The sequence below is a fragment of the Onychostruthus taczanowskii genome, unplaced genomic scaffold (assembly GCF_017590055.1).
Source record: "Onychostruthus taczanowskii isolate IOZ18803 unplaced genomic scaffold, ASM1759005v1 scaffold42, whole genome shotgun sequence".
Taxonomy (NCBI): Eukaryota; Metazoa; Chordata; class Aves; order Passeriformes; family Passeridae; genus Onychostruthus; species Onychostruthus taczanowskii.
The window spans coordinates 4,021,422-4,165,600 of record NW_024501682.1 but is presented as its reverse complement, the minus strand read 5'-3'; the positions used below and the strand labels follow the sequence as shown (position 1 = coordinate 4,165,600).

The 144,179-nt window shown below is 39.7% G+C and overlaps 4 protein-coding genes across 6 annotated transcripts in view; 1 reads left to right on the top strand and 3 right to left on the bottom strand.

The window, feature by feature from the left end:
- The window catches only part of CAMKMT (calmodulin-lysine N-methyltransferase), a 210,787-nt gene extending 190,705 nt beyond the window's left edge, over positions 1-20,082 (bottom strand). The window contains exons 1-3 of the mRNA XM_041413606.1: positions 19,965-20,082; positions 14,362-14,528; positions 5,561-5,625 (exon numbers count right to left, since the gene is read on the bottom strand). Coding sequence (XP_041269540.1) covers positions 5,561-5,625; positions 14,362-14,528; positions 19,965-20,063 — 331 coding nt within the window. The 5' untranslated portion in view covers positions 20,064-20,082. The remainder of the gene's footprint in view (positions 1-5,560; positions 5,626-14,361; positions 14,529-19,964) is intronic.
- Positions 20,083-20,733: 651 nt separating this feature from the next.
- Positions 20,734-40,042, top strand: PREPL (prolyl endopeptidase like). Of its 2 annotated transcripts, XM_041413602.1 has the most exons (15): positions 20,734-20,863; positions 21,064-21,306; positions 23,837-24,028; positions 24,553-24,619; positions 25,270-25,473; positions 27,514-27,637; positions 29,942-30,158; positions 30,736-30,921; positions 32,484-32,687; positions 33,425-33,600; positions 35,003-35,219; positions 35,409-35,558; positions 36,524-36,650; positions 37,548-37,630; positions 38,457-40,042. In XM_041413602.1, the coding sequence occupies exons 2-15, from the start codon at positions 21,088-21,090 to the stop codon at positions 38,535-38,537; spliced, it is 2,247 nt and encodes a 748-aa protein (XP_041269536.1). In that variant the 5' UTR covers positions 20,734-20,863; positions 21,064-21,087; the 3' UTR covers positions 38,538-40,042. The 2 variants fall into 2 exon arrangements, with proteins under 2 accessions (XP_041269536.1, XP_041269537.1); XM_041413603.1 differs by lacking the exon at positions 20,734-20,863 and having other exon boundaries at positions 21,055-21,306; positions 23,840-24,028; positions 38,457-40,041.
- On the bottom strand, positions 39,974-52,590 carry SLC3A1 (solute carrier family 3 member 1). Its single transcript, XM_041413604.1, has 10 exons — positions 52,173-52,590; positions 51,294-51,473; positions 50,195-50,349; positions 49,016-49,141; positions 46,651-46,770; positions 45,808-45,932; positions 44,418-44,616; positions 43,537-43,683; positions 41,377-41,493; positions 39,974-40,541 (listed from the first exon to the last, which is right to left on the bottom strand). The coding sequence occupies exons 1-10, from the start codon at positions 52,567-52,569 to the stop codon at positions 40,101-40,103; spliced, it is 2,007 nt and encodes a 668-aa protein (XP_041269538.1). The 5' UTR covers positions 52,570-52,590; the 3' UTR covers positions 39,974-40,100.
- Positions 52,591-63,286: 10,696 nt separating this feature from the next.
- On the bottom strand, positions 63,287-124,330 carry PPM1B (protein phosphatase, Mg2+/Mn2+ dependent 1B). Of its 2 annotated transcripts, XM_041413531.1 has the most exons (7): positions 124,270-124,330; positions 99,168-99,312; positions 83,976-84,839; positions 82,003-82,120; positions 76,102-76,213; positions 72,879-72,936; positions 65,903-66,945 (listed from the first exon to the last, which is right to left on the bottom strand). In XM_041413531.1, exons 3-7 carry the CDS (start codon positions 84,819-84,821, stop codon positions 66,694-66,696), a joined length of 1,386 nt encoding a protein of 461 aa, XP_041269465.1. In that variant the 5' UTR covers positions 84,822-84,839; positions 99,168-99,312; positions 124,270-124,330; the 3' UTR covers positions 65,903-66,693. The 2 variants fall into 2 exon arrangements, with proteins under 2 accessions (XP_041269466.1, XP_041269465.1); XM_041413532.1 differs by lacking the exons at positions 65,903-66,945; positions 124,270-124,330 and adding an exon at positions 63,287-65,124.
- Between the last annotated feature and the right edge of the window lie 19,849 nt (positions 124,331-144,179).

The window sequence follows — 144,179 nt, the reverse complement described above, 5'->3', positions numbered from 1 at the left end:
TGGGGAAAAGCTGAATATTTCAGGACAGTACTTAGACAAAATCACTGATGTTCCATCAGAGAACAACCTCATAAAAACAATTCTGGTAGCAAGAGTAATCTAAAAGGCGCCTGCTTCTCTCCATATACTTATTTTCTGCTCCATTCCATATGCCTTATGTCGGTTATGTCAACGTGACTGCTTGGGATGATGCTGTAAAATGAATCATTGAAGTGAATTGGATGAAGGAAGGAGGGAGGAAACAGCTGGTTTTTCTTAACCCTGATCATGAAATGTTTTATTTAAAAGGAAGCTGTATAGTGAATAGTAAATTGTAGGTATCATAAATACAATATTGCATTCAAAATGACATGTATCGTTGCTATTCAAACGCTCTTCCAGACAATTTATTTTTTGTTGAAGACTTCCAAGGGTCTCTGAGGTTCTGACATGATAAATAATTTCAAACTGCCACACCAGAGGAATGAGGGAAGGCTCATAGGACAACGGGTGGCAGTTTCTTCAGGTGAGAATACTGACTGAGGCATGGAGAGGCAGGAAGCATATTCCAGCTGGCAGGCTTTTCACCACTGATCACCAGATGTTTACTCAAAACAATGTGGAAAACTTCCACAGCAGCGCCTGAAAACTGCACTCTGCTCCCTGGTTGATTCCAGGTAACATTCCATGCAATACATGAGTGCCTCTGCTGCCATAAAGTGATTGTCCCCATCTGGTTTGATTGTCATCTGGTGATTGTCCCCAGGTAACTTCATGGTATCTATCTTTCCAAGCATCGTCATTCAGTAGCTGCCATCATCTCTCCTTTGAGGAGTGCACATATCTGAGGCAGACAGTGAGAACTCTGAAGAAACAAGTAGCTCTCTAAATCCATCCTCATATACTACCAGAAAGAAGATATCCTTCTTGCTTTAGTTATTTGAGAGAATGCAGGAAAGAAGAAAAGGTTCTCTGTTTTAAAGAAAATTTTTAGACATTTTTCTTAAGTAAATTTTAAACAAAGTTGTATAATTACCAGTTTTAAGTATCATTTTAGAATTAATATAAACTGAAAAAAATGTGAAAACTAAACAGAGGAAAAATAATTTGTTTCCTTCTTGATTTGTGTTTCCAAAATACCTCAATGAAAACTGAAATTAAGAAAATCATTCTCTTATGTTATTTTCATGAAAAATATTACATGAAAGGCAAAAATATTCTTCAATTTAGCTACCTTATCTATTTTGGAAACATATTAAAAAAAAAAAATCCACAAATAACAAATTTTTTCAAAAAAGCTTGTTGCAGAGACTAGAACTTCTAAATGTAAAATGTAAAACAGTTCTAAAGATGTTGAGTGTTTTGTAACCCTAGCTATATGCAGACACTATGTTTTCATGAAACTATGCAATATTTTCCACCAACTAAACTATCAAAATAAAAAATTAAGAAAGCAGTGAGTATATAATTCTACTTTTCCTGGATTTCACGTAGATTACCTGTTTTCCTCTATAAACAGAGGCAACAGAATTTAAAACTATCCTGTTTTCATCTATCCCAAATGAAAAGTGTAAGTGCTTACAGGGTCTACCTGCCTACAGGAGCAACAATTTTGGAGTGTGTGCCTGGGCAGCTCTGTAACTGTAGCACCCTCTGCTGCTTTTTTAGTTTCAAAACATATAATTGTACACTCACACAAGTACAAAATAAAATGAGTATGTGTTGAACACGTTGTTTCTTGAAAATGAAATTATTAACTATTGCTATGTGCAATTACAAGAAACTGTTTTTCTATTATGTATAGTATATTTTCAATTTTATACTACTTGAGCATTCTGGAATATCTTGTTTCTGTGATAACATCAGACAAAAATATACTAGATGAACATTCAAAAATATGCTGTATTTCACTTATTAAAATTCTCCTTTACACAGCCTGTAGCTTGCTTAGACTGGGGGCAAATAGTAAAGAGGTTTCTATTTTGGCCCTGATCATTTCACTTAATGTTTACAAAATCTGCAATGATTACTTCTGGGATAGAGTCATAAGGACTTCAGTTATAACTGCCTTCTCCCACTTGGAAAGGCAAGGGAAGGAGACACTCTCAAATGCTCATCCTTGGAGAATGTTCCTTCATTTCTGGACAATTTCTTCTGCCAGGATGAGAGTGGCATGTGGTTCCAGGGGCCAGCTGATGGTATCCCATAATGCCACCACCGAACCTTCTGCCTGAGATCCATCAGTTCTTTTAAAGGACTGTCTCAGGACTAGAGATGGTGTCAGGTTGTACCCTCTTTTTAACAGATGGCATATTGTTGTCTAAAACGAACAGACTGATCCTTTCCTTCATTCCAGTCCTCTTTTCCCTGCCTCCTGTTTATGCATAGAATTAAAGCTGAAGGAAGTCCATTTAGCACTGCATCCTGTCTGTGTGGAGAATTAATTTAGAGTTTTCATGTGGAAACCACTCTTCCACAAAGGATGAGCAGAGAGAAAAAATTTTCCACATTTTTCTGAGAAAGTGAAAACCCACTGCAACTTGTAATGTGAATTTTCATTCACAATGGCAATCCTACAGCGCAAATGCATCTTCAGAAATCTTTTTTAAAAAGACAGAATACAAGTGTAGGTATACAAATACAAAATTTGAACGAGCCATTGTGCAGAGGCAATTTTCAAAGTTAACAACTGGGACCCTGCAATACACCACGGACAGCTACTGCAGCTGGCTCCCCTTTTATCCAGAAGTCTTTCTGGTGTAAGGCAGCATTTTTGGAAGCAATCACAAGTACACCTCAAAAGCTGCTTATTGATATTTTATATAATGCTGCCAGCTAGTGGCACATCTTGTACTGAGTTGATACCTACTGGGAGTACAGAGACAGTGGTAGTAACTGGTGTCTGCTCTACCACTTTTCTTTTGATGGTATACAGTGATGCGGCTGGCAAAGACCATAAGCACAGAGGTCAGCATGGGAACCAGAAAGACCATAGAAACCCTCCCTGAAAGAGCTTGTTTTAACAGAAAGTACTTACTGGAAGAAACAAAAAAACTCCCCCCAAACTACAAAATCCATGTTATTTGAAACAAATTATTGTGTTTAAAAACAAAATGAAGTTTTTACAAAAGCTAATCTGTTTCATACAAAATTATTTCATAATCTATTAACTTTTAGAAAAAACATTAATCTTGCTGATAAATATTCAGTATGGCAACCAAAACAAACACCCAGAAAACTAAAAAATGTCCTTGTTTTGTGGTAACTCAGTCCAAGTCATTAAAACTTAAACTTCATTTAAGTCAAGGTTAGTGGCCAGTAAATAAATGCTAGCTATGCAGTGTACCCCAAAAGAACACTGAAGTCTCTAATTATTCAGTGCATCTCCCTCACAGAGCATACTGCTGTGACAGCACATTGATTTCTGGCTAGCTCCACCAGTATTAGATATTAAGAGAAAAAACCTGATACTGTCAAAGACCATTTCAGAAATATCTGAGGGTTTTTTGAGTACACTATGATTTGATAATAAAACGTTCTTGTAGAACACTACAGAAATTACAAAAAACAGTCAACCTAATTTTAGAAAGATAACAGTTGTTACCTCTGGGGGTAAAAGGAGGCAACACAACACCTTCATCATTTCCACAGTGGGTTAACACAAAGAGTAAAGAAATACACAGGAAAAGATCAAAAAAAGACCCAATTTGAATTAAGGGATAATGGGAGTACACAGAAATTCCATCAACTGATGGACCCAAATAGAGCAGCTCACTGAACACATGACTGGGAGAACTTCACTATGATGGTGTGACAGGCACATAGTTATTCTGCCTTGGATACTGAGGACATCTATTCCATACAGGTGGTGGCAAAAAAAGTGTGATTATTACACTCCAAGCCAGTACTGCATGCTGCCAGAAGATAATAATTTTACAGTTATGCTAATAGAGTGTAATCTAGAGTGCATAGTAAAACTGGCATAAATCAGCAATATGTAGATCCATACAGACAGACACTTACAGACAAAGACATTTAAAAATAGTGAAGCAGTGAATCTGGAAACGACTTGGCAAACGCTATAGATAATAGCATGGCATGAACCTCAAAGCAATTCTGCATCCAAAAGGACAAATGTGAATCTTTATATAAACAGAGAAACAGTGAGAACCACAAATGTCATATTACTCCCGTGTTAGCACCGGTGGTGTGCCTATTAGAGTGTAAGTCTCATTCTACCATATGCAATCAATAAAAAAGTAGCTGAAATACTGGAAGAAGAGCTGACAACACATCTATCAATAGGAAAGCATATGAGAACTTTAGCAGAATAAATTCTTTGTGTTAACAAGGAAATCTGTGTTGATTGAGCACAAACTCAGTACCCACACAAAGAACAAGAAATCGTGTTATCATATTATACTGCCTTGATTCTTTACCTGAAGCACTTTTAGACACACACACAGAGAAAGTACTTTCTCTGCTGTTCAAAATAAATGTTTAAGCTGTTATATAATGAACTAATGTTTATTGAAACACAGCTTTGGAATACTAAGACTGGAATTTTGAGATAAAACATATATATCAAAACAGTTTCTATATCACTGGCTTGATAAGGAGGGGGAAATATGTGTATATTTCTTGAATATCTGGCAACTTTGCCAACTTTATTCTATCAGTTTCCTTCTTTGAAAACAAACAAACTAACCTGAAAGATAAGGCAGAATAACCAAACAACAATAATATGTTATCTCTAAATGTTAATTATATAATAGCAATTACTCATCACATCAGAAATGTTTCACTGTTGGCTCAGCTTTGTTTCCACCACCTACCACAATTTGATAATTCAAGTCCATTAATAGCATAGATAATTTTATTAATAAGTATACTGAAGCAGAGCCATACTGGGTCAGACATTGATGGCCCACTTAGAGCTCATCTTGCCTCAGGTTAATGCAGCCAGTAACTGATGCTTAGACAAGAGTGAAAGATCAGGACAAACATATCATCCTACTGCCCCATTAAATCTCATAACACTCAGCACTTCCTAAGCCATAAGTGATGTCTGTATATTTAATAGTCACAGTAAATTTTTCTTGCACAATTTTTTCCCCTTTTTTGAATTTATTTCATGTTTTAGTATCCAAAATAATCTATAGGGAGGAATTTCACAACTTGACTGTTTTCTTTTGTGTTTCTCTGGTTCAAGTTTGTTCTCTCCAAGCTAGAAGTACTCCTGATTGCTTCCCATGTTCCTGCAGTGCAGTTCCTCACACAGCCACTGCTGGCCCCTGACCAACAGAAATCAACGGGCTAAACTAATGTTTTATCCACTCCAGTCCAGTTGCTCTAATGTTCCCACCATAGCCACAACCAAAAATAACCTGCAGTGGGAGAACCTAAGGGTGTATCCAACACAAACAATGGTGCTACATAAAACTGTAATGCTATGGTAACCCTGACCACAGTAATGGAGTTTCCCAGCTAAATGAAATAGTTATTGAGGGCTCATACAGAAATGTTTCATATTGGTTAGACTTATAAACATAGTACTGTACTTAAATAAACAGTGACTTACAGACATTCCCCGTGTTGTCAAAACTTGTAAGAACGTCTTTAACATTTAAGAGGCCATTGTGAAACCTGGAAGAAAATTAAAAAAGTGACTTTACTGATACATAAACCATCAAAAAAACTCCATCTTCAAAAAAGAGATTTACTGTATGCATTCATTTCTCACCACCCCCTTTCACAGTGAAGCAGCAAATAGATACTACTGTAGCCACCAGGGGGAAAACAAGGGTACAATCGCCAGTCTTCAAAGTCCCAGCACTGAAATCCAAATCCATGAATCAGGAGCAATGTGTTTCTCAGAAACTACTATCAGGAGGAAAACATTACCAAGGAGCATCAATTTTTATTTAGTTGTGGAAGTTACATAGAGGAAAGGAGGAACTTTGGTAAATCAATTTCTTTGGAATCAATTTCTTTGAAAGGGAAAATACATAAAGTATTTTTGAACAGCAGCTGTACACACATTCCTATTTTCTCCCACAAAATCAAGAACACTTAATTAAGTTAATGCAAATTGATGTGTTCACTGAACTACATTTTTTTTGGTTTTACATTTGCATAACCCATGTGAAATAAACATTCAAAAGTGGGGATAATTAATTACCTAAATTTCATACACCATGTGCAAATTTTAGAATGCAGTGAGCAAGACACTGACAGCAGCAGAAAGAATTAGCACCAAAACTGAAAAAAAATTTACCTAAGATTTGCCTCCAAATGTGCAGTGGTACACACATAAAAAAGCATCTAATCTTCTTTTAAATATTCCAAACTAATCTAAGCCCAAAATGAACAAAATATTAGTCTCACACTTGACAACATTCAGATCACACAGCTGTTTCACAAATGCATTAAAGAAAATCTAGAAGGCATTCAGAAAGGCAGCAAAATATGAAAATATAGGGTTTTAATAATGTTTCAAATATAGCTTCTAAGGCTGTTTGGGAACACACTAATTTGAAATACTAAAAAAAAAAATGCAATAAATCCAAGAATTTTTGCACCTACAAAATTAGTTCTCACTCTCTCAGCTGTTCTTTCCTGAAAAAAGACTGCTGTGAGAATGGAAAAAAAATCAATCATTTTGCATACATAAAATTGCATATTTATTGTGAAAAACCCACTATTTATAGCTTCTGATAAGCATAAGCATTAAATAAAGAAACACTAACAAGTTATATTCTGAGAAGCACCTAGAAACAGCAACTAGACTAATTCTTAAAAATGAAAATCAAATGGAAATCAAATTAACAAACTGAACTGAGCTCATCAGAAGCCACAAAGAAATATATGAGAGATGTTACAAAAGATTCAACTGGACATGAGCGCTCTTCTCCCCGGAACATACAACCAAACCAAAATTACATGCCTTCTCTGCAGAGGAAATCTACAAGAATGCTGATGGGTCACATGGATTTTTAATGTACTTCTTCTCCATCAAATTGGACAAACAATGCAACAGAGCTGGTGCAAGGGAAGTAACAAGAAAGGAGATAGGTTTGGTAGTTCTGCCAGCCACAGAGCTGCCCTTTAAACTCTCCCCCGCTGACTCCTCAGAACCCTATAAACTCTGCAACTCTGCATATGTCTGGGGATGTTGGGGGCTCTCACACAGCTGAATGTCTCATCTCTAAATGAATGCAAATGGAGGGTGGGAGATGCTGAGGAAGTAAAGAAATATTTTAATCTCTGTTGGCATGCAGGGCAGTCTTGGGATAACATGTTTTGGTTTCTTTTTTCCCCCCGCTCAGTTTCTTTATGTACATGATAGTTCATATCTAAAGGAGATTTATCATGTAACTCCCCAAGTGAAACAAAGGTAAGGATAAAAATTTAGTAGTCTAATACCACTAATTCAACAGAATGAAGAAAGAAAAACAGAAGTGAAGTGTCCTGGTCTAGAAAAGAATACAATTTTTATATACTTCAGGGTCAAAAGGTAGGCAAACATGAAAAGGAGAAATAATAAAACCACAGCAAGAGCCAAAACTGCTTAAAATTTGTGAAATCAAAAAACTGAGGAATTGAGCATAATCTCCTCCTGCAGACAAGTTTTAGGACTGAGGAAATCAACATGCCAATAGCTGATCTACTTGTGAAAGGGAAAACTCAGGAAAACACACTTCCAAACAGCAATAGCCATGTTTCTCCATTTGGAGATCTGTACATGTGGAGCCTGCAGACAAACTGCACCAGGTATTCCCCAACTCTTCCATCACAGGCCTTACTCACAGACTTAAAGTTATATGCACCTGTAAACACAGGTGTTCTCTAACCCCAAATTCTGCCATAAATAGTGTACTACTCAGTCCTGCACTAAAAAGCAGAACCTGCAGTTTGGGATCCACTGCCCTGCACACACCTCCTCAGCAGTTCTGTAACAGCTGCTGCTTCACTGTCCCATCCCATCAGCAAACCCCGAGAAAACTGCCAAGATACAGCACACCTTGTTTCCACGAGCACCTGTCACCATCACAGCTTTCCACAGTGCAACTGACAAACAGTCTTAAATGTCATGTGCACTGAATTGTCAAAGTCAAGGAAAGGTATCACAGAAGCTTGGGATTAAACCCCAACCCTTAAATTCCCATAAATTTCCACAAGTATCTCAAAATACAAAAGAACATTAGTATTCAGTGCTTTAGAACATGTCAAAGAAGTTCAAAGTTCTGACTGCTGAGATCAACAAAGTACTTCAAAGAAGCACTGGTGAGCATCATGGAAAAAGTGAATTTCAGGCTGGCGTGGTTAATCTGATTCAGAGTGTTCTTATAATAAGTCTCCAAGGAACAATAGGCAAAAATTTCTATGGCTGAGGCAATGAGTAATAGAAGACAAATCTATGAACAATAAACTAATTCAACTCATGTTTCTCCTGATACAATGCAAAGCAAAATTCCTTACTCTGGATTACAAATAAATCAACTTTGGATGAAGTCAGAGAGAGTGAGATGAACCTTTAAATATATTAATGTTCTTTCCTCTCCAATTCAGGCAACACAAGTGCCATGCTTTTCCATGTATATAAAAATAGCTATGGATAGTACAAAAAAAATCCTTCAGTAGGTCCCTATTAAGGTATGCTTTTCATCAACCATAATGAAACAAAAGTAGGCTCCTTCTTTGCTTTTATATTATTCTTAAACTGAGTGATGAAAAATAACACAAGTAAGTATGTGCCTATATTCACTTGAAAATCCTACAAAATCTAAGACAGACTACATTTCCACATAATATTGAAAAGGGAAAAAATCAAACATATCACCATAAACTATTAACCTATGTACAAATTAAAAGTATATTTGTGGAAAATGAAAGATGGGATAATGGTAAAAAGTTACTGTTAAGGTTACTTCACAAAAAATCTTGTTGTATGGCACCATCAACTATCACTGTGGCCCACTAAGAACCTCAGAGTTATCTGCAAACTTTGCTATCTGATCAGATGCTCTTTCTGGGCCAGAGTATAGCAAAAGAAGTCAACACTTCTTTCACTCCAGTTCTAGATCCCAGCTTAATGTGGCAAGAAACTGAAACAAAGCTTTTTTGACTACAATTTTTTTTTACAAATACACACATCTTGGGCAATATGATAGAGCAACCATTCCTTGATCACTGAATAAAAGAAGTACATTGCCAAATCACTTTTCATTTCTTTCCTCCATTTCCAGCTCCTGGGGCCAACCCTTTATGCTGCTAAATTCATACATTGTCTCTTAGCATGCAATAAATGGAAGAAAGCAAGTTTTTCGCATCCACACAAATTGTCCATAAGAAGTAGGCAATATTCCTTGAAATTTGCTTCCCTTCACTTTTTTAATCTCTACCCCTAAAATAAAAAAACTATTAAAAATTGAAAATGTTATTAGGAGAAATATCCAAGAGAAACAGCCAATGGAATTCAGTCCTATACCATCTTCTAACACACTGCTTGCCACAGACAAGCGGTGTCTCTGCATGCCCCTCATTTCTAAACCACAGGACTAGAATCGTCTAATAGTTTCTGTCATATTTTTATCTACAGGTTCATTCATATTCAGAATACATGCATGACATCTTGCAAAATACACTTAACACCTCTTACAAAGATTTAACCCTTCCTGTAACCTGCTGACTTTGTTCCTGTCAGTTCTGCACTTTAGTATTTGAAACAGCAAATGACTGATCAATGGAAAATATTTTACCACAGAAATAACTTATTTCTGCACTGTTTTCTTAAAATGAGCCTACAATTTCAAAGCAAATCCATATCCTGAAATAGAAAATTTGAAGATATTGATTGCTCCTTTTTTAACTCAAATAAAAGAACAATTTTCCTATCTAAAAGGCAGGTATCATCTCCACGGTGAGACACTGCATCTTTATGATCTATAATCACTTCATTGCTAAAACTATTCACACAAAATTCAAATTTAAAAGCACATTCCTGATGAAAAATACAAGGATTTAGAAAGGCAGTATTAAATAAATATTTTAATATTTCTATTTACTTACTATAGGTCTTCCTATCCCTAAGAAAACACATATTCAGCACATGCACAACTTTTTACCAGCAAAGTGAAGTACTGCCACAGTTAAGTAGAACTTGAAAAAAGCTAAAAAAATACACCTGAAAGTTCTATAAATAAAAACACAGGGGAGATATGGAGGCAGTGGTGCTGTCTACGTCAAGCTGGAGTGCTTGTAGCTCCCCCGGGGATGGACAAGGAAGCAAAGGAGAGATGATGGGTCAGGATTGAAGGGAGGACAGGGACTGTTGACATTAGAGGGGGGATTTGCTACAGGGACACCAACAGATGAAACCCTCTATAGACAGGGAGAGGAGCAGTCTTGCATGCACAAGCCCTGGTCTCCATGGGGACCTTCAACCACCCCCATGTCTGTTGGGGGGACAACACACCAGGGTATAAAAAATCCAGGAGGTTCCCGAAATGCTTCTCTTTTCAAGAGGAGCTGAAAAAGAGAAGTGCTATGCTGGACCTTGTTTTTTTCCAAGAAGGAGGGGCTGATGGGAAATGTAAACCTCCAAGGAAGCCTTGGCAGCCAGGACCATGAAATGGAGGAGTTTGAGATCCTTAGGGCAGTGAGAAGGGTGCCCAACAAGCTTGCTACCTTGGACTTCTGGAGAGCAGACTTTGGCCTCTTCAGGGATCTGTTTGGTAGAATACTACAGGATAAAGACCTGGAGAGAAGAGGGGCTCAAGAAAGCTGGCTAATATCCAAGGATCACCTCTGGAATGATGCATCCAGAACAAGAGGAAGTCAGACAAGAAAACCAGGAGGCCTATGTAGATGAATAAGATGCTCCTGGACAAATTCAAACACCAAAAAGAAACCTACAGAGTGTGGAAGCAAAGTCAATTAGCACGTGAGAAATACATAAAAATTGTCTGAGCATCCAGGGTTCAGGTCAGGAAAGATAAAGCTCAATTAACATAATCAAGACAAGGATGAAGTATGTAGGAACATCAAATACAATACAAATCCAGATGAGACTACACTAAGCAAATGAGGTTTTGGATTAAAACACAAGAAATTTCTTTTTGACACACCTTTCAATGCTAACAAAACCCCACACTCACCAGACACTCCTTTTGATACCCCAGAGCTACTGTGAAGCACCTTAGTACCCAAACAAATGTCAAGACCACTTTCCACCACGTATTATAAATCTACATTTCATTAAGCACACTGGAGATCACTGTTTAACCAGAAGAGTTATGGGGATTTTTAAAATGAGTCGATGATATTTCACTTCAAGGATCTAGTCAAAACAGCACCTAAATTCAGCTTAAATTTTTTAAGCTGAAAATTGCCCTATACTGGGACTTCTGACTTTCTGCTTTGGAAGATTTGTTATTAAGAACGATGCAAAAAAAATATAAACTAGTGACAGAGAAACATGGCATAAGCTCTTCTTTCTGAGATATGAATCCAGCCTGAATTTAGTTAGAGAAACAGCAAAACCAACAAAATTCAGAAAAGCATACACATGACTGGTAGTTCCTACAAAAGCTTCTATTTTCCTGACAAACTGGTCCCAATCCCCTCTAGAGCAGTAATTCCAGCTAGGTCATAGCATATCTGAATATACAATTTTATCAGTCTTGACAGCCCTTGAACTGATACAGCTTGACCTTTATACTCTTTGCCAAAAGCCACGAACAACCTTATGAACTTTTTTAAGTATTTAGTCTCGTCAAGATATTAGCTGACAACCCTTTTAACATCGAACATATGCAATGAGCTTTTCCAAGAAGATGTTAATGCATAAGGAAAACAAATGTAGATGAAAATTCCAAAGCACTTTTGTCAAGATTTTAGAGGGGCCATAGCAACATTTTTTTTTTCCTGACAAAAATATATAAAAAGGCTCTCCTATTCAAGCATGCCGTTCTGGATTTACCTGACTGAAGTTATTGTTAATATTATGCTCTTCTTAACCTGCTAAAATTGTTTCTGCTGTTAAATATTATTATAAATAAAATTTTGCCAGTGGACAGAGAATAACCAAGGGAAGACTGTCAGACATACAGAGAATGCTTAAGTTTCCAACACATGACCAGTTTCCAAGATCCAGGAATACTTACTCCAAGATTTTTTATCTTTTAGATATGTAAGCTTCAGCAATAAAAACTGTTGCTTTGTTATGTATGTTAAACTGTTACGCTGATCCCCTAAATTACTGCTTTTGCAAAAACAGGGAAGAAACGTTATTTAACACTGACTCATGGTAAAGTCAATTTTGTTGCAGTCTATTTATACCTTGTTCCTAGCAAAAACCACAGTATTTTCTCCTTCCCTTCTTCACCTCCTGCAATATTCTGAAATAGTAAGTATACTCTATGTATTGTCACTGCTTCAGTGTGGAGAAGACATTTTAATATAGAAGTGTGTAAGACTAAGTAAGTTGAGATCATTATTCCTAAAATGATCAGTGATTACTATTTTTAGAGGTCACTGAATATCTTTTGGAAAGGAACAAATGCAGGGAAAACATAAAATAAAAATCCCCATCAGAAGAGAATGTCCATATTCTCCTCAATATTCAGTTTTGGAAATGTGGTGTGAGCCTGCTCCAGCACAGAATCTATATGTTTCCACTGAACAAGATAAAAGAAACACAATAAAATAACACATAAATAAGCATTCTTCTTCAAAGTCCATAGCTGAGCTGTGTCCAATTATCAATGAAACTACTATTAGGCAAATAATAACAAATAAAATGATGGCATAGAAAGTGGTGGAAACAGAAGCACACAAATGCCAGAGCAGGATCATCTGACACTCCCTTGGCTTCTGTACTTCCAGCACAGGTGAACCTTAGCTCATCTCCTACCTGAAAACTCCAGAACAAGTAAATCAAATGACAGTGAGTGTTGCAGGCCATGACAGTGAAGTAAAGGATTTCAGAGCTGCATTGTAAGAGACTGCAGCCTTGTTCAGCCCAAATTCTACCTAAACACCTTGTGTTTCCTATCCCCAGTGTGCCTCTGAAGACCTAGAAACAGGGAATAGGGACACTGCACAAAGGCATTAGGTAGACTGTCAGTGTTTGAATTAATCCACAGCATTGACTGGTGGTTTACAGGAAAAGTCTTTACATGGAAAAACACTGCACCTGTTTCTATTACAAACAGCAGTTTTCCAGTGGAAAAGTTTCCTTTTGAATCCTTTTAACATCACTGAGTATAAGCTTGGAAAATTGAATATTAGGACTTTATAAAGCTCTAAAGAATTTTGTTCTTGACTTTACATCCAGATGCAAGTTTAAAATGATCTGTATGTAGTGTTGTGGGGTTCCTTTAGTTTGGTTTGGTTTTTTCTCATCAGTTCATTTTAAAACCTTGCAAAAATGCTGCAGTTTAATGATGGTCACTTTTTTGTGTTAGATCTTAATTCCTAAGCTTCACTTTAATTTAGAGTCTCAGGTAAACAAAAATGCACTTCTTGATTTGGGCTCTCCAGAACATCTTCCACTGTGCAGACAATGCAAAATCCTCCACCTTCAGAGCTCTAATTAAATGCTGCAGATCAGTATCAATTCAGGGATTCTTAAGTTACTGTTGAAAACTGCCTGAGGCAAACCAAGTATGGTATATACAAAACTGAACGTGGAAAAGAAGACCAAAGCAACAGAAAAGAGAAACAAAACCCCACAAACATAGCAATGAATGAGAATTATAAACAAAGCTACTGAGAATTCACTGAAATTCCTTCAGAGGGGTTTTTGGAGGGGAAGTAAGCTTTCTGTTGCTTTGTTTGTGTGTGTGCGGACTTTTTAATTGAATTTCTTTAATAAAAATGACCTGCCCTAATATAAGATTACTTCATTATATATATGTTACTTTGTAGGAATTTGGCTGACAAATTATCACTGAGTTTTTAAAAAAGCACTAAGAAGAAAACTGAATAAAATATAGATAATTACCAAAAATTGTTTAGAACATTATTAATAACATCATGTCATAAAAAAATTTAAGACCATAAATAACTGTGTTCAGGTCCTATCTATAGCTGAAGAATGTCAAAACAGCAAGCTGTTAAAATATAAAATACATGCTCATATTTGCATTCTGTTTTAGCTACAAGCATCAGTATTTTCAGTCAAGCTCTGCTACTTCTGTGAAATGTACCAGAAAAAAGAGTCAGACAAGCTGCTTACTGTAACAAACAACTAAAAATAACATTTACCAGTTTATTTGTAAGCTATGCCCTAGTTACACAAAACACTGGAAGAATGACTAATGAGTTTTATATTTGAGGCCCATTCAAGATCTTACTTAAAACCTAAATTGTGGTTACCTTAAGGAGACACTGTACTTGGGATAAAAGATGCTTCTATACTGAACCCAGGTCCCAGTTTCCTCTTCTGCACTCTGGTCTTCTATTGAAAAGAGATTGAAAGATGCAAACCTTCTGACAGATACTTGTTGGAAATGCACATCTTTCAAGTGCTTCTTCCTCAGAACCTTTGAAATTAAGAACATATTAAACATTAACAATAAAACAATAAAACAAGAAAAGAACCAACCCATGCCTTTTTGAGTGAAGAGGCAAACAATAATGGATATGCTATCAGCTAGCACTTATGAAAATAACAAAGTATGTCAAGCCTGAACAAAATACAGTGGTATTGATAGTAGGGGTCAAGAGAATGAGTTATGAATTATGTCTCAGTAACTAAAGCAAAGGTACTGTATTCAGAAGTACACAAAGCTGCTTTTTTAACTCACACTCCAGCAAACCCATGCAAAAATTAGAGGGCCAAACTGGGTTCTTCCCATCCTCTCATTTTACCACGTTTCCCAGTCCAAGCAGTGCCCACCACAAGCAATTCTGTGCCACTCACTGTCCCTATAGAGGGCGAAAAAGGTCAACAACAACAAAGGTATCTTTTGCAGAATTAAAATGACAAACCCAAAACATGATCTTCAGGTGCCAGAGTGCTGTGTGTTCCCCTGACAGATTCCTTCCTAGCCTAGAAGCCTTCTGCTGCACACTTGCAGAGATGCTGCCAAAGTTGCCTAAGTTGAGAAAATTGCCTCCTATCCCAGACCCCAGACTTTCAGACACCACAACTCTATATTCCTCAACCAGGTCCCCATAAGAGGACTGACACGAGCCAGACTTCAGGTGAGCCCCAAAACACTCTGAGAGCACCAAGTTCAGTGCTAAGAGACTGAAGAATTCAAGGCAGTGACAGAGACAGAATGTCATCTGCATTTTTTTTGATTATTAAAACACTTGTTCAGGAAAGTGAAAACGTGGCTCTCTGCCCTGCCTAGTCTGCTGCACTCAACCATCTTCAGGGAGTGAGGTACCAACCCCTCTGTGCAGGAGAACCAAGCACTCAGCTGGTTTAAGCTGTGCCATTGCTCAGAAGACAGCCACCATTTCCCTGCCAGACAAAAAGATTTATTCCTTAGGGCAGTGATGTGGAAGGAGAGGTGTCCTAGATTTAACTTCTTTCTCCTAACAATGGAGAGAATACATAAATAATTGCCATTGCTTGTTTAAAATTAAGGTGCATATGCAGTCCCCAGTGATAGATTAAAAACATTAAAAAATAAACAATAAAACAAAAACAAAAACCACAGAGCAGAAAAAAATAAAATGTCTATAAATTGATAGGGGTACAAGGAAGAGCTCCATTGAGTAGGACAGCACTGCAATTTACAAGTTTTTGCCAGCTAGAGATAAGTCAAATGAGAAACAGCTCACCAGAATTATGAAACTTGAAACAGAAGTTTTGCATACAGGATGTGTACAAAAAAAAAAAAAAAAAAAAAAAAAGTCAGTGATTTTTTTGCTGTACCCAACCTGCGTTGAGATGCTTTAACTGAAAATGTATTTGCATTCAAAAGCCTTACAGTTTGGGGCCATGACCTATTATTTTGCAGGATATTTGGAAGGATATATGTGAGCAGAACAATTGTATTTGCTACACTTTTGGTTTCTAACAGCAGGTCTGAGGCATCAGGCTTACTGCTTTTGGAGCTATTTCCACTGGCAGGTCTCATCATATGAGAGGCACAGGCATTTTCCATGAAGTGTGAAAAATGTCTGAGTGCTGTCCACACTACCTCTGTAACACGTGAGAAAAATACACACGTGAAGGAAAATGCAAAAATACCAAAGCAGGAGAACAAAATTAAAAGACCAGCAAAATTAAGACCTTCATGTAATAGCTGTGTGCCTAAAAACAAAATGGACTATCTTAACAACTAAAGAAAACCAGCAAGACCTAATTTTCAGAAGAGTGTGTTGTTTAGGGACTTCTTTAAAGCAATAGCAAGCCATTACTAGCAGGAAAAAAAAAATACAGCAGGAACAACACTTTTCTATTTTCAGTTTTTCTTGTACAGAGACATCTTATAGCCACTCCGTAAAATTAATTCTCTGGGTTAGCAAAAAATCTAATTTGAATACTCAAAAGAACATTTCTCCCACAGCCTCAAACAAAAATCAAGTGGTCTAATATCTGAAAATTACAACAGCAGGTCAAATATTTTCAAACCCTACATATAACTGAGAAAATAGCACAAATGGAGAATATGTTACATCATTTATATCTAACTCTGTATTTTTTACACATGGATCAAAGGGAGGGTTTTTCTCAAGTCTGTTCCTAAAAGGACCACAGTTGTGTTAAATAGGCTACAAATATAAATTACTGCTATAGAATAACCCACTGATAAAAACAAAAGGGTGTCAAACTGATCTTAACTCTTCACCAAACAGTCTCTGTTCTACAAGATTCTGGTAAAATATTACCACAGATCTCAATTGCAATGCCCTTGGTATTCAGTCACAGCATTAGGACCATGTTTAGGACTTCCTACAAAACCCAAAACTGGTTGGTATCTCTTAAAAAAAAAACCCTCACCAAAAAAAGAATTTCCCCAAACAACATGGAGAAAGGCAGTCACCTGAAATTCCCTGTACTTGTATATCCTTGTGTTAGGCCTAGTTCCACTAAGAGCCAAATTCAGTAACAGCTTATGGTCTACAAACCTCTGCCAGTTCTCTGGCAGTGACTGAAACAAGGTAATTTAAACACGCAAGAAAGTTTCTACACAATCAACTACAACATAACCTGTAACTGCACTCTAAATATCATCCATAGGACTACAGTATTTATTTTTACAAATAATTTATTAACCAAACTGTTTTATCCAACTGTAAACGATTTACAAACTCAAGATTAACAAAAACATGGAAAAAATATCTGAAGCACAGGCATCCTTCACAAAGAGAAGAGCAGGAAGCAAAGAAAATTTGTTTTAGAAGTGCTTCTGTTCAGGAAAAAAAAGTGTCATTGACCTGTCCTCACTTTAGCTTTTATTTTTCAATTCTGGAAGTTAAAATACATTAGCAGGTGACAACATACTCAGGGATGTGGTGTGGCTCTTGGGGATGACCCTGTGCAGGGCCAGGAACTGAACTTGATGATCCCTGCGCATCCTTTCCTGCTCAGCATAATCTGTGATTCTGAGACTTGTGTGAGAACAGTAAGAGAAAGGTAACAGGCAGGACAAACCAAAAAAAAGCTTACAGATTTCATGAAACTTTCTATAGGGAGCAAATGTACATATAGGGAGGAACCTAAAGCATGCCTATTGCTCTAACTTCCCTGCTGAAAACTACTGACTCGATAATGCCTCCAGCCACAGAGAGTGGCAGAGCTCAAAACACAGCCTTAGAGAACTTATCCAGTCATTTACAAATGCACAGTAAATGGGCAACTTCCCTCAGCATTTTTTTTTAAACGCAAAAAATATTTTTCTTGATTCTGACAAACTAAGTTTAAAAATATTGCCAAACTTCAAACTCAGTACATACATAAAACATTTCATTGATAAAGAGCACACAGGTAATTATGCAAACCCCTGGTTCTTTATGCTAGCTTCATAGGATACCTCATAAAAGGGCTTTTTTTTTCTTAATTAAATCAGCGAGCATGCACTCAAGCATCCTTACCATAGTAAATCAATTTGTGTGTGCATTGAATGAAAGCAAATTCAAGATATAAACACACCACAGAACTGATTTCACGTAAGGCATTATTATAAGCAGTATGAAAAGTGCTTTTAAAAGCACTGTAAGAAACACTTTGACAGTGCTCCTTTAAAAATGGATTTAAAGGGAGGTTGACACCTTCTTCCAATCCATAGATAGATCTGAGCACCACTGTAGCAAAGAGCACAGAACTGATTTTTACTTCAGATGTACCAGTAAGATTAAATTGATCCTTGCTCATTGTACCATATAAAAATCAACAGAAAAGCCAAAGAACATGGAAAAACCAAGGGAATCTGCAGAGGAAAAGGTCACGGATACATGTAGTTTGATAAAAAAAGAGAAGCCTTCTCCCCAAATACCTACATGCACTCTTCCACAACCCCACTCTATCATTATGAAAAGCTCCTTATGATTTTAAGAGACAGGAATATGCCAAAGGCAGTAGATGTTGAGAAGAAATAACAGCTAGTACAGCCACAGAGTGCAGCTTACATGGGCTGCTAAAACAGAAAGCTACAAAGACAAACCTGATATTCCTACCAGTAACTTTGATATTTCCTGCTCTGGAGTATAATAAAAAAGAAGCTGGTCCTATTGAAGAGGACTGGCAAACCAAAAGCACACACAAAGTGCAATATTGATGTCCCCAGGCCTCCCACTGTGACCCAGCTTCAGGGAGGTGCCCCTTCCAACCCGGCTGCCACCACTGACTCAGTGCCACCTCTCCGCCCTCTCAGGGACAGCTGTCCATAGGCAGCTCCAGATGTCCATCTGCACAGAATCAGACACTCAAGTTAGGGCTGTAAATTTCATATCCCAGAACAATAACAGCCAATGAAATAGACTAGAATTTTTAAGCCTTTATGCCTACACTCATCTGCAGAGAATCCTTTCCAACCTTGCACTGCTCCGAAAGGGTCTAAAACAGTGTGGAAGGCTGCAGCTGAGGAGCTGCTGTTTACCACAGCACAGGTGTCACCACTTGCTCCTTCTTCCTCCTCACCTTCCTCCAGCCTCTCAGCAAAATGCAGTTTTCATTGCCAGGTGAGCGGGGTCTCCCCCCACCTCCCCACCAAAGGCAGTCTGGGGGGGCAGGCAGCAAAGAGCAGGAATGAGGTGGCAGCCATGACAACCAGCCCCAGTGGCATCCATGGAAGGTGTCAAACTATGGCCTGAAAATCCCAAAGGGCCCTTGGGCGGTGGAGGTGCCAGTGGGATGCTGGTCCTCCTCCCTTAACACAGGCCATGGACAGTTTAGGGGTTCTACTGAAGGCACACTGAATCATAAAATCACAGAACAAGCTGAGTTGGAAGGAATCCATCAGGACCATCAAGTCCAACTCCTGGACTTGATGGTCCTGATGGACACTGTAAGAGTCACACCGTGTGCCTGAGAGCATTGTTCAAACACTTTGACTCTATCAGGCTGCATCTCTGTCAGGCTTGCCTGACACCACTTCCCTGGGGAGCCTGTTCCAGTGCCCAGCCACGCTCTGGGTGAAAAACCTTTTTCTAGTATCCAACCTAAACTTCCCCTGCACAACTTCAGGCCATTGCCTAAGTTCTGTCACCGGTCACGAGAGTGAAGGGATCAGCGCCTGTCTCTCCGCTTCTCCTCTCTTTAGAGAAGGCTGGGTGCATACATACATGTATATATTTTTACTATCGTATTTTCCAGGGAGAGTGCTGCAAGCGCCTTTACATGTCCCACCATAATATAGCTGGCAGTCCTCCTGTAAGGAGCGCGGGCAGAGCGGAACGCCCAGCACCGCCGCCCGGGGCACAGCCCGGCCCGAGGGAACAGGGAGAGACCCCGCGCTGCCCTCGGGCTGCCCCGCCGCCCGCCCCGCCATGCCGGCCCCCCGCCCGCGGGCTCCCCCTACCTGTCCGAGCAGCCGCCAGCGGGCTCGGGCCGCCGCCGCACCGCTCGCCCCGCACCTGCCCGCGGTGGGGCGGCGCGGGGAGCCGGCAGCCTCGGCCATGCGGTGGCGGGAGCGCCGGGAGCTGGCGCGGTGGGAGGGAGGAAGGGAGCGCTGTCTTGGGCGGCGGGGACGGGCCGCTGAGCATCCAGCGGCCGCGGGACCGGCCGAGCTAGGGATGGACTGGGAGGAGGGGCGCGGCCATCTTTGCTAAGGGCAGCGCCGAGCGACTCTCAGCGGCCGAGGAAGCGCGGTGCTCTTCAGGCCCGGCGCGGCGTGGGCGCGCCTCAAGACAAGTCGGCCGTGGCCACCGCGCCCGGGGACGGGACTGGGTGTAGCACGGCGGCCACCAGGGAAAGCGTGCCCCCCCCACCGTGGGTCTGCGTCCCGGCGCTGGCATCAGCGGCGCTCGGCCGCCGCGGCTGCTGAAGTGCCCTGCCGCCATCTTAGTTACGGGCAGCAGATGCCCCGGGAGCGCTGCCGCCCGCCCGGCATCTGATCCCGGGCAGCCCCGGCCCAGCGGGAGCGGGAGGAGCGGCGGCAGCGCCACGGCGAGTCCTTGCGCGGGCCGCGGGCGGACGGGCAGCGCCGGCGGGAAGCGGGGCCGCGCCGGGTCCGGCCGGACACGTGGGGCCCGTCCCTTGCAGTGCTCCTGCGAACGGGGTTCAGCTGCTGCTGCCCAGGGAGCCTCGGGAGGAGCGTGGCTTTGGTGTTACATGACGGGGAGCTGAGGGGGGCGACTTCTCCAGACTTTCCCAGTGTTCCGTCCTTCAGCGTTTGGACGTGCGCGGTTGCAGCTCGCTTTCTCCTCATAGTTTCACTGGAGTTAAACTTTGGGCCGCCAGGAATGTTCAGGTTAAAATGTGGGTGCCAGCTGTTAACAGACCAAGTTTAACTTGTTTTCTTCTCATTTGATTTACCTAGTGAATCAATCGCATTTCTTTCAAAGAGGAAGTTTACACTATGTCTGTTTCCTCTGTATGCATGTACATTTACGCCTGCTGTTTACGTTATGTATATTTCACACGCACAGCGTAAATGATCGGCAGTTTGGGATTTTCAGAAATTCCAGGTTGGCTGTCGCGAAATGAAGGTTAGGATGTGCTGCGCTGGACTGCGGAATCTTCTCCAGGGGCTGACCTTCAGTGCCAAGTACTACTCTAAGCATAACCCTCCTCAAACAGTGTGTCCTTACAGTAAAATTGGACCAAAAAAGCGCCACATCCTGGGCTGTTCAAAAAGTACATGCACCCACAGGACTGCACCACCTGGAAGCATCCTGCCATGCAGATTCTTTTCCTGCAAGGTATGCTGTTAGATAATAGACCTAATACCAACAACCACCTTGGCACATCTGTTAAGGAATCCAGTCATACTTTTCACATGTTGATGAAACATATATTTCCCAGAGGATTTTAAGCAGACGAATAAAGTCCAGAATATCAGTTACGTTCAAGGACATGTACCATTGTTCAGCTTTCCTATGCTGTTTTGACATAAAGCTGCATTTTGGTTGATTTTCCTGCTATTGTAATTTTGAAAAATTGGTATCTTCTAGACTTAGGTAAAGTGTCAGGAGAAAACTGGGAGAGATCAGCTAGGGTAGAGGCAAAGTGTCCAAACTGATGATGCCAGCCTGTGACCTGTCTGTCTCAAAAAACACTTGACTTTTCTGTGTTGACCAGTAGGTCATGGTTTCCATCATATTAAAATATAACATGATGCTCACATGTTCTAAACTATATTTTAAAAGGTATTTGCATTGATTTCTGTATATAAATATTGTGTAATTGGATGGGAGTAACTCTCATGCACCGAGTCAGAAAGCAGTCTGAAATAATTTTAGCTCGTGTGTCTCAGTGTCTCTAATACAGATTTTTTTGGAGGCATTATAAAAGTTCACTGCAGTATGACAGCCTAGAAACTTACTTATATGTATAAGTATTGTTTAAAAATATGTTTGTTTTGGTTTCTTTGATCCTTAAATGTTTCTTAATTCTTCCTTAAATGATCCTTATGTTTTCAGATAGGTGCCTGGTTGTCCAAAAATTGTTTCAGATGGTGTTTCTTCAGAGGTGACACCAAGGTCATCTTGTTGTAACTTTTATTTGTCACCATGAAATAAAGAGTTCCTAAGTGTCTCAAATGTAAGCAGATGTTTCAAGGAGAGCACAGGAGGTCTGGAGGGATGAGAATGTGTGTTCAGTTTACTCAGTGGAACTTCACTAACACAACTGTTACAAGTGCTGCTCTGTGACACTGGTCCCAGCATGCAAACATTGTTTTCACCTGAAAGGAGGCTGTGCCTGTTTGCTTTGGAGCAAATGTTTGCACACCAGTTGTCACTGAGATCCTCTGCTATCCTGAAAATCTTTCAAGATTGCTGGATTTTCCCCAGGTAGGGAGGTGTACTGTACACTCTTAATACATCCCTACACTGTGACCACCAGCTGTATATAATATTTCCAAACAAATACAATGGGAATTGCTGAAAACAAAAGGAGGGCAATCATCAAAAGATTCATAAAGTGTGGAACTTGTCAAAATAAGTTGTGGATGCTAAAATTTTACATAGGTATAAGGGGAGACATATATGAGATATAGCTATGTCATACATGAGAGAAGCTTTTTCAATATCCAGAAACCGTGTTCAGGTCAGGAAATTACTGAGGAAAAATTGTTTAAGGCTGGGGAAAATCATCTGTCTTGTCCCATTCTTACACTTTCCTAAGTATCCATTTATGGCCACTGTGAAGTTTTATTTGGTTGCATCATGTTTGGGGCATGGTGTTGTCTTACTACAACAGTTTTTCGAGTGACTGGGGTGAGGTGGTACACCTTTGGTATCCAGCATTTTGCTTCTCCTGACCGGTCACTCGCTTGCTTTAGAGCTGCTCTGAGAGCCTTCACACTTTCTTTGCCTTGTGCCAGGTGACAGGGAGGATTGGTCTCAAACAGTGACAGACTCTCTCAGCTCTCAGCAATGATGTGCTTTGTGTTCATGGGAAGTTTGGTAACTGGAGCAGATGGTTTCCCTTCAGAGTCTACTTGGAACATTCACATTTTGGTTCTTATGAGTTTCTGAAGACCAACTAGGAACAAACCAACATTCCTTAATGGACAGTAACGACAGGATATGAAGCACAGGCTGCTTTTTAAGCTCAGACACATTCAAATCTTACATTGAATGTTATAAAATGCTGCTTTATGTGATCTGTGCAGTACTATGTAGTGTAATATAAGTTGTGAAGCTTACTAATTGATCAAGTGAGATTTCACAGCATGCAAGAGGAAGTAGCATTGTTCTAGCAGTTTTAACACACTTTTAACATTTTTTACAATACAAGACAACTTTGTTGGCAGTGAGGTAGCAGTAATTTCATATTTCATGGAAAACCAGATCCTTAAACTTATTCCTGATAAAATTGTTGCAGAACCCATATCAGTTCACTTCATTCTGCACCTTATGAACATTTATATTAACACTTCTGAGGAGGTGGAGCAAGAACCTGAATGAGCTGCTAGGACTCTGAGGTACAGGGACAGAGGTGTGGGCACCGTTGTCTAGGAGAGGAAATGAGAAATTACACTCTAAAGACAGGACATTATGAAAGAAAGCTGTGAAGAAGGAAAAATAATAGATCAGGAAGATCCAAAAGATCAGGAAGAGTTAAAATAAAACACATACCAACTGCAGTTTTTGTTTTTATTGGCATGTACTTTTGTAATAATGCAAAGGTGGTTTTGGGCCTGTGGCTCAGGGGATATCACCTCAATGTATTCAGATTGGTGTGCAGTGTGCTAGCTTGTAGCCATTGTTGTCTTTCCTTACTTAGCAGGAAGGAACCAAAGTCCCTTCCAAAAGGAAGCAAAATACATCCATAGACCTTTTGCACAAGAACCTTCTGAAATCAGAGAAAAAAAACTGGAATAACATTTCACCAACATACAAAGCTATGACAAAGAGGATCAAAGAAAAACTGGAAGAATTGCACAACATGTATACACTCAATTCAAGAAGCCCAAAGGTAAGTGGCAAACAAAACAAACGTTTCCCATCACTGACTACAAATAAAAGGCAGTGGAGCTGTTCGTGCTATAAAATGCTGGTTTACTCTTTTTTTTTTTTTTTTTTTTTTTTTTTTTACAGTAGAAATGTTGAATATTTTAATAATTGTGCATAGTAACAGTTTGTGTTTAGAACAGCTTATAGTTGTTATGACAGTGAATTTACCTTAATTTTTCCACAGGCAAAAGCAAATAAAGATAAAACAATCATCTGACTTGGATAATGAATACAAAACATTGTAAGTTGCAAGAGCAGTTGCAAGTGATCTGATCTTTCTGTGAAATTTAGAGCAGGTAGAGGTAGCTTAAGTACCCTAACTGAAAAAACCTTTCTGATGTGTGCTGTTCCTTCTTCAGTATGGAATATATGTTCTGTCATTTGTTACAATTTGTTACACTTCTGCTGTACAGAAAAATGACTGTATATGGGGATTCAAAGGAAATAGTATGCTGGACTTGAAATATTTTTGTTTGTATTGAACAGATGAGGTTTGGAGAGAATGTGTACTTTGAAGAGAATGGCTGCATATTTCTTGCAAAAGCAGATGATGGTAAGGGATTTCTCTTTCTAATATGGTAGGATTCTTAAAAAAGGTATACATGTATCACTTAGTGCTCTTTTCTTGCATTAATTCGTAACTTGTCTGTTTCTTAACTAAAAATACTTTTATACAATTCTGTAATAGAGTAATAATTCTAGATTCCTGAATCTGAAAAGGTGAGGTTGAGAGTTAGAGAATAGTATATATTGATACTAAGGCAAGTTGCTGGAAAGAGAGAAGACACTTCTTTGCAGAGCCCTAACCTAACACTTCGAAGAAAGGAAAAGAACATCCATGCTTTTTTTATTTCTGAGGTGGGGTGAAAGAATTTCTAATTTTATTTATTAAAAACAACTGCACCTTAGCTATCTGAGCTTTAAAATTCAATATGTTTAGTAGAAGCCAAGATCTACACTTTTGAAATATTTTTAGTAATAACTACAGGATTTTTTACGTGGAACTGTAATTTTTTTTGTTTATTTTTACAAAGTGCATTTGCAAATATCATGCAAGACAGGTATTTGTTGTTGATAAATTCCAGTGGGGTGTTTGTGAATATTGGAGACAGATTTGTTAGATACAGACATTAAGAATCACCATTCATTTTGACAGTGTCTTAATTACAGGATTTTTTGCTACCTCTTTTTCCTGTGTAATAGGTGAAGGAAATGCTAAGATTTTATTCAATGTTGAAGATCTTGGCTTTTCTGATGCCTTTATTCAACGGATCAGAATTTCACCAGATCAGAGATACATGGCCATCAGCTTAAAAAGTGAAAATTCTGAAGAGGCAACCTGCATTGTTATGAAACTTGGTAATCTTCCTGTAGTGGAAAAAGTAATTCCAAGTGTATTTAGCTTTGGTAAGTAGTTTATAAATCCTGTGGATCACACAAGCTTTCAACACAACACTTTTTTTAGTTTAAAGATAATTTTTTTTTTTTTAATGAAGGCAATATTTAATCCTTATAGGTGTTGAATTTTTTCTTATGGTTTCTTTAATGCTGCATGATTACAGGCTGTCTGATATGGATGAAAGGGACTGCTTCCTGGATGCAAGTTTTCCTTAACTGTAAAAGCATTTATACACATTACAACAGTCATAATTTTTTCCATTGAATCCAGTATGCTGTATTCAAAATATAGTGACGTGACTGTCATATAAAGGTCTTTTTGAGGGATGTTCTGGTTGGTAAACCCTTGCAGCTACAACTGAAGTCACTGGTAGCTTGAAAAGTTGGAAGCACTACCTACTAGTGAGTATTGGCTGGAATTTCAACTGGAATCTATGATGTGGGTCACACTTCAGAGCCCAGTGAAGTCAGCCAGGTCTTGAATCAATTCTTTCAGAATAGATTACAGAGCTTTACATTGCTGTTAAAAGAAGCAGAGGTAAATGGAAGTGAATGGGAAAACATTTTATAGGCTGTTAAAGAATATAACAAAAAGAGTATAATAGTATGTACACAGTGTTCCACATCTTGTACTTTGGTAGATGTCATCAAGTATATCTAGTGCAGTAAGCAATTTGCCTGGGCAGAGCAAAAAAATGAAACTCTATGTAAAACTTCCTTGTTAAAAAAATGAGGAGCTGCAAGAATTTAGTGTTGTGTTTCCACACTGAAGATTACACTACCTATTGAAAAACAAACATGCAAATTTGCCTATGACATTTTACAGCATACTTGATTTGAACATTTATCTAGGTTGATCCAGAAGAATCAGTACAGTTAAGAGACCAACATGCTGTTGCCTAAATAGGTGTGACAGATAATAAAAGTACAAAAGATGGCTATCAGAATGGTAAATTCTGTAAAAGGTAAAGGTAAGGTAAGGTAAGGTTGTAAAAGTAACCTGTAAAGGTAAGTCAGGTGTTAGTGAGGTACAGCAGTAGTGCAATGAAGCACAGAGGTGCCTCAATCATGAGCAAAAGAATTAGGTCTTAAAACCACTTGCAAAGTGTATGGGCTTGTATTGAGTGATATCAAATAGCAGGGAGACAGACAAAAGTTCCTGAAAATTTACACCTTGATTTTTGTATAGGCTAGGCTATAGAAAAACTTGGATTTGACCTCTAAAGGCTTGTCTTCATAGTGAATCCTCAGCCACCTGTGCACTTTGGAGCCACACTGCTGTTCAGAAAGGGAAGTGGTTGTGTTATTTTGGTGTTACGAAGTCCTCGGGCTTTGTACTGAAAATCAGTATTTATGCATAAGACACATACAGCAGCTTTTAAAAACACACATGTTAAACATCATTCTGTTGGCAGTAGGAGCAGCAGAGATGGCAGGAATGTGGCTGGATCAGTCAGAAAAACTTCAGAATAACAAGGTTCCTGTATTTATACCTTTCTATGTTGGTGAACACATATACAAGCATAGAAAACTGGAGAATTTTTATCTCAGCAGTACCCATGGGGCACATGCATCATCTCTTTTCTCTAAATGGCTTGTGTGCAGTCACATGCAGCAGTGCAGAGCTTATGATGTCTTTATTATCTTGCTGACTCCATGTAAACCTCTTTTTCTCTGCTGTTTTAAACAACCACGTCTCCTATTTTCCTGTTACCTCCAGAATCCACACAGGGTCAACAGCTTCCTGTTACTGGGCCCTGCAGCACTGACCTCTGCTTTCTTTTTTTTTTTTCTTTCTTTTTTTTTTTCTTTTTTTTCAATGCATTATGAGATTTTTGTTCTGTGGTATTCAGAGAAAACATGGGAAAACCTTTTGGCTCTTACCTCAGTCCCCACAGGATACAGAAGTGCTGTCCTTAGTTCCATGCCACCTACAACCCACCTTTTTCAGCACTGGGTCCAGTGTCCATGGGAGTCCCATCTTCTCTCAGTAATATCAGTAATATCATCTCCTCTCTGAATTTAATGTGTATTTGTCTTTTTTTCCAGAATGGGCTGCAAATGATATTCTGTATTACACAACTCAGGAGAACCTTAAATGCCAGAATGTATTCATGACCACTTTCACTTACCAGAAACATACTAAGTTAGTTTATACAGAACAAGATGCAAGGTAATACATACCTGAAATATAACAAGTCCTTTACATGTTTTAGAGTATTTTATATGTAAATTATAACTGGTTTGGAAAACAAACTGTTCCATATCGTATTTCAAATAGTAAAATGCATTTTTTGTGTTCTGCTGTCAGTAGTGCCTTATACAGCCTGAGAATGTGCTCTGTTCTCCTTTTGATGTGTGATTAACAGTGATTTAACTTTCCTCTCTTACCTCATAAGTTCAGCTGAGTTTATAAATGTCAAGGTCACTCTCAGGTCAGGGTGTCCTTTAATGAATGTGTGACAGTTTCATAGAGGGTAAATCAGACCGCAGATTTCATTTTGTTTTCTCTGCTGTTGATGTCTGATACATCTTTTTAAAAAAATACTTAAGTTCAGGCTAATCCTTGCTCTGGGTAATGGATTGGCAAAATCATTACAACATTCCAAGAGACAGAACTATTGTTGACTGAATACCCTCTCAATAACCTTTCTTTAAGCAGTGGTTTAGGAAGACAAGAAAGCTCTTTGCTAAATTGAGCGCAGAACTAGCTTTTCAGCATTGTAGCACGTGGTATATTTATACAGCATTGCATAAATATTTGTGATTATTCTTAATTCAAGTTACATATTCAGTAAAGAAATGCCAATTATACTTTCATCGGGAAAAAAAAAAAAGAAAGCAAACAAAAAAATCTGCAATGGAGATGGAATAAATAAGATCTTTTTTTTTCCAGCTGCATTTGATGCATCGTTTTGGAAAATCAAGTTGCAGTGACCTGGCACTTCCCCACAGGGAAACTGTTGGCATAATTCTGAAGGTCACAGTCATTACAATAGATCTACTAGAAACTTACTCTAAAGGTTCATGTGCTATTGCAGCTCATAGCTGAGCTCCTTCATTGGAGATGGCAAGACATTCTTTTCTGTTGCCATTGAGCAGTTCTGTTCTGCCTCTCACCAGCTCTTCTAGTTGCAATCAAATATTTCTTTAGAAGTTGAAAATTTCTTGATTTTTTTAAAAGCTACAAAGATAAAAAAATTGTAATGTCAAGGTCATAATCCTTGGAGAGAAGTGTAATATGCATTTCAGCTCAACCCTCTTAGAAGCAGGATCAGCAGAGCTGAACTCTTGGAATCTCTACTGAATGCAGTGCCACATTCTTGCCAAATTCATGGGTATTAGACAGGCAGGAGGCTGATTTTTCTTGCAGACTTTAGCTCCCCCTCTGTGCCTGTACTAAAGATGTCAAGAGGGTGCAATTAGAAAACCAATAGTACCAAAAATATTTGAGATCCTCCACCTGAAAATAATTAAAGGCACTGAAAATACTATCTAAAGCATTCTTTTCTTCACCAGTCAAATACTCTGAATCCTAGAGAGATCATCATTGCAGTCATGTATCTGATCTGTGTGATGCAGATTATGGTACTCAACCCTACATTTTCTTGATGGAATCTGGATCTTTGTGTTGGACCATTTTGCTTTTAGAGACATCCAGTCTTAAGGGTTCAAAATGGCAAAGAGACTGTTCTGGTCCAAGATGTGAAATTCCAGTTAACTCGGATGACTGACAGAAATTTGAATCTGAATTTCAGCCTGAACTTCTCTACTATTAGTATCCAGGCACTGGTTATCATTCTGCTTTCTGTTTCTAGATTTTAGAGGGATTTAAATCCAGTAGATAGTTCCTAGTTTCTTAGTTCCAAAACCAGTGCCTAGTTTCCAGCTTTTATTACTCCAACACTGTCCATCTTGCCTCATATAGGCCTCTGTACTTTTTTTCTTTTTAAATAGTACTTTTTGTCTTATTTGCTTCAAACAGTTAGGTCAGTAGCACATAGACATTTTAACAATTTAATTTTTTAATAGCTCTTACTTTTGTTCTTGCTGTTCCCACATGATGTCATTTATAATTTTAACTATCCACTACTTTTTACTACTTTTTTTTTTAAATAGGGTTACAGGCTCAATAAAAAGTTCTACATTTTGCCTGAATTTTAAAGCCTGTATGCATCAACGAGCTTCCAGTCTAGCTCAATGATGCAAAAATCTGGATTTAGTTGGACAACAACTAAATAGCTTTCTGTGCAGATTTCAGGTTTCACACACAAGATAAAAGGGTTTTAAATCCCAGGGTAAACGCAGCAGAAATGGGTCTGGGAGCCAAGTAGCCTGAAATTTCTCCAGTCTGCTTACAGAAATGTTGTTTTTTACCTTGCAGATGGAAGCCCATGATTCTGAAACAACTGATGTATTTTAAAATACTGATAAAATTTAAGCTTTTTCTTTTTTTTTTTTTTATGATTCCCTACAGATTCTTTGTAGACCTTTATTGCACAAAAGACAGGCATTTTCTCACTATCAACAGCAACAGCAAGACAACCTCAGAAGTTTGGCTGGTTGACTGCAGACGTCCCTTTGAGTCACCTGCTCTTGTACAAGCACGAACCACGGGGGTCATGTACCACATCGAGCACAGAAAGGAGCAGTTGTACATTCTTACTACATATGGAGAACCTGCAGAATATAAGGCAATTTTAACTGATAATTACATTAATAGGATTAACATAGATGCCTATTGCAGGCCATATAGAAGTAGTAAGGTTGGCTTTTAATTCTGTTCATCACAGCTTACTGAAGTAAAGTAAGAGTGAGAGCTGCATGGATTAAAAAGACTGATAGTGCTGCATGGAGTCTCACCTGTAGGAGGCCAGTTTGATCCTAACTCCTTTGACAGCATCAAGAAATGACTATGCTTCAACAGTCACTTCCCCTATATCAAAACTTAAATTGGTGATCTCAGTTTGTGTAATCAACCCCACCTGCAATTGTGCTGGCCATACTGAGAGCACTTACTGTATTACAATCTTCTGTAGAGTAATCTTTGAGGCTTTGTCTTCTCCAAATGTTACTGCATTGCTCTTCCATTTTACCTAAGTAAAGGGAGTTTAAAAATCTCCAGTTTTAGACAGGCAAACACCCCAAATACAAATAAGTATTTTTTGCAAGAAAAATGTAAGAGATAACCTATAAGTCTGTACCTGTCATCTGTAACTCTTAGTACATTTTAGTAATACAAGGTTCTTGCTTTGTTTTTTTTGTTTATAGTTGATGAAGGCACCAGTAGCTTCTAGTGGCAAGGAGAACTGGCAGTTAGTTTATGCACTGGAAAAGAAAACCAAGCTAGTAGACTTTGAGATGTTCAGTGATGACTGTATTATGTTCCTGAAGAATGCTGGTCATCTTTACTTAAATGTGATTTCTTTTGTTTCACACTCTGTTCAGTTGATAAAGGTATGTTTTAGCTTGGTTTAAGCAGCATAATATTTTTCCAGCTTTTTTGGGGAGGGGCGGGGGAGGTTGGGTTTTGTCGGTTTTTTGTTTGGTTGGGTGGTTGGTTGGTTGGTTGGTTGGTTTTTTTGTTTGTTTGTGGGTTTTTTTTTTTGTTTTTTGGTTGTTTTGTTTTGTTTTGTTTTTATAACATAATGAAAGCAAAGATAAATTACACAAGTAAAAAGCAGTTTGGAAGCTATGTATACTGGCAATTTCATTGTTTTGACTAATTGTGTTACCTGTGGCTGTTCTTCAGGATTTGATGTGGTGGCTTATTGCAGCATTTAGAAAGTTAAAGAGCAGCTATCCTGTGAGCCAGTTCTTTCTTCAACGGATTACAGTCAAGCTCTTACAATATAACTGACTTCTAATGTAAAACAGAACTTAGTTCCCTAAATGCTCTACTTAGTTTTACTGAGCCTTTTTTTGCTTACACTCATTGGTGTAAGCAAGGCCTCTCCCACAGGAAAAAGATTAATGTTCAGAAAACAAGTATGGACACTGTCCCATGATAAATGAGAAGAGTTGATATTGCAGTACCAATGGTGCAAAGGATTTGCTTCCATTCTCTAGTTGTTAAATACCTGTAGGTTAAAAACAAAGTAACTTAAGCCAAATCCATTTTCGGAAGATCACTCAGGTGAAATATTTAATTGATTTATTTTCCTGAAAAATACAGTCTGAACAACTCCCAAGTTTATTGCAACAAGCTGCCAATACTGCACTCCATAAAACTGCTACAGAAAAAGGATTTCCACAAAGTACACTGTATGGTCTCCAAAATCTTCAATTTTTTTTTAAATGGCCATAGTTTATTTATTCAGAAAGGGCCTGCAGTTACTCAGGAGAACTTGGACTTCTGCTGCCTTTTCAGAAGCCTCTAGCAGCCTAACCCAAGTAAGTAATGGTCTGGCAGAGGGTTTGGCTATGTCCCTGCTGCTCTCAAAGAATGAATCTTGATTTCTTTCATTCTTAGCAGAGTTAAAAACCTTAAATATAATAACAGTAAGTATCTGAGGGTGAATGTGCCAGGAAAAGGGTTTTGTTCTTCACAATGGCTGGCACTAGGAACAAAGTTAAGAGGCAGGGGTTTTCAGTGGCTTAGCATTACTGAGCTAACTCACAGTAAAAGCATAATAGCTGACATGGACTTGGCTGTATAACGTGTTGAAGTAGAACTGGAAATGCAAGGAAAAATAGGATCTAAAAAATAAAACTGATGCAGAATAATTTCAAATGTTTTCTTTTAAAAAGTCTGCACTAATACCCATTTTTAACTGAATTTGAATTTATTTTTTGTTTTTAATTCATTGTGCAACTTTATCCAATGATTTTGGGGGGAAAGTTCATCAGTCTTTCACTTCTTGACTGTTTTGTTACTGGATTTAAATGAAATTCAGATTGTGCTACATACAAACTAAGATAATTAATTAATATCCAAAGTCTTTTACTCTGAAGGACATATTAGGCTAAATTTACAGAAGCAGTGTAAAGGTCTCACTTGAAATGCCATGTTTTTGCAGCTACCTACGTGGGCCTGTGAATTTGAATTGGAATCTCATCCTGAACATACCACCAGCACCTGCTATTTTCAGCTCTCCTCCCCAGTACACCCCCCTAAGCGTTTTGCATATTCATTTAAAGAAAATAATCTCATTGAACAAGCTGTGCAAGAGGTACCAATTATTACGAATTGTCACACTACACGTTTACTAGCTAAAAGCAAGGTAAGATTTTTCAGTCTTTTTCCCATTCCTTTTATTCTTTCCTTCCTCCCCACCCATTTAAAGAAAGTGCATTTGGCAGGGAACAGAGATTAAAAAATGTAAAGAGCAGTTGGTGCTATAGTTATTAAACAGTGGGTGTTTTCCTCAGTGCTATACAGGAGAACAAGAAAGAGTCGTGATTTTTTTTTCCATTAACCTGGGTATTCCACAGGAGATAACAGCACACGATGAGTCAAGAAGCTTAGTATAAGTGAGAATTGCTAGTTGATGTAATGGTATTGTACTCCACATGATAAATGAAAAAGGTGCCAGCTGTTGAAAAGAGCACCCCACAACCAGCTGCACAGTGCAGATCAAGAAAGGAAAGTTTTAACAGCCTGAGTTTAAAAATTTGGAAATGTTAATAAAGAGTTTGTGCTATGGTAAGTGGTAAACTCTATTGTTAATAACATATATTCTTGGTGTTAAAGGGGGAAGGAAGACTTGGGTGCTTTGGCAGTTTAAAAACTCCTCAGGTGTTGCACTTAAATGAATTTATACTCTGCATCTGTAAGCCCACACAGCAGAGGTTCAGTCTCAGGCTTTATTTTTCAAGAGTGCTTTGTAGACTCTAAGTGAAAAAAAATTACTGTAATCAAAAAAACACATTTTAAAATAAATAATTGAAGTTTTCATTGCCATGTGTCATTGAGATTTCTGCAATGTCCCTTATTGTAAAACTACTCCTTCTTTTCCAGGATGAAACTTTGGTGCCAATTACAGTTTTCCATAATAAGAATTCTAAAGAACTACACAGGAGACCACTTCTAGTTCATGTATATGGAGCTTATGGCATAGATTTGAACATGAGCTTTAAAGAAGAGAAGCTGATGTTAATTGAAGAGGGTTGGATATTAGCATATTGCCATGTTAGGTAAGTCAAATATAAAATGGAAATAAGATTTTATTTTGCAGGATACACAGATTCTTGTTTATGTACAGCTGAAGATGCACCTTTTTTTTTTTTTTGTGTGTGTGTACCTATACCTAATGATTCATATCTTCTTAGATTTTTTTATTTAAGTAGTTTTTAAATTTGCCTCAGGGAAAAAACCACAAGAGCACACTACATTTTTGATTTCTTAAATCTACACGATGGCTGTATGTAACTTTTAATCTTTTCAAGTCTCATTACTTCTTATCTCATCTTTGCTCAAGAAAAAATTCAGTTCGATGCTCAAATTGCCATGACATGTCACCTCCCTCTCCTTCTGAGAGCATTGTGTGTTAATGCTTAGCCTGAGTCTTCTGAAAGCCATTTACATTCCACAGCAGCAACTAAGCATTTAATCTGCAACCCTTGTTCTTTTATTGGCTAAATCCTCTATCTCCAGCTACAAATCTACCAGTTTTATAAAACTGCAAGGTACAACAGGCTTCAAAATTTTCTCAGTAGCTAAGGAAGATAACAAAAGAATCACTTAAGGGAGGGGAGGGGAGGGAAGGGGAGGAATGAGTAATTGTTGGAAATACCAGTCCCAAAACAAATTCAGCAAATATATTCAGTCTGCTGTACTCAGTGGCAAGCATTGTGCTGTTTTTCCTCACACCCCACTAAGAATCTTAACATGCAGGTCAGTCCTACATAAAGATGGATTTGTCATCCAAAGATGGCAGGCTAATCAAATAATCTATTTGAAACCTGAAACCAGAAGAGGAAGAAGCTTCAGGTGGCTTAGAACCAAAATTGTGGTTGCATAGAAAGTATAAATTATTTTTATAATTCTGCACTCCAAAATGTAACATTTCAAGTAGCATTTGAAATTCACAAATTAGGGAGGAAAAAGCCCAAACCCAACTTTCTAACAGTCTCAGAATTTAAGCTAAGTGGAAGACAAATCCAGAGAGTCTGGTGTGGAGCTCAGAAATACTGTTCTACTGTTTTTAATAAGTAATAGTGTTAGTAATGGAAGTATTGAAAATGTTTTCAATATTTTCATAGTTTCCTGTATAAAAAGATAATACTATCTGATTTTTATTGCCTACAATGAAAATGTCATTCCCTAAAGTGTTGCTTTTCCTGTGGATTTCAGGACACAAGCACATGTGCCCTTCTACAGTTAGTATTTTCACCAATCATCATGAATGGATTTATTTTGCCCTAATGTTTTCTCTTTTAGCCATAAAGAAGGGTAAAGGGAAAAGCAGAGAAGAGTTAGTTGGGAAAGTAAACTATGATGTGCCACTCTGTGGCTGCTGCTTTTCTTTTGTTATCTGAAACTATGCCATGTAGTGTTTTCTGAAGAGACTCCAACTTGAATTGCATTAAATTTCAGGGGTGGAGGAGAGCAGGGCCTTAGCTGGCACAGAGATGGATGTCAGCATAATAAACTCAAAGGTCTCCATGACCTCAGGGCTTGCATCACGCTGCTGCACCAACTGGCATTTTCTCAGCCCAAACACACAGCTCTGGCAGCTGCCAGTGCTGGGGGAGTTCTCGCAGGAGCCCTGTGCAACACAGATCCAGAACTGATCAGAGCCGTGGTTTTACAGGTGAGCTGCTGCAGACCTTGTACAGATTACAGCATTAAACTGTGTTATCTGTGTTATTGTACCACTTTCAGAATTGGAAACATTCCAGTTCAAAGCTCACTCTCCTCATTTGTTTGAGAACACCTTGACTCAGATACTCAAGGTCCTCTGTCCTATTTGCCAACTTTTTTTTTTTTAATGACTTCTAAGGCTCCTTTCGTAGATGTTCTAAATACAATGATGAAAACTCATCTCCCACTGACAACTGAGGAACAAGAAGAATGGGGAAATCCATTAGAAGATGAAAAATGTATGAAGTATATAAAAAACTATTGCCCATACCAGAATATTAAGCCACAGGTAAAACTATGCTTTCTGTGCAGAATACTTCAGGCATAAAGTATAGTGGTTTATAAGAAAACCAGAAGTAGATCACTGAAATTTTTAAAAAACCTCCAATATAAATTATTTCAGTAATAATCTTAGCAATAGCTGGAGTCACAAGTGACTACTGAAATGAACCCAATGCCTTCTCCTAAATTATGTGAATTTCTGGACTTGCTTTTGCTTTAGGACTTTCAGGAAGTAATAGATTATTGTATAGCAAATCTCAACATGCAAAATGCCTTCTTTTGGGGGGGAGTTTTGACATCCTACTGTGTTTTGCTGGCTTTTTTGAAGACACAGGAGGAAGGAGGTTTACACTGGAGGTATTTTCCAGTGGAAGTTGGAGGGATTTTCCACTGATGGAAAATACCTCCACCTGAGGCATCTTCCAGTGGAGGTGGAGGTATTTTCCACTGATTTAATACCTTTCTGGAGGTATTAAAACAAACACTGAAAGGGAAGAGGACCTATAGCTTTGACATTGTCAAATAGAGATTTCCTTTGAGATGACAGTGTGTTAGCTGTGTTGTGCAGCTTCATTAAGTAAAATTGTTACTATTTAAAAACCAACTTCTGTGCAGAAAGATTGCAAAAATAAACTTCAACTATTGTTCTAAGGTAAACTATTCCATGATTATTACTGCCTTTTTCTTTTGTTGCAATCATCAGCAAGCAGACAGGTATCAGACCTTTTCCAGTGGGAAGAGGATGTTTTTATGACCTTCTGCAAGTAGATTATGCCCAACTGTGAAGTCATTTTTCAGACCAAAATACTTTTTGCAGTTAGAGTGATAAAACTCTTAGAAAATACTAAGTAATTATGTAATAGATGAGTTCTTAAATAAACCCTAACAAGTTGTATGGTAAGAGAAAAGTGTGTTAATCTGTGAGAAACACCAGTTGTCAAGTATTTAACTGGTTTTGGTTTTTCATCTCAGTGCTACCCATCAGTTTTTATCACGGCGTATGAAAATGACGAACGGGTACCACTAACAGGAATTTTACAGTATGTGCAGAAACTCAGGAAGGCTGCACTAGATCATGCCAGCAGAGCGAGTAAGAAAGGTAAGGATAAAAATATCACAGATAAATGGAGTTAACTGAACCAAAATCTTAATAGTCATGTAAATTAAAAACCACAAGAGATTGACTCCTTCTTAAATGAATTCAAATGCAATCCCATATCACCAGCTCCACGCAGACTCAGAACACTCTCTGAGATGCAGAAACAAAGACTGGAAGCCTGTGAGGGGGCTCACTCTTTCCTAGGCCTCCACAAAGGGCAGTTGTTGGATAGTGCAGGGTGAACCCACACTGTCACTCCAGCTGCTGACAGGGCTAGGCTGCAGTTCTCAGCAACCCTTGGAGAAAAATCTTATTTTTGCTGCTATATAAAAACCTATTTTTCTCACTTTTCTAAAGCTGCAGGTCTTTAGTTCAAGCTAGAGTGACAAGGCCAAGGCACAGGTGCTTTTATACCTGAAACTTAACCCTGGCTTTGGGAGTTTCCAGCAAAAAGCACATTCAAGCTTGACAATTTTCTTGTACCATCCAGTCTGGGGAGAGGCTTTTACCATCATTACCAAAAGAGATCTTGAATAACATTTTCTACATTTCATGATGCCCTGTCTCTGAGCAGCACAACTGAAGTGGTTGAGAAATTGCAGCCACTGCTGCGGTTGCTGTTGTGCTCTTTGTGCAGGAAGAAAAGAGCACGGCTTTCCAAAAAGACTCAGAGAGAACAAACACACTAAACAGATTAATACTTTCCAAGTATGTAGTTATTAGAAATACAAATAATTCATTCAGAAAGCCCCTCTACAATTCTCTTTTTCTTAAGGAACAATAGAAATTTTGTCAGGACAAGAAAGCAAAATTAGCTATCCTTAAACAATTCACATACCCACTTAATATTTTCCTTGTTCATTCAATGTAAAGTGATCACCAACTTAATTGTTCCAGGAAATTGGATTCCTAATATCATCCTAGATGTCCAGGCAAATGGCAGTCATTGTGATTCATCCTGGGAGCACTCACTGCATGAGGTATGGTCCCTTTACCACACAGCTCCTTAACATGTTGCAGGGATGTGTCCCCTCAAGGAATTCTTCAGCCTCAGTAGCTGGGCAGTCACTGAATGTATGTTTAAACTATAAAGAAAAACTGCTAGAGCAACTGCTGATTTAACATATATATGTGTGTATATATATATAATTTTAAAACCCAGCACTCTTTATATATATCTATTTTATACATATATATACTGGTACAGATATAAAAGAGTGACAGAGCCAGATTATTGAAATAGCCTTAAAATAGTGTTCAATTCCCACTGTAATGTGCTAGGAGCTTTGAATGAAAGGTTCCAAGTTGTGCAAAACATCGTTCCAGCAGGAAGAGTCTTGTTCTGTAGAGTATTAAATGCTTAAAACTGTCATACTATTTACTTCTATCTTCCTCATTGTGTAAAGCATACATGATGGGTTGGATCTTTACATTTTGAAATGCATGATCTGTGCTATCAAAGCTATTACAGTTAGCTTTCAAGAATTTGCACTTTATACAAGCATGCTTGTTAAAAGCAAAATACTGCCAAGACTTAACATATTTTTACTGATGTCTGAGACTGTCACAGTCGGATACAAATTTTATTACTCTTAATTTTAACAAATCCTAGAAAATGTTAATTTGGTGGTTATGGCATTTATTCCCAAGATGAATTCTTTCAGGAAAAGCTCCATGCTGTCTTAGGACAAGGTATTTCTAAGCATTAGTATAGGAAAGGAAGATGACTAGAATAGCTGCACAAGAGCCTGAATGTTTAGAGTGCAGAGAACTTTACTTTGTAATAAAATATTTTCATTATTTTAGGTTGCAAGACACCTTGCTTTTCTGAACAGAGAACTTGAGGAAGTGTGCCATCCCCAGCATCACAGAAAATCCTGCAAATGACTCCTAAAAACACTGGCCACCTGAAAAACTTTGGGTCAGATTTGGATTTGTATGGAAAGCAAACACCTTCTCCAAAGGATCTCTCCTCTTGGATCTCTGCATTAAGGGCACAAGCACCACAAAGCTGGGTGTGGCATTGCCTTAAAAAAATACAGACCAGGAACTGGATTTCTGCCCTGCCAGGCTGTGCAGAGGCAGGTGCCAGCAGAAGTGAGTTTGTCCAGCAGCTCTCTTTGCGCGAGCCAGCAGAGCAGCGCTGCACACGCAGAGCTGGAGCACGTAGAGCGTCACAGGAGAGCCACAGGCACTTGGCACAGGCAGCCTTCCTGTCCAAGGCATCTCTTGCAAGGTACATCTTACAACAGAACTCCTCTGAAGCATCTGACATTCAAATCTCACTACTTCCAGAACCAATTCCCATATGTAGGTGATGGTGATTGCTGCCCTCTCTATCTGCGCAGCAGCCGTGGTGTACTGATCATGTGGTGGCACTGACCAAACCGCAGAGGAAAGCACGCTCAAGAATGGGAGTTTGAGCAGAACTGTGATCCGAATCAATTAAAAATCTTGCCTACGTACCTTAGCTCTTGTTACCTTACCTAGCACGGTAATCATAAGAAGGAGGTGCCAAATCCCTCAGGAGGACAAGATCAATGTGTCAGAAGATGCCAGAGTATCTCCAGGGGGTAAAAACAAAAAGAATGCCCCCACTAAAGCAGCCTTATTCATAGCTTAGCTGCCCTCTGAGCAAGGCACAAATCTGCTGTGCATTGCTTGTTAAAAGAGATGTGTGGTGCACACCTAGGGCCACATCAACCACTGCAGGTGCAGCAAATGCAAATCAGAGCACGTGTACAAGTGTGACATTCAGTAGGGTTGGTTCAGCTCCTTCCTCTGAACTAAAGTACACAGCCCTCACCTCAGCTTAGGGCAGGAAAAGAAGTAAGAGAAGGCAAACATATTCTAACTCAGCAGGGAGGGGGAGAATCAACTGGAAATGCAATAATGAGTGTGGAACTAGATATTAGCTACAGTTTGTTCTTTTTCTTACTAACTCTGAGGATAATCAGAGTTATTAGATTTGAGATAAGAGGTGAGACATCACAACAATATACACTAGTCCTGCTTGTGTTCACCTGTTTTAGAAAATATAGGGCCACCCCTTTGGAACAATTTTTATAAAACTGCAGACTTCTAAAAAGCTACAGTGAACTGCCACAGGCTTGGGATTCCACAGGAGCACTTACAGACCAGCAGCCTCCAGGGTCAGCACCCAGAAAGCAACTGTTTCCTTCTCCTCCCAGAAATACATACTTAAACAGGACAGTTTTCAGAACAGGTTTACTTTTCTTCTCCACAGATCCCAAGGGGGAGTTTATACTATTCTTTTTCCTTTTCATCACAAATACAGATACAAGACAATTATGTATGTGATCTTTCAGGACATTTATTTTGTACACAAATAACATTTTAAAAGCTGAACAAAATTGAGTATTTTTAGCATTTCCCTGAAGCTACTATCTTCTAAATTAACATGAAAGCATGGGTATTCTACTCCACTACTTAACAGTTCACGTAGAGTAAATTGAGGGCCTTGGAATAACAAGCTTTTTCTGCCACAAAACACTTCCCTTGAAAAGCTTCCATAGTATGAACAGGCTTTGCTGTTTTATATTCAAGGACCAGACCTTCTCCCATTTCAGTTTTAATTAGTTTGGTATTGACCACTTTACCAGCATTGCTAAAATGAGTACTGAGCCTTATTACAGCTTCAGAGGGAAGGTTAGGAACTACGGCCTGCAGGTCTGTTGTCGACTCCTGGCCGAAGTTGAGCACCATCATGAAGACTCTGTCTAACCCATCCAGCTCCCTCACGTACACAAACACGTTGCTGTCATTCCAGATGAGGCACATCCAGCCTCGATTCATGGGGAGCTCACTGTTCCGCAGCAAAGTCAGCGCTCTGTACACACCCAGGGTTGAGTTGGACCAGGTGCTCTGGGCCTGCAACAGTCAGCACCAACAGGGTCAGTTCTTGGCACCGCAGGCAGGAAATACAGCTCCCTTCTCACACCCGCTCAGGCTGCTGAGAACGCGCCTATCGCAATTCCGTGCGCACAATTATCCCTCTTCAAATCCGTCTGCAAATTTCACCAAAAATCTGCTTTTCCTCGTGCGCTTCCTTGGCACGTGTGGAGTGGCAGACACAGAGTTTATTAAGCATAACATTTCCCCAGCACTAATGCAATTGCTTCTTCCCACAGCTTCCTTTCAGTACTGTTGATTCAGGAGAAAGCCACAGCCATTCAAAGCTTGACACTGAATCTTTTTCATTGAGTCCAGTCTACTGCACTCACAGGGTTTATTTCACGCTTTATATTTCTGCTATCTTAGGGTTTTTTTCTGCCTTCAATTTTGGTCAGCACTGTAGGTCAGCAAAATCTGTTTGATTCACTGCTCTACTTATGTTAGAGTTGGTCTATGTCAAGTTCTTGTTACAAAACCAGTTCTTTCTATAGCAATAGAAATGGGGGAAAAAGAGACCAGTTTTCAATTTAATACCAAAAGGATTAAAAGGATGTTAAAGAGCCAAATAGCAATGTCAACATCATAATTGTAGTTACTCTGCTTAAATGAATATAGATGAAGTAGGCTCCTTGTTGTGCAAGGATTTCCTTTTCTAATAAAACTTGTGAGGATTCAGTGCTTTTTTTTTTTCCCCTTGAGTTTGTTCCTGCTACCAATGCTCACTACTAAAAGGAAGCCAGAGCAAAATAGATACATTAAAATATGTTTAGACCTTTGAGACCATTAGTTTGTCACGCATGTAGATACCTACTTCCACATTTACACTTTGGTAGTCAGAGTTAACAGGTAACCAGCTGCTGTTGCCTTCAGTAAAACCAGCATTAACTTTTCCATCCCACTGCATGGGAGATTTCTCTGGGAGGGTTGCCTAGAAAATAAAAGTGGTGATTAGCATATTAAAAATTATTCTTTGAATAGCATGTTCTCACATCTCCCAAATTATCTCCCTTTCAGTATTGCTTTCTTTGGTTTAAGTTAAAAATAATGAGGATGTAATTGTGGTCCAAATCTAAGGAGAAAATGAGAATCAAGACAGTTCCTGAAATGGAGGGAAGGGATCAACTCAGATACAGCATTGCTGGGTAAAACGTGGAATTCCCAAATGACTCTTACTAGAGTTGTCATCCTCTGCAACAGATGGTTGGATAAAAGTTTACTGATGACAGCCAGGATATTCTGATAAATATCTAGGCATGCAGAGAGCGAATATGTGAGGTAATGAGTCCTTAGAAGAGATGTCATTAAAGTAACAGTAAACAAGAAGTAATTGTTGTTCAGTATAGCACTTTTCACCCCAGAACTCTTCAAGCTTACATTTGCAAGGGGTACAATTTTGACAGGACTGTTTGTGTTAGAAAGGTAAAATTATTATTTCCAAGTGCAAAACTATTGAAAACTGGCTTTTAGCTGATTAAAAATGTCGATGTAAAAAATGTCTGAAGTTCTCATTTTAAAGAATTCAGAAAAATTCTGAAAAAGCTTCCTCATTGTTACTGAAGAGCTGCCAAAAGATCTGACACTTAAATTTAATGATATAAGAGGGCATAAAATATTTTGCACATACTTTGAGTGTTTGTTTTCCATGAAAACTGTTTTTCATATAAAGGACACTTTTCAATACAATCTGTCAGAACAGCAGCCTAACAAAAGAAATTGTCACTTTGCTTTGTGACATTATAAATAATGGGTTTCTCCTTTTTAGCATATTCTGAAAAGCAGGGAAAAAAATCCTAAGTTTTCAACACTGGTAACGCTGCGTCTCATCTTTACCTCTTTCAGTGTCTCCTGAAGTGTTTGAAATGCTGGGACTAAAGCCTATATCATCCTGAGCAAATACTCTCCCATTTTCCTAAGATGCCCATTAATCAGGGAGCCTTCCTCTCCAGCCTGAGTGAAGGGTGGGTTTGCATTTGTTCCAAAGCCCTGAGCCACAGGGTAGCCACTAAAAGAGAGTGAACCCTGAGGAGCTCAGGGTGAGCCACTTTCCTTAAGAGAATCACTCTGTCAGCAGTAATCAGCAGCAGCAAGAAAATGCAGGAGATACTTTGACCTAGGGTTTTCTCAGAGGAAATGAGATTTCCTTTTAAATCAGGGAATCATTCCCCCATATCTGAATCAGACAAGTCTGATTCATCTGGAGATGATCCTGTGCTTTAAGTACCTCTTTCCCTTTGACAGAAAGCGAGCCAATGCCATTTCTAACATCACCAGCAGCTGCCTCATTCCCTAACACAGGCTTTCCACAGGAAAAGCAGCATCTGCCATAGGACCATGATCTTACAGTGCTGAAATACGGTCAGGAGAGGCAGAGATGAGCTGTTCCCTTTTGGGACAGACTATGCATGATGACCAAAAGCCACTTCTGCTTGCCACTAGGCAGCCTCCCCTTCTTGCAGGTCCCTTTTTCTGAGCTTGGGCACATTTATGACAGCCATGGCTTGGACAGATTCAGAACCGTGATTTCCTTTAAATAACAGCCAGGAAATAAAGGGCTCTGGCATCATGATGAGGGCACTTCCATGCGAGAAAGGAGACGGCTCAGTCATCTTCCCTCATATGTCTGCAGCACACCTCTCCTAAGCCCTGGCCAGGCCCAGTGCTGGCACTTGCTGTCCTTTGTGCTGAAGCAACCCTGCTGGAAACCATGCAAGACTGATCCGGAGAAAGACAGAAATCAGCATCCATAACTGAAGTCTACCGGTTCAGACACACATCAGGGGCTTGGCTCTGGTCTCTAGCCTGGCCATTTCCACAAGCTGTACAGAGGTTTGCCATGAGGAACACGGAAAACCATTTAAGGAGTGAGAAAGACTGGGTTTGGTTAGCAAAACAAAAGTTCTTGCGTTTTTGAATGTTCTGTTACTTGGAACTAAACAAGAACAGGACCATTGTCTACATGCTCTTCACTTACATTTTCTGATGCAATGTTCTCCATGCCTATTTCTTCACCGTAGTAAGTTACAGGAGTGCCAGGGAGGGTTAAAAGCAGCATGTTCATGACATTGATGTACTCCTTCCCAATCCGAGTTGAAATCCGAGCAGCGTTAGGGCTTCCAACCTGAAGAAAACACCATTCTGTTAAACACACGTTATAAAATTTCATGCATATGTGAAATTGATTAACTAATTTTACAAGGTAGTAAATGTTTTTGGTTTTTTTCTTTCCCTTCCAGGCCTGTGAGGTCCATTATCTTTATCTTGATGCCATTACAAATTTCTGTCCCAAAAAATTGAATACACAGAAGTCCTGCCAGCAGCACATGAGGCAGAAGTAAGGAAGAGATGACAAATAACAACTGTCCCTGCTTACAGCTCTCTGCCCTGTGAGGACTGCTCTGCTTGCTTTGAAAAGATTCTTTGCACATTCCAAACATGCTTCCTAGGAAAAAGAGAAGCAATGTTTTAAGTTAACTGCTCTCCACTGCCTGCTCTTCTCTGCCCTGGCCCCGGGCGGGTTCGAGAATCCATTGCAGTGAATCAGTTTATGGTCAAAGATAATTATCCCAGTTCCATTCTCACTGGTGGTTTAGCCATTGGAGACACTGAGGGAGAGGCATGATCATAAATTCCCTTCTGTCATCCTTGCAAGGGGAGTGGAACTTTTACTGAAGGGCAGGAGAGCCGGACAGTGCTAAGGATTCCAACTACAGCAGCTCTGAGTTTTCACAAGGACAGGGACTGTAGCTCAGCAGCCCAGTCTGCTGCTGATCCCACTGAAATCAGTGTGTGTGTGTGGCTTCTGTCACCTACAGGAACAAGCCTTTCCTATGAGAGTTGGTCTAGAATTCTTACTGCCCAGTTTGGCCATTTTCCTGCAGGCATGTTTTTCATCCATGAGTTGACAGCTTCAAAAATACTGTTGCCTGATAGATATTTCATGTTAATTAGGTTGAAATTGAAGGGAAAATCTGCTTCTTGGATAAAAGTCGTTCCATAATACATCATTGTGGCTTCAATATCTTCCTTTTCATCATCATCAGAACCCATAAATCTACAAAGAAGTATACAAACAGCTTTTTTGGTTCATTTTTGGTTACACAGAACAGAAATAAAGCTAGAAATGGTTGGACACAGAGCATTAAGAATTATGGTCACTTCCCCCTCCCCATCAAAAGAAGATTACTACAGAGAAACAATACTTTGTAAAGCAGACAAGGAATCAAGGAGAAGTACTTCTTGGAAATTGCTGGAGGAAAATCTACAAGAGTCAAAACAAGGCTAAAGTATCTCACTGAGGTTTTATCTTTCTGTATCTATGTCCACATGCCCCATTCCAGCAATTTCCATGCTTTCCTTCACAGAAGAGGACCTGTGGGTCCCTCAAGCTGACCATGAGCCATCAATGTGCCCTTGCAGGCAGCTCATGGCATCCTGGACTGCATTAGGAGGAGTGCTGCCACAAGTGAGGGCGGTAATCCTTCCTCTTTAGTCTGCCAGTAAGGCCATTAGGGACTGAAACATCTCTCCCAGGAGGAAAGGCTGCGAGGTGGGGCAGTGGGGCTGTTCAGCCCAGAGAAGGGAAGTCTCAGGGAGATCTCATCCATGTTTTGAAGGGAGGGTGCAAAGGTGACAGAGCCAGGCTCTTTTCAGTGGTGCCCAGTGCCAGGGCCAGAGGCAATGGGCACAAACTGAAACACAGGAAAGGTGTTTCCCTAAGAACATCGGGAAGCTCCCACCAGTCAGGGCGACTGAGCCCTGGCACTGGTTTTTCAGGGAGGTTGTAGAGTCTCCATTACTGGAAATGTTCAAAAGCCATCTGGACAAGCTCCTGGGCAACTGGCTCCAGGTGGCCCTAAAAAGCAGGGGGTTTGGAGCCGAGAACTTCAGGAGGTCCTTTCCAAATTCAACCTTTGTGTGATTTTAATGCTCTCTGACTGTGTGTCTCACTGGAACTGCCTATTAAAACTAAAGAATAAATCAGTCATGGGGTTGATAAATTAGTGTCTCTGTGATTAGAATGTTTTCCTTTTCTGCTCTACCTTTATACAGTCCATAGATGGAGCAGAGCTAACAGGGCCAATTCCTTTCTGCATACACTGGCAAAGAGACAGTACGGCCTCTGCGCTGCTATCTGCACTGGAGGATTTGCATTTCTGTGGCGTATTATCTTAGTAAAAGAACATTTTCTTGCTAGCAAGAGGGAGATGAATATTAGAAAAAACTGGCCAGCTCTGCTGGTTACCTGTATCTGCCAGGCTCTCGGCTGAACTCATTCATGGTGTGACGGAAGCTGCGGATGATGTCATGCAAACCAACTTGTGTGGTGGTGTAGTCATGGTAGAGCTGGGAATAGGCTGTGATATTCTCCTTAAAGCAGGGTATAGTACTTCACATTAGTTCACCAATGTTCTAGGTTTCAGAATTCTCCAAATTCTCCCCATTCTTTCCTGAGACAGTGCACCAGTTAATGAATTTTTACTGAAATTAGTTCATCATGCTAACACTAACAGCACAGAGCTGAACTGCACTTGAGGAATTCCAGAGTAGCAGAGCACTGATAATTTTGGATCCCATCCTTCAGCAGGGAAAGCCCACCCACAGCACTAACCAAGAGAGCCCCTCTGGAGCAGCGAGCACAGCAGGTGCTGTGGCCTCAGACCAGGCTGGAAAGATGGACAGTGCCCTGATACAGTAACACAACACCACGGCCACCTTGGAGCTGGCCAGCTGGCTGTGATCCCCATCCAGCTCCACAGGAGAACAGTCTCTCAGCGCTGGCACCACCTGGTAACATCACCAAGTTCACTATCAGAGCACAGGCAAGTAACACAAACAACAGGGAATGTGTCTGGTCACCTCTCAGTGTGACACATGGCCTATACCAGTGGTTTTTAGTTATGCTCCAGTTCTTACTGGGGCTTCTTGGTGGTGAGTGCTCTTTGTGCAAAGTCCCGGGACCCACCCACCTTCCAAGGCTGACCTGATTTTCCTACAGCCACAATTAAGACCCAAAAAAGTCAAAGCAGGCACTCTTGTCTCCGTAGGAAATGCAGGAAAGAAAGCAAAGACAGAATATAAACATTACTCCATTCTGAGACTTGTTCACTGGAGGCTCATCTCGGAGATGTGTTGCTTCTAAGAGAAATTTAACAGCGCCAAAACTAAATCCATCAACTCCTTTGCCGAGCCAAAATTTTATAATATCCTAGATAAAAGCAAAAATTGAAAAGTCTGAGTGAGCCCATCCCCATTTAAACAGTATATTCTTAAAAAGAAAACTAAACTTGTAAGGAGGTGTTAATACATAATAATTCATTTCTTGATTTGTGCTTCAAATTTTTCTAGAAGCTAAAGTGAATCATGTTGACCTAAGGCCAAATTAATAGCTAAATAAAGTATGTCTTACTATTTCATTTATACAAAAAAAAAAAAAAAAAAAAGACTGGTCTCTAACTTCTCCCATAATTCAGGAGACCAAAGCCAGGGCACGACTCAGAAAAAGCAGTTTCTAATCTCATCCATCAACACAACTGGGCTCATGCTAAGTGATGTTGTTGATGAGCACTCTCATGGCTGCACACAATTAGAACACATTGATTCAAATATGCAGGAACATGTTGTTCTGCACAAACTTTGTGCCACCAATTTTCTTTTACACAATAGAGCTCTTAAAACATTTGTTCTCGCTTATTTGACTGATGCAATTTTTAAAAATTTTTTTCAGTCTTAGTTGTTGATTTGCAGGAACATAAGAAATTAGCATCCAACAATTACAAATGCTATTGATTTGAAATTTCATTATCAAATTCCAATGTTAGTCATTATTAATAAAATTATATCCTACTTCACCAACTATATTACTACAGTTTTAATTGCCCCAGTTTAAACAAAAATCTCCAAAGTTCAGTGCCTCTTGAGTGGCTTCTGCAAATGTCCTTTTAGTTGTGATATTTGTCTTCATCTAAGGAAAAAAACATTCTTTAATATATATTTTTTTAAAGTCTATTGACTTGCCTTTTTAAAACATAGGAAGTACACTTGTCTGAACAAGCTGGAGCAGAATTAGTACACACTCAAGCTGTACAGATTTTAGTTTGGCAAATAAAGACTGCCTCACTGAGCTGCACTTCCTCGTAGCGCCATTCTGAAAGTAGCAGCTCTCCATACGGTGTCTGTCCAATACTGAATCTACCCAAAAATGTTCATGCTTACACCTGTGCTCAGCACAAAAGCAAACCCGGGTATCAGCCGGGTATCAGCACTGCAAACATCAAGCACTGACGTGGTTCTCACTGGCACCAATCTATTTACACATGAAAGCCACATCTTGCTGGTTGCTGAGTTCGGCTGTTCTTGGGTGCCCTTGTGCTGCTGAACCAAAGACTTAAGCTTCTCTGCAGAAGTCCATTTGCTTCCTGCTCAGTCCTCCTAACCTTCTGGAACGGGATTTTGAATTAAAATACTAGACAAAAATTATTCTTTAACATGATCTTCATACACATTTACAAAGGTTGGTGTTACCAGGACAAACTTCCCAGCTTTCATGTATTTTTTTTTTAAATAGGAAATGCAGCATCTCTTTGCTACTGGAGTTTCACTAGTCCAGATATCATTTTAAAAAAGGAATTAGCCAGCATCATTAAAAAGCATGTGCAGTGCTATGGGGGAAAAAAACCAGTGCAAATGGCAAGATGTGGCATTAAGGGAAGTATCAAGACACAGAGAGGCTCCTGGCAGAGTTCTTCAAGGAGCAGCTCAAAAGCAGTCTCACTGTGTGCTCGAGTTAAAAGGTGTGTGTGACCAGAAGGGTTTTGTCTCTCCAAGCTCACTCCGTACCCACGTGGTGAGGGGAGCAGCCCCGCAGAGACCATCCCAGGGGGACTGGGCAGCTGTGAAGAGCAGCGCCCACGAAACGCACCACAATTCAACAGAACAAAGCGGCAAACCTTATGGATTCAATTAAACATATGAAGTAGCTGTACTGCCTGCTGAGGGATAACTTACAGAAAGGGGAAAAAGAAGCAGCAATTGTCAGGCTCCCCATATTCAGGCCTACATCCCCCTATTTTAATGAATTCCACTTTGTCTGCTAGGAAACAGTGCAGACAGGAATGAGATTCCATCGGAGCAGCACCATCACCACCACTCTCAAGGTAAAAACACTCATTTCCTGCTGGAAAGTCATCAGACATGTGGACAGATCGAAACCCACTATCTCCCCCTTATCAACAAGCCCAGGCATTCCTTGTAATTCAAATCAGCATTGCCTCTGCTTTCCCGAAAATGCAAATATCTCTCTGCTAAACAAGGTGCCATCCCTCCATTCCACTGGCTAATTAACAACTCAGTATCAACAGAGCTAAAAAACTCCTCTGCACTTGACTTCCACAGGGGCTTCAGTGCAAGAGCTGCTGTGCTGTTGGCTCAGCACCAGTGGCTTTCATACTTACATGGATTTCTTGCTGGACAGCAGGGTTGTGAAAATTTAAGTCTGGCTGTTCCTTCCCAAACTGATGGAAATAGCACTGTTTTCTCACCTCGTCAAACTGCCAGCTCGAATTCCCAAAGACACTCACCTGCTCAGCCAAGGGAGAGAGACAATCAGAACTACTAACTTAACAAACATTTCCTCCTATGCATACATTAAAATGTGGGGCATCACAAGTGAAAAATAAAGCACAAAATGCCTCATCAGTGGACTACATTTTGAACAGATTTTGGTACTTATTATTTTCATTTCTTTTTGCCACTAATTGCTCTCCCTGTAGTTGTGCTTTGCCACAGGTATTTCTTGTTCAGTGTTGTAGTTTTTGAAGATTTTTTATTAAGTTAACTTTTACTGGGAATTATCTGAAATAGAGGGGAAAACATGGGTGGGAACATTTAGTTTGGAATTACTTCTAAAACTTATTTTAAATAGCTTTAGTTAACTTTAGAGCTTTCGGGAATTTAGTATTATCCCTCTGAAGGGCCACCAACAGTCAGCAAGTGAAAAATGTTAAACTTTATCACCATCTCTCTAATTAAAGACACCAAAAGTCTAGATAGTTCTTAAGACTCTTAAGTTTAAAGAGAAATTATACAAATTGCTACAAAGTATTAATTCCAACAGGAGTTTTTAGACTATACAAGTTCCTAATCATGCACCCACCAGTTCAAATCTAAAATAAATATATTTGAAATAGGCAACACACTTTCTGGCCTGACCACTTTCCAGAAGAAAGGACAAAAGCCAAGATCACATTATTTTGTTTCCTTCCCCACCAACTATGATTTCAGAGTACTTGTCACGCAGTTTATACAACAGAATACCCATACACAGAAAGGGGCATGTGTGAACAACTTGTGCACAAGTTGGGGGTTTTTTTGTGTGTGTGTTTGTTTAATGAACAAAGATTTAACACTGAGATAAAGAAACAAAGGTAATTTTTAAAATTCCACTTTAAGTAAGAACTTTTCAAGTGATCCCCCAACCTGGTTTAAATCTTAATCTGCACTAACTCATAACATCAGTTTGTACCTCTCACCAGTCACTTATAACCCCGTGTACACGGGGACAATCATGTCCCAGCTGACTTTGCTCTGTGGCATCCAGCTTGGGATGTGTGCGTGTCCCTTCCCGTGTTTACCCAGTTGTTGGGAGGGATGAGCGAGCCAGCAGCCTGCCTGCAGTCCTGCCAGATGTAGTAGTCTGCGTACTTCCCAGTCCGATTGCGGCTCAGCTGAAACCACCGGTGTTTGTCACTTGTGTGGTTTGGTATTAAATCCATTATCACCTTCAGCCCTTAGAAATAAAAACAAAAACATAAAAAAAACCATCAACCCTCCCCCACCGCTACAACATTACATTTAGCCTTTTAAGACAACGTTCATATTTTTTCCAAATGCAGTATCAGAGGTATTTGGGCTTCTTCCATGCCAGAGGTCTGGTGAACGAGAGGGGCACGAAAACTCCACAAAAAGTACCAGACTACCAAAACAGTTAGAGCTGACTGGTGCTTGCAAGTAGCTGGAACACAGCTTGGGATGGAAAGAAGAGTGAAGAGAACAATCAAAACAGATTTCTGCTGTTATGAACCACTTATGAACCACTTTCACTAACTCTGACTTCAACATCTGTCTCACACCTCCCAGGTGAGAAGGGCACTTCACCAGTCTAGCATCAGTGATCACACATTCTTCATCACCCTTCCTAAATAACAGACATTTTACTGAAACCTCAGATATTTTCAGACTCGCAAACCATTTTCTGTTCAGCTCAGCAGCTGTAAGAAGAAACACCTGAGCAAACATTTGGTCTGAGGCATAAAAGCACCAAATCAAGGATGCAAGAGCAGGAAAGAAGCGTGTGTTCCCTCATGTTCAGTCAGACAGAACTGCATCTCAGCTCAATCCCAGCCTTGCAATGCCCATAAGACAGGCCTCAGGGAGCATGGATGGCTGCCAGCCCACCACCCACAAACATCCCCCTCGCACAGGACACGCAGCCGCCCTGTGCTGCTGCTGTAGCTCCCTGTCCCTGCCCTGCGTTCAGACTGCCCCAGAGCCAAAGGGCAGGAGAAGCAATCACGGAGCTCACATTGCTGTGGAGCTGCCTTGTACCCTTTGCTGGCACCTCCATCTGTTCCTGCTCAGTGCCACCACAGGGGACTGGCAGGTGCACAAACTGAAGTCCCTATAAGGTCCATCTTTTTTAACAGAGTTACTTTGCTTGGAGGTGCAGCTTACCTTTGTCATGTATGGCTGCAATCAGATTCTCAAAATCTGTCATTGATCCAAAAATGGGATCAATGTCATAGAAGTCTTCAGCTCCATATCCAAGGTCTTTTAAAGGGGACTTAAAGAAAGATGTGATCCAGATGGTTTTTATATTCAAATATGTAATATGGTCCAGTTTTTCTTGGATACCTATTTAAAAAGAAAAGGACATCATCTGTTCAGAAAAGACAAAGATTTTTGTTTGTACAGGGGTCCCTTTATCTTCCTGACATGTTACTACAGTATGCAACTACAGAAACAGTTTCTGCCAGCACTGTACAGTGTTGCTATCACTTCTTGTTTAGAAATGCATTGTCCATTTTGGTGTTGAGCCTTCCCTTTCTGCAGGGCAGTCTCAGCTCAGCTACTGACAAGTGGCATTGCTTCCTTACTATCAGATGCCCCATCTCCACGCATTTTTACCAGCTGATTATATATAGACCACGAAGAAAACAAGAAATAACACATCTTTCTCCCCTCTTTGTCAGTTTTAGTTTTCCTTAGGAAGAGCAGCCACCAAACATGACCAGGTGCTCAGCACCACTCATCCTCCTGACTGGACTCAGTTTTCTGGAGGTATCTGACTCTGGCAGCAGCTGTGCTGCTGCTTGCTCCCAGCATCATCTCTCAACTTCCTTTCTAATTCCACACTTAGACTTGACTGAAGCAAACAGCTCCTGGATTTATTCACAACAATGTGAGTTGCTATTAACATTGCCTGACAACTTCTCTTACTTTTCTCCATTAAGGTGGCTTTGTCTATTGGACTGTACTTTTCCACTGGTTTTGCTTTTCATATACACCCATACACACGCAACTGTAACACAGCAAGAATGAAAACTGACCCACCTTTCAGATCCCCATTCCCATCCATGTTGCTGTCCCTGAAGGAGCGAGGATAGATCTGATAAATAGGACTAGCCTGCCACCAGTCAAGGCACTTTGGAGAGAGAGCAATGATGGCAATTGTAGCGCACACAAGCACAAGGGAACCAGCAATTACGAGCCAGAAGAGGATCTCCCTGGTGACTCTGTAGCGGGCTTGGCTGGAGAACTGCAGCAGGACCTCCTTTGGCATCCCAGCATAAGGCTTCAACACTGTCTCCTCCACAGCCACTGAGTCCACATCAACACTGCATGTTTTTGGCATTTCTTCTTCGCTACTGGTGGCCACTTCCTTGTCCTCAAAATCCTCATTTTGAACAAATCCATTGTTCTGCACACCTCCCTTCTCACTCAGCTCCATAGGTAAGCTCCTGGCTTCCACCTCAACTGCTTTACTTGACAGTTCTTGTCCTGGAGACTCTGGCCACAGCACCTTTGTTCAGTGAAATGAGAAGCAGTGCACTTAGCTGTTCTGAGTTGATAATCAATCCTGACCAACTGCTCAAAGTTCAAAAAGGGACAAAAAGGGCAAAGTGCTCACGATGTTCTGCATATTCGGCATCTTCAGCAAGATAACAAAATGCTAGAAGAAAGGGCAGTCCTCCTGGGAATAAAGCCTATTGTTGGTACCACCTGAGCACAGTTATGTTTACTCTTGCTCTCTCCAGTACTTCTCTTCCCTTTGACAGCAGGGGGAAATTCAGGTTTTACCAGTATCAGATCTAGCAAATATGCAGCTTTCCAGAGTGGCCATAGTCTCCCCTGCCTGAAGCAGTCTGAATACGGGTAATTTAAACACAGACAGCAAGAGAATGAAGTGTTGGCAACCACTGGCCTAAAGCAACAACATAAACTAAAAAGAAAAGAGTCAAAGGCTGGGTGTGCATCTTTTTCACAGTTTAACTCACGTGCTCCAGCCCACCCCCAAATCCTCAGCACTAACAACTGCTGCGGACATACCGATCCTGCGACTCACAGCAGGGTACCTGGGGTGGACTGCTACACCCAGAGCCAGCCCGGGGGCAAGACAGGATAGCTCTGCACAGGCACAAGAAAAACTCAAGAGAAAAATCCACTGCCCACTATTAAAATCCATCCCCCCATTACAAGAAAAAAAATATTTACAAACTAAAAAAAAAAAAAAAGGAAAAAAAGGGGGGAAAAAAGAAATGCTTGTAAGAACCTTTCCCTTCTCCCTCTTTCTCCCCTTTTCTACTACTCTAGGTAGGAAAAAGCATCGCCCAAAGCCTGCATAAACATGCACATCTGTACACAGCTGTGTGCCCTAAGCCCCAAGGGTGTAAAGTCAGTATCAAGATATCCCTTTCCACCAGTACCCCCTGCCCAGCATACCAAAGGACACACAAAGCAATACAGATTTGCCAAGGAGCTGCCTTATCACCTATAAAAGTTAACTCCTACCTCTGACCATAGGGTCAGGGTCCTAAGGAAACTCTTGGACAGCGCAGTGGAGACAAGGTTGGATTGTGACTCAAAAGAAGTGTTTATTATGTTTGCCTCAAGCCATGAAAGAAGTTTATCAACTATGGACTGTAAAAAGTCCAGCATGCAATATTCAAATTACTCAAAAATGTTATTTCTTCAGTAGCTGAGCTAAGAACAGGTATTTGATGCTGACAGATTTAATCCTTCCTCTTCCTAAGAGCAGTGCCTGGCAGCAACCTCAGCCTGTGCAGCATCAGGCAGCTGTGGGAGCATCCAAGATAACAGCTGTAGTGTCAGTGCCTGTAATTCAGTATTGCCAGGAGATCCAGAAGCGGGAAATTATTTGACACTGGTTCACTCCCATTTAATGACTCTACAGTCTTAACATCATCATATCAGTAAGCTGTAAAAGTTTCCAGACAGGCACTGTGCACTCAGGGCGTACACTTGTATTCAACACAATGCCAGTGACTCCTCACTCCATTTCAATTGTTTCATTTCAATGTCTTAACTTGTAATGAAAGTAGAAAATGTGCAAATACAGAAATTTTTTTAGACTGCATGAAATACACCTCAAGACCTGGTACTCCCCAGCTTGCCTTTTTCCCCCTAAACTCAGAGGTTTAAAAACATAAGTATCTTCCTGCATACAAAAAAGCTCCCTCAGTCACCCAAGCACAGCAAATCAAGTCAGAGGCAAGAGCAAATGATGGCCAAAACACAGTCATCTGCCACAGATGCATGGGTCTCATAAGCCAAGGAGACTCAGGACAGTCAGGTGTAGAGTACCACACCCACCAGTACTGCTGGAATCAAAAGAGGGAAACTAGTTCCAAGTATTTCCGCTCCCTCCCATCTCTTTTCTTTAAGCCAGTAAACTTTCTGATGATTACTGCCTGCTGAGACAGGTTTATTTGATCTAAGGACACAGGTAGCTTACCCTTGACACACATACTTTTACAACTGATAAAGGCCAATTTAGCATCTCACTAGTCAGAAGCTGCCACTGCTCTCTGTATGTGCGGTTTGGAATCCATTCCTTTCCTCTTATTCGAGAATCTTGAGGGAGCAGCCTGCTCTTTGAATCCCGCTGTGCCAAAGCCGTGCCTTCAAAAGAGCCCCTCTGTCCTAATGTAATCCCCAAGTAACATTAAAGGCTTATTTATACCTTAAGTAGGTCAGATCGTGTCTTAATTGCCAAGCGTCTGGCTGAAGAGAGGAGGATTATAGTGCTCTGGTAGATAAATGCAGCACGCAGGAGGCGGAGGCCATGGATAGATGAATCCACGTGCGCCGTCTCCGCTGGCTGCAGGGCACGCGAAGATCCAGCGACACAATCACTGTGAGGCTGAAACAGAACACGAGCCATGCTGGATATTGCCAAGTGGCAGTGCTGGTGAACACACGGTGTGCAGAGCGGGGCTCCCAGGCAGCTGCAGCCGCGTCTCACACCAACTCCGCCCTGCTCCGCGAGAAGAGCTGAAGCGCAAGCAGGTACCGGCGGAACACAGGTACACTCAGGGTAGGCACCTGGGCCTTAAAGCCTAAAAATTCCTCTTGAAAGCTTGGAGAAAATGTACAGCCAAGGAGCTTAAAATAGGTCTGGATGATCAACTACCACAGATCCTGGAGAACGAACACAAGAATCTGATATTGTCTCCTGTATGATTTTCCTCACTGACTAAAAATAAAACCACACAGGTATTTTGTTGTTATTACAGACCTATTTTTTTCCCTCTCCTCATCCTGAGGAGCTGCTTGCCTTAAAATTATTTGATAAAGGAATAACGTAAACTTCATCTTAGAAAGGCAGATCACCAACAATTCCCACTGAGCTTTAACTTTTTCCTTTTAAAATATATTTTATGTATGCAGGCATTATGCATCTGGCTTGCTGTCAAGCAATTCTGAAATGGTTCCCTCCTGAGCTATTTTACAGTTTAGCAGGAGTAACTAGCCAGTGTAACTGTGTTAGCAGAATCCACTGAAAGGCATTAAGTAGTAAAGAAAACACTTCATATTCTGTGCCAGTTACTCTGTTTACCTCGGGGTTAGGTAGGGAAACAAAACCAATCTGTATGTGGGCAGTAATAGCTGCTATCTCCACACAGATTGCCATGGTTATTTCTGTAAGATGGAGGGGTTAATTTTCACAAGTATTTCTTATATATAATTATTTAGATGCACTGACTGACTTAGTCATCTACTGTTTGATGCTCTACAAATGCCAAGCAGCTTGCCAGTTCCTCAATACCACACATATTACCCCAAAAACCATGCAGAGGGGTGATTATGCACCCTAATGTGCTAAGTGTAGGAAGACATTTATTGTTAAAAAGTTCCCTTGCTTTATGCTTTTTCATTAAAAGGTTTGTTGCCACTGGAACTCTTCTGACATAATGCACTTCAAATAAAACCTCATTATTTACAGAATCAGGACCAGATTTACAGGTATGTAAAAAAGGCAGACACCTCAGCAGCAGCTTTACCTCAGCAGCTCCCACAAGACTGATGGATAGTCTGACCTTTGAAGCTACCTTTCATTCAGCACTAAGAAAATCCTCCCTTGACCTGGAGGGCAGCTGTCAAGAGAGGGGTCTAGGGGAACAAGTTTCTGACACAGTATCTTTTACCATGAGCATGTCTGAAGTTTCTGCCATCAGCCTGAAGTCCTGGGGGTGGCAAAACGTAATTGCACAGGACACCTGTGACAGGGTTTGGTGGGGGTTTGTTACTTTTTTAATGCTCTTAGTCCACTAATGGACAATGTGATTAAAGGGTCATGTCATTATAAACGCCGTAATTAGCTACTGCTTGGCTCAGGGGACATTTAAGGAGTAGGTTTCAGGGGAAGGAGGCACCCAGCCCCTGCCCCCCATGGCTGATCTGCAAGGCTGGCCTCTCCCACTATTTTTAATGAAAACAATTATCCACTAATTCCTGCTGTTATCATAGCTGCAAGAAAAAGAGCATGCAGCACTGACTCCTGGATGCTTCCCCCCTCAGAGGGTCAAACACTACATACAACCCACAGAAAAACAAACTCGAGGTTTGCTGTCTCTCCAGGAGGAAGCTCACTCACATGAACTGTGCTCATTTCAATTTACACTCTTCCCTCTGTGGCATTCATCTGCCCCATTTCTGTCCTAGAGGATGACAACTTCCAAAGGATTTTCTTTTCCAACCTACTCCTCAAAACCTTTCCCAGCAAGAAACCCAGACAGACCTTGCTCTTCCCCTTGTACAAGCTGGAGAAGTTCAGCATGGTATGAGATCATGGCAGACTGTTGAAGTTTGGATGGCTGTAACTCAAGAGTGACCTTGAGTTAGTGAAACATCCCTGAAGTGGGAGATCTGCAACACAGACAGCACAGCCAGGCAGCCCAACATGAAGCCAAGGAGAAGCTCAAAATATAAAATGGCATTCCACTGCATTGCCACCAATCCATCCCTTCAGTTACCAAAAAGACAGCACCCCACAAGCTGCATCTGCCTTTGGCAGGGTTTATCTCTGAGAACAATTAAATCCACTGAACAGGAATCTGAGCAGCCAGGTTTTGGTCTGCTGAGCACAAAGCACTTCCTCTTGTGGGAGGATGGATTTATTGGGAGGTGCTATCAGGCAACAGCTGTCACCACATGAGTATACCTATTTCCATACTATACAAGATGTACAGCTTTTCACAGTGCCTCAGCTTCCCCACCTGCAGGAATTACACACACAGTATCACAGATTATATGGTGCTCCATATAAATTTATTCTTTTTCCCTTGTCTCTCTCAGTGCATCAAGATAGGCTTTCCTGCAAGCAATTTACTTTTTCACAAGTATCAAATCAGTGGCAGGTATTCCACGATGAAATGTACTCAGGTTGTGCTCCTGTGAAATAATTTCCTCCTGGAAGAGCTCAGTTCATATAAAAAAATCTCCAGTCTGTACAGAAAGCTTCACTCTCCAGTACTGAACTGCACCCCAAGGTTCTTAAAATGGCTGCTTCTGACCAACAGTTCATGGATTCCACATCACACCGCCAACAGTCCAGCAGCAGTAATCTGTGTAAAAATCAGCGTGCGCACTGAAGTGAAACCAAAGAACTGAAAGCACACATACTCTAAAAAAGCCCCAAACCAACAAAAATCCTGTTCTTCAATTCAGGACCTAGCATGCTGCACAGCAACAGTTGGCACATGCAAGGGTCTATGCTCAGGGAAGGGGCTCTCTGACCAGCACAGACTAGACCTCTATATCAAGAAAACATTCCACAACTACAAGAAGTATTTTCCAGATATACCATTCAGTGTGGACACAGGTAGCAGAACTTCACCTTAATTTCATATTCACCTGAATGTACAACAACTGAATAAAGACAATCTTCCTGTAAGTTAGAAGAACTGCTAAAACTCTGAAGTACTACCCTCATAAACACTGCCTAAAACAAGTTTTGTTTTGGAACTGTCTGGCCTTCAAGGATCCAGCCATGTGGGTGAAAGCACTGCTTGGTGCAAGGTGAAGAAAGCATTACCTGCAGTGAATACCAGCCTTTCCATCTTGAGCTTCATGAGTCCCTGGAACTGTGTGGGTTCTTCAGTGCCAGATCTCACATTGCTTATATGCACAAAATAGCTCTGGCACCTTGTTTGTTTATGCTGGTGCACCAGAGACAAACAATCCCACATCCTGCAAGCGCTCACACAGTGCATTTAAATGCCCGCTCCATTCTCTCCAGTCTGACAGAGAAGCAATTCAGTATCACACACCCAATCCCCCCTCCAAGAAAAACTGAAGTACATTTCTGCTCTTCATTCCACATGTATATGAGGCAGTCTCACAGCATGCAGCTCATGCTGCTAGCTCTGCTGTGCTCTTTGGGAGTCTGTTGTACCAAGTACAGGGGAGCAGCACAAACTGTTTTTATTCTGAGTGGATGCCCTGCTTGCATTTCAAAGACAGATCTTCCAAATATTTGAATACTGCAGGCTGAACTGGAAGACAGCCGTACAACATCTTCAAGTCAGTGATAACATTTGGTACATATTTTTGTCCTTTCCCTTCATTTAATACAAAATCTGTTCTTTAATGCAGTTCAAAGCATAGGGGCTACTAATATCATATGAGAAGTCACATCTTAAAGCTAAAACTTTGTTGGGTTTTGGGTCTTTTTTTTTTTTTTTTTTTTTTTTTAGTTCACAGAAATAGCACTTGAAATATAGTAACAGCATGTAAAGAAGTTGCTGCAATTACTTCCATGCTTGGACCTCTGGGTTTTTTTAATTCCTGAATATGAAGTTAAATGCAGTAACTGTAATCTATGAAGCAGCAGCATGGAACTTCTTACATATTTTTAAGGTAACGACAAGTAGGAATGAAGAGATGAATGTAAAATATATTTTCACCATTTTAAAACTTCACAGCCAGCATAACATAAAAAGCACTAAGACACTGAGAAGTTCCTGTAAAGCACCACCACTTCCAAACACCCTGACACTGTTTGTGTTGGCAGTATATTTCCAAAAGCGATCTCCTTACAAAGTAAATGCAGATTTATTGGAGTTGGGAAAAAAATTTTGGTTTCATTTCATACTAGGAAAATATATCTACCTTACATAACCAGGCCAAACTCCTTCTTGTACCATTAAAATTAGATGCATTTATGAAAATGACCATTGGATGAAGGATTTTAAAAAAAACCCTCACATCATCCAGTTTCCCCTAATAACAACAAGTCAAATAATGTAAATTATCTGAAGATTAAGCAGGCATCCATTTTGCATCTGAGTAACCTGCCAAACAAAATAAAACCAATATTCACAGAATTAATTTGATGGGAATGGTGTTAAGAAGCTTCCTTACAAAAATAATGGGAAACATCTCTTCATTAATGAAATTTAAATATGCATTTTCCTTCAAAGTTAAAATGCATTTACTTCAAAGTTTCCAACTAACTTCTAAATGTAATATTTACTAATCGACACGTTCACTCCCCAAAGAAGTAGCTAAAATACATCAGTATAGAATGGTGCATTTTCACCAGTTTCTCTTTTTGCATATTTCTCTTTTTGCACAAAAGACAATTCAGGGATTTTTTGAGAAAATATAAGTCTTGCAAGGAATGTAACACACACAAATATTTTTAGGTTCTCTCTGTAAGTCCTGCATGCTAACTTCCAAGAGTAGGGTTTTATGTCACAAGAGAGAATTTTCCTTGTAGGAATTTCTGCCCAATTTCTTTCATTTAAGCTTTGCAGCTCTCTCAAAATGATAAAGGCAGAACACATTTGGTCATTTTCTGACAGAACCTTGCACGTAAGCTCTCTGAACAATATTTGTTCAAAAATATCCAGTAGCTACCAAACATATTCCAAAAGCCACCTGAAAAAGGCCAGAAAAGTAAGTATTTTTATATCTAAAGATCACACAAACTTCCAACACCACCATCTGGGGTCTCATGAATTTCATTCCAGCTTTTTAAAGGTCAAGGGCAGGGTCCTTACAACACTAAACACTACTGCACCATAGATTCAACTTCCCACAACTCACCTTAGATTCCAGAAATCTGAGAAAGCAGAAAACCAGGGTCAAAGTTAGTTCTGAAGCAGACTTGACACCACAGGAAAAATTATATCCAACAAGACTGAATTAGTCGCCACAAGTCTTTAGAATGTGTATTCATTCTTACTACAGTGTTTTTCATCCTTTACTGGGAAGGATAACTGCTTTCAGAGGAAGATTACCCAACCGATGGAAAACGTCCATTTTTTTTACCCTATCAGCCCATCCCCATGATCTGAACCCTTATCAGTTTTTGTTAGGTTTAAAAGTAGGTGCTGATGCAATCATTACTTGATGATTCAGCCACTAATCACAGCAACCATTAACAAGCACAGCAAGGACTTCTTCTCTGAAAATTCCCAGTCAAGCTGCACATAGACAAATAAGGAAAGCCAAGAACCAGAAGGAAGATCTCAGTATTCCCAGTCAGTCTTTAAATGCAGACTACACAGCAAAGGAGAACTTTAAGATTTTTGAAGACAGAAATGTAAAGTCTTTGGGAGAACATGACCTTTGAGACACAGAAAGAGGTAAGCACACCAGCACTGGTGAAGTGACAGAGTGAATAATGGAAATGAGAGATGAGCACCAACAGTGAGCTGAACACACACAGGAGGCACAGGTATGCTAAAATGCAAAAGTTGCTCATGTTTTGATCAACAGTGAAGCAGCCAGGTACAAACATGAAACAGCATAAATCAAGAGAAGCTAAGCCAGCTCTGTACAGCAACAGCCCAAACACAGACAGGGTAAGTTCAGATTGGCACACAGAGAAAACAGGTTACAAAGACATGAGAGATGGAGCCTCAGCTGCATAAATTGCATACTTACCTGGATTAGACTGCATAAATTCAGTGACTGGGTCCTTTCCTGTGGTTTTGTCAAACTGCCTTCATCTCTGGGAGTATCCCATGGAGTTGCTTACCTGCAGCAGTGCAGCTCCCTACAACTTCATTTCCAGTTTAGAGCTAAAAAAGAACTATAAAGAGCCAAAAGCAACAAGCTTTCAGACAACCCTCAAGCCAACAAACTGAAAATTAGTTGATAATTAAAAACTGGTTAGCATTGTGGCCTTTTTTTTTTTTTTTTTTGCCATTATAGGCCTATACCTAGTGATAGGCAGCATTGCTTTTAGCTTCATCTTTCAGAAGTAAAAGTTGCCTACTACAGGTTGGTTCCGTGTTGTAACTAATCTGGAGTTCCTGTTTTTGATTTTCACTCAAAGTGCCAAAGAAAAATGACTGGTGTTCTGGGGCTAATTTTACTATTTAAGATTTAAGCTAGTGATTATAGCTGATACTATACAAAAGTTCAGAGATGAAGTGGCTGACTGAACTCCACTTTACACATTATACCAAGAAACTACTTAACCACTAATAGCCAGCCTCTGATATGCTAAAAGAATCAACAACTTAACAGTTTGTTTGGTTTTGTGCTTTTGGATTTTTCTGTTGTTGCTTTTGTGTTTTGGTTAGTTTTAAACCACCCAAATAGCAAAATCAGCATCAGATTCACCTTTAGGGTGATGGAAAATACGGGTATTTTGGCCAAGTCTTGCAAAGGTTTGCATGCAAGCTCAAATAACCACATGAAGATCCAGCCTATTAAGAGGAGAGTCTCTTAACCCCTAATATGAGACTTCTGAGGTCAGAGTGACATAATTTATATTTGCATCTACTTCATTACCCCCTATTCCATTTAACGTGTTAATGAAGAGCAATTAAAACAGATCTTTATTCTGCTCAGAGAGCAGATTTGAGAACTGACGTGTACTACTTTGCCTCTGTTAAAGGAGGTCACAAAAATTAAATCAAGCTGAATTTGATACAACAGAAAGACCCCAGGTGGAAGAGGTACTTCCTACTCTCAGTATTCTACATAACCATCTTTGTGTTAGTTACCACAAAGTAAGTGGCCACAAAGTAAGTTAGTTACCACAAAGTTCGTGGCAACAAAATTAAGACAATGTAATTTTAAAATGTTGACAAGCTATGGCAAATACATGAACAAATTCCATCATTCATTCAGATTTCTCACACTAAGAATACAACGTCAACAAGCAAAGTTTTTCCCAGGCTGCTGAAATCTACACAGTATTTCGATTAAACTAAAAACATGAGTAGAATTCATAACCAAACAGATGCATGAATGGCAAGCAGTGATAATTTAGGGCAAAAAAAGCTGTCCTGATTTGCATTTTGATGTAGCTGTGCAAGCCATTTTCCTTCTCTTTGAAAAACCTGTGTGTATGCTGTGCATCAATACAAGGAAGCATAAACGCTTGTACTTGAGGGAGATTATCCACTTAATGTAAAAAATCTACACAAAGAAGTGTTCATGGGACTGGAACCCATGGAATACCAGAAGTCTTGCCAGTGGAACAAGGCATTAAAATTGTAGTTCGTGAAGAAAGCATGCAGGGGTTATGCTGTACAAGCAAATCCAACAAGAAAGTTTAAAGAAGTTACAGATTTGTAGACTCAAAAATATTCAGGTTGTTTGTAAAGATGTCCATTCTACAGTAACACTGACTATTCAGGCAGGTTATTACCCCGCAGTATCAGTATCATGAAGGATTCCGTTCTCCTTTTCCATTCAGCTAAAAAACTACCTTAGTAAGTTGGGAAAAAAGATCTGTAAAAGTTAAAAAAAATCTGTAAGAGTTCTAACATGAAAGCATTAACATCAGATTAATTTCTATTCAAAACTGTGCCACAGTGAAATGTCTTAGGTTTAAGCTCAGATCTTTAAGAAACGTCAAGAAATGAGTTGACCAAAAGTCTAGTTTAACCGGTATTTTTAGTCATTAAATGAATACTCTCCCATAGCTGGACTAAGACTCCAGCTAAACTTGGGATGGGGATTTGCCCTAGGAGCACTAAATGTTGTTTGCCCTTTCCTTACTCCCACAGAGAAGCCTACTTTGAGACTTGTGCTTTTCTGGGACGAAGGAGCACATCTGCTACAGAACAACCAGAAATCCATCAACTAAGAGAACACATAAATCTTACTGGGTTATCTTTTCACATGTAACACTGGCATCCTCTTAGTAAATCCTTCCCAAGAAAATAGAAAGCATGTCACACTGTTTTAGCAATCCTTTATTGAAGATAACAAGTTGGTTATGTTCACTGTATTGTATGAAACATCACAATATCATACTGGGAAGGTACTATCAGTACAGGGTTGGACCAGAGCGGACAGTCTGAACAATAAACCATTTTGCATTCTTCATTCCCTATCTTGTAACAACCCCAAAAAAACCAGTAAAGGGACAAATACCTGTTAACATCATCATTTAAAACACTTTAACTTACAAGGCTAAAATCTAATGAATAAATAAAATATACTGTGGCAATAATCCTCTCTAGACCAAAAAAAATAATAAATCAGATACACAGTGAATCAAAATGACCGGAAAAGCTGGCCTTCGGCATCAGTATGAAAGAGCGTGTGGTTTTTACAGACTCACCATGGGGATAAAGTTACAGAAAAATACCATGAATTTAATTTCACACAAAACCAGTTGATGACTGTCATTAGCTTAAAACTACACACAAGGGCAATTACATCCTCGCTGAAACACAGTTTAAACAAATAGGAAAATGTTTACAAGGCATCCACAGCATGTAAATCATGTACAGATGGATACATTCATTGTTTCCCCTCCCCAATAGCTTTTATTTTAGATAAATACTTTACTCTTCCCCATTTTCAGCATTTACTGGACTCATTACATGCACAACTCAAAGAAGTCAGAAAAAAAGTCAAGGTTATTGCAAAAATAGAATTAAACTAAGAATCTTCAAGTACCTTACATGACAGCCACTCTGTACCATGCCCATTGCTTATAAAATGAAAGGTCATTGAACCCATGAAAATATCTCTAATATTTTCTTAATTTAAAATAGATAATTTTAAGTGTATTTATAGTAATCTCAAAGTGATAATTTGAACTTCGAAAATAATGCAAACAATTAAAAATTATACCCATATTACACAAGACTTCTGTCTGTATCTGAAGCTGAAAAAAATCAAAAAACTATAGAAAACCACATATAGAACAAAAAAATAATCACAATTTACATTATAATAAAGGCAAATTTTCAGCATTTTTAAAAAAACCTGCAGCTGTGAGAGATGTCAAAGCAAGTCACTACTAACTATAAATTCACCAGTTTGTTTTTTTTCAAAAAGATTTTTCTCTAGCAAGAGTTGAAGGGTGTGTTGTACACATGCGTAAAATTCTTACTGGTTTTAGATGCCTAGAATCTTCATATATTATTGCCAAATACACTTATCTTCAAGCAAGCAGTAGGCAACGTATCACAATTTGGACACCGCAGGGAAACCTAACGGTCTGGTAATACAGGTAAAACTGGAAAATTAAAAAAAAAAAATACACATCTGATAGCGTGTTGCCCAATTGAAATTACTTCCAAGCCACAGAGCTGCAAAGCCTTCCAACTTGGTGAAGTGAAATAAGAAACATCTCAAACAATTACTTGTACTCTCTCTCATGCTTGCGTGTTGCACATTTCATTTAGCCACAGTGTATCTTCAGAGTACGCCTACAATCCCGTGCACCTCAGGTACACACACCGATCTGCTGAGAGAATATTCCTTCCTTCCTTCTTTTTTAGGGCCAAAGTTCATTACAGATGTAATCAGTATGCCTGAGGCTGGTAAAAATACTGTAGTACAGGCAATGCTAAGAGTGGCAATATCAGAAAACACAAAAATGAACAAATGATGGAAAATTCTAATATCTTTCTGCCCATTTCATAAAATGTTGGAAATCCACCAGAAATTTTCCCTTGTATTGAAGAAATCAGATTTAAAAGTTTTTTCCCCCTTTCAGAATCAAAAGCATTTTAGCAGATTTGTAAGGCTACCACGGATCTTCTAGATCTCCAGAACCCTACAGGAAAAGAAGAGGAGAAACATTACTACTCACCAATACAAATGAAAACATTTTGTTGCACTTTGGATTTCAGTGGCATAATTAAGAAGAATACTAGCGTAAGACAGAAAACATTTTCCTTGTTTTCCATACCTGCCCTCTTCCACACACAAATATTTCCTGTTTGTCAACATCATGATGGAATTTACTTTAAAAAAACATGAATCCAGTAAAGCTCTTATAGCAGAATGACTTAAAAACAAGATTTACCTAAAACTGTACTAAATCACTACTATCAATACATAGTATATATGTGAACTACAACCCCAAAAAAAGCTCTACAAATACTATGGAACTCAGCTTCTCAGGCATTCCTGTTCCAAAAGAAATTCCTGCAGGGTCATTTTCATTAAGGCAGTGAAATTTGTACCTATTTTGAACAACTGTATTTTTGTGCATGTGTTATGTTATGAACTGACACAAGACGTCCAGATTTCACTTATTAGCAGATGAGCTACCACTACTGCAAAGTCACAGTATTATCATCGACCTACCCAAATGGACATACGTGTGTGTGCTGTACCCCAAGAGACAAGGAAAAGATTTGGCAGAAGGCAAACTTTAGAAGAATAGTTTATTCATTTATCTGGCTGATGTTCAGCTTGAACCTGAGAAATGTTGCCCAAATACAGGATGAATGCTCCAAACCCCAAATCACTCAAAGCTTTGTAGAAACTGAAGAACACCATGAGTTCACATCAGAAGCTATGAAAAGTTTAAAGTCATGTCAGAGTGATAACACTTCAAAGAAAGTTTATTACTCGCTTAAAAGAGTCAATATGCATACAGATATTATTCCACAGCATATTCTTTATTTTCACTTGTTCACAAATTATTGTAACTTGACACTAGGTACTAAATTTAAGTACATTTTCATTTCTGGATATATACTATGCTACAACCTGAGAAGTAATACCATTGTCTAGAAAATCGGTATTCATGATGAACACTGGATACAATCTAAACTAAAAAAAAAAAAAAAAAAAAAATTTCAAACATTTCTTAAGTGACAACCTAAAATGTACCAGCTTTTGTGATTCAGCTGTAATAGAAACTATATACAAACCAAACCAAACATGCAGTACATGATGCCGGGGGGAAAAAAAAAACCTAAATAATTTGTATAATTCAATTAAATTGCACAAAAGATACAACTAAGATGTAAATTACTTTACAATGAGCAAACATATACCATCAAAACTATTATTTAATAATGTTCTCAAAATAAAAAGTTTTAAAATGCCTTTTTTGCGTATCATGTTAGATTCCTGTTGTTGGTGACACAGGATTTGAAAAAGGAAGATCAAATTCTCCAATGGGAAGTTAAATCTTGCTACACAACTTAGGATGCAATCACTGCAATATCCCACAGTAGTTGAACTTGTAAGGAAGTAAGAGCTCTGTATAAACAATCTGTACACATAACTACAGCAAAGCCAAACAGTCTTCCAGGCCAGCAGGGCGCCAGGTTGCGATGTGAGCAGAGGAAGCCGCGGCGGTGAAGCGCAGCGCTAGCTCGCTGCGATGTCAGGAGCGCTGCTCGCCGCTCTGGTCGCTGCCCGCGGCCGGGCGCGCTGCCGGTGGCGGGGCCGGGGCCGGGGGCGGCTGCGCGGCCGCGGAGTCCTCGGGCGGGCCCGGGCCCTGCAGCTGCGCCAGGCGGTACCCGGCCAGCATCTCCTCCAGCAGGTGGCGGTAGTTGCCCCTATGATTAATCCGCATCTGCCTCAGCGCCTCCACCAACCTCCCCTGCGTTCCGCCTTCCTCGGCCGCGCCGGGCTCCTTCGGTTGAGATTCAACACCCCAAAAAGATCAGTAGTTAAACTAAAAGTTTTTCTAACCACATTAAAAAAAAAAAAACCAAAAAAAACCGAAAATCCAATCTTTTTTTTCAAACTGAGAAAACATGTCTCTATTTGAATGTAAAACACCTTATTAGCAACACAGAACAATGTATTTCATGTTCATCCTTTTAAATATCATAATTTAAGAAACGATAACTATGAAACCAGCATTTTTAATAATTTCAATTCATTTTGAGCCAGTCAAAGTACCTCCGCCCAATTAATTCCATCTTCATTTCAAATGTCTTTGATAAATACAGATGATACCTGCCCACAACTGTGGTCATTTATCAGTGGAAAACTTGGAAAATTTAAGCTTCTTTAGCCACCAGGTCAATATATTTGTGAATTTCTGCACAGCCAGTAGCAGCACAGTTCTGTGAAAAACTCAGGGAACAGATAACTCTACTGATAGTAGTTTAGTTGAAGCATCACATCAAACTAAATGCTCAATGTTTTAGTGAACACTCTGATTTTAGCATGCATGATGCTGCCAGAAAAGCAAGCAGATACCCATGAGCGTGGGGAATGCTGGTATTTGAACAACATAAGACACACCTTTGGGCAGACTGTGTATTGCCTGGAAAAATTAGCAGGTAGAACAGATATTTAATGTCAAAGCTAAGAACCCACAGCACAAAATCTGATCATTTAGAGCTGATCAAGGAATGGAAGTCTCCTCAGCAAATGACCTGTTTGGTTACAAGCCTTCAGTTGAAAAAAATGTTGCATTTTTTGGTGATAGACTTACAGTGCTTTGACACTGATACTATGTATTTTCACTTTCAAGTGCTAAAGCAGTAGTGTTGCTTTAAGGGAACGGTACATTTTATATTATTAATATCTAGCAATTTACCAATCTAGACAAATGAAACTATCTCTGGAAGCTGGCAGATTTCGCAAGACATAAGAAGCACAATCCAGACTGCCTTGTTTTCATGCTGACCTCATTTTATTGTCATATAGTCCAAAAGCTTCCTAACTAAAGTACTGCTGTCATTCATTTACAAGCTTAACAGCAGTATTGAGAAGATACCTTGGGATCAGTAAGATTCTGCATGCTCTATGTAATGTTGCTGGAATGAAAGCCCCAAGACTGATTAGTACAGTCCAAGTTAAAATGGAGACAATTTTACCACAAAAATGAGTATTACTGCATATAATGGCATGCATCTAAGTTTAATTTGTTCAGGAAATAAGAGACATACTTTCACAGTGGTTTGTTGGTCTTAGTTTGAGATGTTTTGATTCCCATGTACTAGCACTTTCACATTCAAATATGAAAAAATTCAAGACAATATTCAAGAATTCAATACTCTCTTGTCTTCAAGAGCACAGAGAGGAGAAGCAAGATAAAGGAGATAGTTTTAATGTATGAAATGGAACTGCTTTAATACCTTATAAGCACAATGTCAGCGAAAAACCAGGGCACCAAGAAGAGGCTACAGATGTATCCTTTTGCTTGGCTTGACAAAGAAAAAAACCTGAGTTATGTATACACCTAGCTAATATTAAACACGGCAACATAGCTGAAGACTTCCAGTTTTTTAAAATTCAGGGAACATTTAAATTCCATATTTTGTCTACTCCATCAGTTTTGCTCTGAGGTTGACATTAGCACACATACACCCTGAAATTTCCACATTTCACAATACCGAGATCTTTAAAAATTCCTTTGGCAGACAGAAGTGAATAATTTTGCTCCATGCAACTGAAGAGTAAAAGCAATAAGCAATATAATAGCAGCCCTGAGGCTCCTAAGCAATTCAAATGCTGGTAGGAGTTGAATTAGCAATGCTATTAGCGATTGATATTCAAACTCACATCCTGCATGGCGTTGCACCCTATTTTACAGCGGGCTATTTTATGCTTCCCTTGTGTCCCTCAGTGCTAACAGACAAGAACCCCCACAGACAGTAGGACAGAAATTGCCTCTTTTATATATTATATGCTATATAGACAGAGATTTCTCTCTAATGATGTGTGGCTAGAGCAGGTCCCTAAAAACTATGGTTATTGTGCAAGGTCGCATTTGCCTTCCTTCACATTTCAATTCAACTGAAGTGCTACTGACCGTAAAATCAAGAATAAATTTGTGCTAGCTATATTCAACATGAGCATTCACAATTTTTACACAAGTTTTGTGCTATTAAATTATGTGTATGAAAAGGGCTGCTATGTATTAAAGACTGGATTTACAATGTTGTGAGAATGATGTACGAGTTATGCCCATTTACATTTATGTGTAGCAGCCCTTAATGGCATATGATTTGGATCAGTCAACTGCCAGAGTGTATTATTAGTAAAAACAAGAGAGAAACATGATTGATTTCAAGTAAGATGCTCAAAGGTAGCTTTAAGCAAATGCCACTGAAACTATTAACACAGCCACTGTAATTTTAACATTGTTTCTTGTGTTTAAGGATATATACATACAGTGAAGTAGTCTAATTGGATAGTAGTCTCTTAGTCTTAGGAAGACATAAAAAATTTAAATGGTCAGAGTACAGTCACAGAGAAAGAGTAGTACTTTAGCACAGGAAGCAGAACTACTCTTTAGTGGTATTGTAACATCACAGCGCTAACAATTATTTAGCTATGAAAACATTCTTTTAAATTCCCTTTAAAGATCTGAAAGCACCAGGCCCCAATACATAACAGATTTCTGTGCTTTCGCTCATATTTTTAAAGGCAGAACGCCCCACATTTATAGCAGAAGTCTCTGCTCAAACAACAGGCAAGTTGTTCATTGTGACCATAGTGCAGGGCTCTCTCCAGCCCTGGATTCATAAAATACTTGTAATCTGCTGAGATTCCCAGCAGAAAAAACTTAGGACTGCTATAACCTCAAGCCAGACTATGACCTCTGAATACCGCTGTAAGTAAGGATTCTTTTATTTCTCAGGCTCTTGCTCTGCATGACATCTCCTTACTTAGGCTCTATGTTAAGATTTCTCAGAAAACACACGTGTGAAGAATAAAAATCTACTATCACTAGTTTGGATAACCAAAAAACAAAATCCAAGTGCAACACTACCTGAAACGTTTACAGTGCTGAGTAAAACAAAGATTACCCAGGAACAGATAAAACCAAGGTTTTCATTTATATACCAAGAACTAACTTGCAAAGCTATTATGATCCAGTTCACAGGAACTCAAGGTAACTATTTTAAAACTGTTAGATGCTAAAATGTATAGCCTTTAGAAGAAAGCCATATTCTCAATTGCAAAAGTTAATCTGACTGTTTGGGTTGTTGTTTGTGTGGTTTGGAGAGGTTTTTTTAGTCATTTGCATTAATATTTTAGCAACTAACAACATTACTATTTTGCCATGATAAAAATTGCCCTAGCCTTAAATACAACCATAAGATGGAAGATGACTGCCACAGGCAGAGTTTCCAGTCAGTAACAGAAGTGTTCTGCACAACACTCACTCTCAGCAGACACGGGTGCACTGCTAACCACACTCAGGGAAGGATTCTCAGGCGGAAGTCAAGCGTGCCTTTGTGCTCTACAGACTCAGCATGTCTCTAGCACCTGATTTTTCATGTGAACATCTGCTCTTGCCTCATATTAGTTTAAACAAGAGCATCATTGGCCAGATTTCAATCTCACTTGGCAATGTCATCATTGGGATATACTGTATGTTTCCTTCCTGCTTAAATGTGAGATGTGTAGCAACATTATCACTGTGTGTAGACATTCTGAAGAGTCTGATGTTGAATAACTGAACAGCTTCCTTCCCTGTACATCTCTGGACACTACAGTCTCCAGTCCAGAAGGCTACAAGATCAAACATACACCTGAAACTGAGTAAGACCAGCAAGGAAGTAATGTTTTCATCATCTCAGAGATGAGGACCACTAGATTCATCCAGTTCGAGGACATTAAGGTAACTTGCTGGGAAGATGCAAACAGGAATTGTATCCTTCACCAAGGGAAGTTCATCCTCTCAAACCACTCTGGGCTAGTACCAGTTAGAGTGAAAAGAACAAAGGTGCTGACTGGCAAATGACATGCTATCACAAGCTCAAACTAGAATTGAAAACACTATTTAAAACACATATCTGAGAATTGCACTTCTATATCCACATAAGAAAAAATTAGGAAGCAGACTGCAGTCTACTGTTCAAATCTCTTTTTAAAGAAACCAAATTAAAAGCTAAACTAGCTACTCAGGGATTTTAATAGCAAGAAAGGTCAAAGCTGTTAATGGTATATTCTCTTAGGAGCAAAATGCATATTTAGGTTAGCTACCTCATTTCATTACATTAAAATGGATGATGCACAAACATTTCCTGAAAGGAGCCAATAGACAAACAGATGCCGTACTACACATTAGGACTTTCAGCAAACTTGCACAGCTATTGAGAAGTAAATCTAGACTTAAAATGGCTGCATCACAAATGCAACTATGGCATATAACATTTCTAAAATGTAACCATTAGACAAACATTCAGGGTTTCTTCTTAAAATACCAACTAATTTGTAAAACCTATGCTGTTTTATTTTTTATTTCATTTTTAAATAAGCCACATATACCAGTAACTTTTCCCCAAAAAGCAGGGGAAGTTCTGGCTAAATACAAAAAGTAGTAGCAGGCTGATAGAGGTGCAGACTTTCCTGAAGGACTAAAGAAGCTGAAAAGAGGAAAATTTTGTGTACCTTGGTTTGGGGTACTGTTGCACAATTTCGTGAAAGTGAAATGAAAAAAGTATAATCCTATCACTTTCAAAATAGACAAAGGAACAAATCCTAAAAAATTAACAAATTAAAAGATTTCTTCTCCATTTGTACGCTAACAGAATAGTTAGTCCCTTCCACCCACACAAGCTTCTAACTGAAGATAATAAATGAAATATAGGCAGTTAAGAGGACAATGGGAAAGACACAGTAACAATTGTGCTGAGACTGAGTATTTACTATCTCAAGGTGTGCAATTGATAATTTCAAGGTATTTCAAGTGCAACACCATTCACAGTAACTGCTGTTATAATAACTAGCTGACTGAGGGCCTTGTAGCCATCTCAGAAGAAAAAAATATTATAGAGGATTTACTAGAATAGGAATGGTACTTCCACAAAACACTTCACATAAACTGTACAGGAAATGACAACGTGTACAAGCACTGATACTTTTTATCAGTTCTTCAGTTTTCCACAGTTTTTAAGCAAATTTAATCACAATTGATAGTTATTATTTACACTAATATTAGAAGCTACCTAATAATCAGGTTTAGAGGCACAATAAACCAGATTTCAACATCCTACTTAAAATTCAGCTTCGTAGGAAATGGGAAGAAGAACATCAGCCATTTTAGAAATCATAACTGAAGTAATGTAAAATGACTTTTCCTTAGACCAGCAGAGATGGGACATGAAAAGATAGTGTAAATGTTATGAAAATAGTCAATATTAGTTTTGTAGTCTTTTATATTCAGTGTACCGAAGCCTTCTTACAGAAAACAACAGGAAGCGTGTTTGCCCCCTCTTGTACTACATTTCTGGACAGTACACATAACAGCTAGTTAAGTAACAGATTTGCTGACTACTAGTTTTTTTACAATTATAAACTATAGTTTGGATAAACCCTGCACTGTTACCTCACTGGTACCTCATGGTTTGACTGAGAAAGTGGTAGTCATTTAGATGTTTAAAAAGTATTTCAGAATTGGGTGCCAGTTTTCTGTCTTTCAGAGGAAGAACTTCTATACCAAATCCATCCAGAGCAACATAAAAATTAGAGGTACATTACAATATGTATCTTGTATTTCTAACACTTTATTCCCAGTGACGAACACTTTTGCTTAATGTATGACATCTTTGATGTTCACATTAACAAAGAGGTGTAGCAATCAAAATGGGAACTTACCCCCTCATTGTCTCTGTGTGGATTCAGCCTAGTATACACATTTTCAATAATATTACGCCTAAAAAGAGAAGTTTAAAAAAAATTAAGCAAAATAAAGGATTGCAAAACATTGAGAAAAGTTTGAGCAGAGTAGGCATTTTGAAGTACTTAAGGTACTTTTCTTTTAATCTGTCTTTTAAAAAGATGAAACCCACTCCGTGTCTTTACTCAGTCTTTACAAATCTTAACCAGTTGCTAGATCCCCAAATTCTTATTCAAAGTGAGTAAAGTAAAACCATTTTTTTACCTTACCCTCTCCATGATCCACCTCTTTTTAGAGCTGCATACTCAGATTTTGTCAAGAGCAACATTTAAATCTATATTTGGCTTGTTATAAAAAATTCTTCAAGTTTCCTGGTTTTCTTGCCCGATTTGTGGATGTGGAACTTGAAGACAGTTCAGTTTTCCCTCATCTTTATTACATATAGGCAGGTTACAACCTGTCTACAAAATTCTCAAGTGTGGTATGAAGAGTATATAACCCCTGAGATGTGTTTTCTATTGTCTACTCACACTGTAGAAATTAAAACACAAAAGCCACTAGCTAGACTTTTTTTGTAGCAGTACCATTTAAGGCCCCACATTCACAGGCAGTCAAAATAAGCACAAAGAAGTTCACAAAAAATAAAACCATCATATAAACAGACTTCTGATGCAAAAAAAGTTATGTACTCACATCTTCAAAGTTAAAACTGACAAACATTCAGACAGCTATAATAAATATGACCAAAGTTATGGACAACTTCAACAAAAAAGAACTGCTACATGGACTAAGACTCAAGTCTGGAACTGACCAAGATCTCTAAAAATTTTATATTACAGAATGAGGGACACCAACTGTTGACTCTTCTAAAGGACACAAAGGCATCAGATGTCAAAACAGCAGCAAATGTCTCAAATACACGTGGCTCTCAATGCAACAGAACTTTCTGTCCCAGAATACTGAGGATGCTACAGGTTTGATGAGGCTCCTTCTGAACATATTTAAGAAATCTGGAAAGGTTGCATATTTGAGTCAGTATGGGATCCACTGGAATTGATGGAAGATTTCCTAGAGAAAAGAAACTGATCTTTTTGGCAGTGCTAGAGGAAAGGGTTCTCTCCATTTAGTTCCACAATCAGTGATACAGGAATGGCACAATTCTGACTCTACATAAAGCAGAGGCATCTCCAATGTAACAAAAAACCCTTGGACAGTCCCAGCAAGACTGCTACAGAAGCAGGAAGCAGCCACTGCAGTGGGTTTAAAAAGACATGAAAATAAGCTCCTTGGGAATTACCCAATCTTTTTCGTTCACTTTTCTTTCTTTCAATCAGTGTATTTCTCTGCGATTTTCTTTGATGGGAAAACTCAGGAGCAAGATTTTGAGTGGAACTACTAAGGCCCAGGTGCCAGAGTAGCTCAGGGCTTTTGTTTACTTCAGCAACAAACCTCCATTCCTGCGGCAGCGTTTGAAATCACAAGGGGATTGGCATCAATCCAGAAAACAGTCTTTGGAGACTAAGATTTTATAGGGTAAAACAGCACCATCAGCTGACCAATACATCTCCTGTCTCAAAGAGTGGGCCCCACGAGGGGCTTCTACATAAGTGAGAAGCTTGAAGGAAGGAATTATACAGTGCCAATATAAATGGAGCTACTTAAGGGGTTCCTAAGGTTTGCAAACATACTCTAGTCACAATAACACTGAATTGCAATTCTCCAGTTCAGACATACTAAAAATTGGGAGCAACTTTAACTGGTGCTAAAACCGTGGATTACAGCCACAGACAAGATCTTTTTGCAACCTGTTTGAGTAAGGTCTTGGAGGTCAAGCACAAGGACAATGCGTAACTTCTTTGTGACCTGGTAACATCACAGGATAAGGACCTCAAGGAAAATAATATTCTCTAGTTAGGACAGAAGTCTTAAGTTACACAGTACGTTGATTTGGGTTGCGCAGTAGTATTTTTTACCAATACTTCCATTAATTTCCTGCAAGTAAAATGAACTTACAGATGTCACTGCCTCTGTCCCAAGTTCCGAGGCCAAGAACAATTTACTTGATACTTAATGACATTAAGTTACTTAATAATATTCTCTTGAAAGACACTGCAGGTACACCCCTGAAGTCAGGGGCCTTTAGAAGTCAAGATGAAGAGAAAGGCACCAAAATGCAAATTCTGAACCAAGTCCATGAAAAATGCAACCAGGTTCACAACAAATTTAAAGAAAATTTTTATGTCAGGGATCCAGAATAGTGCAGCAGTACATGATGTAGTTATTAATGAGCAAAACAACAAAACACAGTAGTTGAGAGGCACCAAGAAGAACAGGCACACCAAAACTTCTCTAAATGCCTGGAATGCACACAAGTGGAGAAGAAGGTGCAGAATATAGAGATACTTCCAAGGCCAGAGAGATATAATCATGGCAAATAGTGCTCATTAACAAGTACATGCAATGAAAATAGATGTGCACACATACAAATGCTCAGAGGACAGGACTTCATACTTTGTAAAATACAAATATTCCAGAAACAACATCCTCTATTTGCCAGGGAACACTAATCAGTCCTACTGTCTGGGGAATTCCAGATTAACAATTGTTTATGCAATCCTAAAGTCTTTTCATTAAAATCCTTAAGTTATAGGTTGCTAGAACATCACCACTGAGCTCCCCCAGAAAGCCAATGTAATTTCTGAAGGTTTATTCCTGTTAAGTTTTAAGATGCATATTCCATTTCAATATTCTTGGTTATCTACCGTTCAGTTTCAGACTAAACAAATAAAAACAATTTTCTTATGAGAATGTTTGCTGAGCAAATAAGTACTGTTCCAAACTTAGAATGGACATGAAGTGGTTGGGAAAACATGACATCAGGAAAACTGACTCCCGGCATTTTTGATATTCATTTTGATATGTTTGAAAGCTCTTAACAAATGTAGTAAAGCAGCAGTAAAAAGCCAAGAATACATATATTTTTTTTAAATGGCCACATGGAAATAATAAATTAATATGTAATGTACTCTTTACCATTCTGAAATGGGAACAATGACACAAATGTCTATATACTGCAAAAGGTAAACTAAGTTCAAACATAAAAAACTTGAGTATAGCTATTACAATAAGAAAACTTTAAAACATTTAATGAAAGAGTGTCAGTGAATTTAACAGTTCAAGAAATTCTAGTACTGTACTCACTTGCCAGCTAAACCACCTCCTGGTGGTAAATTAGGGATATTCTCTGCAGTTAAAATACGAATAACATGAGCAAGATCAGGCATTCCTTCTTCACCTGCTTTTTCCATAATTTCTAATTTAAAAACACAAGAAATCCTGAATTAATACCACCCATTGGCTAAGACACTGAAATATAAGATATTATCACTTTTTAACAGCAGCATTATGAAAAAGTTACATGTAAACAGGAAAACATTGTTTGCATTTTAGGTTAACAGTCTTCGCATGATAGAACAGAGTTTAAATTCATAGTCTGTCATTCCAGCATGCATCAAGCCTTACTCTCTAGACAAATTCAGAAGCAGACTGTGAACTGAATTAAATAACCTGGAGATAGCAGCCTGTTCTCTCTGAAAAAGACAGCAGCTGGGAGTCTGTTTCAGTTAGCTTCCCCTTGCAGCGCAACATGTTACATGCCATAAAGCCAATGCTTCCCAGGATTCTGGCACACTTCCTTGTGAATAACACCTTGTATCCCCAGTCTCCAGTGCACGAACACTTCGACCACCAAGCAATCAAGAGGATACATAACAGATAGATAATATTAGCACTCAAGTGGCCAAAACAGAATATGGAACTGATATGGAATAATTAAAAATACTTATTAAAATAATAATTAAAAATGATATTCCATTTTCAAAGCTGACATACAGCTCAAGTCCAGTGCTTCTAGCCTCTAAGTTCTTCTAGCTTGGAAAAGAACTGACTGAACTCAAGTAAATCTTCACATATTCTCTTTCATCAGGGTTGTTATTAAGATAAATGTATAATATCTGTGTAAACACTCACACAGGTGCAATGCTGCCAGCTTCCAGTCATCAGCCTCTACTCATTCAATCATGGCATAAAAAGGTTTGGAGTTGTAATGCACAAGTCTTCTATTTTGAAGAGAGAGTATTTTTTCTGAAAATCAACTAAATTACAGAATGGAGTACTATTTCCTGTAGACACTGTTCTAGATAAAACTCGCTTTAAGAAGAATTAAGAATGAACCCTCTCAAGTATCATCCTAAAAAAAACTTCAGTCATTCTGTATCTTGGCCACTATCCATCAAACAAATAATTTCATTTTCTTACAATTGATTATACTCTGGATGACTGATTTGGAGCCTGCAGTTTATGAGTTTCTTAAGTTAGCAGAAAAGCACACCACTTACCTACCTCAAACCCTTCATCCCAAGTTTCCTAGTATTTAAACCTGTGTTGATGTCTATCACTTATCTAAGAAGCAAGTGACATTCAGACTTCTCTTAGGACTACCAAGATCAACAAAGTGCTTGGCAAGGTACTCACCCACTTTGTATGAGGCACATTGTAACTGCTTAAAGCAATCACTTGTAGAATACTATACAACCTTGTAACAAATAAGGCACTATTACGCTTCTAAGTCCCGATTTTAAGCCAGCACCATACAACCTTTGCAAAGAATAATATACCTGCACTACTACTAGAAGAGATTAAAATTAAAGACTGTTCCATGAAACTTGGATATGTATTATCATCCATCCATCCATCAAGGATAAATCATGTCTAGCAAAGGAAATGATAACTGAGTAAGTATGCCTGAATCTTAGAATTTTGATCACTTCTTCCACACATACTCACACAAATTAGCCACAACTCCACTTATAAATTGCATCCTTTTGTTCAGTTCTACTTAGTTAGAAGTAACTGCACTGCTATAATATAATTTTGCTGAGATACATTTGACAGGAAACATTTCTCATGAAAATATACTTTTTATACCAAGAGCACATCTGGTTCTATACACAGGACAAGTAGACAAATAGCACGAATTAGTAATAAGAAAAACTACAAATGCAGGAAATTTCTAAACATTTATTGTAAGGATTTTATATCTCCTTAAAAAGAAATGAAAGCAATCGCAAAGCTGAAGATTGCTGTAATGTTTCTTGGTACTAGAAACATACACATTTACACTGCATAACAACTTCTCAGAGAGTGCTGAACTGAACCATAAGCATCTTCTCTGCATTTCTAGGTGGCAAACCAAGAATTGTGGATGAACTAATAATTATCTTTTTATTTTCCTGGTATTAGAATGAGCCATTTTATCCAGAACTTGTTTCCTCTCTTAAAAAAAAAAACCGGTTCCTAACAGAAAATTGACACTAAAGCAAATGAGCATGCACAACCCACTGTCATTACACACCAGTTAGCAGATACACACAGTGGATGTGCTTGCAAAGGCCACCAGAGAAAGAAACCAAACTTTTTCAGAAACAGATTTATGGGCATTTACAAAGCTTTCAGCTTAATCTCTGTGATGTTAAGAATAACCCTACAGTTAGCTTTGCATTCCTAATATAATTCAGACACTTAAAGAATAATTCCTGGTATTATTATATACTTATATTCATGAAAGTCCACATCTTAATGAAAGTCTACTACTTAACCTCTACAACACTTTTCACTGAAAGCCTAACACTTCACTCACGGATAAGCATTTTGAAAATTCAGGTAACACTTTACTTCAATTTTACATAACGCAGGTCCCCAACCAGACAGCATTACAAGTTCTCCATGTTCCAGCACCATCTTTCATGCCCAGCTATCAGAGTATGACAAATCAGTTTTATATGCAGTATATATTCCACATATGTAAAATGCATCATCCAAACAGGGGATTAACTGAGTATACCAGTAAAACTGCTTAAGCCTAGACAGATCACGTGCCCCTACTTATGATTTGTGGGGTTAGTGGTTTTTTGGGTTCTGTGGAGTTCTGTGGTGTGTCTATTATTAACTACAATTCTGATACACTCTTTCAAATAAACTGGAAGATATCAGAGAATTGAACTGACTTCTGTGCCTAGTTTTCACTTTGTGGGATCAAACTTTGGATCTCTGAAAAACAGAGAGCAGAAATTATTTGCAAGGGGCAGTAAGAAAAAAAGTGACCTAGCATAACCTCACTACCGTCCAAAACACCTGTGGAAGGTGCTCCATCCATGGCAGTGGCACTAGTCTGTAATTCTGTGATTGTGCTTTGGAGATGGATCAATTAAATGACTCAAATGAGAAGCAGGGCTGTGCTCAGAGTCATAAATGACTCAGGCACAAGCTTAACCTCATTAAGTATTTTAGTATACTCTACAAGTGGCAGCTTTGGAATGCAGTTATTCACATTCCGTCAACGTCAAAACCCAAACTAGCAACACAGCACTGGTATGTATTTCTTCCACTGGAAATCTCTGTAAATGACGACTTGCTGAGTTTGTTTTTAATTAGTCTGTTAAAATAAAAAAGTATCTCTAGGTATTAAGACAATAATTCTATTTTAAGAACTCTGGAAAGGTCTTAGAGAACTATTAACTCAACTCATTTATACAAATGTACAAAATCTAAGCCTTCCAATTAGGAATGTACAGAGCACAAATGTTACATGTGCAAGTATTAATCTGCTTTTCAATTTTTTATTTTTTTTTTTACTTTTTAAAATCTAACAAAAGCATGCCTAAAACACTGCTACTCTCCCTGAGCCACAGCTTAAAATGCTCAAGTACAGTGGTGAAAAAATTGTTGCCTATAAAGTTTGATGGGTTTGTACAGTCAGCTTGAAATTTAAGGCCCACAAGAGAACAGAAACAGAACAGTGTGTATTCATTAAGAACAAACACCAGTGATCAAACTAAAATTGCTTCGGGAAGTCCCACAGGAATTTTATACTAAGTTCTAATGTTGCCCTGACTTATATTAGTCACTTAGTGAAAGTGGAGGGTATCCAAGACAACTCAAAGTTTACATTTTTGACATCTACTTCTGCAGCTTGGTAGTTCCAAGACAACCTTTTATTTTTCAGAATGTTTTTACTACAGGTATAAATATAATTGTTACTGGCTATCAGCCAACTGCAAATAACTTGTGAGCCATTAACTCATTAACAATTTTTTTTAATGTTGTTCTTGTTAATTTGTGTTCCAACATCATTATTTGCTTTTTGAAAGGAATAGTCAGCCTCTAGAAAGGCATTTTAAACAAATCCATATTATCAGTGTCACAACATATCTATCAGGCATTATGGTTTTAGAGTCACAGACAGTTTAAACCTTTCAGGCACAACTTTTTTTATGCACTGTTATCCACACTAAGTTAAAAGATGAATACAAAACTGATTAAGGCAGTTGTCTTAACCACAAACCACAAAGAAACCCCACCTTCCAAAACTTTTACCAACTCCAACACTTGAAATTAAAAAATCTCATGGGGACAAAAGTATAAAGTCAAAAGTATTCCTGCTCACTACTTAAACCTTTAAATGAGATACTGTTTTTAAAAATTGCAACATATTTCTAAAAAATTTTCCTCATGCTGCTTAGTGGTTTGAAACATTTTGCTAAAGCTTTTATCCTTTCCGAACCAATGATATTCAAGGCACGTGTAAGGTAAACTGTAGTCCCACCGTTTTTTCTTCCTTTTAATTAAGTAGACTGCATCAAAATTACAATTTCATAGAATTTGTGAATGCAAAAATTTGTTAAAAATCAGATAGATATTTCAAGTTCTTCTGAAGTCTGTTTCATTTACTTTTTCCACTCCTTGTCAGAATTTCTCAAATATGCTAACTGTCATTTCTTGCTAAATATTTGCCTTTTAAAGGCTTTGAACTCTCTCTCCAATTAGCAAAACACAGAATGACACACGGAAGTCAAGCAGGGGAAAAAAAAAATCAAGAGCTGAAGCAACAGAAGTTCAAGCGTTGGAGCAGTTAATTTTCGGAAGCACTTTAAGCTAAACAATCATTTTGAATTATATTTGAAATGACTCCACATGAGTTTGGACTACAAACTCTCAACTATTTTTATTGTATATGTATTATTTAGTTAAATATGGTAACAGAGCTAAAAATAATAAGTTAGATTAGTTAACCCAGACACTCTGATCACAAGTTGACAGCTTTTCTATTAATCTGAACATTCACTTATAAAAGCAAGAAAATCCACTGCAGTTCCATACAATTTTCACCTATTTGCTAACAGAGAGCAGCCACCAAGAAGCTGGGAATACTAACCCTTAACCACTGCGTACACCTGACTGCTGCCAGTGAAGGGAACTGCTCCTGGCCCTCTCCCAGAGCCTATTAACAGCTCATGTACTCTACTCTGACACAGAAGATAACAGGTATTTATCTTAACTAGTGTCATCTAGGAAACCTGGGATGTAAGCCAAATTCCAAGAAACAGGCCTAGAGTTAGCATTTGAAGTGACCACTAGTGCTCTCTAATCTCAACAGGAATTACAAATATACAACCCAGTTCAGTTTAGATCCCATTTAAACAAGAGGAAAAGACACCACACACAACATCTGTGTGCTCAGAGATAACTCATAGCTGAAGACCATCATGTATATATATTAAAATTTCGGGTGGCCACACCAACTATCTGGATTACTGGGACATTGACACAAAAACCAAGTACAGCTTTTTCTTTCTGTCAAAAACTTGCACAGAACAAGGGAAGAAATAGTACAAACAATACATCCCTTTTAATATTTCATAAGCAGAACAATAGCAAGATCACAATTTATTGAGCTGATACAACACTCCGCAAGGTCAGTAGTTGCATTTTAACCTATGAAGACAGCACTAAAAACTTGGAGCTCACATTAAGAAAATGTTTGCAGAATACCTGGATAAACTAAGCACACGGCCTAAAACATTCTTCCTGACGTACAAAAGTTCAACGTTATAACCAGGCCTGAATTTAACCCAACATAAAAGTGGCATAATGTCTTTCATGGCTTTTGTTTTCATGCTCAAGATAGTTATGACACTACTGTGTTCACTATCACAATCAAACTGTGATTTGTTCACTATCTAGTGAGCTAAGCAGATTCCTTACCTTCAACTCGTGATTCCAAGTACTTATCCAACTCGGCATCTTTTTTCACTGCCTCCTCTGAGACCTTAGGAGCATTTGAAAAACAAACTAATACAATACTCATGTTATCACGACTCCCCTATGTGACAAAAAAGAAAGAGAAGTTAGTATCTTTAGTGTTATTCTTCATCTTTCTCCTCTAATCACATTTGTACTTTTTCCAAATACAGTGCTACAGACAAACCTGGGAAAAAAAAAAAAAAAAAGAAACCCTGAAAAAATCCTGTATTTTCATCAATAAGAACCTCTCAGTGTCCAAACTACACCTCTCACTAGAATTAATTTGACTATTTTGACTGTATATTCTTAGTATTGAAGACTAAATAATTAATGAACTTACCAACATGTCAACCATTTAAAAATAGTATCAATAAAACAGGTCAGAAATTAGATAGTTGTGTAATGTTACCTTAAACCAAATTGCAAAACATCTCCCATTGCAAAATGAAATGCAGAATACTCCCCTATACTACTAGAATAGTTTAGCTCAAGCAAGTAATTTTTAGTTGCAGGGTATTCATGTAAACTACTACATGCATTACAGGTCTGTTTATCAGAATGCACCTGTGTCACACAACACCTTGAAGCAAGTATAAAATATAAATGTTTTACATGGCCAAGCTGACCTTACAGACTATCATGTGCTCAGAAATATCACCTAATGGCTTTTTATATACTAATTTCAATGCCAGTTCTTTACTAGCACACTGATACAATTTTCCTGCTCATATTTTATTTTCAAAATTGTAATTCGCAACCAAATTTAAAAACACAATTTTAAGTCTCTTACAAGGGGATCCAGCAGAATCATAATTTAAACCACTGGTTTGAAAATCAAATCTTAACTTCACTTTTTGTGTGTAGAATCTTTAGTGCCATTAGTCACTGCATACTGTTGCTGTGTAAACCCAAGCTACTGGATAGTTCTAATCATCTATCACAACAAATCCTTCTCCTGAAGCAATTAAGAATTTGACATTAGAATGAATTCCTTTAGAAATACTGCTTAGGAGTTCACCTATATTCCATTTTGTACCAAGCATATGAGGACACCTATCACTTAGTGGTACAATCCACAGCCTGGTTGTTACAGAGATCCAGGATCTGACTTCGGAAAATAAACATGTGGTCAGCGCTCAGTTTTACTGAAAGAATCTGAGAGTGACCATGCTTTAACAGGGCTAGTTGAGTTCTTGGTCAGAAAAGCAATTTAAACAGCATTTAAATCAATCATACACTGTATGGTATATGCCGGAATACAACCCTATTTCTGGAAAAAACACTCAACTTACCCTTTAGAGCTTCAATTGTGAATTTCAGTATATTCCTCAAAATTGCATGTTTAGTCTGTGGCCTACCAAAGGAACTTTTGTTTGTACTAGCAGGAATTGCACTTTTCACTGAATGTTGGAAATGGAATACCTATTTAACATATGTAGACCAACCAGTAGTTGCTCCAAACAAACTAAATTTGAGGAGTGGAAGCAAGTTCAGATGCAAAGGTGGTGTTACTCCAGCTAAGCTACAATGAGCTGAGGGCACAAGTGACAGACGAACAACACCTCGAAGAGGAGATGGTGCCACTGGTTTTATGCAAAGGATACAAACACTGCCCGTCTTCAAAGAACAAAAAAACCCACAAAGCATCTTGCTCAGAATAGATTAATTTTACAAATTTTGTATTTAGAATCAACGTTTAGAGGTGGAACTATATGCAAGCATTACTTAGGGGAAAAAAACAGCCTTTATTTTTGCAATTGCTATCACCTTTCTAAGCATATAGGGTGAGGCTGTATATTCTTCTATGCAGTCAAATGGGTACAGAACTTTGAGGAAAAGAAGCTGGAGAAGGGGAACAGTAGGCCAGGAACAGCTGTTAACACTATACCTAACCAGAAGATAATTTTAGACAGCTGTTTGGAGAAAACACATACCTTATGTAAACAAGTGTCCACTACCCAATTGCACACTGTTTCCAGGTCATCTGATACTTCAAGTCTAGACTTTACATATTCACAGAGCTCTTCATTGCTCATTACATCCCAGATGCCATCACAAGCCAGGATGATAAACTCATCTTCTTCTGCCCTTAAAATTTCACACACCTCAGGCTCTGGAGAAACAAGTTGTTCTGTAGGGCCTTTGCCATCAACACATTTGTAGTCATAGTCCCCCAGAGCTCGAGAAACTGCCAATGAACCATTAACACGCTGAATCATTACACTGCCTCCTGCATTCTGGATTCGCTCTTTCTCCCTCGGGTTGCAAGGTTTGTGATCCTGTGTTGAAAAACAGACTTGTCCATTCCTATAGAGAACAGCACGTGAATCACCACAGTTGATAAAGTATACATGCTCAGGTGAAATCATAACTCCCACTGCTGTTGAGCCACTTCTGTCCATGCCATTTCTGAGGTCTGCGAAATTGCGCATATATTCATCAATTTTCAAAAAGCCAGTTCTGATTCCACTCTTGACATTTTCCACTGAAGGTTCAAGAGCAGATCCAGGTTTTTCTGTCGCCCTAAAGTCTTCGTTGTTAGTGATGTGTTCTAATAAGTGCGTGGAGCAGTAATTTGCAACACGAGATCCCGCGTGACCATCATAGACAGCAAAGAAGGACCAGTCCTCTAAGCCATGGGGAATACCTACAACAGCTGTGTGAGCATCTTCCATTTCCACTCTCCATCCCTGCATACTGCTGAGGCCGTAACGCAAGCCATTCCCTGCACCATGAGCATTATGTTTTTCAGTTTTTGGTTTATCCAAAAATGCACCCATGTTTATGCAATATTGAATCTGTAAAACAGAGAAGAAACCTTGTTTATAAAACCACCATTCCATATCAGCTTTGTTGTTAGCTTCCTGTGTTTCTTCTTTACAAAACAAGTGATAAAGCATGCACACATGCAAAAGCCAACAACTATATCGGAGGAAAACAATAATTAATACATGACATGAATGACGTGTGAATTTACAAACCTCTGTATGCATTTTCAGTATTTTTTGTTGGGCTGCTGGCTTTTTTGAAGAGCTACTTCATAAAAATTAAATAAATCTCCATACGAAGGCAGAGTAGTTCATATACCTTTGCAGCCCTGCTGATTTTGAAATCCTCTGCAGAGAAAAATTTAGGATGGAAAAACAACAACTATATCACCCCTACTTTCTTTCCAGTTTTACTGTGGCATGAAGAAAAACAATTAATGTTCATAAATCAGAATGGACTGGTCTCCCTAGCTTTGCATGTACCATGCTACTTCTGTATTCTTGTAAGGCATGGCAGAAGTGACCATAGGGGAACACAGACCATCCACCAAAAGAACCAAGGCAGTAATTCCCACTTAAATACAAGAAAACCTCTCACAAGAATCTTTTAACAAGTTAACAACATAAAACAACATTTCAATATTTACTATAGAATCATAGAATGGTTTGGACTGGAAAAAACTTTAAAGATATATTCTTCCAACCCCTCTCGCCATGGGCAGGGACACCTTCCACTAGACCAGGCTGCACAAAGCTCCCTCCAACCTGGTGGTGAACACTTCCAGGGATGGGGCATCCACAGCTTCTCTGGGCAATATCTTCCAATGTCTCCCCCTCACAGTAAAGAATTTCTTTCTTATCTCAAATCCAAACCTACCCTCTTACAGTTTGAAGCCATTTCCCTTGTCCTATCGCTACCCTTGGCCAACAGTTCCTCTCCAGCCTCCTTGTACGTTATTTTTAGGTACTTAAAGGCCTCTATAAAATCTCCGCAGGCTTCTCCAGGTTGAACAACCTCAACTCTCAGCCATCCCCGAAAGACTTTCATGTGCTTACATGGCATTTTAAGTTCAGAATTTATTCAAATAAATTTAAAGTAATAAATTTTATAAATTACAAAATGTATTCAATTACAAGAGACATGAGCTAAGGGAAGTAAATAATCCACAGAAAGTTAGTCTCCAAATACTGAAGAAGTTCTACCTCCAGAATGCAAGCTCACAGGTAAAATGTGAATAATCTGTGCTGAAGCTTTAGAAGCCTTCTGATTTCCTCTCCTGTACTAGACTCAAGTGTCCTACACAGACCTGAAAAACTACCTTGCTCTTTATGAAGTTAGTAGAGAATACATTCTTTAATCCACAGATCTCAGAAACTCAGATACCACAACTTCAGACCATGCTAGAAGTCATCATCCTACAAAACCCTTAGATATGAAAATTACAGCAAATTTCATCCAAAAACAACTGGCAAGAATTCTGCCATGACTGATCCTGAGCAGTCACTTGTCTCTGACACAGTAGTACCTTGCAGAACCTACAGAGTCATGATAAGCTAATTCTAGTTTAAGAATTTGTTGCCTGGCCAGGAAGAGATTAATTAATCCTTACTTCTACCATTCCCCTCACCTAACACACAAGAAGTATACAGAGGACTACACACAGATCAACCAAACTCCACACTACCTCTGCTACAATGATCTCCATGCACTGCTGAAGATCCCAACAGCTCAGCAGTTTTTTGTAACACTGTGAATCGATGGAAAGGACTCACAAAGTGTATCCATCACTGAGATAAGTAGTCAAAATCTTGCACAACCCCTTCTCTCAAAACATCTGATTTTGCTTTGAAAACAAACAAAATTAATCTGTGTCAGAGGGTAAGCAAGACAGTGCAACATTCCACCACAAAACAGAGCTCTCAGCAACCAGTGTTCTCAGTTAAGAGCTGAACAAGTCTCCTTTACAGTAAAGGAGACTCGTGAAAGAATTCTAGTATCTTACAATCACTTATTCACGTATTACACAATATAAAACTACTTTAAAAGCACACAAAACATTCTTACCAGTGAAACTGTCATACAGGACCAAAATGCTGCCAAAATGACAGATACCCTCCAATACTTCATACCTTCTATGAAATTCCTTTAATTGTGTTAACTTACATTCTTAAAATCAGGTGTCCTTACATTCTTAAAATCAAAAATGTGAAAGAAATCATGTGACTGAGTGAGGAAAAAGATCAAAACCTATGTAACTGCAAAGGCCTGTGAGCTCAGTATTGTGCTGTGTTTTATATCCATAAAATTAAACATGCTTTAAAAAAAACCAAAAAACAACCACCAAAGGCATGTGTCACACCTTAGTTTTACTTGCTTCATAAGTAGGCTCATTTTTTTACAACTTATAACAAACTGGAAAATAAGAAAACCACAGAACTCAAGATCATGTTCTTAATATTCTAAATATCCCATTTAATATTGCAAATAAAGGATGTAGAGACAGACTTGCTATCAGTAAGTCTGGCAATCAACTTGTGTCTTTTGCCTCCTAGGCTTTCATCACACATCTCCTGGAGGAACACAGCGTTACCTTGTCTATCCCATGACAGTGTTGGAAGACAGCTTGGCCTTTCCTCCTCCACACTGAAGAAACTATCTCCCCCTCCTCACACATCACAGGCTCTGGCCTCTCAGTAACAGAGTGTTCTCCATGTCTGTGCCTTTCTTGTACTGGAAGGTGAGCAGTCCACACTGCATTCCCAATGCAGTCTCACGAGCTCCTAACAGAGGAAAACCACCACTTCTCCCAGAATACTGGGAACACCTTTTCTAATAGGTGCCAAACCTTCCCCCCTTCAGACACACTGCTCCCTAATGTTCAACACATTTGTCCTGGTTCTCCATCAGGACTCATCCCTGGGCTCTCTTCGGCAAAGCTCATTCCTCGACGGTCACCAGCCAGGCCGTACGGAGGGACAAGGTGACTTTATTCCAGGTACTTGATTATACCTCCTGCAGTAACATCAGAACACCAGTCCAGCCTACCAGGATCTACCTACTGCTAAAGCCTGTCCTTGGGCTAAACAACCACTCACTCGTACCATGTATTTTAAGCACATTTATCCTTCCACCATTCAAGTTTTTAACTAAGACTTCAGCGTACTTCGTCTTAGTCAAACCAGCTCAACATTTCTTGAGGGAGTTAAGGCATTAAGCGCCAAACATCTTTGTAGAGAAAGATTTAGTCTTAAGATAAAACACAGTCAGCAGAAGAACAGATGAGGCACCCACCAGCAAACCAGTAATTCAGTCATGGCTTTAATCAGCATAAACTCAAAAGTTCAGTACTCTTCAGTCTTGAGATTTATTTTCCAATGATCTCATTTTTGTATGAAATTTAAATGAATAACAGATTGGTTTGAGAAAACATTAATTTCCTTGTGGTGAAAATATTTACCCCACATAAAATTATTAGATGAAACTTTCAAAATCAGGAAGACCATGTCTACTGTAATTACCAAAATTTTCTTGGAAATGGAGAAGGCCTTAGTTCTTGCCCACGCTCCACATACCATTCTTTAAAACACCATACATTACTCAGATCAAAATGAAACCCTAGGATGCTCTTCTCCATGTAGTCTTTCAAACCCTGGGAGAGGTTGGAAAAAAAAGAAAACAATAATAATCAAATTTTTTAAAAAAACCTATTGCCTGGCAGGACCAATAATCACTAAGGCTCAAAGGGATTCTGGAATACTTTTACAGAGGAGAAATTACTTTATAGGAAGAAATTACTGGCCTCTGCCCCTCTCTGGTGATGAAAAAGTTGAATCTGAGCAATACGCTACCAAAGCAGAGGCTCCAGCTATCTCTCTAGTGCACATTGTTCTTCTCTAGTCTTACATCAATAGCTGAGTCATTTCCAAGGAAGTTCAGGGTAACAAGTCTCCAACAAAAGCTGACATCCCAGAGCAAAAATCTAACCAAAGGCTTACTTCTCTGAAGTTCCAACCTGTATTTTTCTCTAATGTTTTCTACCAGAGTGAAATCCTATGTGAGGTCCTTATCTCATATACAGGCAACAACTCAGACTCAGGAAACCAAAGACATCTAGCCTTTTGAGGTATAGAGGAATGAAGGCAAAAGTCATGTCCTCTGACACGCAAGAAGAATTCATGATCAATATTCTTTCTGCCCCAGCTACACAGTGAAGAAGACTCTTTGGTATTAGATCAGCCATATAGGAAAAGAGCCCTAAAATTAGCTTTGCACAACCTTGTGTTTGCATTTAAAAGACAAAAGACCCCAAGTGCTCATTTTCTCTAAAGACCTACTTAAAAATTCACAAATAGCTCTTGCTCAGGTATAGATATTCATTAGTTTGTACTATATCAGAAAGGGGAAATAGGCAGCTACTTTAAGAGAAAAGCATGCTCCTTTCAAATCAGATTTATATTTAACAGGCAGAAATATTTACTTGATTACTGTCATAAAGGCCAGAGCTGTCCTGACTTGAGCTGGGATAGAGGTAATTGTCTTCCTAGTAGCTGGTTCAGACTTGTGGTTTGGATACGGTATGAGAATCATGTTGATAACACACTGAGGTTTTTAGTGGTTGCTAAGTACTGTTAGCTATACTAAGTCAAGGACTTGACAGCTCTCATACCCTGCCAGGAGGTGGGAGGGGCACAAGAAGTTGTGAAGGACACAGCCAGGACAGCTGGCCCAAACTAGCCATAGGGATATTCCATACTATATGACATCATGCTTAATATATAACCTGGGAGGAAAGCTGACCAGGGCTACCACTTGGGAACTAGCTGGGCATTGGTCAGCGAGTGACGAGCAACTGCATTGTGCCTCATTTCTTTTTAATTCTTTCATTATTATAATTTTCTTCCTTTTCTGCCCCTTCAAACTGTCTTTATCACAACCCACAAGTTTTCTCACTTTTATTCTTCTGATTCTCTCCTCCATCTGACTGGATCAGGGTAGTGAGTGAGCAGCTGTGTGGCACACAGTTGCTGGATGGGTTAAACCATGACAGACATTTCTGGTGCCCAATACAGGGCACAACGGGTTGAGATAATGACAAATCTGACTATCAGAAGAAATTTCTTACAAGTACTCATTCTATTAGTCACTGGTCACAGTGGTGGTGTATTTGCTCTCCAAGATGGTGTGGTGTCCTTGTTCATAAAGCCGCATTATAAAATATTTTACTTGTATATATTGCCCCCTGGCTGTTTGTCACCCATGGGAACCAGGCTAAGGTTATGTTGTTGTACTCTGTAACTGTCTCATAATATGACAGAACTGCTGCTTGTGAAACTGATCTGCTATTTGTACTCAGCACTGCCCACATCTCCATACTTTGGGAGCCATCTATAGGAAACTACTAATAATTACAACTTTTACCTCTTCTCAGAGACCCAGTCCATGGGGGAGACTGATATCTATCTCCCTTCCTCTTCCCTTTCTCCTCAAGGCCAATTAAAACAGCACTTGGGAATTTTTAATATCCTTGGGATGTTCAAACCAGCATTCCTATTGCTGTGTCTTCTGATTGTGTTCAAGGTCTTGTTTTAGGATCAACAATTATTTCAGAATGCCACCCACAGGGATCTGCCCTGAGGCTGGATAGTGATAAGTGCCAGGGTGTGGGAGATAGTTTGGGCAAGTGCCTAGGACAGTGGGCACCTCCAGTGCTTTGCAACTTCAGCCCTCAACAAGTGCAAAATCTGGAAAGACTAGCTAAATATTGGGAGAAACTATGCTGCCACCCAGGAAATCCCAGAGAGGCAAAACCCACGGCAACATGCTGCAGCCTGGGCCAGGCCTACTGAGCCATGCTCAGGATCGTACCTTGAGGGGAAAAAAGGCCTCTGGATGTGATGGGAAAATGATGGGCACAGGGGCTACTCCAACCCTAGTGACAGGCACTGTGGTTGAACCAAAGCACCAACTCGTGCCTGTACCAGCCGCTGCTACACATAAGGAGAGAGATATGCAAAGGTGAGCTCATTTAGTGCGGGATGAAGCATAAGGGCTTTAATGAGGAGAGGTGGGAGAAGAGGCAGAATAAATAAAAGATCTAGTTAATCATCTGATCCCTATCCTTGAGTGAGCTGTGACATATGCAAAAAGATTCCAACAATCATCCAGGCAAGGGCATCACCTGGTTGCTCCAACGCTGGAATAACAGGCCCAGCAACCTGGAATTAGAGGATAGAGAAGCCAAATAGCTGGCATCCCATTCTACAGAGGTGGGCATTAACCAAGGAACTGGAAAGGGGCACAAGCCCTCAGCCTCTGGAAGTGACTCCAGTTATGAAGGAAAGGTATTCCTTCAAGGAATAGGTTATGCCACCCAGGCAAGTGGACTGTCACGGATAGAGGCATCCAGTATCTGAGGCAATTAGCCATGCTGGAGGAGATTTACAATTATGTGGATGATAACAACAAGCAGTTACCCAAAGACCCAGACGAAGACAAGTGTACATGACCCATGTGGTAGAATGTCAACCATTGTCATACACCAACTCATTGGCAGTAATGATCTAGAAAGATTGAGAGGGACAAATAGTAGACAAATTGGCCAACTCCCATAATACAAACAATAATACAAAATGCCTCTTCCTCACTACAGGCCTGTATCTTGGTGGTGAACAAGGAAGGCTTATGCATCCTATTCCCCACCTGTATGGACCAGTGTCCCAATTATGAGAAGTAAGCATAAACAGCATAGGCCACTCTGTATGACCTCAGAGAGGACATGAGGAAGTGGGATGGAAAAATCTACCTTGACCCTACAGGCATGAGTAGGGAAATAGCAAAAAAAAAAATCACAAGAGAGGGTTATTGCAGGACACTGCTGCTCCAGTCTCTAGTGAGCCTCTAGTGAGACTCTAGCGAGCCTCTAGTTCCCCAGACAGAGTAGAGGGGCTACTCTTACTCCTGATCTTCAAGGGATTCTGATTCACACTTACAAGAAGTGAATAAATAGTGAACACACAGAATCACACCGAATCACTGGGTTAGAAGAGACCTTTAAGATCATTGAGCTTAACCCAGACTTAACACCTCAACTAGACCATGGCACCAAGTGCCACATCCAGTCTTTTTTTAGACACATCCAGGGATGATGACTCTACCACCTCCCTGGGCAGACACTCGAGTACTTGATCACCCTTTCTGTAAAAAACTTTTTCCTAATATCCCACCTATATTTCACTTGATGCAGCTTAAGGGTGTGTCCTCTCATTCTGAGTTGCTGCCTGGTGAAAGAGCCCAACCTCCACCTGACTACAACTACCCTTCAGGAAGTTGTAGAGAGTGGTAAGGTCACCTCTGAGTCTCCTCTTCTCCAGGCTAAACACCCCCAGCTCCCTCAGCCGTTCCTCACAGGGCTCGTATTCCAAGCCCCTCACCAGCCTTGTTGCCCTCTTCTGGACATGCTCAAGCGTCTCAACGTCCTTCCCAAACTGAGGGGCCCAGAACTGAATACTACAGCCAGGACTAGAGGGGCCCTGCCTCCACCAGGTGGAGGAAAGGAACAGCTGGATTTAGTGGACTGTGTGGATTGGACACCTTGCACAGCAGACCCACAGGAGTCAAAGGCTCTAGGAAACAGTGCTGCACAGGGGCAGGCACTATTTGTGTTTCTGGAGTGCCAGGGCAATCCCAACACCTAACTCTGTTGGAGGCGAAAGTGAGCTTGACTGGGAATGAGTGGCAAAAGCACTCCACTGTGACTGGCCCTGAGACTCCAGTGCATCCTTTGCCTATACTGCCTCACGAGGGTGTACTTCCAAGGACTCAAAAAGGTACTGCTGGGCCTTTGGTGTAGCTGCCTTGGAGAGAGTAGAAATTAAACAGCTGCCTACCTTGGCCCATCTCCTGGAGGATGCTTCTGGTGTGGGTCAAAGAACAACAGGTGCCATCACAACAGTCCACTGGCCACAGAATCACACCAACCAAAACATCCTGACACCATCCATAAGTTGATTTGTCATCAAGGAGAGCCAAGGAGTGATCAGCAGGAATCTAACAGTCCCATATGGCCAGTGCAGACTAACAGCACACTGTCATGGCCTGAACAAAGCCATGCCACCTCCGAGTCCAGCTGTGACAGACCTGCTGGAACTTCAATACGAACTGGAGTCAGAGGCAGCCAAGCAGTATGCCACAATTGGTACTGCTAGTGCAGTTTTCTCAAGCCTGGAGCGCAGGTCCATCCACTACACCTGGAATCAACTATTCCAGGGGTGGAAACACAGACCTACTATTAGCCATGGACTGATAAAAAAAGTATTGAAACAAAGCAAAGCTCTAGAACACTTAAAACATTGATGGCAATATTGTGTGAGGCAATACAACAACAGAAGTTTTTGAGAGAGGGAAAAGTAGTTCAAATCCTTCTGAAAATTGGTTTTGCCATAGAATAAAGAAAGGTAAAGAATCTGAACAGGAGATCCAGCCATCATCCACAGGATTGCATTTGCTCAAGAAACTGGGTGCACTTGCAGGGTAACACAGAAGGATGGGGAAGTCCGATGCATACCTCAAGGGGATTTGATTCTGGGTAAGAACAGCGAATAATCTGAATATTATGTTGCCTGCTATGAAATACTGTACGCCATCACTTCTGTGATGCTTCTTGTTAAATGCCATATCAAGGGTATTGTAATAGAATTACCCAGCCTAATGAAGAATGGAATTTTGATGACAGAACCAGCCACGCATAGCAGTGATGGAACTAGTGCTGGCTTCAGCAAACCAATCCAATGCTACACACATTCTCTCCTGCCCTGAAGGACTACTACAACAGACGAAGTCAAAAGTCATGGGCCAAAACTCAACAAACATTTTGAAAGGGTGGCCCATATAGTATGGGAACGGTATCTCTGTATATATCAAAATACAGGAAAGGTGATAGTGATTACTTGGGAGTATTGGAAAGTGAGGCACCTGGTAGGATGCAAATGGATATAGCCCTGCTTTCAGGTGGGACAGAGTTATTTAACAGTCCTCCTCATAGCTGGTATAGAGTTGTGGTTTGAATACAGACTGAGAATAAAGTTGATAGCAACAACTAAAAATACCAGTGTGTTATGCAGTGTTTATACTAAGTCAAGGACTCTTCTTGCTTATCATGTCCTGCCAACGGAGAAGACCAGAGTGGCACAAGTAGCTGGAAGGAGACATAGCCATGACAGCTGGCCCAAACTGGCCAGAGACACTCCAAAATCTATGACATCACTCTCAATGTATAAACTGGGGAGAAAGCTGGCCAGAGGCTACTGCTCACATGGTTGGCAAGTGGTAAGCAATTGCATTGTGAATCACTTGTTTTGCATATTTTAATTCTTTTTCTTTCTTCCCTGACCCATTAAAAAGCTTGTGTCTCAACCCATGAATTTTCTGATTTTCATGATTCTCTTTCCCATCCCACTGGGGAGGGAGGACGTGAAGTGAATAAGCAGCTGTGCAGCCCTTAGTTGCTGGCTAGGGTTAAACCATGACAGCAACAAACACATAATTAGATCACAAAAGTCTAAAAGCCATTATCAAAGTTTTTGTAGATACTATAAAATAATTTTCACATCACATGTCAGTTTCATAAAAGACATCAGAACTAAACTAATATCACTTTGATGGCTAACAGTTCCAAAGGCAATACTCTATCTTTTCATAATATGAGAATGGTCCAACATAAATCTTTTGGGCTTAGGTCATGAAAGCGTACTGTAAAATGTCTCTTCCTCAGAAGGATTCACTCAACAGGATACTCATTTCTAATAAGTCAGGGCTGTGGAAAAGAAACAGTGCCAGAATTTCCTGTTACAAAGCACATGTGCTCTACTATAAAAAAAGAACGACATTTCAAAAGAAAAAATGCTGCACTAGATATTAAAGATGTAAAAGACAAATAATCGTAAGTATCCATGACAAACAATTTCAAAACTTATGGAAAGTGCAGGAAGAAATAACTTCTCTGGTTCAAGTAAAGAAAACAAAAAAAAAAAATAAAAAAAACAAAACAAAAAAAAAACAAACCCCAAAAAACCCCCCCCCAAAAAAAATTCGAAGTTTAGTCTTGGTAGAAAGCTCCTCTGCATCTATCCTGCAGTCTCTCTCTAGTGTATGTGCACATATAGACTTTACACAGTACATCTGTCTACACACACGGCAAATAGTTTTGATTTTTGATCCCAGAAAGTTTGGTCTCACTTCTTGCTTACTGACCTTAAAAATACTGACACTACATCCATGTACATTAGGCCAATAGTTATTGGAGACCTGCTGTAGCTACTCTAACTATGTAGCCACAAGTACTGACAGAGTCAAACAAATTATTGCAACCTAAGAATAAAATCTAAATATTTTATTTTCACTCAAAAATGAACAACACAGAAGAACAGTTATTACCATTCCGGGGTTTTATTTGGAGGATTTGGGTTTGGTTTTAGGTAATCTGTGGCCATGGGTGTTGGCTTTAGGTAGGATGTCACCTGACCAAAGACATTGACAGAAAGAAAATAAGTATCAACATAAAATACCAATACAGAGCCTCCCACCAAAACTTTTCCTGCCAGGATGTTGTGAAAGAAGCCAAAGAGACTTCTAAACCAAGAATTCAAAAAAATATTGCAAGCCATCCCTACCACCAGGTAGCATACGTGCCTAGGAGCTACAGCTGTAATTTTTAAATTAATTTCAGCACAACATTGTTACAACAGTTGGGGAAAAGAACAAATAACAAAGATAAACAAAACACAATGTTCCCCCACCACACTACTTTTAAACCACCAAGTTACAAAGGAGATGAAGACTTCAGAATAAACTTCAGCTATTTCAAATTGGTCTGGAGGTACAAAACAATCACAGGCATAATTTAACGCTGTATATTCACACCTATTTTCAATGCCAGTAGCAGTACCTGAAAACATGAATGCTTCTGCTCTGCCTCAGCTACTCACCACTACATTGTGCCAGCAATTTCTTTTCTTTCAGAACTGCTGGCTGAGATGTTTTTGCCCTTACTCTTTGAACTGTTTCAGTGAAGAAGTGCAAAGTTAGCTTTAGTATTATGAAACTTTGTGACTTTGACTGCAGTGGGTTTGGAAGCCAGCAGCTTAGACAGCATATCCAAGGGGGCTATAACCTTCAACACAAAAGACAAAGTAATAGAAAGGAGCACCAGGAGCTAGGCTAAAGGCTAAAACCTTTCTAGCTATGTTAACAAGAGAAAAACATGCCCGTGGTCCTTTCAGAGATTAATTTTATAGTTTGTTTTCTGCACTTTACTAAAATATGGATGATGCTACTTAACTACAGATTTTCCAGCTCAGCCTATGTGGTAACCATCTGTCTCCCATGGGCAAATAGCATACTTTATGCTGAGGCTTCTTCTTTTTCTGGAATGCAGCTCAACAGCTACAGGTTAGAAATCATACCTCAGATATTCAAGATGAACTTCACAGAAACCTTGAGAGCAGACTCTGCATCTAGCTTTCCAATTACTGTACTTAATACAAGGTCATCAGTGCCCAGGTTGACATATTTTTTAGTCACAGAACTTTTATCACACAGCTTCCTTCTTATTCAAGTTGCAGAAGTCAATTTCACACAGTTCTGTGCCCAAATGAAAACTTAAAAAAAAAAACATGCAGTGCTTTTCTTAGCTACATAGAATTCTGCATTCGCCAGTGTGACTTCTGAATATCAGCAGCCCTTAGCTCAGATTAGCACCGCTGCTAGGGACTTAACTGAAGAAGTATGCAGTGTCATTCTCAGTAAGAAAGTGACTATTCTTGTCAATGTCTTAATGTCACTCATCTTAGGTTTTCAGGTAACATATTCACCTTTTCTTTACCAAGACTTCCTCCAAACACTTCAAAGACCGGGAAATTCAATCCTGTTTGTTACCTGCAAACAGTTTATCCGAGGTACACAGTAACTACACAAAAAGTAATACATGACAATAGGCAAATATCCAGGCTGATTCAGCAAACACAACAAGGCTGGGCCCAGACAGTGCAAAGCAGACTACTGCTGCCAGCACCTGCCCGGGAACAGGATGGAAGCTAAAGTCTTCAGAAGTAAAGATAGCTCAGCCTAAATCAGCATTCATGTTCTTGTACCATTTTCTTGGACTAGAAATTTGGCGCACTGGCACTTCAGTGAAACAGGCCTACCTGCTTAATTCAGGTACTACCTGGCCAGGTATTCTGTGATTGAAATCACAGAAATCTTGAAATCACATTTTGTCCTTAACTCAAACCCTGCAACTCAGTGCGCCTTTATTATAACATGTGGAAATCTGCACTGTACTGCTGCCTATCCCTACTGACCATCCTATGACAAGACCTATATCCTATGATATTTGGTGAAATTCCTTGTTCATACCTGCTCATATTTCCTGTAGCCAATAAGCATGTTCTCATTTCTTTACTGGGCTGTTCATAACAGATGCACAGGTGGCACGTGGATAGTACAAAGCTTTAACTATGCATAGAAGTGATCTTTCATATATAAAGTTTTTGATTATTTCTATGCAGAACTGCTGTTTTGGTTCTCTAAATTCAATAAAGGACCAAGTATGTTGAGTTAAATTTTATTTGCTCCTTTTAATCACCAATCTAAGAAACAACAGTCAGGTTTTTACTATAGAAAGAGCACCTAAGATTTTGAAGAAAAAGAACCAAAATTTATCCACTACACTACTGGTATTAAAACTGAAGAATTTTACATGTGTAAATGTGTCATTAGCATGACACATTATGTCACTAGGAGTGAGCTCTCCCCTGCTCTAAATTTAGGCATTTAAGACAACTTTTCTTACCTTTTGCAAAGTCTGTTTACAAAAAGTTTCAGACACACTTTTGTGAGAGCAGGGCAGCAATGAATCACTTATTCGTATCATCTGTGAATTACTGCTAAAGAGGTCTGAAACACCAGAATAAGTGTTCTGCAGCAGGTCTGCAAAACACCTTTATTTACATAATTGAGGGCTGGTTTCTTTATTCACACAAAAATCTGAGGAAGCCAGATAGAAGGGTTGGGCTGGACGAGTGCTAAAGGTCCATTCAAATAAAGTGTGACTTGCACAGTATAAAAGGTTGTGCCTTTTTTCAACATGTTACATCACTGCAAAGTAAGTGCAAACATTCAACAGCACAGCACTAACAAAAAACCCTCAAAACAAACCACATTGGAACGCCCCTTTCATTTTAGCAGCAGAAAAACCAACAACACCTCTTTGGCACAAACCTGTAGCCGATTTACAACCTATCCATTATTGAACTTCAGAGTAAGACAGATAGGACTGCTTCAGAGCAACAGTCCATACTCCTACCTGCCACTACTGAAAAGAGGCAAGCAACTCTTCCTGTCAAAGATACTAAAATGTGTAATCAAGACTCAAAAAACTTCATTTGATCACAATTCTGAAGACAACAGACGCATGCAATAAACCCATTTCAAAGACAGTCTTCAAAACAAATAGTCCCAGTTTAAAAACAGAACTAAACCTTTCACAAACACACAACCCAAAATACGCAATCCCTATCACAGGTATTTGTGGAGATATGGGATTTCTTTCCATTACTATGGTCTTACAGCACTGTATTTATCTTTTTTTTTTTCAAAAGGATTCAAAGAACATTGACTCTTAGTTCCCTATACACAAGTTCAGAAGAAGGTGACAGAGGGTGACAAGAGTTCTCAGTCATCATCAGATAAAGTTAATGACAGAAAACCAGCAGCCAAAACATTTTCATTGACCTGGAAAAAGACATCAACCTTTACCCTTGAAAAGGTGGTCCAAAAGCTGAAGCTACAGGGAACCTGGTAAGGGAAAGGTAGAGGTTTTCTGTAACTGATTAAAACGGGTAATTTCAGTAGCACCACTGCTGTTAGTGCATTTAAGGAAATATGGACCTTGTAGGGAAAAAAGCCATGTGCAGACCGTAAACTGATCTCAACACATAGTGGGCAAAACACTTCATAACTTTTACTGACACTGTGCAGTCTTCAGTGTGAGAACATAATTTCTCCAAAATCTGGTCAGCAGACATCTTACGTGGTGAAAAATTACATTTCCCTGTCTCCCACTTATTAACAGTTCTTTGCATTGTAACAGAAAGAAGCTGTACTTGAAATTATATTTCCTCCCTATTAAAAAATAACAGTAAGGAAAATTTAAATATATTTAAAGAAGGAAAAACATCATTTTACCCAATCTGTTCAGAAATTTCCATTAAATCCATGGTCATTTACAAATTGCAAATTAAAAACAAAGTCAAAGGAATTACATATTCCCATAAATTTCCAAGTCGCAAATTCATTCTTACCTGTAATTTTAACCTTGTCAAGGTTCTAGTTCAGTGCTGAAAGAATTAGTTTACATTCCTGCTGCCAAGAAGCATGTAACTGAATGACTTGCAAAACCTTGAGATAACAGTACAGGACACAACATCTGCTTTATTTTGGTATTTCCTAGAAAGAAACAAAGGAAGTAGTTAGCTACTCCAGATGGCATACAACAGATTTGTACATTAATTTTTTCATGAATACAACTTTTTCCTAAAAAGAAGTGTTTGAACTAAAGCTGTGCCTGGATGTGCAAAGACCTTTCAGTAAACTCTCTAAACACCATATTCAAGATTTATGCTAACAAAGAATCAGATTAATATTTTTCTCTATTTCCCTCACCAACACTGACAAGCACTTAAAAAGTCATCAGCCTATTACCTGCCATTCAAGTCCCTAAATTCAGTAACAGAAGGAATAGCTTTTGCACGCCTGCTAGCATCACTGTGCTGCCTTAATTTTATTCACCTAATCAGATGACACAGTACACTCCTTGAGTGTATGACAAGACTTAAACCCACCATGTGCAGCATGTGTAATTTGTGAGCTCTTTATTCTGCTTCCTTAGATGTAAAAATGCTCAAGAGTTTAAAACAAAAGCAATAAGCTTCAACTGCAAAAGTATTTCAGATCCTCTGTAATACAAATAATTAAATTTCTTTTAAAATATTTTCTATAAAATTAAATAGAAATTCACCTTAAAATGTACAAGTACTGAATAACCAACAATTCAGATACGTGGATCAACAACAGCATCTACCCATTGTTTTGAACAGGATGCAAACACCCAAAATCCTTCATGGATCAGGGACTACATATTTAATCTTATAAACCACTGCATCTTACAGAACTTGTCTTAAGAATACACTGGTAGAAGGAACTACTATAGGAAAAATTCTGGATAACAACCAGCTTTCTCTGGGACAGGAGAGAAACAGAAGTTCTATTGTGACAATGAAGATTTTAAACTGATAACAGAACTCTGGATGAGCTGAGTGACAAAGGAGACTTACTGCTGACCTTGACTTTAAGCCCACTGATGGAGGAATGGAGCTACGACAACATTTCATTACGGCTCACCTCTTCCAAACACTCAGTAGTGCTTTTCATCTACTAAGAAGTGTCACAGGCACAAAATTACTCAAAAGGACTACTTTACACCTTTGGAAGAATTGTAGGAGTTCAGTAAGTTCCATGCCCATAGCTCTACACTGTTGCAAGCCCTGAGTTTTCCCCAGAATTCTCTCTTCTTACACACCACAATAGAATGGAATGTTCAAGGAACCAAACTAATCCAGAAAAAGTCAATTATCTCCTGTCACTTGAGGTCTCCAAACCAGCTTAGGAAATGCCAGATCAGACAAGTGCCAGCAACAGAAATACAGAACTGGGAGCTGCTGCCAATTCATATTTGTTCCAAGTATTGTGTAACTACACCTTAAGCAGCATGCACTAAATCATTAATGTACTCTGAAAAAGTATCCTAAATCATTGTATTGAACTAAAAGGCAAAAGCCCTCCCCAGAAGGTAAAAAAGCTTCAGTAAAAAAGCTGGTTCCACATCAAGGAACTTCAGAGTAAAATGAAACACACACGGTGCAAATTCACCAAGTCGTTTAAAGCAGCTCTTCTTCAACAAACAAGGTTTTAGGGCACAGACAGGAAACACATGGCCAGGACACAGCTCCCTCCATGCACTGTCTCCCACCTACAGAACAACCCTCCCAGCCAGGAATGTTCCAAGGTGCTTGCACCAAGTGCTCAGGAGCCTCAGTGTTTCTGTGGCCAGTGGCCTTTAAAAGAGGCAAACTCACAAAAGCAGCCCTGGAAGTCGAGCATTTTGCTTTTCAGCAACAAGAGCCTTCAGCTCTCCCAGATTCTACTCTACAGAAGATGTGACAGCATTCTTTAGACCACGATGACTTTTAGCCGGCAGGTTGCTTACAGTAGAGCAGATTCAAAAATAGATATTTTGGGCTAAGAGCATTTTATCTGAGAATATGATTGCATTTACTCAAATTCTATGTACACTGTCTCACTTCTCAGAAGCAAAGAATACAGTATTGAGTGTCCCAAAACACAAAAGCACCTTAATATATAGCCTCCACCACTGAATATGGCACAACTAAGTGACACTACCTCTACTTCTTTTGCACAGTAGTGACTCTTACCTCTCCAAAGAAGCTGCATGGGTTGTTTCCTCTCAGTATGAAAAGACATTTAAATTCATGACACAGCTTTGGGATAACAAACCATTATATCCAGCCCCTAATGGTTTGAGTGTCAAAAATGCTTACAATTCATAAATGTAAATGTCTTGTCCAGATTGCTCATCATAAATTACATCTCAAGAATAAAGCTGAATGCTTCCTATTAAGGGGTTAACAAAATTACAAGATGTATTAAGCATTTTATTTGGGCTACTTAAGGCTTCGTACTATGTAAATGTGTAATATTTTAGTAGGACTAAGTTAATTCAGTAAACTGTTTTGCTACTAAGACACCAGCCCCCTACCCTAGGATAGCTTTTAATTGAGAAAAACTTAAATATTCCTGGGCTAATAAAGCATTTGAATTTGACCATTTTTACAATATTTTCTTCAGAATGTAAGACCAAACAGACAAAGCCATCATAAGTAATTCACTACTAAAGAACTAAACTCATTATTCAAAAATAAGCTCATTAAGAATAAAAATTAAGCAGTCCAGAGAAATTTCAAGAACCCTATAATGATATTTTACAGACCGTAGGCACTAAATGCTGGTTTTCCTGATGATTAAATACATATTAATAATGCTGGTCGCAAAGCACTAATGTTCCTCAAGCTGAATCCTAATGTTTGAAACAAACAAAGCCACTACAACACTGAGTCCTTTCTTTGCAAGTTTCCAAACTCCAGCCTGAGAAATATCAGAAAAACACTGTTTATTCTGCCTCACAACCAGCTAGACCTGGACTCTGACCTTTCATTGATAACCAAATCACAGCTGCTTTAAAATAAGCAAACGAACAAATCAACTCATTGACTGAGCATCTACAGAAAGCTGTAATCTGATGTGGCCTGATCCACCCTATGACAGCACAATACCACCACTGCCAATACTGTCTCCCAATAAGCTAGGTCCCACACACTGGAAGATTCTGCAGAAGTAAGAGACAGCAGGAGGGAGAAAGAAAAGAGCAGCAGTGTATGCCACAGGTTGGCTAGTAAACTGCAACCTACCAAGGGCATGTTTCTAACACACAGTAAACAAACCTAAGGCAATATCCCTTTCTTGAAAGAGGCATTCACTGGGATATTTGACTTTTTGGGGAAAGTGACAGCACAGGGGAATGCACTAGTGTTGCAAATTCATGCAGTAACTCTTCCTTATTGTACCTATATGACAAAGCCAAAACTAAACAAGGAGTTATTTTCTGCCTGCTTACTTGATACAATGCACAACTTCCATCCTACAGAGAGTTCTTCATCTATTGTAACAAAAGATTCTCTCTACATCTGCTAAAGTGGTTCTACATTGTTCAGTCTTGGTTCTGTATAGAAAATCTTGATTTGTCATTCTATTGTGAATCAACCAAGACAGAACAAAGTCTTGATTTGTGGACTTGCAGGTGTGGGAGTGTTTGGTGAATTCTTCTCCCACTTTTTCAAACATGGAAGCTGCACTAAAAGATTCATATTAATCAGTTAAAGTAAGGAGAACTAACTAAAGTTCAAAACTAAGAACTGTATGAAGCAATTTAAGTGCCTTATCATTTTTGAAGCAGTTAATACAATATCATGGTTTTGAAAATCTGCAAAAGTATCCTTCCACTGTGTTTTAGAAGTAAAACCCAGAACTTCCTGAAAAGCCAAATGCCTTGAAATAAATTTGCTTGGAGTTCCAGTCAAAGTTGAGTTAAGCAAGTTGAAGTCTGCAGTTAAAAGTTCTACAGCTAATTAGTAATTTAAACTATTAAATTATGAATTTCCAACAGGAGTATGCTGTTAGACCAGTATTTCCCACTCACGTAAAAACCTGTTAATACCATGGGCTTAGCATTCTAATTAGGTCCATACTTTTAAACATCACCTCACAAATGATGGACATAAGTTACAGCATCAGAAAGCTGCTTTTTGATATATCTCACAAAAGATATTCTGAACTTTCTTCCTACAGACTGTCTTTTAATACATATTTGCACTTGTGTAATTCCTAGATTCTCTGTGACTCACCTTCAGGTAAGCTTTAGATCAGTAAATTCACATTATGGCTGTGGGGGTATCTTGGCAGCAATAGTAGCTTAAGTGATATTTGCTCTCAGCAGCCTGTTCCTGTTCCACGCTCTGTGGCTGAGCAGACACACAGACAGCTACGCTGGTACAACTGAATGCCTGAAGCAGAGACTGCTCATTTGGCTGGTGAGGAAATCAAACTTTGTTGAATTATACAAGCAGAAGATGAAGAAGACCAAAAGCCAGCCTTAATGGAATTCAGAATGTGCATATGCAATCTGCATTTGCCTACCAGGAGATCCCTGGCAAGCACTTACTTCTCTATTCTTCTGTAACAGATCAGAGTTATGCTCAGCACAAGTTAAGCAGAGAAACGTGGAATCATCTCTCCATCAGTTATGCTGGGCAGCTTTGCAAACAGCCAGCTTTAGGAAGAGAGGAGGCTGAAGAGCACAGTCATCTAATACACTTCAATAAAAACACCCAAGTACAAAACTCTCATTTTCAGTTATTTCATCTTTAGCTGAACTACAGAGAAGGAATTACTTTCAACAGTTAAAATATATTCCATGTATATATTCATTTTCTTCAGAAAAACCCTCCTCAACTGAAAAAACAAAGCATTGTAAAAAGAGGACTTTTACTCTGAACAAACAAGTTTACTGGGGCTGCTAGGACTTTCTAGAGAAAAGCTTGCAAAAGTTTCTAACTAGCTTTTATCTTACCTTACACAATAGCTGTAGTGCAAGTAAACTTCTAGATACATATTACACCTTCCACAACAATCAAGCTGTCAAAGATTGAGATAGGTGTTTTTGTATTTTATATGGGTTTGTGGTTTTCCTTGATGCAAAGGGCAGAGTCTACAATCATTCATCTCTCTGATGGGGACTCAAATTCCAGCTCAGGCACACTGAAGTGATATGCATAGGCAACCTAAGATCATATTTACTATTACTGCAGTGCCTATCATTTGAGCACATTCTTACACTGTTTCTACAGCAGGCAAATTTAATATCACATAACTAGCTAGAATATATGGGAAGCAGTACCAAATGTGTCAGTTTGAAAATATCTGTCCATTTGTTGTCTTTGTTACCCTCTGGCCTTCAAACTGAAGTTTGAACCACTACTGGTAGATTACTTAAGATTTTGTAAATGTTCACAAAACCAGCCTAGCACTGGTCAGATGTTCTGAGAAAGAATCCACCACACATGTCACCTAATAACATTACAATTTATTAATAATAATATTAATTTTTCTGAAGTCCTCTGGGACAAAACAACATGTCCCTAAACCACACCTCACTTGACAGTCTCATCCATTCTACCATAGTAGAATGAGCATTCAGAGTCTGTCACTCCTTTGCCTAGAAAAGTATTAGTAAACTATTATATTATCCAAGCTCAAAAGAAATCTTGAAAATAAAAACCCTCTGTTGATTATGCAATACAAAAAGCTTAGCACTTTCTAGTTAAGCCGTTCAAACAAGGCATCTTAAGCACAAAACCATTAAAAACTCCTACAGCAAAACTGTCAGCAAAATCAGAGAAAGCAACACAGTTCAGATCAGTTAATTTTGTAGCAAGTACATGCTTTTGTATAATAAACACCATTGTTACAAACCTCATTCTCCTGTAGGATACAGAGTTAAGAAAACTGACACAATTGTATAATTTCATTACTAAGACAGCAAACTGACTGAGCTACAAAATTTTAAGATGCTTTAGCTGTAGGTTACAGTCCAAGTCTGATAGCTTTCTAATATTCTTCTGAGTGTCTCATATGAAATGTTCAGAAGAAGAAAGAACAGATTATCTACAGATGGCTACGTTGAAAAATTCATCTGTGACCAGTATTCAGTGATTTTTAAGCCAGAGTCCTCAAAAATTAGTATTTATCTGGGTAGAGAACTTGACCTTAGCTCCTATTGGCTACCAATGCATTTAGAGAACAGGTCAGCTTTTGTATCAAGTCTTGCTACTATCATTGAAGCCAGTTAGGAATTTTTCATCCTCAATACCATATCTTAAATTTCTGCCATTTCTGACGCTAAAAAACAAACAAACAAAAAACCCCAAAAAAACCCCAACCATACACACACACAAAAAAAAAACCCACAAAAAACCTTAAACCTGGTTTATACATGTCTTTCTGCACAGATCCTGTATTTAGGACTAATATCCCACAGAGGATTCTCAAAGGCACAACAGCATCACATTTTGCCTATGGGGGAATGAAGCCATTACAATACATGCATGCCAACTAATCACGTTTTGCCCTATCTTACAAATATAACTCAACCCTGAGTGTGACAACGAGTATATCCAAACTTTAGAAGGAATTTACGCTCCACAAAGTGGGGGGAAAACCAAAAAGTATCAAAATAACAGTACTTCAGTTAGGACCAGGTACAAAAAAATACAGCAAGAATTCACTAATGCTGGTATGTTTGACAATGACAGAAATCAAGATGTATCAAATTTAAAAGGGATAATAAGAATGGGGTTTTATTGCTTTATATATATTACCAATGACCAGAGGAAGGACTTCCCCTCTCTTGAATAAGGCTCCTCTTCAACTTCTAATGTAAGTCTTCAGTATAAATGCACTAAACTGAGCCATCACAGCACATTAAAAAAAAAAACCAAAAAAAACTTGGCCACTACTGATGTGCAGACAGTTACGGAAGGTATAAATTCTCTGCCACACTACTTAGACACTTGGATCTATTTGTAGCTTTTTTTAGCCATGTTACCACTTGCTAAATTTATATACATCAGGAGTTAAATGCAAAAAAGGTCATTCAACACCACAATAAAATCACCAGCAAGTTTAAATTGGTAATATAAGAAAACCAGCAGTACCAGCTGCCAAATATTAAGAGTTACAATGCTATGCTATAGGCAGTTTAATGTTTACTGCAAAGCATGCAGCTTGGAAAGAGAGAATTCAGGCATCTGTTATGTCAACTCACAGCCTACACACACAGTCGTTCAAAAGAAGTAATTTAAGTAATACAGGAACTGAAGGCTCCAAATAGGAACTGTTAAAACACATAGTTATTATTATATCTCAATTACAGTTTTAGAACAGTCTTTCCCTTTGTCTCTTCCAGATTAAGAAGCTTCTTCTAACCACTAGCAAAGTTACTTCAATAACAACACTGTATTACTATTAACAGAATCAGCATGTAGAAATGTAAAGGCAATTAAAAATTTTTAAGAGGGTTCATTTGTTTAGAAAGTAATTTCCTTATTGCTAACACAGATTTATCACCTTCCTAAATCAGCCTGATTTGATTCATTTCAGATAAGGTGTATCTCAAAGCATTTTTAAGGCAGTTATAACCAATGTGGAAGAGAAGCAGCTGATCCTACACAACATATAATTATGTACTCCTATCTGTAATAGAATCAATATACCTGTAGATAAATGGTATTCAATCCATAATATGGCATGGAAAGTCATGTTTCAGAACACAGATGACTTGTCCAGACTATTTCAGAAAACATACTACTGTCCTTTTACAGGATACTCTACTCTTCCATCAGGCTAGAGAAACTTTTGAAGAAGTCTAGTTAAAAGAATTACTATCTCTAGGAACTGCAGAGTGAAGCAAACTTCCATTACATTTTTTTCTGGCAGCAGGCTCCAATACCATTGCCTAGACACATGGAATCTTTTTCAGGTGTCTGCACTGAGGCTATCTGAACTGTTTCACTTGTCATCTACAAAAAAGTACTTGGCAAGAAGCAGCCACTTGGCAACTTGTAAGCTTAAAAAGTCAAAGTTTTGTCCAATTCATTCTGCAACTTCAGTTCCACAGTAAGTCACTTGGACTCACTTTTAATCAATAGTTTAAATTCTTAATTTGCAATATATAATTCAATGCTGAAGTTTCAGACATCTTTATGGAGTAAAAACTGTTTTAATTTTGCCACTATACCAGTATCACAATACACGTTGAACTATACCTGTAAAAATTCAAAGGGGAATTCTGTCAGTAAGAATGTTAAAACTAACATACAAGTAGATCATGCCAATTTTCAATAAATCAATTATTAGAGAAGGTGCTTAAGGGCATGACAGGCGGTCAGTCCCATAACGACATACATGACAGCCAAAATTATTCCAGGAAAGTTAGCATGTTAATAATTCAACATTCACTTTATGCTACTCATCATTTCAGACGTCAGCTGCAAGCCAATTTGGATAACACAGATTAAGACACCATCTCCAGCTCCACCAAAGGTTACTACTGCTCCTGTACACTGCTGGCTGCAAGATATGCCCCTGCTGGACTGAATAGTGGTGGAAACATCTTAGCACAAAGACACACTTAAAAAAACACATTAATTGTAGCAAGGGGGCAAACACCATATTCTGGCATCCCATTTATACGACAACTTGTCAAGATATTTTAAAATTATTTCTATACCCCAAAGCTCACATATCAGCCACACCACTTTACTACCATAAAGCTTAACCTGCATGTATTCTATACTAGTGTAACAAACTATCTGGATCAAACTAGGAATCCATAAAATAATCATGGCACACAAAGGAATACTCTTAAATACTCCAGCATTTGCAAAATGAGAACTGAAAGAATCAGATGAATTTAGCAGTTTAAAAGAAAAGCAGACAATTAGCCTGGGGATTACAGAAATAATTCAGTAAAACCTACTACATAAAAAGCAGACCCCCAACCACAAAAAATCAGAAATAGGTATGTGAATAGCTGATCTGAACTTTCAAAGAGATGCTGAATGCAGCACAACAAGTGCCAATTTCAGTAAGTTTCCACACCTCTGAAACTGAAGAGCTGGCATTAGGTAACTAGCTGCCTATATAAAGTGCTACGTACACATTAGTCCCCAAAACATTTTCCACGTCCTTCTGAGTGCCTCCAACATCACTTCTGTGACTGGAGACCATGGGTTTGTATTCTCTCTTCTATGCAAATACCTGCTCTGTAAAGCAATAGCTATGTGCTTCTCAAATCTTCAAAGAGTGGTCTGGGTTGGAAATGATGTAAAAGATCACTGTGTTCCAACCCACCTGCCACAGGCAGGGACACCTCTTACTGGACCACGTTACTCAAAGCTCCATCCAACCTGGCCTTGGACACTGCAAGGGACAGGACATGCACAATTTCTCTGGGCAACTGATTCCAGTGCCTCACTACCCTCACAGTAAGAATTTCTTCCTAACATTCAAGCTAAACCTACCCTCTTGCAATTTTAAGCCATTATCCCCTGTTCCATTAAAGCACACCCGTCAAAAGTCCCACGCCAGTTTTCTTGTAGGCACCCTTCAGGTACTGGAAGGCTGCTCTGCTCTAAGGTCTCAACAGAGCCTTCTCTTCCTCAGCCTGAACAACCTCAACTCCATCAGCTTTTCCACACAAGAGAGTTGCTCCAGCCCTCTAATCAGCTTCACAGCCCCATATATATAGGTTTATATATATAATTCCACTTTTCCCTGGGAGTGGTGTGGGAATGAAACAAAAAACATTATTAACATTTTGTTAAACTATGCATGTAAACTGAAGGCAATGGCATCACTGCTGAACAGTGCTAAGGGCTCCTACTACTTGACTGTGCTCTTAACTCACAGAAAGGTGACAACAGTGCAGGTGCTTGAAGCTATGGCTTTCTTAAAAAATGCATCTACCATTTCCTCCAAAATGCAGCAAACCTGCCCTATTTCCTGATATTTTGAAAGCGACCGAAATATTACTCAAAAGTGTGTTCACTCTCTGCATTCAGAGAATTACAATAATAAGCTCAGCACGGGACCACAAAGCAAACACAAAGAGTTACTAAGAGTTACACTACCAATTTAGTACAATATTCCATATCATGAAACTTAGCCTATCAGTTTTACAATTATTAACACCTATAGTACTGAAAAGACAGAGATGCAATAAACATTAGCTACAAGCAGCAGCCTACTTGACTATTTTAGTTAAGGAACACAGCCACAGATAGCTTATATACCTCTGATCATTAGTGCATTTCAACAGAAATATGCAGAAGTATTTAACAGTTAATAAAGAGTGGTAGCATTCTGCAGGAATAGTATAATATGCAAGACAAGAACTCAGTACCATTTTGCCAGGTCTCAGTACTCACATTTTGTGTCATTTGATCATGGACAATTTTAAAAATCCTACCTTCAACACAGTACAAAAATGAAATTTCTTCCAGATCTTTGTCTTTCTGATTAAGATTCACTTTAGAGACTTTTCCTTGTATATTGGGGTGAATAAAGCAAAAGAGCCTGTGAGTCTGAAAGTAGGAAGATGGAAGAATTGACCACCTTCTCTCCTAGTTCACCACAATATTCAATAAAATCTCTAACTCAAACACTTAATAGTCACAGTTGTACTGAAACTAATAAACTCTGTGAACCACTGGAAGAGGCCAAGATAGACAAGAAGTCCCTATTTGTCTACGGCAATGCCGCCAAACATCAAGTGACTGCTTTTCACTTGTTAAAGACGAAAGCATGATATGATCTAAGATAACCGTTCGATGGCCACTACTTCCCAAAAAATTCCCACTTTCAATACCTACCACCTTTACAGATGTCACGTAAGCAAATCCATATCCAAACCAGGAATATGTAAACCACACGACAGGAGAACCTGCCTACAATCACGTGCATGGATGCATGTTTAAGTGCGGAGAGAACCTCCTGGAGAAGTCTGGCATACTAATGCAATTGGTCACAGCAAGACATCCACATCCTAGATGCAAAGGAAAAGAAAGACTAAAAGCTGAGATTCTGACTTATCTTAAGGCACAGAAACCATGACAAACAAGTCTGTTACTGGTCACTACAAATTTCTTTAAAAACACAAGCAGAAACACACCTAAGCTCTCTTGGTTACAAGAAAGAAACAAAGTTGCATTTCCCCCAAACCCATGAGAAGGGCTATCACAATTAAAGCCACCACACCTTCACAGACCAGAATACTGTATCTGCAGCAAGAATCTGCCGCAAGCATTGTCTGTTCTGGAGATCGTCCACATCTAGCCTCCAAAATGACAGTTCACTTCCCTCTTTATCCAGGCTTGTGGAAAGAAACTTGTCTCAGAAAACCTGAGATTTAGTTTCAGTAGCCAGCATCCTGCTTACCCCTCCCTTCCCAGTAACTTCAAAAGCTCTACAAATTGCTTTGTTTTACCTCAAGGTTCAGAATATCAAAGGCAAGTGAGAGACAAGACATGTTGATAACTATAATGTTCTAAAACTTCATTTTTGATACTAAAAAAGTATTTTTCCTTTCTTAGATTAAATGTTTATTCCATGGACGTACGCTGCTTATTCCAAGCCCACTCAATAAGCAGATTCTAATTAACTACTGCTTAATACCAAAAACAGTCAACAACAGTGATTATGTTAAAACTATTTTATTTTGTAGTCAGTAGACCCTTGAGGAGCTTTAGTTGTAGCTGCTGTTCAGAAAGAGTATGAACCATTGACCAGCCACCCTTTAAAATTACTCCTCAACCAGTTTTCATTTGTCTAGTCATTCTCCCATTGAGACTGTAAATAGGAGTATGCTGAGGGACACCAAAACATCTTGCTCAGGTCAAAATAAAATAAAAAAGAAAACTCTCTAAAGCTCTATCCTCAGCTGAAGACCTAGTAAATTGACAGAAGGCAGTCAGGTCAGTCAAGCACAACTGACCCCAGATAATGAAAGTCAGGCAGACTGAAAATAGTCACCTTTTTCAAAAATGTTTTTCTATAGATTTACATAAACTACTTATTGATAGTGCTATCCAAATAAAGCAGTATTTAACATTTTTATTAAGTGAAATGGAAAGCTTTCTTTATTATATAACATAGCAAGGATTCCTGAAACAGTGAACAGGAACCATCTCTACGCTTCAACAATTTGCAGAATTCAAATGTTCCAAAGCCTAGATAGGAAAAAAAAAAAAACCACCAGGTCTCAACCTGTGAAACAAATCAGTTTCTGGTTAGTTTTCAAGATATCTGGCTACAAGACAGTTAACAGCACAGGTTAGGAAAGGGAAAACTTGGTCTTTGTAACAGTATGTAAAATTTATTACAGAAACCGATGGCTGACAAAGAGAAGAGAAAGAAGTGGAAAAGGACAACAAATGACCAAGAAAATTCAAACATGTTTCATTATGAACATTGTGAAGAATTTCTAGCATTCAGATTGCTTCCATCTTTTCAGACAGCTTGAATTTTTTTCCAACCTTATTGCAAGAGACCTCCAAAACTGAACGAATACGGAAACTCCTGGACACAGAATCAGCCAGTGCCTGACAAACAACTGCAAACTCTATTCTTTACTAGTGATGACATTACTCATGTTTCTCCCAAAATAGTTCAGTCCCTCTGCAGTTCATCAAAACCTAGGCTTGAAACAGGCTAGATACTCGAACCGCACATTAAGTGATGACAAACACCACAGTGGATGAGCTGAGGCAGTCCTACCCCTAAGGAAATCTGCAAATGTGACAAAAAGCACAGAAAAACAGCTTGACTTCCTCAGAAACTTTCTGACAAACTCCTTACCATGACCTTTGCTTTGCAAAGTTTTGGTTTCTGCTGCTTTCTCATATACCTACAGATATTCTTGTCAGCAAGTGCTGGTATTTAATTAAACCGGAATGACTACTATGAAGGGAGTCATATAAACATCTGTTGCAGGCTATGCATTTGGGGAAGATCCAAAAGAGGGGATGGACCTTTTTAATTTAGTTAAAATAGATGTTTTAATGTCAACTTTTAATTCCATGCTCTTTTACTTTAGGACTACAACATGACTGGTGACACTGCTAACACTGTCACAGTTATGTGACTTCTCTATGGTCTTCATCAGCAGTAACATTCCAAGTAAACACAGAACTTGCATTCACAAGACAGGTCATCAGAAATCAAAACCACCCGTGTCAAGAACCAATGTTAGTAACTACACAAGAACCTCATTTGAAACACCTCAGCGTGCAGTCTTACAGTAAGTGAGGCTATGCTGAACTGATAACTGCTGTAAGCCCACCTCCTGTCACAGGTAGCTTCAAACCCAGCCTTGGTACCAGTAGTTGCTCTCACATCCTCATGTAGCAAGCTTTTTCAAGAAGATAAACTAGAAGAAAATTCATCTCAGCAATATGCACCCAACATATGCACATTACCCAACTCTCTCCACGAGATGAGATACAGCCAAGTACGAGAAGGAAGAGGATCCTGCAGATGGTCAGAAGCAGAAATTTGCAGAAATATAACAGCACTAACATACTTAGTAACGCTACAACATACTCAGTAACTCAACTTTTTCCTAAATGAAAGTCAGGATTATGAGTGGGTTCCAGAAACAAATGCCTGAGCAAGCCAAAGGGCTAGCAACAACTCCTTTCTGTACTGTATAAACACTGAAAAGGGCTGAAAAAACAAACTATTCTAAGGACCTTTCACCCTTAAAAGAGGAATACCAGATACTCACAAACGGGGCAGCATGCAGCAAAAATCTGTTTGGGTAGAGGGTACAAACTTCCCATAATGGGAGACAAAACCAAAAGTGCAATACGTACAGTGACTCAGCTTCCAAGAAGGTGCTATACCCATTGTTTTTAAACAGCTACAAAAACATAACAGCGGTGCCTGGCTGACAAAGAAGTGGATATATCTAGTGCCCAGCACTCTCACCAAGGTAGCATAAGATTTAATGACTAGAAACCAACACAGAAGAAGCTAAGCTTCAACTGAATTACATGCTAGCTACATGAAGTCTCCTGTGTTTTGAAGACACTACCTTTTGGCAGTTGGACCTACTAAGCTTTATTGCTTTTTTTCCCCTCTTAATGTAAAAATTAATCTGTCATATCAGCTCACTCTTACTTTCCTTCTCTGAACTAAGCAGCTCCAAGTACATCTTTTCAGTCATCCAAATACCTTAAAAGAATCTTTGCTTCTTCAGCAACAGTGACACAAGTCTACCAATTCCATGACACCTTAAATCCATAAAGCAGTGAGTTTTCCACTAACTGAAGAACTTCTTACACAATTCAGGGCAAATACACCCAATAACTTGCACAGTTCAGGAAAAAGCACGATAGACTAAATCTTGTCTCATTACCCCCAGTCCTTCTCAAGAGTGGATTCAACAGGAGAAAATGAGCCCAAAGAAACCAAACATAAACAAAAATAAGGACAGAGAAAGAAGACTAATAGCTCCTCCCCACCTCACCCAGCAATGTCAGTGGTAAATTTTTACTTCTTGGGTTTTACTCATGCCAGTATCAAAAAGAGTCATGATACTGCTGAAAGGCAAGCAGAGGTAGGGGCAGGCAGCAGAACTTGGTAATAAAAGGCAGTGCAGTGTATGTGCTGATAAAAATCTTTAAAATGAGGTACAGACAAATGAACAAAAAACAGATCCTCATGATGAGAGCAAGAAGGAATATTCCTCGATGAATTCTGTGTTCTGCCTACTCAAGTATTCTCTGGATTAGCTGAAGTTTTCAGTGACTTTATCCAATAAGTTCTTCGGAAAGCACTGCAGTTTTGTTCCATACTAAGAACACTACTTTTCATGTCCTCTCCTCACTTATTTCAGTCTCTCCCTTGCAGTAACAGCATCAGACTTCGACTCAAGGAAAGAAGAGGATAAACACTGAATAGAAAAAAAACAACTCGAACAAATGAACTGTGCAGAAGAAAGGCTGCTCACAGGCAGACCTAGTTCACCACTTATTGTACTAGTGGTAGCTTAAGATGCCGACTACCAAAAAGAAAATAAATAGCAGAAAAGGATGATGGAGTTTCCAACAGTGTTCTAGAACCATTACTTGACTTTAGGAAAAGGCTTTAAGCACAAATCTGAAAACTCATGACAGATCTAAGCTGTCACAAGTTCTTTGTATGCAAGAGCTTGTATTAATTGGTGCTTCAATATGCAAACAAACAAGACCTTTGGAAGAAGGGACAATAGGGAGGAACCTACTAACAAGTTTTCCACATTAGCTTCCTGTTCTTTGTTAAACTTGACAGCATAATCAGGTTTCAAGTCTCAACAAACTTTAAGACACCTTTCCAAAAAATTAGTTACTTCAGTTAATGACATTGCTACCTCAAGTTTTTGTTTCTACAAAACACATCTGGATCTGCTAAGCCTGAACAAAACAGAACAGTGAAAAAAGATTAATTACAGCAGTAACTGAGCCCTACAATCCCTCTCTATGCATTCTCTATATGCAGAAATACAGAAAACTTCAGACTGAAAATAGTGTGGTTGTTAAATACATCTGTGAATAGATGGCATTTTTCAAGGAATTGTTTTTTACAAATATGAATTAATAAAGTCCAGTTGAAGAGTACCTTCCATAGTGACATTTTTCTAACCATGTTAAATTATGTTCCCTGCCATTGGCAACAGCAGGACACAATCTAATTTCAAGAATCCTGAACTATACTGGAATTCTATTTCTTCCCCCCTGACTCCAGAAGTACAGGACTTCATGTTTCACTTCACCTTAAAAATCATGAGAAACTGTTTCAACTGATTGTAACCTTATTCCCTTCCCTCCAAAAGTCAGATATGCTAAGTTGACAGCATTCCTTTTTCTCTTTAAATTAAAATAATACTGTAACAATAGTCAAAATCAGAAAATAAGCTTGTTTGTTTAACAACAGCTACTATACCTGAGTTCATTAAATATTTTAGAGAAGTTCTCTGGCCTAGAATTCCTTGTATTTGGTGTGTTCTGGTTAAGCAATTGAGATATCATCCAATTTGATTTAATGTTACAAACTAGTTATCGATCTTCAACAACTCTTAACCTCCATTATTTTCACACTCAAATACTGTAAGAAGACATAACAGTACAGACATGGTTCAGCATAAGAGAAATCAAAGGCCAAACAAAAGCAAAATAAATGTATTGTTTACTATGATATAAAAGCAGGATATGAAACACCGTTAGCACTACAGCTGAGTCCTAACTATCCTTTCCTTCCACATCACAAGCCTAATTATTGTTTCAATTTTAAAACATAGCAAAATGCTAAACTATCACTTCTACCACTTATGGAAAAACAGATGAGCTTTTAAGGCCTGACTGCAGAGGAGACTGCACAGCTATTTGACTCCAGCAAACACTGTGAAACATCTCTTTCCAATGCAATCATCCACAAAAGTGGTATGCTTGTCTTTTCCCTGATCCCACAAATTGCTTGTAAGAGACGGACACATTGAACTGCTTCCAGTTTCTTTACACTGCAAGAGATGCACAGAATCTAAAAGAGGGCTGGTTGGAAAACCTCACACAAAGCAAACAACTCCTATTATTAATGCATTTTTTTAAAACGACTGAATGCTTATGAACTGGAGGTTATCTTTTTGAACAGCAGTTTGAATTGCAGTGCACTTACGGAGGATTTACAGAATAGGTTTCACGCTCCCCTCTTCCTCCCAGCTCTAGCTATTGTTTTCACAACATTGTTTTCATCTTGTTTATGTATAAAACAGCTATTATTTGAAGTCTTGTGCACAACCTGCTACTTGTTTAGATAACTACTCCTCAGAGTAACATAATCAGACACAACCTAGACTTTGGAAGAGTCCAATAAATTCATCCACCAGCGTAAGCAATCAGCAAAGAAAAGAGCAGCAAAGACATTATCTCAGAGAAAAGGAAAAGTGAAACAAAAAAAGCTCTTGCTGTATTATGTCTCCTGGAAAAGTGATAAAGGCACAGAAAACATGACAAGCTAGCAAATGGAAAAACAACCCATCTGAGGAGTCCATTTGATACATATATAGGCAGCAGTCCCACAATTACTGAATAACACTCATTGAGCATAAATCCCACCTGTAATTAGACATTGTTAATAACCTCCTTAGAGGCGTCACTTCAGTTCTTACTGACAACACCCGAAGCGAGGCATCTGTGAGCCTTAACAGCCTGTACCTGTGCGCTGGGGCTCCCTTGAGCTACATGGAGCTGCTTTACTTTCCAAGATGAGGGACTGAACACTACCTGGGGGAGTCAATGGACTGCCTCTGCTAGGTCTGAATTCAAGTTCTACAACAGCTGAAATAAAAAAAAGAACTTCATGTTTCCTTTGAACAAGAACACTCAAAAAAAGAGTACCCTTTTAGTAAAAAGCCAGCTAGAAGCAATTTTTATCAAATGTTCCAGAGAACCAAGCTTCATGTCAGACACGAGAAACCAGTGCCTGCAACTAGTACCACATCTGAAGAGAGGTCTTATGCACAAGCTGGTATGCAGAGTACCTTTTGACTAGGATAAGATTTTCCTGTTGGGAACCAGAACAAGCAGTACAGACATATTTTACTACTATACTAGGTAAAGAGAGCAGGAGAAGAAAGGACACAGAAAAAAACCCTGAGTAATATCTGTGCTACATTCACCTTTCATACCTTTACAGCTCTCTGAAGGCAGTGCTTTGAGTACAGACCCACTTCAACAGAAGCAAAAGGAACAATTTCTTCAGCTTTATACACTGAAGACAGAACTCTCAAAACAACCCACAGTACCACATAGTTTCAGTACAGTACTTCTCATCTGAAAAGTTTCAAAGCACATGACAGTTTCAGCAGTTTTTCAAGGTCACAAGGGCAATCACAAACACAAGGCCCTGCCCCCTCCAACTGCTAATCCACCAGCGTCTAAATCCAGCCTAGCTGTCACTCCAGAGACTTATGCAATGTGAAAACCCTCATTCACTTCTCTCCTAGAATCATGGTCCAAAACTACTGTAAGTAGTACCATATATACAGCTGCAATATACAACGGCAACTCTACACCTGTCGATATTTATTTGCATGTGGTTTAACAAGCATGTTGAATACTCTGAAGAATTTTATCTAATTTATGAAGAAAAGATTTTCAGTATCCCTTAAGAAGCTGCCAAGAAGAACACAATTTCCTACTTCTAGATATGTTCCCTGAAATGTTGAGGAGAATATACTTTTAACTCTTTTGGAAGAAACTTCAAACAGTGGTAATTATTTTAAAAATAAATTTAAAAAAAAAAAAAAAAACACAAAAAACCCCACACAAACAAACAGTAAAACAAGAAATAAAAATAACATTAGTGGAAAAGAAAATAAAACCCCAGCAAGCCAAGCTACTGTGCGTATTGTCTGTGTCCCCACAGTTTCACTGAAGCACAACTCAAAAGTTTACACAAGGGTAAATATTTGACAAATAATCAGGTCCTATGAGTTTTGTGGAAATAAACAGTCACATCAAGGAGAGGCATCCAAACTAGTGCCCCTCGAGGACAAGTGCAGCAGAAGCTCAGCTGTGTTACCAAAACCATCATCCCATACAGGACAAACAAATGTGCCCCAAACAAATGAGAATACTTACAGAACTCACAGTACCCTATACCAAACCACAAGACACAAAGCCACAGGAAGTCAGGCTTCATAACTTGCTGCTCACACAGCTTCATTCTTGATTAACTGAAGTAAAACCATGAAAGAAGTACTCTCCAGCATTTGTTGTAGTTTTAACGCCAGTCATTTTCACACAAAATTTCAAGATCAGGGACAACAATTTGAGAACAGATATTTAGTTACCAGTCACGATAAAGAAGCAATCCTTAGAGAGCAGCAGAACAATTTCTGCAGGCCTGGCAACACTTAGGAAGCAGCAGAGGGTAGAAGCCACTCTCCCAGCATAGCGCAGCACCCTCTGCACTGCTCTAACACGATTTTTAGTGGGCACAGCTGTGCTGACATGTTGGTTTGAATTAGGAGCACGCTTTTGAAGTAAATCTGTCACCCGCTTCCTGTATTTTAGTTCTGATCTCATAGAAGTTTCTGAGCAAATGATCTGAACATCTCCAAGACTGACCTACATCAAAACCCTGGGAAGGAAAGCTTAGAACATACTCAGTCCACAGAACCAGACTACAATTAGTCTGAAATAAGCCCCACGAAGTACACACACTAGGGACATTGAGTCTACCTAACTTACAGCTTCACTCTACAACCTTCTTCAACTGCAGTACACTGCTTGCTAATGTAAATATAATCAATGTGGCAGGTATTGTGCATTCATTTATGAGAGCCTCAAGCAGCAGGAAGTAAACCCACAGACTTAAGCTGCCAACATGCACCTTAAAAGTCCTAGAAAGGGGGCCTGCATAGGGTGCTCCTTTTTCTGGAGTAATGATAGCAGCAGTGTACCACCACTCATCCACTTTTGTTTCCACCCCTTTACAGGTTAGGAGTTGGAAAAAGCTAGCAGGATACTCTAGAAAAGTTTTCTGAATGAAGAAAAAAATAGCTCACCAAAGATCTACATACTTCATGCATCACCTACAATTACTGATTTACAAAACTTTTCAAGTAACATTGAAAAGACAACTCAATCAATGGTTCCATTGGAGGTGGTGATAGGAAAGGAAGAGCAGCATGTACTCAATAATGCTTTTTATGACTTGCATATCAGTTTAACCAACAAAGCCACCCAGAACAGAGGTTTTTTTTCTTTTTGAATAAGCTGACCAACATAATATTCATTATTCCACTTGAATCAAAACATCAGTTCTTTACAAATAGTTCCATCACTGAGATGCTCTCTCCTGTTACCAATTTTTCTTTTTCTATAAAATTTTAAATAGAAGATTATGAGTTTCAAACATATACCTGCCTTTAGCAGGACCAACAAGCTGGTGAGAACAGACCGAAGTACTGAACAGCACTGCATGAAAAATTTAAAATAACATGCTACCTCCTCTGCTCAACAAATTCTTATCATAGTACTTCATTACCTCCTTGATAAAAACAATTAATTCATATACTAACAATGCAGAGACATGTTTGCTCTACATTCAGTAAAGGTCAAGTTCCTATACTGGGGTGCAGACACAAAAATATGACTACTGAAGATGACATTTTCTGCTAATACACTAATCCCATGAAAACTGAAAGAACTAATGACACTTTCCCTTGTGATTTAACTGGAAGTTTGTGGTTCTTGACATGTCATTACCATACTCACTAAAAAGCCATTAAAAATTCTCCAGCAGCCCAGACTGAAATATCTTTCAGCAATGTTTTTCTGATGTTTCATGTTAACTCTTGTAAAAACAGACTTAAGCACCTAGCTGTACTATTTGTTTGAAAGAAAACTCAATTAATCAAGTTATTTCCCATCAAAGATGAAGAGAATCTGTGCCAGGAGATAGTAACGTAGTGACATCATAAAATGACACACTGAAGTAGTGTTAATGAGAAACTAATGGTGCACAGAGAAAAAAAAAGAATTGTGGATAACATTTTCATAGCAGAACAAAAATACCCAGGCCTGAGTAATTTCCTTCAAAATTATAAGAAAGGGTGCTGTCTGCTGAGACACTGAATTTTCCCTTCTGTCATCATTCTCAACATTAAAACATCTCTGTGCTTTCCTTCCCAACACAGGGTTTTCCAAGAGCCAGAAGGCTAATTTAACCTACCCTCACTGGCAACCCTTATGGTTCAACATGCCAATGATGTCTCAAGAAACTGAGATGAGCTGAACTGCTCATCTCTAGAAACTAGAGATGAGCTACCCCAGCTCAGTAATTTCTTACCATCTCATGAAGATTTTCAGACCAGTCTTCTTCTGGAGTGACACTCATAAATTCTTCCAAATATTTATCTGACTTTATCATATGCTACAAATATAAATTTGTACAAAGCTTGAGCAAATTATGAGCAGTTTGAACAGTTTCCCACACTAGACATCTGTCTAAGGCTGAAACACATTATCCAAACAGCTAAGGAGTTTGCAAAGTTGTCTTTCAGGTAAAAGCAGCATTGATAATCTTTCTGGAAACTGCATCCTTGTTCCTACATCAAGGATCATCTTTCAATTTCTCCTTTCTCAGCTTCTCTAGTCAGAGGTCATTCTATTTGGGTAACTTGTTTTTTATTAAGAAGCTGCAATTACTGGTCCAGATTTTGACATTAAATTCCCTGAACATTTTATGTACACCTGACATGCTGGAGGTTGGGGCTAAACCTGATTCCTCCAAGATGCATAAAACAATTATGCTGCATTCACACTGCTAACAGACAGTGAGAAAGAAGGAGTTACAATTCACACCCTGTACATATAAGCCAAATCATGAAGACCATCACACATAAACTGAAGCACAGAATTAAAAAAGTAAGACACAGGGAAGGAACCAAGACAGCAAAAACTTTGATTCCAACTGTTCTCCAAAGAAATTACCACTGCTCTCTTCCAATTTACTAAGAAGAACAATACTCAGATTGAATCACTTCAGATGCTAAAAGGCCCAAGATCTGAAGAATGCTTCTTTTTTACAGGGCAGGGAAGTGCAGCACTGAATTCAGAGAGATCAGTGGACAAGTGACAAGAACTAAAAAAACAAACCCCAACAAAACAGAGCATATTTAATTAAGGTAGTGGGCAGAAAGAATCAATACTAGGGGAAAAAAACCCATCTATGGACACAACGATATGCATGGCCTGTCACAGTAAACACTCTCCACAGTCAAAACATGGAGTCTGGAGCTTGGATTCTTTCACCAAGACTTTCCCATTCACTTGGAAGAGACCATGCTTGTAAAAACCAATCATTAGCTAACTATCTTCTAGTGCTGACTGGAAAAGAACAGCCACTTCCCACTTCCTAAGCTACAGTAGTAAACCTGTATGGCAGATTTAAGCATTCCTACTGCACTGATGATGGAAGGCACTACCAAATGATCAATTTTCGTTTTCAGTGGTTTTTTTTGAAAAGAAACAAAAAAAACCCCAAGACCAAACTAAGCAACAGAAACCACACTGACAAGCCAAGCCCACCCCTGCCCCACTGAACACTGTGACAGCACTCAGCGAGGTGTGCTGCAGTGTGCTCCGTTTCAGGCGGACATTCAATACTCACTGAACACTGTTCTATGCACATCCCCATCCCTTGCTGCAGTCTAAATAAGCCCTGCTCCAAGGAGTAATACAAATACTTCATAAACACAGACTTTTACATCCACTACTAAGAGCAGATTTTAGTGCCTTTCCCTTTTGTAATATGGAAGCAAGACATTAATGTAAGAAATACCCTCTATTCTCCATTGGACCCGTGAGAGCAGTAGTTCTTGACAGTGACCATGTGAAATGGTTGTTCAACACACACATCTCACAGACTTGAATTTCAATTGCAATGGGTTTTTATTTCTTGAGACAAGTTTACTAAGTCAGAAGCACACATAAGTGATAATCATTGGGAAAGTTTAAGAGAGCAATGCACACCAGAGACAAGAGGAGAACTGGATTGTCCAGGATAACTAAAAAAGACTTCTCATTTCTTTCTCTTGTTCCTTACATCACGAATTGATCACCTCATGGCCGCCACTATAAAAGAAAAATGGGTTCTCAGCACCCTCTACGCAGCCCTGTCCATACTACGTTAATTACATTTCCCTCATCCTGATGTTGTGTGCCTTAATTAAATCACTGTCCTACGTAACAGCCTCCTCTAGATATCTGCAGAACAACAGATGAGGGCCTATGCAAATAAATAGAACATACTATCCCAAACTTCAGAACATGGGATACACACGTAATTAGTCCTCACTTCCAACTGATCCAAGCTGGTTTCCAGTATAAATGGATCATCTATTCACAAATCTCTGACCCTCAAGTGTTGATGCACTATCTCAAACACAAGTCCAGTATAGAAGATTTCATATACTCTGGATACACAAACTCAGTTAAGTGTTAAGGTATAGAAAATTCATGTAATTAATACATATAATGGATGTACTGGAGTCCAAGCCCACACACACGAGCTTGTCTACACCACATTAAGTGCTTTTAGTTAGCTGCTGACCTGTCAACATCATGATGAGTGCTAGTTTCAGCAAAAGTTTACCTTTAAAGTTAATGGTCAATTTATCCAGTGAAACAAACAGAACAAAATAAACAAACAAAAAAGCACTTTACCAGAAACCCCTTGATTGTCCTGTAACCTCCTTTAATCCAGTAATATTCGTAACAGTACTAAACGGCCTCATCACCTTTATTCACTTTTTTAATTTTCACCAGGTGTCATAATTATAAAATACTTCTCTCCATACTATGAGCAGCAACGAATCCCCACAGCCTCCAACCTGTACAGGACCCTGGAGCCAGTTCATCATCCCTCCCCCCACACCATTTCAACTTTTTACAGCCTCAGCCAAAAACGCCTGCCTCCTCTCTCTATACACAGACTAACTAACTCAGCAATACGAAAACTCCAGTTTCCCTTTTGCACAAATACCATTCCCCTGATACACACATGTATACATATTCTAACATAATCTTCACCCTGTGTACACATTCATCCTTCCCCCCGTTTTCAACCATACCCAAACATCCACCCAAGCCCTCACACTTTCTTATAGTCCACAGTCATCCTGGAAAACTTACCTACAAGAAGACAACATTGATGATCTAATAGACAGAAATTTAGAATGCCTGATGCCCGTCAAAAATATATACAACTACAGTTCTACAGCTCCCCAGCACATGTGCAGACTTTTCTCCAAAAAGTACTATCATGATCCCAACACCGGGCATTTGCTACATGTTTTCCCATTTGTATTCCACGAACCAAACAACAAAGCCTTTCCATTTCATTACAGGTGAAACATCAACTCACAAGTCCTCTCAAGTTTCCAGGACACAGACCACGTTGCTCTCTGCTCTGTCTATCTCCACACACCAGACAGAGAGCTCACCGAGCTGGTGACAGCGGGGCATCTCTCTCAGCTCCCAGTGTGAGCAGGAGACAAACCAAAGCACAGCAGTAGGAACACGCATGACTTGCTGTCCACATACCAGCTCATATTACACACGAAGGTCTCACACATTAAGTCTAACCACAGTGGCCACGAAACAAAACAAGTCCAGAACCTTGTAGCAACCTGTTACCACTGTGCCTGTAACTTGTACACAGGCTTCCCTACCACCCAAAGCCTCCCTCCTCCATAGCCTTTAGATGCCTGCCAACTTAGCACCTTATTTCTCACCACACACAGAAGCCTGTTTACCTATTACTTCTAAATTCACAGGCCTTCCTGTACCACTACTCCCAAACACATGTGGTTTCACCCACCACCCGCATCCCCCACGGTATAAACACATCCCTCAACCTACCGCAGCACACAAAACAGGTTACAGATTTTTCTAGCTGCCTCCAACTCAACTCATCCAAATGACACCCTCCTTCCGAGAGAGGTATTACTGTAAATTACAGTAAAAGCATATCCACTGGGTTCGCAGAGCCCAGAAGCTCCAAACTACGAGTAAGAACTGCCTTCAACTCCTTTCGCCTAAAGACTCCCAGACACTGCCCATCTGCCTGTGATTTCATCCCCAGCTCGTCACAAGCACCCAGGCCTCAAGACAGCTTCTCCCCCGACCCCGTGCCCGCCGCTCGCCCTCTGCCCCCAGCCGCACGGCCCGTCGGTGACACGGCCCGGCCAATGCACGTGCGCGGGCCCGGCCCGCCGGCCGCCCCCCGGCCCGGCTACGGCCGCAGTCGCCGGCACACGCCGGACACCTCCGGCGCCTTCCCCGGTGCCACCCAGGCGAGGCCGGGCCTGCCGGCCCCCAGCCCCAGGACCGTGCGGGGCCTGGGCCGTGTCAACGCAGTCCCGGCCCTCTCTTCTCCCGCGGCAGGAGGAAGGCGGCGGCCGGGCCTCGCGGCGCCCGCTCGCTCCCGGGAGCCGCACCCGCCGGACGCCGTGTTCGCTGCCTCCCCCGGCGCCGCAGCCCCAGCCCCGGCCCCGGCCCGCCCGCTCAGCCCCTTCCCCCGCTCTGCCCCGGCCGCTCTCTCTACCTGTGTGCCCCGCGTCCCCCGGCGCCCGGCGGCGCTGCGGGGTCCGGCGCGGGTGCGGCCGCCGCCGCCCGGTCGCGCACTCGGAGCGCCGCCAGCAGCGCGGACATGTTGGAGCCGCCGTCCCCCCGCCCGCGTCACCGCGCTCGGGAGAGCCGGGCGGGGCCAGGCTCACCCCGCCCGCCCCATCCCGCCGGCCATTGGCCGTCGGCCCCGTCGGCACAGCCCTTCCTCGCTGTCATTGGCAGATGCGTTCGCCGCTCACACGCAGGCCCCGCCCAAAAGCTTTTCTCTGATTGGGGCTCCCCCGCCTGCTTTGGTAACTATTGGCTGCGGCTCTCGTCAGTCAAGACGACAGCGCACGGACTCCGTCTTTCTCCGCACTTTTTTTTTCCGGCCTCGCAGCCTCGGGCAGGACTGAGGGAAGCGGCTGTCAGCGAGCGCCCTCGCCCCTCCCTGCCTCCCTCCCGCCGCCACATCCCCTCCCTCCCGGCGGCGCGGTTTGCCTGCAGGCCATTGGCTCCCAGCGCCGCCACTCCCGCAGCCTCTCTCGCCCCGGCCGCCGCTTCGCCAAGTGGGCGTGAACCGACCCGCTGGGGCCTTTTTTTGATTGGTCGCTGCTCCTGCCAATCAAGCGCGGCCGGCGGGGCAGCGGAGCGCGGTCCGGTCCGCGCCCCCAGCCGCTCCGCACGGCGATTGGTCGCGGGGCGGGTGAGAGGCGCGCGACCTCCCCCGTGCCCCACGGGGGGCAGTGGGGAGTACCCGTATGTGCACGCGATTACATCACCACCAGCCAATCAGAGCGCGCGGGGGCAGGTGTCCCGCCCAAGGTGGGCGGGGCCTGGCGCCCCAGGCGGGACCCGCTGCGCCTCGCACGGTCCGGGAGGAGGGAGCTGGGGCTGCGGCCGGCGCCGGTCGGGGCTGACGGGGCTGCTGGCGCTACTGCACCAAAGGACGACGCTGGAGGTGTCTCGGTCCTCTGCGTTCCCATCTGCCCGCGGGGCTCGAGTGCCGTGTCCCGGCTCAGGGGACACAGGGCCCGCGGCCCCGCTCGGGTGCCCGAGTGAAGCGTCTCGGGGTCGCCCGTGGTACCCCACCGAGCCTGCTGACACCAGGGCCGCCTGAAGAGTAGAACCACTGAATCACAGAATCGACCAGGTTGGAAAAGATTCCTGAGTTCATCGAGTCCACCCCCTGACCGATCACCACCATGTAACTAGACCGTGGCACCGAGTGCTACATCCAGTGTTTCCTTAAACATCTCCAGGGATGGTGACTCCACCACCTCCCTGGATAGCCCATTCCAATGTCTAATCTCCCTTTCTGTGAAGAAATTCTTCCTGATGCCCAGGAAACCAGCCTAAACCTCCCCTGGCAAAGCTTGGGGCTGATTCCTCTCGTCCTGTCACTCCTTGCCTGGGAGAAGAGGCCGACACCCACAACCTCCTTTCGGTGCTTGTGGAAGGCGATAAGGTCACCCCTAAATCTCCTCTTAGCCCTGGGTCCCGGCAGGTGGGAAGTGCAGGAAGGGGCAGCTGCTCCCGCCGCCCGCCGCTGGGGCTGCAGCGACAGCCTCGCCGCGGGAAGCCGTAATGGACACCCTGCGTTCTCCCTGCCCTTCGCCTTCTTTCTTGCCCCAAAGCAAAACTGTTTATTTAAGAAAGAACATGAAAATCTGTCTGATCCCTCGTAATCCCGTGCTATTCCCACCTTTCTCAGTCAATGGGTGGCTGAAGCCAGCTGCGGTTCACCTCGCTGCAGAGGGACCCACTCCTGCCCCTACAGCTCTGTATGGCGGTTCGGCTGCTGCAGTCACACCCTATAGGCTTTCCTGGAAAGCTGGAAGGGATATGCTTGTCTTACATTCCCGACAACCCAAACTTTAGAGTGCTCTCTGTAGAAATGGCATAATAATTCCCACACCGTAGTTCGCTGATGCCTCTGTCCCTTTCCTTACACTGGGGCGTTTCCTCCCCACGCACTGAATACATCGGCATGAGCGAACATCGCAGGACTTGAGACCACGGCTCTAAACACTATTTGTAAAGCATTTTTATTTATTCTTCTATTCATTTTCTGGAGTGTTTGCAAAAGGAACTGACCCTCAAAAAGATGGGAGCTTTTCTATCTGGAGTTGAAATTCTCTCCCAGTCTTCCACAGAGGCACATGATGGGATTATTTTTCCAGGGCCTCCGGAGTGATGTCCACAGTGCAGAAAACACCATTGCACTTTCGCCTCCAAGGTCATGGGCACCACCACTCGCGCTAGAAAATCCTTGTGCAGAGCTCTGAGGGCGCTTTTTCGCTCATGTGGCTGATGCAGCTGCGGCTCTAAGAGCTTTGCTCTCTGTGGGTTCAAATGCATTTACTCCGCACCGAGAAGATGGGATAGTTCACCCCTGTGTGCCAGTGCTGCTTCCCAGAGCTCCCTACCAGTTGATAGAGCTGAATGAGAATGAAATCTAGATTGCCTCAGCACAGGCACTCGTGAGCCAGTTCAGAAAGAGCCAGAATGCTGAGACTGCGGTTCCCCTTCTGTCATAGAAAACTTGCTCACAGACAAGCTAATTTGAGTGCCCAGACCCAGCTGCCAATCAACCTAGTTAACTTTGCAGTGTCCACATGATCTGGGACTCAAGATACTTTTATAGAGCTAGGGATCTTTTTTTTTTTTTTTCCTTTCCTCAGGCTTATATCTCATAGTAATTTAAATATAATTCATGTATTATTAAAGCAATGACAAATCTGCCTAAAAATTGCTATATCTTATTGTTGATTAATGCAAAATTTATTTAGCCTAGATATTTCTTGGATTTTTGAAACTGTTTTTATTTCAAGAGGTTCACCAGGAATTTTTTGAGAGCTTGACACTTTTTAAAGTAATGGTATATCCTGCATAGATTTCAGCAGGTATGGAACTGGGCTGTAATTTTATCAGGTCCCTGTTTACATCCTCTGCTTTTTGGGTACCTGCCAGAGAGATACCCTGGGTAGCATTCGATAATTTTGCTCAGTATTTACATTGTATACTTAGTTACTACTGACTCTTTCCTCTAATTTACTGCAGTGGCCACTCTTCCCCCAGTGACAACAAAAACAATAATCTACAGAAATACTACAAGAAATCACAAATTAGGCTTTTAGTTGTCATTCAAATTTTCTTACCCTGCCTTTCTCCTTGCTTCTAGGTTTTACAGGGGTTCTGATCCCCTTCCTTTCACTTACAGCTCTAATTTCATATATGGTTTTATAACAAATTTGAAAAAGTAAAATACTTGCTTTCCATATCATCTCACTAGCTATACAACCTTTACAATTCTTTGGGAAGAATGGACTTCCCAAAATAATAAATATTACCCTACATTTTCTCTAAAGTAATAAGTGATATCCCCTACTGCTTTTCAAACATGACCTGCTTAAATGTTAGCGATTAACTGAAAACTGTGCACATGAGTCCATAGCCCTGTGTAAACAGCACATTCCTAATCAGTAGAAAATGTGCATATCTGGCTGGTTTCTGTGGGCTAAAACTCAACACTGGTGTTGCTCAAGACGTGTGTGTGGCAAGAAGCAAGCAGCAGTGACAGGCAGCAGGGGCGGGCAGTGAAGTAATAAGTAGGTGAAATAATGGTTTGTATGTGGCAATGTGGAGTTAATGGCTAATCCAGGGATTTTGCCATTTCATGGCTGGCTCCAGTTAAGCTTCGTTAAAGATTACCAAGGCAGGATATTTGTGGGAATACTTGTGTCTTGGATCAACGGTGATGTGTGCATGCCTGAAAGAGTCGGCATTTTTTAATACCTGCAATGCCCATTTTATTCTTAGTGGTGATGAAAATAACTGTGAGCTACAGAAATGGTAACAAATGGGAAATAGGTAGTATGGGATAAAGATAATTTGCAAACAGTTTTGATACTCCTCTGAAGAGGGATGAACATGAGTTCCTCTACAGGGTTTTTAAAATGCCCATTTTTGAATGTTCTATTGCTACTGGTGAGGCAATTTGTCCTTTTAGCAGTAGCTGTTGACAAATCTCAATAATTACATTTGTTTAATGTTCAAATTAATGAGCTGTAAATCAGGTCCTGGCAAAAATCAATACCTTTGGAAAACTACTTGATCTGACAGTGTTTTCATGTAATTTTCTCACCTTTTACCCTCTGTTTTTTAAAAGTTAGCTGGTTGTCTGAAGCATGTATGCATCTAGTGTTTTAACTGGCCTTCATACTAGTTTGGTAAATGGTGACTGCTCTGGTTTCACAAGAAGGCATTCTCAGACACCGACAATATTTATGGTACATGGTTACTTTTTTATCTGCAAAGCAAAAAAACTCTTTCATTTTTCAGCTGAGTACACTTCCCACAGAAACTAATTCAATAAACAACAGTAGTTAGTTCTTCACCACTTGCCTGTGTACCCCTTCTAGATTACACCATCTGCGAAGAAAGGAAGGAAATCACCACAGATAATAAGGTCATCCTCACATTAAGAAATTAACAGGGAAAATTTTGCAAGTTTCATGTAATATTTTGCCTTGGTTTTGCTCAACAAGAGGAAGATTAAATGTTTGTACAGCAGTGAGGAATAGAAAGAATGTAGGATGTGTAGCAAATAAAAAAGGACATATGCAGACAAAGGCAAAAAAGTAATGTTACTGTGTCAAAATGAAATAATTGAAAAGTGGGATATACTATTTCCAGTACCTTGGGGGAAAAAAAAAAAAAAAAACATGGGGGAATTTTAGGAAACAATTCAGGACACCCTCCTTGTGATAAAAGAACACTCAGCTCCTAACCAGAACATGTGGATTAGAGGGAATTTGTGGTTGAGCAAACACAGAAGTAAAAATAAAAGTGTGTAGTAATAGTCTATGTCAAAGAAACGATGCTTTGCAAATAAAAGGTGAATAATAAAGCAACTCAAAATACAGTTCTGATATATTTTTGGAAAAGGTGGTTGCAGATTTTACTGAGAGAAGAGGGCCCTAAAATCATTCCAGACTCCAGGTGGAAAGTTTGGCGGTAGTTAGAAAAGTCCATATTGCTGAAGAGATGGTACTGCTTGGTTCAAAGAAATAGCCAGTGAGATTTCAAATTCTCATTTAATAGAGAATTTATCTGGAAAATCAGGTTGATTTATGAAAAAAAAACCAGAATCTGAAAAAACAGAAAGATGTTATCCAACCGTGACATAATAGTGTAAGAAGGAAGTGATATTGCTTTTGGTTGAGGAAGAAGTGAGGTTTAGAAATAGTCTACATCTGATTCTAAAATTAAATGCGTATTTTTGCCTCAATTTTCAGTAAACATGGTGACCTTGAACATGGGGTTGGAGGGCAGGATGGCTAATAACTAGGAGGAAAAGGAAATTGCTAGTATTATATACAAGATGAAAGTAAAACACAGTCTACAGCTTCTGGGGAGAAAGGACAGATAATGCCCATTCCAGAAGTCAGAAAATCGTGTCAAATGAAATCACTTGCCTGGTAGTAAGCTTTTTAAAGTACGTATATCAGGAAATGAGAAAGTGTAATGTTTGTTTACTAAAGGTGGGCCTTACCAGATTAACCTAAGATCTTCCTTTGATAATATCATTCAATTTCTAGATAAAGGAGAAGATGACAGGAATTAGCAGAGCAGTACCAGAGACTAATGGAGATGATGGAGTATGCATAGAGGATAAAGCAAAATCTAATGATCAGAAATGAGGTGTCTGAGTAAAGGTGGTTCTCTTTTCTTCCTACCATCACAACCCCTGACACTTCCCCAGTGCCCAGGATAAGTTTTGGGCTTAAACCTATTAGATATTTTCTTTATGATGCTGATACAAGAAAGTGGCGGGGGATAAATTTATAAATGACCCAGTGCTTAGGGGTGCTAACAGCAGGGAAAACTAGGAAACCACATACATTTAAACTGATGGAGAAATAGAAATGCAGTTAACTTGAAGAGTATAAAAGCAAGACCATAGTATAAGAAAATTTTGCTAGCTGGTGGGAGTTCATCTCTTCAAAAAGATGACAAAGAAGGACAGAATATGGCAGTTTATCACAGCATGATATGAAATGTCATTCAGCTTCAGCATTAGAATGACAAATGCAGTCTTAAGCATGGCTGGGCAACAGGTTAAGTGCCTTCACACAGGCACTTAATTGGCAGTGTGGAAGTACTTATTCGGAGATGCACACAAGGAGCCATGAGCTGGCTTTGAGATGTAACAAACTGAAGGGGTTGTTGTGCCATGATTATTTCTGTTGCCTTCATCTCAGCTTTGTTCATGTTGTTAAATTGGGTAGGGACAGACAGCCACAAGTTGTCAAGCCAGTTTGTAATTAAGCCATGACTTAGCATGGCTTAATAAGTTACTACACCACAGACAAGCTGTAATAGCTGCCTCTGTGTGTGCTCCCAGCTCACCCAGCTGCCGAAGGAAAACGTGTTCATTTCAGCTATGACAGGCTGCCATAGCATCCTAGCTGATAAGGAACAATTTGCCTGGCTAACTCAGTAACTTGTGAGCACGTGTTCACAGTTTTCCTCTCTGCCACTGGGAAGCTGCTGCTCAGTGCAGTATTGTAGGTAGCACAGGACACAAATCAGAAATGTTGGTTTTGTTAACTTCTTGCTGACATGTCTCCTGTTCCAGTGTAAAATATTGCTAAACATTTTGCTTTGGTGCTAGAATACCACCTTTTGCTTAGACTACTCTCATCCACCATCCCTAATGTGTCTTCATCTTTATTATCCCCTGGTTTGTTCTTCACTGACTATCCAGACTTTAGATTAATCTTTTCTACCTTTGACTGAAGTATTTTAAGAGAGCTTAGTATGTTTTAAGATAGTCCAAAAGCTTAAGCATATCAACTGTAAAATATTTATATTCTTATCGTCTTTTAAGCTTATGTTATTGAAGAAGTCAGTTGAGTTTCCCTAACAAGCTTGCCTTTAAGCTCCATAAAATAGATTAATTCTGGTAACAATATCCTCTCAGTTTTCAAACATCTTTCAAATGCTGCATAGGCACAAAGTTTTATAGCTGAGACCATTCTAATGAAAATTTAAAAGTAAGCATGAGAGTAAAAATAAAAATAAGCCTGAAGAGTTTATCATTGAAATATGTAGATATTAACTGAGACCTCTTACTGTCAATGCAATTCCATTGCTACTTTTTGCTGCCCATTTACATTTCTTTCCTAACCATAATCTCTAATAGTAATCTAATGACAAGTTAACAGCTTCCTATTTAAACTTTGTGATATTTCCTAATTCATTTGGAATTATCATTACTTTTAATTCAATTAATTCATTGCTGTTAACGATCAATACTGTTAATATTTTACCTTTCCTTACAGTAACTATGATAAGTAATTACCTGGGACAGTGGCAAAGGTTGCTTCATAAAATCACTGACATTTTGAAAATACCTTCCCACATAAAATCAGTGGCACTTTAAAAATACCTTCCCACATTTCCATTCACTGTCATCTCTCTTTATCCCCATTGCTGAGGAAGAATAACAGCTTGAGGACCCCAGTGAGAGCGGGGGCTTGTGTCACACTCTGTTCTCACGTGTGAGTGAAGCTGCCTGGAGTGGGGCAACACATCAGGCAGAAGCAATCTGATCTATGTGAGTGGTCTGTATCATTCAAGGATGTTTCTGCTGAGGGCATTCTGTTAAGATCAGAGGAGCTGTTAAACTGGAATGGATGTGACTCACCATCCTTCTGAGGGGAAAAACACCAGCAACCAAACTGTGCAGTGTGAAGGGCAGCCCTAATACACATTTGAAACATTAACAATGAACAAAGCAGGTCCTGAGGAGGTTTCTTTTTTTCAAGACAAAGGGTGGAAAAAAGGTCTTCTGACAGAAACTTCATGCTTGTCCAGTAGGGCACTGAACCTTTTCCTGAAGTTTCTGCTGAACTGCAGCAGGGACTGCTGAGTGATTTATACATGCATGCAACTGATGAATAACAGTTTAAATAGAAAGGAAAAGTGGCCAGAAATCAATCAAACTAAGAACATTCAGCCTGTGGCAAGGGAAGGCCCCTTTTCTCTTAAATCTCATAATGGCTAAGCAGTGCTGTTGGTATCCATGCCAGTGGTGCACAATCCCAGAAGAAGTGGCCCAGCAGACCAGAGCTGCAGACGGGACTGTTGTGAACTTGCTAATGGGAACACTTGGTGGTGACTCAGTTAAAGAGTTGCCAACAGCCAACTCTTCCAGTGAGATCAACAGGCTGCACACCAGCTTGGGAGGTAAAGGTAATGAGTAGGATTGACAGGAAGGGTAACACTGAGTCCAACTGGAACCCCTCATTCAAGGGAAAAAAAAAGAGTTAAGTATTCCTTTTCTGCATTTTTGTAGGATAGTTTGATGGGTGCTGTCCCTGACCATCAAAGCTGCCCATGTCAGACACTATCACATTACAGCTATTTCAATTTTAAGCTCTGAGCAAAGAGCTTTGCTTTCCGCATGTAAAATCCAGGTACGTCCATGTCTTGCACAGTTCATTAACACTTCTAATTTTAAAACATATAAGCATATAATGAATCTTCACAAAGCTTATGTTATTGAAAACAATGTAGGCCAGGTTCCATGTTGTTGCTTATTACCCTTTTTTTTCAATTAATAGTTTTTGGGGTTTTTTCCAACTATACACAACAAAATGACTGTTTTAAGATTTTAAAAGTATTGTCAAATCATTTGTCTATGTATTAAATCCCTCCTAAAAAAGAAAATATGCGTATTTCTTGCTAGCATATCTGCATAAATATAATTCATTACAAGGATAATAATTTATATAAGCTATTCTGGATTCTAGAAATTATGTTAGTGTCTGGACAGTGAAAAAACCCAACACTCAGATACATTCTCACCATGGTGACCTATGAGAGAACTGTCACAACAGAAGCTGCTGTTACCACTACAATTTCCAGAGCTCCTGCTGTTTGTGTTGCTGCCGAAGAGAAAATCCACTGCCCTTCGCTGCACTTAAAGCTCAGTAAGATCAGATTGCAGCTCAAAGATAATGTTCACACTTTACTGTACATCAGTATCAAAGAGAAAATGAGATGATCAAAATATGCCAGCCATAATAACAGTGTCAACATGAAGTGTGCTGTTTATTTCTTTTGCTGTACCGAGCACTCTGACTCCCTCCTGTTACAGCAAAGACAAGCCAGCATCACGATCACGGCCTTTGGGGTCAGCTCTGCAGAGGCCAGAGGGCCACGAGTCTTGGCAGGAACACCAGCCAGGTAAGAAGCAGAGGACTGGTTCCTCTCAAAGGAAAAATAAAACATCTCATTATGTTTTTGAAACACAAAAATAAATTAGTAGTTACAGTTATATGAGAGAAAAGATAAAATAAGAACAGTCTTGTTGACTCTCTGCACAATGAAGGTTACAAACTCTGCTCCCACATTCCACCAAAGGACTGTCAGTTACTATAAGCATGTTGGGAAAGCCCTTTTTTCCAGCTAGAGAACTACTAAGTCAGAGAAATGTGTAAAGCACACCTTTTTAACAGGCTACCTATCCCCCAACTAAATAAGTGTATTTCAAATTATTAGACAATATTTTCCAATTTTGAAGATTATTGAAAGCTAGTGACAACGGGATATCAGAATTTAAATGTGAATGTTCCACTTTGCAGAAATGAGCAGTTTTGTGAATTTTATACTCCTGAGTACAAAAATGAAACAAAACCAACAAAGCCTTGATGATAGGACTTGACATTTTAAAAGCAGTATTTCTGAAAGTGAAAGGGCCCCCAGAAGACCTCTGATTAGCCAGCTCATGATCAAGAAACCCTGGAATAAATAACTCTGCAATTGCCAGGGTATCTATAATTAACTATGGGCAAGGGAATTAGAGTTGGAAGTTACTGTGATAGTTGCAAAGTTTCTGAATGATAAATGAGGTAGTAAGAGGAATGAAATTTGAGAAAATGCTCCAGACCCTAAACCGATCACCATTATTAGTGGCATCTCAGTCTGAACCCTATGACTAAAGCAATTCACAAGCTGTGAGGTTAGGGTCTGATGTAGAGTTGATAGGTTTATTGTACATAATTTAGGAGATCTTAAAAAGGCATGAAAAAAAAGTTGATGAAAGAAGTTGCACTGCCTGGGAAATGGAGACCCAAATCAAGTTATAATTCAACTGATTTTCCAAGCAGGAAGGTAAACCTACATTTGGAAATTAGCATGTCAAAGGATCACTGCATCTCACAGATTATTCCATTTGAGGCAAGAAAAAACAGATTTCATTTGCATTCATCTAAACAACTCTGGTTGGTCAAAACTGCCATACTATATATTGGAATTGCCCCTAAATTAAAGGAAGCAAGGGAAGGGCAATGGTCCAAAGAAATGTTCTGAGGTTTAGCCTTTCTCGCAGTTGGGAATTCCCTCATGCTTTGTGCGGGGGCAGGAAAAACCCAGCAGAGAAGTAGATCCTGATCCTGTACTGGCTCCTTGATTCCCAGAGGCAAGCTGTGAGTGACTGCCAGAAAAATGTAGGTATTGAAATTGGATTTTCTTGTTTCTATGCTTTTTGTTTGTGTGTTTGTTTCCATGTTTTAATCAGAACCTTAACCCTTGCTTTACAACTAGAAAAACTAGAGTTTTTCCCCCTTATTTAGCTTTACTTTGTTATAACAGTGATTTCAAGTAAGAGTGTCAACCGCAAGGAATGTTATTTCTAAAGAAGCATCATGTCCAAATAAGATGCTTCTTTAGAAATCGACTTGCCTCACAAACCTTTAGGATACCCATAATTTGGGAGAAATTTGAAAAATCAAGATGTTTCTTAACAAACAGCAAGTCAGTGTTACACTATGGGAGAAGTCTTTCCAGTGGGGTATTTATTGAACACATGAGATTGCACAATTGCAGTGCTCAACTGAGATTAAATCTTTTGGAAGTTACACAGTGCTGTAGCTCTGCCACGGATGCAACAAATCACAGGGAAGGAGGGGCGAGGTAGAAGAACAGGTGGAACTCCAAGACAGTCAAATGAGAGTGCCACAGGGAACAGCAGAGTGTACAGCTGCCAGGAAAAGCCAAGTGAGTATCTCACATGTCTAAAAAGATTCAAGAAATGTAAATATTACAGTCCCTTCCAAAAGGGTCTAATAACAGCAAAATTCTGAAAGCTGGAAAAGAAAGAATAACAACATAATAACCAGAGAGCACTACTGCACAAAGCTCTGATATGTTAATAAGGTCAGCTTTTTCATAAAGTGTTTGAAATAAAAATAATTAAGAGAGGTTCCACAGCTGAAGTGTAATAAGCACAGGGGTAAGTACGTAGTGGACACTGCCAAACACACTGCTGGCACTTCCATATCACAGTATGGTACTTAGAACTAGATGCTAGCAGTGAATAAGCTACAGAGGTACAGAAAATCTCAGTGCTTGTTTATTTGGCTGGAGAGGGACCTTTGGATACAGGCTTTGCAATCATGTATGTTTACCTAAGATAGGCCCGTATTAGCTTAACACGATATACTACTTATTCGCATTTCTAGAGGGGGCTTGGGAATTTTCACTCCTTGAGAAAAATGTTGCTTTTTTTTAGTTACCATCACATCACTTTCACATTGTCATTATATTTTTCACAAATCAGGAGTAAAAGAAAGGAAGATACAGTATTTGCAGAGACATCAAATAGAGATGGAGCATCCAGTGGCTATGACCTCTAGGTTTATTTATTCAGTCTTTGGCTTTCTGGAATAGGCTGCAGGCAAGATGACTTGCTTTGGTACTGGAAGTAGCCTATTTCTTACACCATTCTTTCTAGAAGCCCTTTCCCTCCCAGCAATAAAACACAGGAAGGACCAGAGCCCCTTGAGAAAGAGGGCTTTTAGAAATGAGCTACTGTCAGAACAATTAGTCCAGTAATCACTCTTTTCTCCTCACAGGTCTGTAGCACTGCTTGGAAAGCAGGAGACCAGCAGTGAGGTGCCTGAATTACTTGAAGATACTAATCTACTTTCAGCTGCTCTATTTCTTGGGCACTTGTCTCTTCATTGTGGGGAACTTGCTGCAAGCAGCCTGTTGTATACATTCAGTAATTATGGCACTTTCAGGAAATTGCTGTGTCCTGCAGCAAAGGATGGAGTGCAGTATATGGGCCTCTCCTTTCTTTTGCGAGCATTGTAGCATGTCAAAAGTGGGCAGCTCTACTACAGAGCATCCCTCTCACAGGAGTACAGCAGAGCTGAGTCCTTTGTGCTTGTTTGGTAGAAATTGTGGATGGTCTTGGACCAAAAGAGACTGTGAGTGGCAGTACAACAGCAAGAGAAGAAATGTAAATGATCAGAACATGTGGGGACTCAGGGAGAAACACATATTTCAACTTCTATTCAAACCTTGTCATACAGCTGTGTGGTTCTCCTTGTATCATGCTCCATTACATACAGAATCTTAATGATCACTGAAGTTTAAAGTAACAAAAAGAAGTTATGTTCTATTTTCAAAGACATTTAACTCAAAGGGCAAACCCAACAGCTTCTGAATTCTAGTGACAGAATTACAAGAAAGCCCTGTGTGAACAATGATGTGGGCAGGAAGGTATGACTAAAGACAAAGCCTGGGGGTTTTTTTCTCCAAAAGCAAAACAAAGGACTGTACACTCAAAGTACAAGGAAGTCAGTGAAGCTGAAACCACTGGTGGTGAAGTGTCCACTCATCCAGCATTTTCAGATTTAGAGGACAGGGCAATTTAGTAAACCCCAGAGATGAGAAGACAGAATCATAGATGAATTCTTGCAGATTAGGAATCATGCCTGACTGACTGCAGGAGCAAGAGAAGTAAAACACACAGCCCCAAACCACTGTCAAAGCTGACATACTTTTGAGAAGTGGCATAAAATCCCAGAGAAAGAGGGAAGGGTATGTGGCTTGGGGGCATCAACTGTTCTTTCAGAATATAGGAAAGGTGCAGAAAAGTCTAGACACCTCGATCAACTTACTGAAGCATTTGATAACTTTTATTTTGGGGGAGGATACATGCATCTCATTTTCTGTTGCTTGAACACTCATCAGCCATTGGTCAGAAGAGTTTAGAAAGCAAATTATGCAGAAGTAGTCCAAGCAAAATATTTTTTCGTCTCCCTTAGCTTTTGTGGTGGGTAAAGAATCCTGGAGTCAGAATGAGACTATCATAAATCCTGATTTAACAAAACATAGCATTCTTCATCAAAGAGTATGAGATTGAAGAGCAATTTTATTTGGTTCCAAGAGAGAATCTCACTGGGGTAGTTGTCTCCTCGGTCACTACAGCCTGTACTGTAACAACAGGAATTACTTTTCAGGCTGCTACACCATAGCAGATTTTGACCACAATTTGGAGAGAGACAAATAACGGGACTGATCATGTTCCCATTAAAATCTTCCATATAATTTCTACTATTTCAGAAAAAGTAAAATCACTTTGAAGACATCTGTAGTAGCATTTAAAGAATTGCTTTCACACCTAGTTCTATGCCATTTAATTCTGTTGATTGCAGTGGGGCAATATACGTTTTTCAGTCTTAAAAATAAAAACAGAATCAGGTCAACTTGTCTTTTTTTTAATTAATTATTCATTGCCTTCGCCTAGGGACTTGCCATAGTTGAGGCCCACAAGCACTGCTGCTAAAGCCACAGCAGAGAGGCAGTGATTATGTATTAGGCCTTTAGGTCCATGGCATCAGTAGATTATCAATGCTTCTACCTCCAGTGCTTTCAGACAGACCTTCATCTCTGGAAAGCACAGTTGCACTTATCCACATTATTTTCAAAACTGATTTCAAAGGATTCTGCAAAACATAATCTGAACACACATTTAATAAGACATAAAAACAAATTAAGGTGACTATTGAAGAAGCATATCTGTCTCTGTAGTTAAAGCCTACTAAATTAAATTTTAAAGAATTCACTCAGACTGGAAATCATATCACTGTGTGTGGGCACAGAAGAAGGCTCAGTAAATTCTGGCTCAGTGGGTGAGTCAGCATGAGTCATCAGCAGACATACCATCCTATGGTTATATGAATCCACAAGGTACATTTAGAAACATGTCACAGTAACAAAATAACACCGTCCTCCTGCTTTTTGTCTAGATGACAACAATGACAGCCTCGACTTTCCTAAAATATTGTAGGAGTTCTCAGCTCAATATGTGGGGTTAGAAAAAAAAATCCCTCTGTTTTGCTATTTTCATTAAGCGAAGCTAACACAGATAAGCTGGTAAGAAAGCCTCAGGTTGTAAATAAAATCATTTAGGTAGTTGCATTGCACTGACAAACAACTGAGCAACATCTGCTTATCAGGTGGATTTCTCATCACTTGATTGAAACATGAGGAGGTTTTTTTGCTCTTCTGTCCTTAATTGTTTCCATCACTCAGAATTTCAAGTGGGTAATAAGATGCTATGACAAACGAAGTTATGTAGCTGACATCACCATCTGTGTAATAAGCAAAATCGTGTCAATTTTGTTCTGAAGGAGTTTTTAATTGTGGCATTCACTGAAAGACTCTGAATGCAAACTAGATGAGCATCTGTAAGGCTGAAACTATTGCTGTTTTCTTGTCTTTTACTTGTCTTAATTTCCAGGGAAAAGTTAAATTGTGTACTCTATATTTCATTTTCCTCTGAAACAGATTTAATTTTCTTCCAGCCTGCCATTTCATATAGGATATATAATTACCCAAAATACCCCAACTTGTACAGCAATACAGGAAAAGCACATTTCACTTCCTCTCATATGAATTTTTGGAGCTTTAATATATAGATTGTCTTTAATTTTGCTAAAGATTAGGGAAATTTCACCAGTCCTATGTCTGCACTTAGGATGTAGTGAATGGACTAGAATTGCTCATGGGCGTATCTATACACAGATATTTGACTGCCTGACCACCTCGCAGTCCAGTCTGAAAATTCCCTGCCACGATTAGTCATCCACTTGGATCCCGCTTACTGCAGTGATGCCACACAGATGCATCACATCAGCTAATCTAGTTACAGAACAGAGGCCCTGGTTCTATCAGATATGTTAAAATCTGTGTAAATAGAAATGGCTTAACCTCTCAGTTTAGGCTGCAGACCCTTGTTTCTCGCTCTCCCAGCAGTGTGGAAAATGCATTCTGAATTTGTTCTTTCATTATTCTGAAGTGAAGAATGAAGAATGTTTCCTGGATTTATTCCTATTACATTTTGGTTCACCAACTCCTTTCCAGGATTATAGTTGTCGCTATATCATGTACTTACTATTTCAGGCAATTAGTGCTGCTCTTCATTTGCTATTGCTGTGTTCTAGTAGGCTTAGTAAAAACGTGGATTTGTTTGGACTTTTTTTAATTCTGTGAATTACGTATTAACTCCATCCACTGCATAAAGGAGGGTACCCCTGGCGGTGCTGCTGACTCTGCCTGTTTTTATAGGGCTTCAGCCACAGCTGGAACTTTTCTGCTGGGGCCTTGGGCCCTACTGAATGGAGGAGTTAGAACCTTTCGGCACACCTTGCAAAAGAACGCAGGCCCCTTGAAGGTTTTGCAAGAACCTCTGAGGGCAGAGTGGCTTTTGAGTGTCAAAGGCTCCATAATGTTGGACTTGGCCTTCCAGGCTGTAAGTACAGCCAGAAGGAGAAACTCAGAGTCCCATTTACCAAACATCAGTGCTGTTTACTCACTGGGCAGGCAGGGTTGCCAAATCCCCACACACAACCCAAATCCCCACTTAACCCAGGCTGTAAATGAGATCAGTTAGCAACATATCTGTTAATGTCCAGCATGTCACAAAAAAAAATCTCGAACACAAAATCAGAAATACTTTTCTTCTTTTCTTCAAGCATGGTCACTCAATAATACTATTTAGTGATGGCTTTACTACAAACATTTTAATCAAAATCAAATCTTACAGGACTTTGCTGCTTTTTGACTGTAAACAGGGGAGGGTGAAAAACATTTTCTCCCATAAAACTCATTATCATACATATACATAGATGTATATATATATATATATAAAAATATATATATATGCAATACACCCTTATGCATATGCATATATGTATCTTTTTGGAATATATTCTCAGCTTGTAGTCTTTCCACAGAAAGTAGATAGTCAATATGCTCCATATAATTTAAGCTGTATTTTATACAAAAATGTAAAGTAGTGTCTATTTTAGTAAACTCATTATCAAATGTTGCTGGAAGCAACACTCAGTCTTCTGATAGATTGCTCTTTCTTCAGTTTTCCTTACAGTTAAAGTGGGTTGATGAACACTAGATTAAATTATCAAAAACAAGGCAAAATTCTCATTTCCTTATGCTTTCTATCAGCTATTGAAATTAACATTTTCTGTAATTTTGCAGAGTTTATTTCCAAACTTGCTACGAGTAGGAGAAATCCACTTTGGTAACCATACAACAGATTCAGAACAAAGGATTTTTCAAAGATTATTTAATATTTAACTGCAGGGGATGACATAACAAACAATTATTCTTGAGTTACCTTTGAAAAAGGATCTCTCTGCCAGCACAGGCCACCAGAACCTAGAGGAGGCACATGGAATTTCCTTTTCTTTCACCACAAGCTTTCCCAGGAGAAACATCAAAACTGGAGTTCACAGACTTACATCTAAAAACTTCCAGTCATACCTCCAGAGATACAGCCCTTGTGAGTGAGTAATCCAGTGAGTAGGCCTACAAGAGGGAAAACCACAAGTTTATTTATCTCCTTTCTGCCCTTCTGGTGCATTTAAGAGCAAATCCTTTGGCCACGTGGAAGAGCCACTGTCCCAGCTCAGCATCTCACCTGCCCGGGCAGTGGAGACCCACAAGTGCTCTGACAATCCCTGCTTACTCCCACTGAGGCTGCCTGGAAGGGTGGGCTGGCTTCATGTCCAGGTTTTTGGTATATCTTGGGGTAAGAGCTCACTTCAGCTCCACTGCCATGGAATCCGGCCTGCAAAAGCATCTCAGGACCTCAGTCCCCTCGAGCCCACACACAGAGGTCTGAACAGGGAAACTCCAGCTGCCATGACGGACTAGCAGCATGACAGTGGAAGTGTTCAAGAAGGCTTACTCCGAGGGGTTGGAATGCTGTTTCTTAAAATTCTTTATAGCCTGTCTAGTGTTTTTCTGATTAAGTAACTCCTATTGCACTTCTGATGTCACTCTCTGTCTAAATAGAGAGTGGATGAATTCAGCTAAGGAAAAGTGTGCTTTTTCTGTATCCTTGTATTCTGTGTTCTTGCTGGAAAGGGACTAGTAAAGGCTTTCTATTTCTATTCTAGCAACAGGCAGATTTTCTAAAATGAAACTGCTGAACAATCTTGGTAATTTTCCAGTACATGCTGCTTCATTTAATATAGTTTAGGACATCTTTTTCATGGCTGTAGCATTTAGGTAATCATTAGCTAAGAGTTACTGATAGCATCAAATGCTGTGAGCTGTGCCATGCAGACCTACTGATACATGTGATAACTTTGATGTCAGCATCAGGCACAAAAGCTGATGTTTCAAATAAAGAAATAAAGAGAGAATGAATGGAAGAAGGGAAGGAAGGAAGGAAGGAAGGAAGGAAGGAAGGAAGGAAGGAAGGAAGAAAGGAAGGAAGGAAGGAAGGAAGGAAGGAAGGAAGCTCCAGAGAAAATGATTGGACTAAAATATTTAGTTAATTAATTTGTTATGTATAATGGCTTTTAACAAACACAGAAATATGATAAATTATTTTTCAGCACTCTTTAATTTCCCTACTTTGTTGATAAAAAATCAAATAAAATTCCTAAAAATAAAGATGAAATATGAGAGAATGAAATTATGTTTGTTCATTGGACAGTGGCCCAAATACTCTGGCAATTCTCAATGCTACTTCAAGTTCTTTGCACAAATATATTGAGAATCTGACTATCTTATAGCTCTCTATATAATTTGTTGACTATATGCATGTTTATGTAATATTTATTTTTATTCATATATTACATATTTATGTAATTCTGGTGAAAACAAATATCATAGATTTGAATTAAAACCAGTCAATGCCACTTGAGTTCATTTGTATGTATACTTTTCCCCCTTAAACCTATGGAAGTAGCCACTGCTTAGCTCAGGCTACTGCAGCTACAGGCAGAGAGTGTGGAGGGCTGGAGTTGTCAGGGCACTGGAAATTCGGATGTGAGACAGAAGTGTGTGGGAGATGATGAGTCCCACAGCTCTGCAAGTCAAAAATAGCTAAATAAATGCCAGTTGTTTCATTTTCTCTTTCTGCACACAATATATAGACTGACTGTGGGCAGTGCTACTATCTGAAAAAAAAAACATTGCCAAGTGGCTGAGCTAGCTTTTATTGGGTAGGAAAGTGGGAGGCAGTGAGGAGGCAGCAGTGGAAATTGTGGATTTTCCATGCTTTGGAAAAAAAATCACATCAAAAGTGTGTGTGAAAGCTGCTGGGTGACACAGTGCATAGTGCTGGGGCAACATTGTTCTGCTTTCTGAGCTGACTGATGGGCAGATTTAATATCTAGCAGCACTGGTCATGGAACATGGTGAGCAACTTTGGAATAAAAAAATCCAGTGGGGGCAGGGGAAGAGGGAATACTGGCTACTCAGTGTGGTCAGGATAAGGCTCTGGCTCGGTCCTTTGGCTAAGGTGTGTCTTTACACATCTCTGTTCTCCCAGTGAGAGTCTGACAGGGAATTGCTCTGTGGTGTAAGCACCATCCTTCCTTAGATGTTACTAATGGTGCAAGCCAGCTAATGAAAGACCAGTGTGTGCTGCAATTTTTGCTCAGAAAGTGCAAGGGCACAGGAAAGAAGAGGAAGACGATATCTGTGGGGCTTGTGACAATGGTCTCATTGGGACAATGAGGTGCATAGGGTGGCAGAATGGTTTGCAGGACTGTCCTGTACTTTGCTGCTGGAGTTGAGCAGCCCTAAGATTTTCCCTGAGTGTACCAATGCAAAGGATCTCCCACTGAGAGCTTGGAAGCCAGGAGAGGGTGGGCAGCCATGGAGCAGAGCTGGGGACAAGGGCTCTTATGGAATTGCTGCCAAAAGACAGTGCAGTGGAAACCAATGCATGTAAAACTGCTTAATTATACAGTGCTTAATTATATATATTATACCTAAAAGTAGAGAACAATGAGTAGGAGTAACCCATATGAGCTGGTTGCCTGCAAAGTAAAAATTTCCCTAGGTACTGTAGTTGGGTAAGAGAATTTAATCTTAGTTGTTTGTTTCTTCTTTTTCTTTTTTTGGAAACCTGAAAAGCTTCTCTGGTGAATTTGCATAGCCGTCAACTTGCTGAGGGTAATGCTACTAACGATGCTGCCGAGAGAAGTCCTCCCAAAAGACTAAAACCTGTGGGCTTTCTTTCTTTTCACATTACTGATTCATCGCTTGCTCTCCTCCCTCAAGACTTACAGTACGTCACGACCTGACTGGAGGAGCTGCCTGTCATGCTTCCAGTTAATCAATGACCTACTTTATCATTAAAGCAGTTAAAGCATGGGCTCAAAGAGAGACTTTCTGCATCGGGTGAAGACCTGATCAATAACGGACATGAAGGACGGCAGGGAACAGGATTGTGGGAGAGTGAATAATTTTTGCCAAACGTCATTTCACAGTATCTCCTCTTGCTGGTCTTGTCTATTTTAGGTACAACAGGATGTCATCATTCTGGTTATTCTTGCAAATACAGATGTACAGATTGTGGAAATATACTAAGCACTGAACTAGGAGACTTTCAAACAAATATTAGCACATCAGAAAGAAACACAACAAATTTGATTTTCATTCCATGACAATTTAATTTTGTGCATCTTCTTCGAGATAGTGGCAAGGACAATGCAACTCAGCTGGCCTCAGAAACCTAAGAGGAAGAATGAGTTGAAAAAAGATGTTTTCTACTGGACTAAC

What these genes read in the sequence shown, in the direction of transcription:
- PREPL (XM_041413602.1), top strand. Translation starts at nt 21,088, where the DNA reads ATGAAGGTTAGGATGTGCTGCGCTGGACTGCGGAATCTTCTCCAGGGG. An exon ending in GAGAACCTGCAGAATATAAG is followed by an intron (nt 30,159 to 30,735) that starts GCAATTTTAACT and finishes TTTTGTTTATAG; the next exon opens with TTGATGAAGGCACCAGTAGC. An exon ending in TTAGCATATTGCCATGTTAG is followed by an intron (nt 33,601 to 35,002) that starts GTAAGTCAAATA and finishes ATTAAATTTCAG; the next exon opens with GGGTGGAGGAGAGCAGGGCC.
- SLC3A1 (XM_041413604.1), bottom strand. Translation starts at nt 52,569, where the DNA reads ATGGAGCTGAGTGAGAAGGGAGGTGTGCAGAACAATGGATTTGTTCAA. An exon ending in TGCAGCCATACATGACAAAG is followed by an intron (nt 50,350 to 51,293) that starts GTAAGCTGCACC and finishes TTTATTTCTAAG; the next exon opens with GGCTGAAGGTGATAATGGAT. An exon ending in GAAAATGGCCAAACTGGGCA is followed by an intron (nt 43,684 to 44,417) that starts GTAAGAATTCTA and finishes TGTTTTCTTCAG; the next exon opens with GTTGGAAGCCCTAACGCTGC.
- PPM1B (XM_041413531.1), bottom strand. Translation starts at nt 84,821, where the DNA reads ATGGGTGCATTTTTGGATAAACCAAAAACTGAAAAACATAATGCTCAT. An exon ending in CTTGGAATCACGAGTTGAAG is followed by an intron (nt 76,214 to 82,002) that starts GTAAGGAATCTG and finishes TTTTTAAATTAG; the next exon opens with AAATTATGGAAAAAGCAGGT. An exon ending in CACACAGAGACAATGAGGGG is followed by an intron (nt 66,946 to 72,878) that starts GTAAGTTCCCAT and finishes TCTCAACCGAAG; the next exon opens with GAGCCCGGCGCGGCCGAGGA.